This window comes from Notamacropus eugenii, chromosome 2 (genome assembly GCF_028372415.1).
Source record: "Notamacropus eugenii isolate mMacEug1 chromosome 2, mMacEug1.pri_v2, whole genome shotgun sequence".
Classification (NCBI taxonomy): domain Eukaryota; kingdom Metazoa; phylum Chordata; class Mammalia; order Diprotodontia; family Macropodidae; genus Notamacropus; species Notamacropus eugenii.
Window position 1 is genome coordinate 86,804,276 of NC_092873.1, and position 121,896 is coordinate 86,926,171.

Here is a 121,896-nt window from a genome sequence, read left to right on the forward strand (position 1 = left end):
ATTCCTACATGGAAAGACAATATTTGTAACTCTTGAAAACTTTTTTCAGTATCTGAGTAGTTGGTGGTATTACACATTCACACACACACTCAAACACACACACACACACACACACACACACACAGACAGAAAGACAGAGAGCCTAAGGTGAATAGAATAGGATGGGATCATATCTTAAAAAAATGAAATTAAGCGGTGAGAGAGAAATATATTGGGAGGAGAAAGGGAGAAATGGAATGGGGCAAATTATCTCTCATAAAAGAGGCAAGTAAATGACTTTTCAAAGGAGGGGCAAAGTGGGGAGGTGAGAGAAAAAACATGAAGCTTACTCTCATCACATTCCACTAAAGGAAGGAATAAAATGTACACTCATTTTGGTACGAAAACCTATCTTACAATATAGGAAAGTGGGGGACAAGGGGATAAACAGGGTGGGGGGGATGATGGAAGGGATGGCAATGGGAGAAGGGAGCAATTAGAAGTCAACACTCTTGGGGAGGGATAGGATCAAAAGAGAGAATAAATGGGGGGTAGGACAGGATGGAGTGAAATATGGTTAGTCTCACACAACACAACTATTGTGGAAGTCATTTGCAAAACTACACATATACAGCCTATATTGGATTGCTTGCCTTCCCAAAGGGGATGGGTGGGGAGGGAGGGATGAAGAGAAATTGGAACTCAAAGTTTTAGGACCAACCGTTGAGTATTGTTTTTGCAACTAGGAAATAAGAAATACAGGTAATGGGGTATAGACATTTATCTTGCCCTACAGGACGAAAGAGAAGATGGGAATAACGGAAGGGAGGGATGTTAGAAGGGAGGGCAGATTGGTGATAGGGGTAATAAGAATGCTTGGCATTTTGGGGTGGGGGAGGGGAGAAATGGGGAGAAAATTTGGAACCCAAAAATTTTGTGGAAATGAATGTTGAAAACTTAAAAAAATAAATTAAAAAACATTTTTAAAAAGCTACTTAGGCATCAAGACTTTCACTGACCACTTTTAATGATAATATGTTAGCAGTATTAATAAAATGATCAACTACCGAGTAACCATGTCTCTTGAATTTTTTAAAAGTCTCACTGGTTATAACTTAGAGTGAAAATATTTCTATGAAATTAACTCATCCCACAGCTCCTCCTGTTTCCTGCTCCTTCCAAACCCTGTCCTACCCGCTCTGTCCTAATTTTCACATTGTACTTCAATCATTGCTTTTTGAAATATGCTCGATTCATACATATTCTTCTGTCAACAAGCACATCTAAAGCGCCTATTTTATGTATTCATAGATTCAATTCCTGCTCTGTCAATGATACAGAAAAATGAACATTACAATGTAGGCAATTTATTAGAACCTCGTACCTAGAGCCAGCAATATAGGACTTATGAGGTGTTTTCTTCTGGGGTCAGGTATCCTAGTGTATGCGCTATGTGTGTCTAGTAGCTGTTGAGAATAATTGTTATTGTGCTGGTGTGGAGAGGCCTTGTTCACCCTTCTGTTTGGCTCCCAACCTCACAATGGGCAATGCTTCTCATTCCCGGGTTCCTCTTCTTCTTCTTCCCTACCCCCCTCCTCACTGTCAGCCTCAGTTTTCTTTCTAGTCATTTCTTTGCCTTCATCACTGAGCAACCTTTTTTTTTCCAAACCCATCAGGGAGAAGGCTATGGGAAGGGACACTGGACTCGATTGAAGTGAGGCAGGCTTGCACAAAATCATGAGCCTCACTTTCTTCTCCAGAGTTATCCATGTCCTGTGACAAGACAAAAGTCAAGACAAATGGACAAGGATGCAGTGGATGATTTTGGTGGTTTTGTCACTTAAATACAATTCACATAGAAGTTAACACATCTCCCCAAGATGTCATTGGTCCTCTTTGAAACTAAAGACAAACAACTGCTAGTGTAATTGAATACTTTTCTTTCAATGAGGAATGCTATGCTTACCTCACTACAGATTCTGGGTTTGTATAAATCACAGTAAACAAAATTATACATTTTCATTTGTAGCACAAGCTCCGGAGCACATTCTCTCAGCTCCTACACATTCTGACAGGCTTCAGAGGGCAGATGCTTGGTGTTGTCTTAGGATTTTAGAGACCTCTGAAGGGCTTTGGGGGCATCACCTGGCTCATTTTAAGCAGTTAATAAATGCTACCTTATTTTCTAATATTATAGCTCATCAGTCCTTCCCAGTGTGCTTGCAGTACTCCAATGATTAATAGTTGTTACTAGTTAATTAGTCATATTTGGTCAGTTTTTAGAAAGTACATGGCAGGACTGGGGAACCTGAGGCCTTAAGGCCACACGTGGCCCTCTAGCTCTTCAAGTGTGATCCTTTGAGTGAATCCAGACTTTGTGCAACAAATAGAGACACAGAGACAGAGACAGGTAGAGAGCAAGTTACTTTGCCTCTTGATTTTGTTCTTGGTAAATTAGATCAATAATACTAAATTAAAAGAAATAATCAAATTAAGGACTAAGGAAATAATATACTTGAAACATTTTACAAATATGAAGTACAAAATGCTTTTTATTGCCAGACAACCTTAAGGGAGGGTGGCCCCAGGGCTATGGTTCTTCCCTGTTCTGTGTTGGAAAAAATGTTAAAGAGTAGGTTGCCCCAGAGTCTGCCTTACATTATTGACATTTACCACATACTAAGTAACCTACTTAAGTAGGGCAGGAGAGGTGAGAAGAGTCAGCACCACTCTGCCTTAAACAAGGGAATGAAGATACTTTCATTTACTGATTTCTCAAAAAATCCCAGAGCTGGTTGTATTGGAGTTGGTAATAACTCCTCCCTCCTTTTGTGATCTGGAACCCAGCTACTAAGCAAATAGAGCAGAAAATCTCACACCTCCATGGCCTTTGAGCTGTCTTTGATAACCTTCAGCAGTTACACCCCTGCAAGTCACGCACATAATTGGTAAATGTGGATTCAATCACAAATACCACCAAACCAATTATCTCCATACAAATTTCCTCCTGCTGACACTGTCCTGACTGCTTAGGGTTAGAGGCAAAGTCTTGTAGTTTTCCCCCTGCCAGGAGATTCTATTTGCGTCTTCTACATATGAAGACGCATCAAGAACTGGAGTAAACATGAAAGATTCCTTTTGAGTTGAATTGCAACTTCAGACACTTAGCTGAGGGACCCTGACAAGTCATTTAATAAGTCTGCTTCTATTTCTGTAACTGCTATAGTGGGTCCTTTGTTTCTATTGTGGCATTTGAGGTTTAGTGATTTACCCAGGGTCACACTTCTAGTAAGCGTCAAGTGTCTGAAGCCAAATTTGAACTCAGGTCCTTCTGACTCCAGGTTCAGTGTTCTATTCACTGTACCACCAAGTTGCTCCCACCCCAAATGAGGTTCTTATTAGCATCTAATTCACAGATTGTCACCAGAGATAATATTTGCAAATCACTTAGCATAGTATTTGGCATATTGTAGGTAGATAACAAATGTTTTTCCATTCTTCCCCTCCTCTTTCTCCAACAATAAGGGACAAGAGATTGGTTATAATCCTCTAGCTTTCAAGGTAGAGTTTAGTTCTTGGCTCATAGTCTTTTTCTCCTCTGACTCTTCTCCCATATTAAAGAACTTCACTTTTACATGTTGTTGTCTCTTCAAATATCCCAAATCCTTGAGTCCTCAGCCTCCCCACTTTTTATAACTCACTTCTTTCTAAGTCAGTCAGATGGTTATAGCTATGATATCAAAATTAAACTTACCTGTACCTTCTTCATTATTTAAAAGAAAAATGGTTTTTACATTTGAAAATGATTTATTTTGAACATAATGTTAAACATCAGTTGAAGTCTCTCCTCTACTCCTTCTGTGCAAAATGATCCTACCAAAGTCTGATCACGGAAAACAGTTTCATTTCCAGGCATTTGAAGCCCTCTGAAATCTGTCTTTCCTTTACATAATTTCCCTTCCTCTAAGGCTCCCTTTCTCCAGGATTACTTCCGACTTCATCGTTCCTCCCATTCAATAAATTCCAGTGTTTAATCAACTCCTGTTTAATCAATGAAATATCCAATTAAAGTCCCTCCTTTGTCATTTCAAGCTCATACATGGTTAGACCCTTTCTGAGCAAATTATCTGGGTCTGCACTGAAATATAATTGTTCCTCAAGTGAGCAGGAATTGTTTCATTCTTTGTATTTGTGCACTTTGCAGCTAGCATAGTGTCTGGTACACAGTATGTACTTCATTAATATTTCTTAACTGATTGATCTTTAATGCATTTCATGATCCTCTGAAATTGCTAATTCCGTCCTTCTCTTGTATTCATACTTTACATATCATTCAACATTCCTGTAAATATTATTGATTTAATTTCATCTGTCCAATATCAGTTCTCAGTCTATGACCTAAGTTTTTAATATTTCTATGACATTAACATTTCACATAGCCTTTCTTTCCTTCACCTTCCACCCAATGTCCTATTTCCTCGTGAATATCTCTGAAGTTGGCAACTCTGTTATATTGTCCTTTCATTCTTACCATCCCTTTATCAAGCATATATAATGAACCTCTTGTAGATTCTTGAAAATATAGGATTTCTGCCTCATTCAACAATAGTTTGAATGCTCTGACATGAAAGGGCTAGATAGTGTTATCATGAATAGAATGGAGAATCATTGGCACATTCTGTGAAGTGGTTGAAGGTGCTACAACCCCACCATAGAGCAACCTCCGGCAGGGAGAAAGAACATAGCAATGATGTCCTTAGAAGACCCAAGAAGCCCTGCATTGACAGAGTCAGGAGCTTCTTTCCATGTCTGCGCCCTCTTTATGGATGCACTTTAAAGACAAGTCCTTATAAACATCTGCTCTTGCTACACGTGTTCACTCATGTGTTATATCTGTGCATGTTCACACTTCCCACACATGATTTGTGCATTTGTGGGAGACTCTGCTGCAGATTTATGGAGGAAATATTCTTTGCTACTTTTATTATTATTCATTATTCATCAATGCTTTTGTGTGTTGAACTGGCCATATCCCTTTTTTGATTTATGGATAAAAGCACTTGTATTTATGTGAGCTTATTATCTATTAGATTTGAATACCTTAATGCTTGTGTTGGTAATTTGAGGGGCATATGAGTGAGACCGAGATATTCCAGGCACTACATGCCTACTAAAATTGTATTTGAATGAGAGATCTTTGACGTTTCTTCCAATTACAAAATTCTGTGATTCTTCAAAGCTTATAGCCTTGAGAGGCTCACAGAGTTGTTATTCTGTGCTTTTAATCACTGAATTATAGAGGTCTTAACATCCTGCTTACTTTGTCCCAGCTGCTTGTCAGTTATGAGATGACTTGAATATCTGTGGACAGATCAGCTGAATAACCAAGAATAGTCACTATAACCTTAGGATTTTGAAAATAAGGACACACAAATATGGTTGTGATGATGGGAGAGACTGAATAGCTCTTGTTGTATCCTTTTTGAAGGAAAAGGCATCCTACTAAAGGCTCATAGGTAATAAAGTGTATACCTATGAATTCACTTGGACTGTTCCTCAAAATAACTTCCAAAGTGAGAAGTTAATTGGTTGCTAACTATAGACAGCTTTAGGCTTCATTGTAAGCTGTGGGCAGAGATTTTTTTCTTCATTTTTTAAAGTTTGAAAGATACAATTCCTATCATCAAATTTAAAATGAAAAGTATTGTTCCACAAGAAGTATTCAATGGTTCTACTATGTGCAGTCAGAAGAATTTGGGTTCCATTTGCATGGGGAGGAAATATGCATCATCTGTTAAGACATCAGGGTCAATGACAGAGTTAAGTCCTATCTAATTGTTAAGTCCATCCACTGGCAAACCTATTCTAATGGGAAATTTGCCACATGATTTTATTGATGCTGAAGTAGATACTATGCTGTTTGTCTGGAATCCTTTCATTTCCAGCCAAGTCCAACAGACAGAAAGATGGATCCGTCCCACTTCCTCTGTGTAGTTTCCAGTGGACCATTTGCCAGCAGCTGAATTTATGAAACCATTTACTTTCCCTCTGAAAACAGTCTGATCCTCTGCATAGCTAAACATTCTCAGACTTTGCCACATGCTTGTCAGTCTTCTGGGAATTCTAATCTTTAGGTGAACGTAATGGTCTCCATAGCCATAGATACAAATGCGGGAGATTCCTTTCCTATTCTTTGTAATCTTTTGGTCAACCTGTATCCCAGGAGGGATCATGACATTGATTATCTCTTATAGCCCCTGAGCTCTGGCTATCCCACCAATGACAGCTTGTGCTACAGAAATGAAGCATTCTAAATGGATATCAGTTCTATCCCTCCTAAGCAAGGGACTTCTCTGAAACTTAAATGTCATAAAAATTTCATTTTTTTTCCATCCCTTCATTCTCACAGTCTGACCATTTGGCAATCCAACAGGCACTGAGACCACTGCCTTTTTCAGTTTGGCTTGTCCTGTTCCCCTACAGCCCACATAAGGAAAAGAAATTGATCCAGCTGTACCAGATCTAAAACTGTATTATAAAGAGGTATTGGCTAAGAAATAGAGTGTGGATCAGTGGAATAGATTAGAGACAAACTGCATTATAGTAAATGACCATAATGATCTAGTATAGAAGAAATCCCAAAGATATGAGCTTTTTTAATAAACACTTATTATTTGAGAAAAAATACTGTAAAACAGTATGGCACAATCTAGGTGTACACCAACATTCCCCAGTGTATATGAGATAATGTAAAAATGGGTACATGACCTACACTTAAAGGGTGATAACATAAGCAAACTAAGAGAACATGGAGAAGTTGATCTGTCAGATTAACGAATAAGTCAAGAATTTGGGACCAAAGAAGATACAGAGAGCGATACAAAATGTAAAATAGACAATTCTGATTATATAAAATTAAAAAGTTTTGCATAGATAAAACCAATGAAACCAAAATTGTGACGAAAGTAGAGAACTAGAAAAGTATGTTTTCAAATAAATAACAGTGATAAAGGCCTCCTTTCTCAGACATATTGAGAACTGAGTCATATCTAGAAAAATACAAGTCATTCCCCAGTTGAAAATCAAAGGACATGAACGGTTTTTAAACAAAAAAAATGAAAGGTATTGATAGTCATATAAAAAAATACTCTCAACCACCATTGATCAGATAAATATGAATTTAAAAAAGTGAGCTTACAGTTCAAATCTGTCACAGTGGTTAATATGACACAAAAAAGGAAAATGTTAGATGTTGGAGGAGATGTGGGAAAGCTAGGACACTAATGGACTGCTGGTGAAACTGTGAAGTGGCTCAACTCTTCTAGAGAGCAATTTGGAACCATGTCCAAAGGACTATACAATTGCATATACCTTTCTCTCCCTCTCCCAACCCCCACCATCCCAAGCAATATTACTGCTAGGTCTATATCCCAAAGACATCCAAAGTTAAGTGAAAGAAACTACTGGTAGAAAAATATTTATAGCAGTCCTTTTTGCAGAGGTTAAGAAATGGAAATAAAAGTGATTCTGTCAATTGAGGAATGGCTGGTTGATTGATTGTTGCCTTTCATTCTCAAAGGGGACAAGAGCATTATGTTTAAGTCAAGTTTCAATGTATCTGATTGTGGCTGATCAGACCAATACGAACACAGGTTGGGCACAAATAGTCCACGTGAGCATTTAAAGTGGATACTATAAATTTTTGCATCCTCCATGTCCTTTCAACTTTTTCAATTCTGCTCTGCTCAGAGAGCACAGCACCTTCTCTGATGTGGGCAATCCATGCTGAGTGGTCTTGTGCCAGTTCCTCCCACATCACACAATCAATTTCAAAGATCTTGAGAGAGACCTTGAGAGTGTCCTGGTATCATTTCTTGTGACCATCCTCTGATCACTTGCCCTATGTGAGTTCTCCATAAAAATAGTCTTTTTGGCAAGTGTATGTTTGCATTCAAACAACCTGACTAGCTTGTCAGAGTTGCACTCTCTGAAGCAGAGTTTGAATGCTTGGCAGTTTAGTTCAAGTAAGGACTTCAGTGTCTGGTACCTTATCCTGTCAGGAGATCTTCAGAATCCTCCTAAGACAATTCAAATGCAAACAATTCAGTTTCCTGGCATGGCTCTGATAGACTGTCCATGTTTCAAAGGCATATAACAATGAGGGCAGCACAATAGCTCTGTAGACCTTCCATTTGGTAGTCAGTCTAATACCTCTTCTCTCCCAAAATTTCCTTCAAAACACAGACTTCTGGCAATGCACGCATCAATCTCATTATCAATGTACACATCCTTGGAAAGTACACTACCAAAGTAAGTGAGCTTATCCACAGCAATCCAAACTTCTCCACTGATGGTTTCACATATGGATGGTGTGGTGATTGCTGATGAAGCACCTGTATTTTCTTGGTGTCCATTGTTAGGTCAAAATTAGCACAAGCAGCAGAAAATTAAGCCATATCTTTTTTACGTCTCAGCTTCAGAGGCTGTATTAAGTGCATAATCATCTGCAAACACAAAATCATGCAGCAATGCTTCCTCCACTTTGGTCTTGACTTGTAGTCTTTTCAAATTGAAGAATTTAGCTTCAGTAAGGCAGCTGACTTTAATGCCATGTTCATACTCATTGAAAGCATGTGACAACCTGGCTGGAAACATTATGCTAAAAAGCACAGGAGCAAGCACATATCCTTATTTCAATCCATTTGTGCCTGGGAAGGTAAAAGAGCATTGTCCATTGTCTAGAACCTAGGGAAACATGTCATCATAAAATTGACGTACATTGCTGATGAACTTCTCTGGGCAACCAAATTTTGACACATTTTTCGATAAGCCCTCAGGACTCACAGTGTGAAATGCTTTGATCAGATCTACAAATGTTGTTTAGAGACCTCAGTTAGAGACCTGGCATTTCTCCTGCAGTTTTTGGGCAGCAAATACCATACTTACTGTTCCTCGGCCTTTTGTGAAGCCACACTGGCTCTAAGATAACTGCCCATCTTGCAGGTGAAGGATCATCCTATTGAGGAGGATGCTGGCAAGAATCATATCCTACTATGAGTGTTGCAGGAGAATCTATTTTCTTTACCTTTATAGAGAAGGACAATGGAGGCATTCTTGAACTCCTGGGGGATACCTGCCTCTTGCTATATAACCTTGAAAATTTCAATAAGCTGTTTATGGGGAATGCACCCCTTACCTTGTAAATCTCATCTGCAATAAAATAAGCATCAGGTCCTTTGCCACATGAAAGAATCCTAATGGCCCTCAAAACATCTTCTTCAGTTGGAACTTCAGTGAAGATGGGATTAACTTCAACCTGAGATAAATGGTCAATGACCTTAGCACTGATTGATGATGGTCAGCTGAGAATACTCTGGAAGTTCAACCCATCTTTCTAGGATCTTGTCCTTATCATTAATCAATATGGCTCCATCAGGACTGAGTACTTTTGTTGCACCATAGATCTTTGGCCAATAAATAACCTTCAGGGCATCATAGAAGTGCTTTGGGTTGTTACTATAAGCATAGAACTGAATCTCATCTGCTTTCTTACTGAGCCAGGAATGCTGCACCTCTCTAAGCTTTGCTTACACTTTACTTTTGATGGAAATAAATGTTGCCTTCTTAGAGATAGATGAACTATCCTGCTGGTAAATGCCATGGAGTTCTCATTTTTCACTTAGCAGCTTTCAAATTTCCTCTCCATTTTCTTCAAACAGGTCTTTGGAAGTGTGCTGATCTAGATGAGTAAATTCAGTGCTATACACCATTTTCTGACTCCAGAGAAAGAATTGATATTGATTGAATATAGACTGAAGCATGCCATTTTCCACTTTCTTTTATTTATTTTTCTCTCATTTTAATCATCTTGTACAAAATGACTAATATAGAAATGTTATAGAAAATTCTTCATGTATAACCTATATCTGACTGCATGCTGCTTCAGGGAGGGAAGAGGGTAAAGAGAGAGGCATGGATGGAATACAAAACTCAAAATCTTAAATAAAACTGCTAAAAAAATTGTCTAGAGGATATGATCAGATTCAATTTAAATTCTGATCACCATATGATTGTTGTTGGGGAGGTGGAGGGGAATCCCAAATTTTTATCCAAGGCTTGATCCGTTTCAAACCAAATACCAGTTCCATTATGAATGTATATAACAATGAAACTCATTTATCCAAATCAGTCACAAAACAGAGATCAGAGAAGATATACATAGGAGAATATATAGTGTATATAGAGTGAAAGATTTTTTCATCCTGAACGAAATTAACCCAGCTTAACAAAGAGACTTATAGATCTCACACAAGGGGAAACTGCCTGAGGATTCCACCATAGCAAGCTGAGCACATGGATGTCATGGAGATTACCAGCTCTTCTCATGTCTTTGTAGAGTCTTTTATTTCAGTAACCTGAAATGTGATTCACTTCTTCCATCTTGCTCTTAGAACTGCAAACAAAAAACACTCAAAGTGACTTGAAGCTTAAGAGTCCCAAAGAGATTGAAGAAGGCTCCCAATTCTGCCATACTTTTCATGTGGGGCAGGGTTTCCATTTCCACCAATAAAGGAGTGTCAAATCAGTGGACTTTGGAGCAGGGGTTACATATAAACAACTGTATTGAGATTCAGTGATATTGCCCATTGTCACACATCTAGTATATACTGAACTCCAAAATTGTCACTGTTCTTTACACTATTTAATACTATGGAATGAATGAGTGGATGGTCATTGATTAATCACTTTACATGTACCAGACCTTTACTGATATTACAAGATGCAGATGCAGAAAATGAGTTCCACCTCTACTAAGAGAAAAGAACACCCTTATATGAGTGGTAACCAAGGAGGTGTATTTTGGTGAAAGAAGTCACTGGGATGTTGAACACAGTCACAACAGTTGGTACAAAACAGGAGTCTAGAAAAGGTGATAGAAAAAGTTTGAAAAGAAGGAAAGGTTCATGGAAGAGGTACCTGAGGTGGGTCTGGAAGGAAGAGCAGGAATTCAAGAAACAGAAACACAAGGGAGGAAGTTCCAAGCCTAGAGAATAACCTCTGCTAGTGCCCATAAGAAATAGAGGAGGCAGAATAGTTTAATCATGTTTTTATACACCCCCCCCACACACAGACACACACACATACGCACATACATTTTTACTTCATTAGATTATCACCAACTTTCAATGCTTACATAGCACAGCCTTATGTGGACTTCTTTCTTCCTTCCCACCATTGCCCAAGGCCCTATGCTGGCTGTCTCCTGGGTAACGTTGCCCAAATCCTCATAGAAAGTTGTCTTCTTAGTTGTTCTCTTATGTCAGACTGCTTGAGATAAAAAATCGTACAAGGGTGAGGATTTCTGTAAGGTAGCAAGTCACACGGGGATCAATAAGACCTAGTTCAGAGGCCATTGATGTCCAAATTAGAAGTGAACCCAGCACAGGACCTTCTATATATTTAGCATTTAATGCACATTTGTGCCATTGAATCACAGTTTCCCTGAGATACTTGTATAAATTCCTCAAGTCCAGTGGTCTATTTGTCTAGGGTGCTTTTGCCTGCTTCCCTCCAAATTCTACATTCTTCACTCCTAGTCCTAACTGAGGTTATTGATTTTGTCCATTTCCTGAATTACTTATTTTTCTTGGTCCCCATTTTATATCGAAATTAACTTTTTTTTTCTTTTTCAAATGTTGCCTGTGTTGTATCTAATGAGAAGTGGTCCACTTAATATATGTTCAAAAAATTATATCAAAGATGACTCTTGATCTGGCCCATGCAGTGCACTGAGTGACTGACCACATTACCGATTATGACTGGATTCATATTTTGTTGATTGTGAAAGTGAGATGGACCTCAGAAATGGGTTAGAGTCACACAGATGTAGGTTCTTCACTCCCTTTTGTCATGCATGCTGAATTCTAATCTTCACAGACAGAATTTTCATCACAAAGACCTCTTCTCTCATATAAGCAGATTTGTAGTGGTAGCAATTTAAATGGTTTTTGAATTTCAGATTGTGGCAGATCAAGTCTCTGATACCGTCTGAAATGGCAAAGGGAATTTCTATTGGCTCCCAGAACAGGTGGTGTGGTCAGGAGCTGGCTCTATATACTCCTCTCCTTTTTGCTGTACATCCCTCTTTCAGTGCTCTGGGGTCTTTGAAGATGATTTGGTGCTTTCAAGACAGCTATAGGACTGGTGATGTCAGCATGGTCTTAGAGAGACTTCCTACTGCTCAGACGCTGGTGCTTCTTTTCTTCAGTTTCCTAGTGACCAACTCTGGTAAGATTTCACTTTGCTTCGTCCACAGTATCTATACTATTAGGAGTTGGACAGAGGTGGCATGGGTTGCTGGAATTGGGAAAAAATGATTCGTCAGAAAGTCACACTCCAATATTTACCATTTGTTTTGGGGAATGCAAGGAAATCCCAATTAGGTTTGGAGGGGTATTATTCATCAGGAGAGGTAGTGTTTGGTCGCAGAATTATACTGTAAGGTCCTTACTGTCCCAGGAATGGTCTGAACTTTCATGTGACTCCTAAAATGGAAGATGGTCAAGAAACTAACAGAAGATCCATAACTGAATCATTTTGGCTCATTGACCTGCTGCCTTTGGTCTACTCAGGGTTGTCGTCTCAGTGCCTTTTCATTCTTTTAAAAGACTAATGGACATTTCAAACCGTTGCCATGTATCAAATTCAGTGTATGAGTATATGGAAGGAAGGCTTCATACATGAAGCAAGATAAGAGATCCTTTGATCTAGCCACTCAGCCTATTAGCCAAAAAAGCCTTGAGTTGTGACTGTGCTGGTCTGACCTTGGCTGACTAGCTGGTAGATCATTGTTAGTCTGTGACATGACCTGAAGGTTTTGTATGACTGCTGTGACTGGAAGAAGAGAAATACAGGTATCAGCTACTACAAGATCTAAAGAACTGTTCCTGTTGCCTATGTCTGAACCCCAATCTAGGGCTTGTGCTTTTGAGACCTATGCCAATAAGTTTATCTAAAAGGGCTTATATCCCTCACTTCACCAAAGTAGCTTGCTCCAAGTTGGTTTTGAACTCCTCTCTCTGGAATGAGTTGTCCCAGCATCTAAGGTATTGCTCAGTCCCACCCTCATTTTATAGATGATGCATCTGAGAGTGAGTATTGTCACTTGATATTTCCCCACAATGACTGATATGGCCAGAGAGGAGTGGAGCTAGGATGTGGGCCAGAGGCTCAGGTATTCCTAAGCTCACCTAAGTAGCCCCTCATTTTATATTTCCAAAGTGATCTCCTGTAAGTTTCTTGTGAGTGTTTAGAATTTCAGATACTTTTTTATATTGCCAGCATTGTCAAGCCCTGTTCACAGTAGGTGTTCAGTAAGGATGAAATCCCTGGTTTCTTTTTTCCTGAGGAACTTAAGAACTTCTTTTCCTTCCATAAAATAAACTTTTAGCTCTAATGGAAAAAGACTGGTTGTAGTCAGACCTTGGTTCTGCTGATATCAATGTGAGTTTTTGAAAGTTAATTTACCACTTTCAACCTCATTATTCTCTTCTGTCGAAAAAGGGAGTCTTGGAGGAATTTTCTCTAAAGAGTTATCCTGCTCTAAAAGGTAAAATATTTCATTACCCTCTCACACTATCTGTCTTGGCTCTTTACTGCTCCATTAGCTGTTGGATTTACAAAGCAGGCAGTAGATGTATCCAGGAGGCAAGACGGGGTTCAATTCAGGAAGAATCTATTTAATTAGAATATCTGTAAAACACCTGCTCTGTGTCAACAAAATAATGAAAATATAAAGATACTAGGAGTGGAAGGGAAACATGAACAGTGACAAGTAAAGGCAAAATGTATTCAGGGAAGACCCAAGTAACTGTTTTTGAAGGAAGAAGAGTTCTAAGAATCTGGATGATCAGCAAATCAGAAGGATTAGGTGACAGAACCTGAGGTAAGATGTGAAGGGATTTGGGAATTCCAAGAGTCCTTAGTGGAGATGGGCACCATTCCTTGTATGGGGGGCAAACTGCAAAAATAAAGAGATGGGAAATTGAATACCCATGTATGGGAAACATCAGATAATCGAGTGTGACTGAGATGCAGAATGTACCAATAATAATCTCAAATCATTCTGAAAAGAGAAATTGGAACTAGATTGGGACGGTCTTCGAATGTCAAATGGAGGGGTTTGTATTTTTTTCCAGAGGCAAAAAGGGAAAGCCAACTGAGATTTTTGAGTAGGGTAGTGTCAAGATCAGCATGGCAGATGTCTAGAGAATAGATTGAAGGATAAAGACTGGAGGGACAGAGGTCAATTTGGAAGTTATTGTGATAAGTTTTCTTGCTGCAAGAGTAACAATAGCTTGAATTTTCATCTATTTGATTAATATTCAAAGTGCAGTTGATAAAATCATTTCCTAAGGTCCATTGTTCATCTACTTTCTAATTATCTAAATGATATCTTTCAAAGAGGTTTTCCAGGGAACCTGGTCCTACTGACGAAATTCCCTCCAACCCAGAGCTATGGTGTCTTAAATCCTTGTGAAGGCTACCTACTATAGGTGACTCCACTATCCTTCAACTCCTTTTCACCTTTACTTTGCAATCTGCCTTCCAATTTCTTCATTCAACTGAATCTGCTCTCTGCAAAGCAATTAACTATCTCTTCATTGCCAAATCTAATTAACATTTCTCAGTTCTAACACTCAACAACTTCTCTATAGCCACTGATACTGTCAATCACCGTGTTCTCCTTGTTATTCTCCTCGCCACAGGATTTCATAAGACTGCTGTTTCTTAGTTCTCCTCCTACCTGTCTGGCATTTCCTCCTCAGCCTCCTCAGGTCACCCCCAATAATCACTGATATTCTCCCAAAGATATGTCCTGGACTCTTTTCTCTTCACTATCTCACTTGATGATCAAATCAGCTCCATGAGGTTAAATTATCATCTCTGTGCAGATAATTTTCACCGCTGACCTCCAGTCTGACATCTCAAATTCCCTTTTGGCCATCTTCAACTAAATGTCCTGTTGACATCTTAAATTAATATGTTCAAAATTATTTGCTTAAATATGTTTTATTATCTTCCTCTCCCTCTCTTCCTCTTTAAAGGAAGGTAAATTTTGATGGCCAGAAACTGCCCAGTTAGCTTTGGGCTTCCTAGCTAGATTTTTTCCTTCCTTCATTTCTTTCTTTCTTCCTTTCCTTCTCTTTTCTCAAATACTGAATTTTAAGTCCATTTCTCTCTGGAGCTCATTAGTTGGACTGCTATAGGTCCCTGCCCAAGTACCAACTAATGGCTGTATTTTGGACCCTCCTGGTTCAGAGTTAATGTGAGTAGTAACTATTTTTCTTTTGACCAAACACCCTGATGGGTTTCCTCTCCCAGTCTGGTTATTAATTTTTTTAAATTGACAGGGTCATTCCTTTACTCACTTCTTTTTTTTTAATTTCTTTATTTTTCGTTTTCAACATTCATTTCCACAAAATTTTGAGTTCCAAATTTTCTCCCCATCTCTCCCCTCCCCATAACGCCTTACATTCTGATTATCCCTTCCTTCAATATGCCCTCCCTTCTATCACACCCCTACCTTCTTTATCCCCATCTTCTTTCTTTTCTTGTAGGAGAAGATAGATTTCTATACCCATTACTTGTTTTTCTTATTTCCCAGTTATATGTAAAAACAATTCTCAATATTCATTCCCAAAACTTTGAGTTCCAACTTCTCTATCTTCCTCCCTCCTCACCCATCCCACTGAGAAGGCAAGCAATTCAACATAGGCTATGTATATGTAGTTTTGCAAAAGTGTTCCATAATAATCATGTTGTGTAAGACGAACTACATTTCCCTCCGTCCTATCCTGCCCCCCATTTATTTTATTCTCTCTTTTGATCTTGTCCCTCCCCAAAAGCGTTTACTTCTAATTACTCCCTCCTCCCATTTGCCCTCCCTTCTATCATCACTTCACTTGTCCCCTTCTCCCCTACTTTCCTGTAGTGTAAGATAGGTTTTCATATCAAATTTAGTGAGCATGTTATTCCCTCCGTAAGTCAAATGTGAAGAGGGCAAGCTTAACTTTTTCCCTCTCACCTCCTCTCTTTTCTCCTTCATTGAAAAAGCTTTTTCTTGCCTCCTTTATGACAGACAATTTTCCCCATTCCATTTCTTCCTTTCTCCTCCCAACATATTCCTCTCTCATCCCTTACTGAAAAAGCCTTAGTATAAAAGGGCCAGGGTCTTCCACAGAAAACTTGGACATCTGCTGTTATCCTGATGAATATTTGGCTACTGGACACAGAAGAACATGTGTCTGGTGATCTTGCACAGCCCACCCTTCTTCATATCGAAATCAATTGTAACTCATGTCATCATTTCCCTGAAATCATGATCCTCTTTGAAAAGGAAGGACAAACACAAATACAACCTGTCCCTGACCTGTGACCTCACATCTCCAATTCCTTTTTGGAAATCTTGAATTAGATGTCCTGTAGCCATCTGTAATTTAACATGTTCAAAATTTAGTTTATTGTTTCTCCGTAAATGTTCTCATCGCCGTAAGTTCCCTATTGCTGTGGAGGTCACCACCATCCTCCCAGAGTCACCTAGTCCTAAGTATCATCCTCAACTTTTCACTTTCTTTTGCCCTGTAATATGTTATCACTTGCCAAGTCCTGCAGATGCTGCTTTTATAATATCTCTCCTTCATACCCCCTTCTTTTTTTGGCTAAGATTGGTGTGGGCGCACATTACTTAATGCCTGGACCATTGCAAGAGACTTCTGGTTGGTCACTCTGTTTCAAGTCTCTGTTCCAGTCCGTCTTCCACTCAGCTCTTATATTTATCTTCCTAAAGCACAAGTCTGACCATATTATCTCCCCAACCCCAAATAATACCTTGAGTGGCTTCACACCTCAAGGATCAAATACCAAATTCTCTTGTCATTCAAAGCTCTTTATGTCCCAGCTGTCCCCTAACTTACTAGCCTTTTAATACTTTTCTTCCATTCACATACTTTGCAATCCAGTGACTTTAATCTCTGGTGTTCTTGGTACAAGACACTCTTATCTTTTTACTGCATATTTTCAATGGTTTTCCCTATACCTGTAATTCCATCCCTCCTCATCTCTATCTCTCACCTTCCCTGGTTTCGTTCAGGTCCCAGGAAAAGTCCTACCTCCTACCCAGAAACCTCTTATTGCCCACCTCTTTAATGCTCGTGTTGTCCCTCTATTGATTATCTTCAATTTATCTTTTTAAGTTAACATTTTATTTTTCCCAATTAAATGTAAATTTTTTAAAAACTCTTTTTTGTATGATTTTGAGTTAAAAATTCTCTCCCACCCTCTCTTTCCTCCCCCATCATTCAGAAGGCAAGCAATTTGATAAAGATTATACATATGCACTTATACAAGATACATTTCCATATTAGTCACTATAGTGAAAGAAAACACAGAAAGAAAACCCCAAGAAAAATAAAGTAAAATAACACTATTCTTTGATATGCATTCAGATTCCATCTGTTCTTTCTCTGGACATGGACAGTGGTTTTTATCATAGGTCCTTCAGAATTATCTTAAATCTTTATATTTTTGACATTAGGCAAGGCATTCACAGCTGATCATTATACACTGTTATTGTTACTGTATATAGCATTCTCCTGGTTTTACTCACTTCACTTAGCATCAGTTCATGTAATTCTTTGCAAGTTTTTCTGAAAGCATCCTGCTCATCATTTCTTAGGATATACTAGTTAGCATTTGCTAACCATCATATACCACAACTTGTTCAGTCATCCCCCAATTGGTGGGTATTCCTTCCATTTCCAATACTTTGCTCCCACAAAAACAGCTGCTAAAAATATTTTTGTGTAAATAGGTCCTTTTTTCTTTGATTTCTTTCACAAACAGATTCATTAGTGTTATTGCCGGATCAAAAGGTATGCACGGTTTTACAGCCCTTTGGGCATAGTTCCATATTGCTCTCCAGAATGGTTGGATCAATTCCCAACTCCCACAATACATTAATGCTCCAAATTTCTCACATTTCCTCCAATATCTATCATTTTTCTTTTCTGTCATCAGCCAATATTATAGGTATGAGGTGGGACCTCAGAGTTGTTTTAATTTGCATTTCTATGATCAATACTGATTTACAGAACATCTTCATGTAAGTATAGACAGCTTTGATTTCTTCATCTGAAAACTCTCTGTTGATATCCTTTGATAGTTTATCAGTTAGGAAAGAACTTGTATTATTAAAAATTTTGATCTGTTTTCTATATATTTGAGAAACTTTATCAGAGAAATTTGCTATGTACTTTTTCCTGTTTTCTGTCTTTCTTCTAATATTGGCTGCATTGTTTTATCTTGTGGAAAAAATTTTTAAAATTTAATAAAATTAAATTTGTCCATTTTTTATCCCATAATTGTCTCTATTACATATTACATAATGTAATTACATCCTATTATGCTCTCTGTATCTTGGTTGGTAATAAATTCTTCTCTTCTCCAAAGATCTGACAGATTAATTATTCCATGGTCCCCTAATTTGCTTATGAAATCACCCTTTATGTCTAAATAGTATATCCCTTTTGACTTTATTTTGCTATATAGTGGACTATACTTAGTTTCTGCCAAAATGCTTTTAAGTTTTTCCAGAAGCTTTGTCAAAACTAGTGATTTCTTGTTTCAAAAATCTGAATATGAGTGTTTGACACACAAGATTATTGCGGTCACCTTCTACTATGTAGGTTTTATTTAATTTATTCCACTGATCTGTCACTCTTTTTATTAACCAGTACCAGATTGTTTTGATGATTGCCACTTCGCAATACAGTTTGAGATCTAGTACGGCTACATCACCTCCTTTCACAATTTTTTCACATTAATTTCCTTTTTATTCTTAACCTTTTGTTCGTCTAGACTAATTTTATCACTTTCTGTAGCTTTAAAAATATTTTTGGTAGATTGATTGGTATGGTACTGTATAAGTAAACTAGTTCAGGCATAATTGTCAGTTTATTATTTTGTCGCATCCTACCCATGAGCAAATAATTTTTTCCTAATTATTTGTCTGACTTTATTTGCATGGTATATGTTTTGTAACCATGTTCATATAGTTCTTGGGTTTGTCTTGGCAGGTGGACTCCCAAGTATTTGATATTATCTGCCATTATTTTAAATGAGATTTCTTCTTCCATCTTTTGCTGCTGGACTTTGTAGGTAATATATAGAAATACTGATGATTTATGTGGATTTATTTTATATCCTGCTACTTTCCTAAAGTTGTAATTATTTCAACTATTATTTTTAGTTGACGCTGTAGGATTTTCCAAGTATATAATGATATCATCTGAAGTGAGTGATGATTGTGTTTCCTCATTGCCTCTTTTATTCCTTCAACTTCTTTTCCTTTGCTTATTGCTATAGCTTGCATTTCTGTTACAATGTTGAATAATATTGTCTTAAGAATGGGCATACTTGTCTCATTCCTGACTTCATTGGGAAGGCTTCTAAGTTATCCCCACTACAGATAATACTCACTTTTGGTTTTAGATAAACCCTACATCATTTTTAGGAAATCTTTATTTATTCATATGCTTTTCAAAGTTTTTAATAAGAACGAGCGTTGCATTTTGCCAAAATTATTTTTGCATCTATTCAGATTGTCATAAGATTTTTGTTTTGTTATTTATATAGTCAATCACTTTCATGCTTTTCTGAATGTTAAAACAGCTCTAAATTCCTGGTATAAATTTCACATGCTTATAGTATGTTAATAACTTTATGATATATTTCTATTATCTCCTTGCTAGTATTTTATTTAAAATTTTTTCATCAATATTCACTAGCGAAATTGATCTATCCTTTTCTTTCACTGTTTTCACTCTTCCTGGTTTATGTAAGAGGGTCATACTTGTGTCATAATAGGGATTAGTTTGAATTCCTTTTTGCTCATTTTCCCACAGCGTTTAGACAGCATTGGAATTAGTTTTTGTTTGGCAGAATTCACTTGTGAATCCAAATGGTTCTGGGGATTTTTTTTTTTTTTGGAGGGGAGAAGGTAAAGCAGTTGAGGTTAAGTGACTTGCCCAAGGTCAGCTAGGAAGTGTGTTGAGTGTTTGAGACTGGATGGTCTCAAACTATGAGGACTTAAAAAAAGGAGACTTAAAAAAAACCTTTTTTTCAGTCTTTTGTTTTCTCCCAGTTGCACGTAAAACAATTTTTAACATTTGTTTCTTAAGACTTAAAGGATTATTTAAATATTCTATTTCCTACTCTGTTAATCTGGGAAATTCATCTTTATAAATTTCAACCATTTCACTTAGAGTGTCTGATCTATTGGCACAGAATTGGGCAAAATAGCTCCTAAATTTTCTTTCCATTGGTAAAGAATTGAACCTTCTCATTTTTGATAGTGGTGATTTGGTTTTTTTTTCTTTTTTAAAAAAAATCAAATTTACCAAAAATTGTCTCTTTTATTATTTCCCCTACTCCCAAAAATAGGTCTTCAATTTATTTCTTTAATTTTTTCTTACCTTCAATGTCATTCTTCCCTCCTTTGATTTTCATGATTTTATATTGTGGATTTTAAGTTGTGTTCTTTCTAGTTGCTTAAGTTGTATGTTCACTTCATTGCTTTTTTCTTTCCCTGCTTGTTGATGCAAACCTTTAGAGATATAAAGTTTCCTCAAAATGCTGCTTTGACTGAATCCTTTAACTTTTAGTATGTTGTGTCACTGTCATTCTCCTTAATGAAAATCACTGTTTCTATGATTTTTTTCTTTGACACACTCACGTTTTTGGATTAGATTATTTAGTTTCCAGTCAATTTTTAGTCAATGCTTCCATATTCCTTTATTGAATGCAATATTTATTTCATTAAGATTTGAAAAAGATTTCTTTTCATATTTCTGCTTTTCTGCATTTGGTTCTGAGGTATTATGCCCTAATACATGGTTGCTTTTTCTGTAGGTGCCATGTACTGCTGAGAAAAAGATCTATTATATTTTAGTTTTTTAACAGCCTATTGAATTCTTTTACTTCTCTCGCTTACATTTTGGTTAGATTTATCTAATACTGAGAGGGGAAAGTTGATGTCCCCCACTAGTATAGTTTCACTGTCTTTTTCTTCCCGTAATTCGTTTAACTTTTCCTTGAAAAATTTGGATGCTATACCATTTGGTGCATATATATTTAGTAGTGATATGACTTGATTATCTATAGAAGCTTTTAACAAGATATAGTTTCCTTGCTTATCTCATTTAATTAGATCTATTTTTACTTTTGCTTTGCCTGAGATATGACTGCTACCTCTGCTTTTGATTTTTTTTTTCAGTTTAAACATAATATATTCTGCTCTAGTCTTTTACCTTTACTCAGCATATGTGTCTCTGCTTCAATTGTATTTTGTGTCAATAATATATCGTAGGATTCTGGTTTTTAACCTACTCTGCTCTCCTCTTCTTTTTTATAGGTGCATATTCACTTATCAGTGTTTAACTGCATGTTAAATTTTGCCTCTGTCCCAATGGTGCACAGGACACTATCTCAAACACCACTGCCCACTTGACCTGTGTTCTGGCCTGTGAGTGACCATAATTGCAGTTCCTGTCCTGGAATTCCCACTATGGTTCCACTTTCCTTTGGCTAGGATCTCGAATGTGTACATGCTTCTCATTGTCCTAGGACTGTGACTTTGGAATTGAGTATGAGCAATGCAGCAGAGTTCTGTACTCAGTGCCAGCAAAGAGTCTCTTGTAATCCCCTTCTGACCAATTGTCTAGTACTCTTATCATCTGTGGACCAAGAGGTCTGGAAGATACTTCTACAAATACAGTTGATGGCAAGGTCTGCTATGAGCCAGTGCTGGGTATGGTTTGCCAGTTCTGTGTTGTACAAGGACCTAGGGCTTCACTTTCATGTGTGGCATACCTTGGATTTTCATCTTACCCTTGAGACAGAATTTTTGTCTTACCTTTTCAGTTTGTCTTGGGGTGGAATGTTGTTTCACCCACTGCTTTTATTGGTCTTGCTGCTCCAGAATGTATTTTGAGGAATTATTTTTAAGTAGTTTTGAGAGGAATTTGGGAGAGTTTAGGTGAATCCTTGCCTTCCCTCCAGCATCTTGAATCTGCCACTTCAAAGGTGTCAAATTTGTCTTCTATATAGCTAGTTTGTGCAAAGTCAGTAATCATTTTTAAAGCTACTGCTATGTGCCAGCCACTGTACTAAAACCTGGTGTTATCAAAAAAAAGGCAAGAAAGCAGTCTTTGCCTTCAAGGAGTTGAAAGTCTGTTGGAGGAGACAAGATGAAAAGAACTTTATACTAAGATGATATATGTAAGGAGGAAATTGACTGTCCAACCTGTAGTCACTGCACAGGCATCTCAGTTCCTCCATGTCCATACCTGAGGCTCTCACGGCTTCTTGATTTCCCAGTTGGGAGGGTAACAAGAGATTCTGCTTCCTTTCTAGATACAGAGAAAGTTTGACTCAGGGGAGGCAAGACCCCATGCTCTGGTCGAGTGGAGATCTGGCGCAATGGCACCTAGGGGACTGTATGTAATTACTTGTGGAAGAAAAGAGATGCTAATGTGGTTTGTAAGCAGCTGGGCTGTGGCTCTGCTGTGGCTGCTGTTCGAGGGGCTGTATTTGGCCCAACAAATGGGATCATCTTTTCAAATCACGCACTATGCGAAGGGAATGAGTTTTCTACATTAAGGGATCGAAGGGCGTGGAATAGGATATTCCAGAAGTCAAAGGAACTAGGACTAAAACCAAGAATCATCTACCCAGCAAAACTGAGTATAATACTTCAGGGGAAAAATTGGTCTTTCAATGAAATAGAGGACTTTCAAGCATTCTTGATGAAACGACCAGAGCTAAAAAGAAAATTTGACTTTCAAACACAAGAATGAAGAGAAGCATGAAAAGGTAAATAGCAAAGAGAAGTCATAAGGGACTTCTAAAAGTTGAACTGTTTACATTCCTACATGGAAAGACAATATTAGTAACTCTTGAAACTACTCAGTATCTGGGTACTGGGTGGGATTACACACACACACATGCACACGCACACACACATAGAGACAGAGTGCGCAGAGTGAATTGAATAGGATGGGATCATATCTTAAAAAAATGAAATCAAGCAGTGAGAGAGAAATATATGGGAGGAGAAAGGGAGAAATTGAATGGGGCAAATTATCTCTCATAAAAGAGGCAAGCAAAAGACTTTTTTAGTTTGGGGAAAAAGAGGGGAGGTGAGAGAAATACATGAAGTTTACTCTCATCACATTCCACTAAAGGAAGGAATAAAATGCACACTCATTTTGGTATGAAAACCTATCTTACAATACAGGAACGTGGGGGATAAGGGGATAAACAGGGTGGGGGGGGATGATGGAAAGGAGAGCATGGGGAGGAGGGTGCAATTTGAGGTTGACACTCATGGGGAGGGACAGGATCAAAAGAGAGAATAGAAGTAATTGGGGGCGGGATAGGATGGAGGGAAATATAGTTAGTCTTATACAACACGACTATTATGGAAGTCATTTGCAAAACTATACAGATGTGGCCTATATTGAATTGCTTGCCTTCCAAAAGGAGGGGGTGGGGAGGGAGGGAGGAAAAGAAGTTGGAATTCAAAGTTTTAGGAACAACTGTCGAGTACTGTTCTTGCCGCTAGGAAATAAGAAATACAGGTAAAGAGGTATAGAAAGTTATTTGGCCCAACAGGACAGAGGAGAGGATGGAGACAAGGGCAGAGAGGAAGGATGGAGGAGAGAGCAGATTGGTGATGGGGGCAATTGGAATGCTTGGTGTTTTGGGGTGGGAGGAGGGGATAAAGGGGGGAGAAAATTTGGAGCCCAAAATTCTGTGAAAATGAATGTTAAAAGTTAAACTAAAAAAAAAAAAAGATTACTGTACTCATGATGAGGATGCTGGTGTCATATGCTCTGGTGAGTGTGAAGGACATAAAATGGGGGTGGCAACTCTGAGAATACATATTGATCTGGAAGACATAGAGATCGAGGTTGCATATAAACGGAACTTCCACAATCTGTCCTATGGTACCAAGGGAAGCTATAATCTGCTTCTGGAGTCATAGAATTTAGAAGTGAAATTAAAACTATTGGTAATCATCTGAATGTCTTTACCTTACAAAGGAGGAAATGGAACCCCAGTGAGATTATTGGACTTTCATAAGGTGACACAAACTAATAAGAATCATTTGCTCTGAAATTTTTGAACACAGATGGTGTGACTCAGAACTAAAATATCTCTTCTGTCCTCCTGAGCTTTCTCCAGGCAGGTATTGTAGAGACAGTATGTAGGAGATTTGGACACCTTTCAGATCTGCTTTAATAAAATATATGGGGCAGATCTGTCCCTTTTCGGGAGCTCTCCATGATATACAAATTCCTGGTCAAACTAGTATCTGCAGATTTTTCTGTCTGACCCACTCTCCTGAACCAAGATGGAAAAAAAATGCCTAATCCTCACTTTTTCTTATATTTTCTCTTTCAGAACATTGTCACATTTTGTATATCTGCTTGGAGGAGTTTTTCAGGGAGTACTCTGTGTGCTAATTCTTGTTCCGTAAACTTGACTCTACCTTCTGAGTTGTACAGTTTTGTACTAAGGAATGATAATATTTAATATTATTTTTGGTCTTGCAATTGGTCCAAAGCATGAACTAACTAATCAGACCCTTTGGTTTTCTCTAAAAATGTCCTTTCATGTGTCAGTAACTTCAAAGACCTGTTTATGACATGATGCCTACAACCACAGTAGTGGAATTGTTTTTTATCTTAATATACAGAGACAGAGGAAACAGACATCTGGGGATCTCAATCTCCATCTAACTCTACTTTGTCATTTGTCCTGTATCAAGTGTGTTACAGCCTGTTCAACTAAGGAAAATCCTTTCTCATGGTATAGTTAAAACATATGGGGACCATAAATCTGAGGGACACAGATATTTTGAGATTCTCTGTCTCCAACAGAGAACATATTTAAGCCTGAATACCCTTGTACCAGGCAGTCAGAGGTTTCCTTCTGACTCCTTCATCATGTAACTGCTAGGTTTAAGGGAATAAATAATTGAAATACACACACACACACACACACACACAATGCACACACACACAAATGCGCACACACATGTAAACAAATAATTGTATATCCATATGTGTGTGTGTGCTTGTGTGTGTGATTGACTGTGTTTTAAGCAAATATTGCCATGTCAAAAAGGACAAAGTTAGACAGAGGGTGATAGAGTCTCCATTCTAAAGCAAACAAGTCTAGCATATGGGAATATGCCAGTTGTGAGTAGCAGCTATAACACTAACTTCAGAAGCTGGAAGAGATCATTTGTAGTTGGTGTTTCATTCACTGTTATCAATCATTTCCTCTAGTTATTTCCGTGTCCATGTTGCTACTAATCCTATGGGTGAAGGGACCTAATATGACTAACCTGCATCAACTACACTCTCAGTGTAGCCCGGAGAGATTGATCTTGGGGCTCCTGCTCTAAATACATAATTTTCTGATTATAAAGAAAATAGAAGCTTTTCTGATCCCTGCCAACGATGGTTTTCTGGCAACCAACAACATCTACTCTGTCCTTACCATAGTCCACCACCAAAGCCACAAAATATCTGCTCATAATCATATCCATGAAATTCTCTAACTGTCAAGGTATTGTGGACTTGTTTGAGACTCAGAGACTGAGGAGAATAGTTTGTGCAGAGTAGGACTATCAAATCATAAAATAGATTCAATGGGAGAAGTGATTACTTCTTTTCCAAGTCAGCACAAATGTCACCTGTTTTCCTCTTTTTTCTCTCATGCTCTATCTCTTTTTTTCTATTTCCTCTTTCTCCCTCTCCCTTTCCTTCCCTCTCCCCCCCATGTCTCTCTCTCTGTCTATGTTCATGTCTGTCTCTACCTCTCCCTGTCTCTCTGTCCCTGTCTCTCTCTTTCTCTGTTTATCTATCTTTCTCTGTCTCTGTCCCTCTCTTTGTCTCTCTCTGACTGTCTCTGACTCTCTGACAAATTCATGATGGCCCAGCACCACAATTCACAAATCTACATAAGTTTATTAAACTATTCAACTTCAGTGTACTTGCTGTTGTGTTTCAAAAATGTTCTTTTCTCTTCTTCCTCCCTGATCTCTTACTGTGATAATGGGCCCTCATAGTTAAAGGAGTGCATGTTTAATAATATCCTCATTTCTTAGAACCTGAATCCTAATGCTCAAACATTTCAGTAGTAGGAAATTAACCATTGAAAAATATGAAAACTGTATTTGAAATATGGGGTACAGAAATGTAGACACAACCTTGGACAATTCATAAACTTTTTCTTGAATACCACATTTGGCATATAGGCTACTTCAGTGTGTTTTGTCTGAATAAAAGGAAGAAAAAAGGAACATAGTCCTAGAAAATTAAAAATAAATTCTATTCAGAGTAACCATGTTTTTGGGGTAGAAGACGTGGTTCCTTCTCTGATTGTGAGATATCATATGGGTCGATTTCTCCTCCTTGGCTGGAGGGCATCCATACATACTGTTTCCACATATCTCTCCCCTCCTGAAAAGAGTAGCAAGGTTGCATTTCCTTACATATGTGAGACAAGCTCTCCCAAAGAGTACCAGGAATTAAGTACATTTAGTTTGATTTCAGGTTTAATCATAGTCAAAATACTTCCAAGGGATTAATTGTTCTGTGCTCAGTTAAGGAAACTTCTTCAGCTTCTTCTCATTTGGGAATGTGTGAGATAAAAATCTCACATAATTAATTGTGTCTCTTTCCTCATGAGAGAAATCTTAGCATTCAGGGATACTCACTGGTGTTCTTTCTTGTCTTTCCAGGATTTGTGAAGCTGGTTGCAGGAGATGGGCCTTGTAATGGGAGGGTAGAAGTCAATTTTAGAACACAACAGAGCACAGTCTGTGGTTGGAATTTCACTCTTTCTACTGCCAAAGTCATCTGTGCTGAGTTAGAATGTGGGACGGCAGTCTCCATCATGAAAAGAGCTCACTTTGGAAAAGGAAATGGACTCATCTGGGATAAAGAATTGCAGTGTAATGGAAGTGAAGCATTTCTGTCACAGTGTCCCACAGTACCAATTCCACAAGGAAAATGCAGTCACAAGCATGGATGTTGGAGTCATTTGTTCAAGTACAACTTATACAATATATTTATCCTGCTCACACATTGTACTTGACACTGAGATTAGAAATTTGCCATGACTTTTCTAAAAGCCTGTATTCTTCTTCCAGGGTACACAGACTTTTGTCTCATGAATGGAAGCTCCAATTGTGAAGGGAGAGTGGAGATCCAAGTTTTGGGGACCTGGAGAACACTCTGTGACTCCCACTGGGATCTGGCAGATGCCAACGTTCTCTGCCATCAGCTCCACTGTGGTGTTGCCATGAAACCTCCAGAAGATGTACATTTTGGAAGTGACAGATCATAGGGGACACATTTTTTTGCACAGGGATTGAGTCTCATTTATGGGATTATTATGTTACTGTTCTGGGGACTTCTCCATGTTCCAAAGGAAAAGTTGCCTCTGTGGTCTGCTCAGGTTAGTGAAGATAAATTTATAATTTGTACTCCAAGCGTATCTCTAGGTGAGGGGTCCATTGAAACCATTGATATGTGCAAGAAGGGAAAAAATAGAAGTGTACGTACATCAATAATCTGGTGATTTTTTTCAGTAATGAGAAGAGTGCTATGACCTCTTTTTTCTGATAGTAAATATAAAAAATTCTAACCATACTGTTGGGAATCCTGTATGGTTTTTTACATATTTACTTTATATAAGTGATCATTCATTTATGAATTTTCTTTGGAAATTCCCAGGTGGGGAAGATGTATTGTGATCCATCAAGTACTTTAAAGCAAATTAGGCTTACATTAATATGTAGTACCAATAGTGAAAATGGATATAGTAGCTCTGGGCATTGGTAGGAAGTACTAAAAATAAGCAAAGTTATACAGGAAGGACTAGGAAATGTCTAAATTCTCACGATGGTTGCTCAACAATGATAGAACCGATTAAAGAAGATAAAAAATACTGAGATATATTTCAATATTAGGCAGTCACAGTCCTCTAAGAATAAAATTCCAGGACTCTGTTCTTTGAAAATTGGCTTCCTTGTCTCAAAGGGCCATTTGCAAAAAATCTTCTCATTGGTGGAAATTGATTTCATGAGGGTCAGAGTTGGTGAAATTTGCAGAAAAGAGACATTCTGGTGTGCAAGAAAGACATACTGAGCCAGAAGACCAGAATTTCTCTTCTCTCCAGTTCTCACCAACTGCACCTCATGAAATCAATTTCCACAAATGATGAAGTTCTTCTGCAAGAAGAGAGGGCAGATTGGCAGTTAGGGGCAACTAGAAAGCTCGGTGTTTTGGGGTGGGGGGAGGGGACAAAAGGGGAGAAAATTTGGAACCCAAAATTTTGTGAAAATGAATGTCCAAAGCTAAATAAATAAATAAATGAATGAATAAATAAATAGATAGATAGATAGATAGATAGATAAATAAATAAATAAATAAAGAAAGAAAGAAAGAAAGAAAGAAAGAAACAAACAAACAAACAAAGAAAGAAAGGAAGAAAGAAAGGAAGTTGTGGAATCTTACTCTTTCTTTGGGAAAACAAGCAATCAATTTGAATTTCTCCCTGTAGAAAATGGACAGCTTCGTCTGTTGAATGGAAGAGGGCCTTGCTCTGGTCGAGTTGAAGTCTTTTACAATGGGACCTGGGGAACCATCTGTGATGATACTTGGGACCTGAGAGATGCCCACGTGGTGTGCAGGCAGCTGGGCTGTGGAGTGGCCCTTGAAGCCATGATTTCTGCTCACTTTGGACAAGGCTCAGGGCCCATCTGGCTAGATGAGCTTAGCTGCTCTGGAAATGAATCCCACCTGGGGGAATGCCCTTCCCTCCGTTGGGGAATGCATGACTGCAGACACAAAGAGGATGCAAGTGTTCTCTGCTCAGGTCTGCTTTACACACACCCCAGTAACACTGAGGGACTTATGGGAACACAGAGGAGGTGGGGTTTAAAGATGGAGAAGCAGCTGATTCATACAGGAAGGAAGATTAACTGACCCAAGCACAGCTATCCTTAGAGTTCAGTTTCATTGCCAGGCCTCTTATCTGAAGGGTGAAATTTTCAGCTAGCACAATAGTATAGGTGGATCTACTCCTTTATTTGTGTGTGTATATTACTGCTTTAGGCATGTCTGTATGTATATATGTATATATTTACATGTATATACATATGCATGTATGTACACAAATATATACATATATGTCCATGTATGTGTGTATGCATATGTGTTCTTATACCTATATTCCTAGTAGAGTGCTATTCATAGAGTACATATACAATATGTGTCTGCTAATTTGCTGTATGTTGGTGCTTAAAAAATTCACATTGATTTTGAAACTGTGAAAGTCAGTAGTGAAATCACAATAAAGGCATTCCTGTCTTTATTAGAGGGGGAAGCAAAACAGAGAGAAATGATCAGAAATATAGAGCAAGTAATAGTGCAAAAAGAAAGACTGGCGTCTGTGTCTTTCCAGTGGAGACTTCTCAGCAGAATCAAGGAACATAATACAGTTTCCAGAGGGAAGAGACCAAGAGAATAGTGTGTTAAATGTCCTCTCTGATTGTGCCATACTTTCCTTTTCATTTACAGAATTCCTGGACCTGAGATTGGTGAGTGAGGACCGTGAGTGCTCTGGTTGGTTACAAGTTTTCTACAATGGAACATGGGGTAGTATTTGTTCCAACACCATGGATGACAATACCTTATCAGTGATTTGCAGACACCTGAGTTGTGGTGCTGAGGGACATATTGAAGCACTGTATAGACCCCCAAGAAATTAGAAGGTCAGGTGGATTGACAAAATCACCTGCCAGGGCCAAGAATCTTTCCTCTGGCATTGTCCTATTCAATCCTGGGACCAGAATTCTTGCCAGCAGGGAGAAGAAGCCATTATCACATGTGAAGTTAGCTATCATCTGTCTCTTCCTTTTGACTCATTCTTAATGAAATTTTTTTTTAGTCCAAGTGGATTCAATGTGTGGACAAGATATAAACCCCAATTTGATTTAATCCATCCAAATAAAGAGTGGAAGTGACCTAGGTTGGGAGCAGTAATGGGACAAAGGTTTCAATTTTTTTTTTTTATTTTCTCATATCAATACCTTAATGTGAAGAAGTTCTGAGTCAGCCTTTCCACCATGTTTCCTATCTAATAGTACACTAAATCTTTCCTCAAGCAACCTAAACTCTCAGTTCCTCACTAGATTCATTCCCAAAGGTCTCTATCCAACTTAGAGACACAAAAATGTGGTCATACTCTTGATCATGGTATCACCTACAAGAGTTCTACTCATATGTTTTTGAACTCTGAAATTCCTTTATCTGCTCATAATTAAAGGTCACTACAACTCTCTTTCTACCTTACAATCCCCTAACACTGTTCTTCATCCTCAGCACGACCTCCATTCTTCAGCTTTTTCCAGGGTCATGATTCTTACATTGGCTAAACTCTCCTTCTTGATTCCTTGGTGAATTGAATCATTTGTCTTTCCATCCTTTTCACTTGAGTTTCTTGCCCCTTTTACTATGTCCAAACTTACCATCCCAAGCCTCATTTTCTGTTTATTTCCATCATCCACTGCCTTTGCTCCTGCTCAGAGAAATCTGAATGAAACTAGAGAAAATCATGAAATCATGCTAACTGAATTTATCACAGTATGTGAGCTAAGCTTAACCATACCTTCAGTGGAGCAAGTGAATCCTTTTATGCCTCCTTAATTGATACACTACCCACATGCAGTGCTGCAAGTCCTGTGGATGCTCTTTTTGTATCATCTCTAATCCACACCCCCTTCTTCTTTCTGACACCGCTGCCACAGTGATCCAGTCCAATTCTGGGTGCTTGGAAGAGCCTTCTAATCAATCACTCTGTCTGTCTTCCTTGCAGTCCATCCTCTACTCAACTGTTACATTTACATTCCTAAAGAACCAATCTGACCACTTGATCACGCTGTTCACAAGCAATATCTTTAGGGACTCCTTGTTCTCTCTGGGATCCCACATCACATAGTCTCATTTTAAGCTCTTCCTCTCCTGACCCCCTCCTCTCTTTCTATATTCATAATACTTTCCTTCCCTCTATATACAATTCATTTCAGTGACATTAATCTCTGCTGTTCTTTGTACAAGGCACTCTGTCTCCTGACTGTGCACTTTCTCTGATCCTCCCCACGTCTGTAATTCTCTCCTTCCTCATCCTCTTGTTTCCCTGGCTTCATTTGTTGTTGTTGTTATTCAGTCATTTGAGTCATAACCAATTACTCCTGACCCCATTCAGAGTTTTCTTGTCAAAGTGCTTTTGCCATTTCTTTCTTCAGCTCATTTTGCAGTTAAGGAAACTGCAAGAAACAGGGTTAAGTCACTTGCCCAGGGTCACACAGCCAGCAAGTGTCTGAGGTGAAATTTGAACTCAGGAAGATGATTTTCCTGATTCCAGACACAGCACTCTATCCATTGCATCACCTAGCTGCTTCATTCAGGTCCCAGGTACATTCCTACCTTCCACACAGAAGCCTCTTATAACCCAGCCATTAATGCTAATGCTGTCCCTTTATTAATTAATTTTCCCAAATTTTTTCTATATAAATCATTTTTGCACAAAGATTTTTTCACATTGGCTCCTCCAATTAGACTTTCAGCTTCTTTGTATCACCAGGGCTTAGGACAGTGATTGGAACACAGTGTTTTTTTATTATTTAATTTTTTTTCACTGTTCTACAATTGCTAACATATAATTTGAATTTTTTTCCTCTTTTCGTCTTTCTCTCCTCTCTCTCCCCTCCCTCCCTGAGATGGCATACAATTTTACGTAGGTTCTACACTTACATTCCTATTAAATACATTTTCACATTACTCATATTGCATAGAAGAATTTAATGAATAGGAGAAATCATAAATCTTCATTGCAATGCAAGGACTTAAAAAATTTCCAGTGGTCTCTTAAGGAAAAATGCCTTCCACATACAGAGAAAGAACTGTGGAATTGGATTGCAGAATGTAGCAGATCAATGTCTTTTGTATTACAGTTTGGTTTGTTTTATGATTCCTCCTGAAAATACTAGTTTTTAAAAAATGGTTTTTGACACATTCACTTTGACTTTTGCTCCCCTCAAACCCATAACTGCATATTTAGAGCAAATAACTGAGCCATCTACTTCTCTGAGCAGTTTGATGAGATATGACTGGCATTCATTTCGTTCCCATCCCATTGTCTTCAAAACTTCTTTGTAACAGGACCCATTTTTCTTCTTTTCATCCTATTACAAAACGAAGGATATCACTATTCATCCCCATGGCTATTCACTCTCTTCTTCTTTTCTCCAGCACTGTCTTATCTAGCAGGCCCCCTCCCTTTGCCTCAGACTTCTTCACTCTCTCCCTGGGCTACGTTGATGTCTTTCCTTACATAGTCTCTACTTTATGTTCAGGTCCCTCCTGTCTAATCACACTCTGAACTACCTAAAGACAGGCACTTAGTATTTTATATTTATACATGTATTTTTACTCAGTCAATAGCTTAGAGTATGAATTCAGTTGATCACTGAATGTCACAAAGGTGAAGATGATGCTATTCTGTATTTCAGGACTGAATTAAGGCATCTTTGGGTAAACTTCCCTGAAACAGCAAAATCTAGCACCCAAATGATATTTTAGGATTATTATTAACCCAAACTTTCCTAATGTCTTCTCCCTGCAGGAATGAAGGTAACTGACTACCCAACATCTGGTCCCTGCACAGGTATCTTATTTCATTTCTCTCTATACCTAGGGCTCTCTGAGGTTGCTCATTTACTGGCTGAGAGTTTACCAGTCAATTCTGCTTCCTTTCCAGACAAAGACAAACTCCGACTCAGGGGAAGAGAGACCCTATGCTCTGGACGAGTGGATATCTGGCACAATGGCTCCTGGGGGATGGTATGTGATGACTCATGGGACCTAGCATATGCTAATGTGGTTTCTCAGCAGCTGGGCTGTGGCTCTGCTTTGGCTGACCTGGAATGGCCTGCATTTGGCCCAGGAAATGGCACCATCTGGTTGGATGATGTGCAGTACAGAGGGATGGAGTCCTCTCTGTGGGATTGCCCTGCAAGGCTCTGGGGGCAGAATGATTGTAAGCATGAGGAGGATGCTGGTGTCATGTGCTCAGGTGAGTGTGAAGGACATAAGATAGGGCTGGGAGCTCTGAGGACAGATACTGAGCTGGAGCACAGTGCTAGAATGTGCATCTCATTAGAGTTCCCACAGGCCTGTCCTCTGGTACCAGGGAAGGCTGTAATTTGATTGCTGGGTCATAAAATTTAGAACTGAAAATAAAAGTGAAATGAATGGTCATCATTCTCATCTCTTTGCTTTGCAGAGGAGGAAATAGATGTCCAGCTGGGTCATGTTCCTGCCATAAGGTCCCAGAGGCTAGCAAGTATAACTTCCTGGGAAATTTTTGAACATAGGTCCTGTGACTCCCAAATTTACAAGCCTTCTTGTGCCCTCCAGCTCTCTCCCTAAGCTTGTGCTGGGGGGAAGGCATGGAGGAATTTGGGAACCTTTCTGAGCTGTTTCCATAGTGTAACTTGGGTAGATATTTACATGAGATGCCTCCAGCAGAATTCAGAGCCCACAGGCCCAGTGTGTTCTCTACTCCAACTCCAGTTGTTTCTTTCCTTCCAGTGAAAAGGACAGGATGATCTTGTTATCAGGTTATTAATTGATGTCTGTCTCTTCATGACTCCATGAAGAATAGCTCATGGGACTTCCTTGGGAAAGATACTGGTGCAGTTTGCCGTTTCCTTCACCAGTGTGTTCTCATTTTAGAGATGAGCAACTGAAGCCAATAAGGGTAAAGTGACTTGCCCAGGGTCACTCAGGTAGGATAGGAGCATGTGTTTGACCTCAGGTCTTCCTTATCTTCTAGGCCCAGGGCTCTATCCATTGCACCACCTAGTACCTCTTTGCTATCAAATAAGGTACAATATTCAGCCATCCTCCCTCTCAGGTCTAGACTACCTCAGAGTGGCTCAAAACCAATCAATCCATTAGAATTTAGGCATAAGTGCTTACAATGTACTAGACACTATGTTAAGTCCTGGCCATAAAAAGATGGGCAAAAACATTCCTTGCTTTCAGGCAGCTTTACAATATGATGGCCTAGACAGCAGATAAATAACTAGATACATAGAAGACACATGCAGAGTACAATGGAGGTAAGGAAAACTCAAGCATCTGGCGTGTCTCCAGAAATCTTCCTTTAGAAGAAAGTATTTGAGTTGGATCTTGAAGTAAGCATGTCAAGAAGTGGAGGTAAACAGGGTGAGCATTTCAAGTAAGGACAGCCAGAAAGCTACGATTCAGGTACAGAGATGGAGTATCATAAGTGAGGTACAGGGAACAGGCCTCGATAGCTGATCAGTAGAATGTGGGGAGTGGAAGGGTGTATAACAATTGGGGAAAGGTATCATGAGACCAAGTTGAGAAGAAGTGTGAAGCACAGGGGAATTCTACTGCATCCTGGAAGTCACAAGACTTTGTTGACCATGATGTGGGCAGGTAGGTGGTGCAGAACTGGAGTCAGGAAGAATCGTCTTCCTGAAGGTGTATCTGGCCTCAGGCACCTTCTAGCTGTGTGAACCTAGGCAAGTAACTTATTTCCGTTTGCCTCAGTTCGTGAAGTCTAATATAAGGTAGAGAAGGAAACGACAAAACACTCAAGCATACCAGCCAAATAAACCCAGTTGGGGTCACAGAGAATTACACATGATTGAAAATTGATTTAGCAAGAATAAAAGTCATGAGGCCAAAAATATTCTCTAGAACAGGAGTGGCAAACCTGTGGTCTTGGGTCCTTGGATATTTCATTCCAGGTCCTTGGATGTGTTCTTTTGACTGAGTCCAAGGTTAATAGGATAAATCCTTTCAGTGAGAGGATTTCTTCTCTTAATTTTGGATTTAGGCAAAGGGTTGCACTTGAGGACCTGGAGGATCATATGTAGCCTGAGGTCTCAGTTGCTGCTCCCCTGTTCTGGAATAAACACTTTAGCTGCTGATTAAAGGATAGATTTGAATGAGGAGGGCCAATGAGAAAACTGTACAATAGTACTGGAGATGTTGGGGACCTGAACTAGAGTGGTGGCTGTATTGTGGAGAGAAGAGAATTTGAGGACATAGAAATGAAAAGATTTTCTACCTAATTGGATCTATGGGCAAAGCTAAAGGAGAGTTTAAGGATAGCACCAAGAAAGTATGTCTGAGTGATTGGGAGGGTGATAGTGCCTTCAATAGTAACCTGGAAGATTGGAAGGTGGATAAGGTTTGAGGAGGAGAATAACAGGAGATGATGAGTGCTGCTCTGGACACACTAAGCCTGAGATATCTGTGGTCAAGGAGGAAGGTTAAAGGAGACAAGCATTCCCAAAGGAATCTTTCATCTCTTAGAGAATTTAATTTTTTTGGTTAGAGAATCTGCTGAGAAACTTGTGACCTAGAGGTTGGGGTGGGGATAGTGGTGGTACCTCTAGAAATTTATTAGAGAATATGTGGTCTTTCCACAAATTTCCAATTTTAGCAACTGGATTTCGAATTTGACTATAGCACAGATCCTCTGACTCCAGTACACATGGTGTCTATGTCTCTTAAGCTTGAGCTGGATGAAGGGGATTGAGGAAATCTCGGAACTTTCCTAAGTTGTTTGGATGGAGAATTGTGGAAGGATGTTCATATCATAGTGGGTTCAAAGCAGGATCCAGAAGCCATGCCCATCCTGATCTCTACTCATTCTTCAGATATTTTTTTTCTCCTATTTTTTTCAGTTGGGAGGACAACATTGGCATCTATCACAAAAAGTACACTGCTCTACCCCTCCCTTAGTCCTCTCCTATTATGGTTGGGTTCCTTTGACAGCACAAACCTTCCCAGGCCCATGCATGACCTTATGGGATTCTTTCATCTCTGAGGAGATCTACTGTCCCACAATCCTGAGAATCTGCTGAGTAGCTTGTGGGGTAGGGGTTGGGGTGGAGGTTGGGATTGGGAGGGTCCACAAAATATTCTTCAAGAATATGTCACCATCTTGCCAGTTTCCATTCTGGAGATCTGGAGCTCAGTCCCCATAAAGATGGATGGTTCCTTCACTGTCCTTTCTTGGGTATCCAGCTCTATCCCAGGACCTTCTACAGAGCAGTTAGGTGAGGGGAGAATTCCCCAGTTGGGGGATTTTCAAGTTGAAGGTGAGCCTCAGTTTTTCTTCACCTCTCCATACTCAACTCAGTGAAATATCCTGGGACTTTTGACAACTTCCAGGATTCAGAGCTTTATGATTCTTCTTCTCCAAAGGACCAATCACTAAGACAGTTTCCACCCCTTTGAACTCTGAAACATTCTCTCTGCTTGAGATCGTCTGCCTCATTTTAGGGGCCCTTCTCTTCCTGGTCTTTATCCTCCTAGGGATTGAGATACATAGAGGGCGAATCCAGCAGCAAGGTGGGCAATCTCTGGGGCACTGAATCACATGGGCAAGGGTGTGGGTGAATGAAGGAAGGAATTAATGGGGATAGGGATTTTGGACAAGGTCAAATAAAGTACTTCAGGACTGCATGTGACTCACATGCTTTCCTCTGTTTTTCAAGCCCCAAGTTGCTCCAACTCTCATTGACCTGGAAGAGGTTGAACTGTGAGCATAGCTTGCGTTAGTTATGATATTCCAACCAAGGTCATACAACATGGGATTAGGCAGAGCTACCATCGATATGAGAAAGATGATGTGGCTTGAATGTGATCAGAAAGTATATTGAGGAGGGCCCCTAAGGCAAATACATGTGACACAATGGTCTCAGGCCAAATTTCTGATCCACGGCCATTTATCCCAGCTTTGTCCAGATATGGCGATTCTCCTTATGAAGCTGCCTACCAATAGATTGATTACTATCTGACAAGGGTCAAGAAGGACCTTCTGAGCAGCTCAGGTATGTCTATTGTCAGCCCATCCTCCTCCCTTTGACATTCTGGGCATAAATTATATGCTTTGATCGTTATCTACGGCCTTGGCATCTTCAGAAATCTCTGCCTGTGCCTGCCATCTGTGGCTCCCCCTGGTCCCATAACATTTTTGTTTCAATTTTCCATTCTCTACATAGGCTGGCAGGTCCTCCAGTCCAATTCGGGGCTGTGAGCTTCATCTCTTGATGGAAAGTGTTCAGAGCTCTCTATTCTTTTCATCCTGATGTTCTGTTGTCAATCTGGATACCTCTGATTATTTTGCCTAGAAGTTCAGGATAGGGTCAGTTCAAATATGCAATGATTTCATTTCTCTCAGAGGATAACCAATTCAATAACATCATTCTTAGTTAACACTGTTATACCATTCCCTCTAAACCTGGAGGTTTCTTGGTAACAACAGAATTGTAGGAAGAAGGTTTTAATTTACCTAAAAGTAAATAACATGAAGCTTTGGATGGAAACCCCCTTGGATACCTTTAGGGCTTTTATATCCACATGAATTATACTGTTCCTTATGAACAGAGCCACAGTCTCTCTCTGGCCAGTTCTGGGACCTTCCTTCCCTAACAAACTTTCAGTTCTCCACACTTTTGTCCCTACTCTGCAGGAAGAACAATACACTTCTCTTAGGACAACATCTCCAGTGACATGCTGTATCTTTTAGAACATAACTTGTTTCACATTATAATTGTCTTTTCAATCAAACTCTTCACTACCCACATTTGGAGAGTTTGAGGAAAATGGCATAAGAGCTACCATCAAGACTTCAGTACTTCCCTAGGCAAAGCTTTTTAGAACACCCTCAGTGGCAGCTTGATACTCTCTCGCTCCAAACTTGATTGGGAGATAGAAATTTGGACTGAGACAAGACATATGATTCAGGGATAGGGAGGATGGGAGCCATGTTTTATTTGATCGGTGACTAGGCCCTTGAGTGTGTAACAGGGCTGAATTTCTAGGTCACAGTAATGATCAAAGATGCATCAGAATCTGCGGCATGATTCAGAGAATCAGCTCACTCTCTCTAGTATATTTTGTCTCAACGTCACTATCACCAGAGCAACATGAATTGAATTATGACAGGGCTGAAGATTCTGGGCTAAGTGATTTCCTCCTTGAAGCTGAGGCCAGTGATAAGTAGTGAGAAAATAGAAATTAAGAGAGCAGACTTTTGAAGCTAAAATAAATGAAAGGAAAATCACTAAGGGGACTGAAATCATTGTCCTATATGAGGGACATATGCCTCCTTTCCCACCTTGGTAATCCTTAGTGCAAGACAAAGCCCCTGACTCTGTCCATAAGTTGTCTTCTTCTCCTTCACCTGAATTCAGTTTTGAACATCTCCTGACACTCCCTTATATCTTAAAAAATAAAATTACACTTGTTTTCACATGCACAAGGACCTCCCCTCACTTTCAGAAAAATTATGTTGAAAACAAAACTATCATCTGTTCCTCAGATATCTCAGGTTGGCCTGATGATCCTCTAGGTGATGGTTATGATGATGCTGAAGAATTCTCTGGGCCTGAAATTTTCCCTGTCACCCAGAAGAATGAGGGGGGTACCTTGGGACCTACTAATGAATGGGATGAGCACAGGGCGTCAAACATTGGTGAGTGGTTTCCAACAGACTTATTGACCTGAGAAGTGAAACTTCTAGCTGTGGATTAACTTATTTTGGAAGAGGAGGGGGTGACACTGGCTACACATACACATGTGCAAACACAAACATGTCTATATACAGGTATGACTATCTATTCACATGGACTCATACATGCATGTGCACATATACACACATGCTTATATACATTCAATTGTATAGACATGTGTTTCTCTCTATATATGCATATGTACACAAATAAATAACACGACAAAAAGATTTCATCAGTACAACAATGACTGTCTATAATGACATTTTTCAAATGTATCTGGTCCAATTGGACCCAAAATGATGCTGCTGAGCAAGAAAATGAGCCCGCACTGGGGTTCTGAACCTGCCTCCTTCAGGCTCGCATTCCTTTTGTCCCTAATCCACCCTCATTGTAGAGAGAAGCATTTGCATCTCCCAGTCTCAGTCCTGCCCACTCCTACTCCTTTGTTCTCAGTGCATCATGACTGAGAAAAGACTCTTTACCCAGGTCTTGAAGGAGGCATTACTTTCACCCTCCTCTGTCACCACCAAAGGCTCCTTTCTTCTCTTTAGACAAAGCTACAAATTCAGCCCCATTTTCCTGTTTCTAGGTCAGTCTCCTGAGTTCTCTGGGGGATCCCCTGACTCCAGGATGGGAGAAGATGCCCTACCAATGCCCACTGAGGACCTCGGATATGATGAAGCTGAGATTGGTGTCCCTCAGATGTGACTTTAATACATCAGCTACAAACAGTCTCTTAATAAATGTTTACTGAATTGAGGTAGAATCAGTTTCCTGTGTTATCTGGAATAGTTTTAGAATTCACCTGCTCTCAAGCAATCTAACTTGAGATGACAATGTTGAGGGTTTCCTCTTCACATGTGGTAAACACCTCTCCACTATCCTAAACTTGCCCAGTAGGGTAAGCCTTTTGCCTCTATCAAAAATGTTTTAACTTCAGAACTTTAAATTCTGAAATTTAACCTTTTTGTTTTCCTGTGTCTACATTCTTAAACGTCCTTTTACCTCTATCTTTTTCTGTAATCTCTGCTCTCTATGTTTTCTTCCTTTAACCACATTGTGACTTCATTTATCTTGCTACCTTTCCTCAATAGCATTATCAGCCTTCTCAACAGCTCAGAAAACTTCTGTGTACGCAAAGGTGCTTTATCAGAAATCCAGGCATGTTCTCTGGACTATAGAGAATACACCTCTTCAGAGAAGCACATTTTATTTTCAATTGCCAGTCTACATAAGCTAGTCTTCTCCTTTACTCCTGCAGACATGGAGATCTCCTGTTCACTCTCAGCTGGACAGAAAACTTTGAATTCTTGATCCTAGTTCTTTTCATTCTCTACTGCTATCTTCTATAAGAACCTCCCTTCTTTCAGGAATCACCCATGGTCCAATTTACATCATAACTCAGACTTTTGCTTTAACATTTTACCTCTGAACTGACTGGTGAGAGAAATGGTTATTAATATGCAAGTATGGGGGAGATTCCCTGTCCTATTTATTTGTTTGAAACTAAGTTGTTCAAGGACATTATTGACTTTGGTCATAAATATAAGCAACTTAGACCATCTTATCTAAGTGAATTCCTGCTGGTAGTATTCTACTCAGGATTAAATGGGAGTAAATTCTTTGTTTGAATTGCCCAAAGCAGGGTGTGACTTCGAAGTAAATTAGATGATCAAAGTCATATCCTCCATCCTTCATTAGAACAGGTCCACCTCTTATTACAATATTCATTCTCCTTCATTAGTTATTAACTCATCAAAGTCACCTCAGGAAAACCCTCTCTTCCAAGTTCTTATCAACACTGAAAAGTTTCCATAAGGCTATTTAGCAACTGAGAGTTTCACTGACCTTTTTTTAGTGATAATATACTAGTATTATTAACAGAATGACTAATTACCCAGAAACTGTGTCTCTTGAATTTTTTAAAAGTCTCACTGGTTACAACTTAGAGTGAAAAATATTTGTATTAAATTAACTCATCTCGCAGCTCCTCCTTTCCCTGCCCCTTCCAAGCCCTGTCCTACCTGCTCTGTCCCATTCATTGTACTTCATTCATTGCCTTATGCTCGATTCATACATATTCTTCTGTCAACAAGCACATCAAAAGCAGCTATTTTATGCATTTATAGTTTCAATTCCTGCTCTGTCTATGACATAGAATAATGAACATTATAATGTATGACAGTTCATTAGTACCTCATACCTATGGCCAGTCACATAGGACTTATGAGAAGCTTTCCTCTGGGATCAGGTATCCTAGTGTATGCACTGTGTATGTCTAGAACATGTTGAGAATAATGGTTATTGTGCTGGGGCAGAGAGGCCTTGTTCACCCTTTGTCTGGCTCCCAACCTCACAATGGGCAACACCACTCATTCCCAAGTTCTTCTTCTTCTTCCCTCCCCCTTCCTCCCCTCACGGTCAGACTGGGCTTTCTTTCTAGTCATTTCTTTTTCTCTGTCACTGGGCAAGCTTTTCTTTTCAAACCCATCAGGGAGAAGGCTATGGGAAGGGATACTGGCTGTATTGAAGTGAGGCAGGCTTGCAGAAAATCATTAGCCTCACTTTCTTCTCCAGAGTCATTCATGTCCTGCGACAAGAAAAAAGTCAAGATAAATGGACAATATTGCAGTGGATGATTTTGATGGTTTTTTCACTTAAATGCAATTCACATGCAAGTGAACACATCTCCCCAGGATGTCATTGGTCCACTTTGAAACTAAAGACAGGCTGAGCCAAGATGGTGGAGTAGAAAGACACACATACACTAACTCTAAACCCACAGCCCATGAAATATCTGTAAAAAAGATCTCCCAACAGATTATGGAGCAGCAGAAGCCACAGAACAATGGAGCAGAGGAGATTTCTGTTCCAAAGAGCCCTGAAAACCTCTTGCAAAAGGTCTGTCATGCTGTGGACCTGGAGCCGAGCCCAACCCTGCGTCGGCCACGTGGCACCAAGAGGAGCGGGATCTGAGCAGGCTTCAGGGATGGAATCTCCAGCAGCTGTGCAGGTCCCTCCACCCATGGTGCTCAAAGGTTAATAAGAGGGTCTTCTCGGCTTGCCGAGAGGGGAGTGGGGTGCCCCCATAACTCAGGCCCCCTCAGGAGGCAACAGCAGAGGCAGCATCAGACAGGAGCTCCCCAAGCAGGCAGGAGCTCGGATCCGTTGTTGAAGGTCTTCACATAAACCCACTGAGGGAACTGAGCCCGTGAGGCGGCCCTGCCCCCACCTGAGCACCTGAACTTAATCTCACACTGAATAGCAGCCCCGCCCCGCCAAAGCCCTGAGGCTGGGAAGCAGCATTTGAATCTCAGATCCCAAGCTCTGGCTGGGCAGATCTGGAGGCAAAGTGGGTGTGAAAAGAATATTCAGAAGTCAAGTCACTGGCTGGGAAAATGCCGAGAAAAAAGGAAAAAAAAAATAAGACTACAGAAGGTTACTTTCTTGGTGAACAGGTATTTCCTCTTTTCCTTTCTGATGAGGAAGAACAATGCTTACCACCAGGAAAAGACACAGAAGTCAAGGCTTCTGTATCCCAGCCCACTCAATGGGCTCAGACAATGGAAGAGCTCAAAAAGGATTTTGAAAATCAAATTAGAGAGGTGGAAGAAAAACTGGGAAGAGAAATGAGAGAGATGCAAGTAAAGCATGAAAAACAAGTAAACACCCTACTAAAGGAGACCCCAAAAAATGCTGAAGAAAATAACACCTTGAAAAATAGGCTAACTCAACTGGCAAAAGAGGTTCAAAAAGCCAATGAGGAGAAGAATGCTTTCAAAAGCAGAATTAGCCAAATGGAAAAGGAGGTTCAAAAGCTCACTGAAGAAAATAGTTCTTTCAAAATTAGAATGGAACAGATGGAGGCCAATGACTTTATGAGAAACCAAGAAATCACAAAACAAAACCAAAAGAGTGAAAAAATGGAATATAATGTGAAATATCTCATTGGAAAAACAACTGACCTGGAAAATAGATCCAGGAGAGACAATTTAAAAATTATGGGACTACCTGAAAGTCATGGTCAAAAAAAGAGCTTAGACATCATCTTTCATGAAATTATCAAGGAAAACTTCCCTAATATTCTAGAACCAGAGGGCAAAATAAGTATTCAAGGAATCCACAGACCACTGCCTAAAAGAGATCCAAAAAGAGAAACTGCTAGGAACATTGTGGCCAAATTCCAGAGTTCCCTGGTCAAGGAGAAAATATTGCAAGCAGCTAGAAAGAAACAATTCAAGTATTGTGGAAATACAATCAGGATAACACGAGATCTAGCAGCTTCTACATTAAGGAATCGAAGGGCGTGGAATAGGGTATTCCAGAAGTCAAAGGAACTAGAACTAAAACCAAGAATCATCTACCCAGCAAAACTGAGTATTATACTTCAGGGGAAAAAATGGTCTTTCAATGAAATAGAGGACTTTCAAGCATTCTTGATGAAAAGACCAGAGCTGAAAAGAAAATTTGACTTTCAAACACAAGAATGAAGAGAAGCACGAAAAGGTAAACAGAAAAGAGAAGTCATAAGGGACTTACTACAGTTGATCTGTTTACATTCCTACATGGAAAGACAATATTTGTAACGCTTGAAACTTTTTGGTATCTGGGTACTGGGTGGGATTACACCACACACACATGCACACACGCACACACACATAGAGACAGAGTGCACAGAGTGAATTGAAGAGGATGGGATCATATCTTAAAAAAATGAAATCAATCATTGAGAGAGAAATATATTGGGAGGAGAAAGGGAGAAATGGAATGGGGAAATTATCTCTCATAAAAGAGGCAAGCAAAAGACTTATTAGTGGAGGGAAAAAGAGGGGAGGTGAGAGAAATACATGAAGTTTACTCTCATCACATTCCACTAAAGGAAGGAACGAAATGCACACTCATTTTGGTATGAAAACCTATCTTACAATACAGGAAAGTGGGGGATGATGGAAGGGAGGGCATGGGGAGGAGGGAGGAATTTGAGGTCAACACTCATGGGCAGGGACAGGATCAAAAGAGAGAATAGAAGTAATGGGGGCCAGGATAGGATGGAGGGAAATATGGTTAGTCTGATACAACACGACTATTATGGAAGCCATTTGCACAACTACACAGATTTGGCCTATATTGAATTGCTTGCCTTCCAAAGGGAAGGGGTGGGGAGGGAGGGAGGAAGAGAAGTTGGAACTCAAAATTTTAGGAACAACTGTCCAATACTGTTCTTGCGACTAGGAAATAAGAAATACAGGTAAAGGGGTATAGCAAGTTATCTGGCCCTACAGGACAAAAGAGAAGATGGAGGCAAGGGCAGAGAGGGATGATAGAAGAGAGAGCACATTGGTGATAGGGGCAATTAGAATGCTCGGTGTTTTGGGGTGGGGGGAGGGGACAAAAGGGGAGAAAATTTGGAATCCAAAATTTTGTGCAAATGAATGTTGAAAGTGAAATAAATAAATATATAAATAAATGAAAGAAAAAAGGAAACTAAAGACAAAGAACTGCTCATGTAATTGAATGCTTTTCTTTAAATCAGGAATGCTATGGCTACCTCACTATTTACTCTGGCTTTTTATAAATCACAGTAAACAAAATTATGCATTTTTATTTGTAGCACATGCTCTGGAGCACATTCTCTCGGCTCCTAGTCACACTGGTAGGGCTTCAGAAGGCAGATACTTATTTATACTCTCAGGATTTTAGGGACCTCTGAAGGACTCTGGGGGCATCACCAGGCTCATTGTAAGCAGTCAATAAATACTGTCTTATTTTCTAACATTACAGCTCATCAGTCCTTCCCAGTGTGCTTATAATAATCCAATGATTAATAGTTGTTACCAGTATATTAGTCATAGTTAGTCAGTTTTTAGAAAGGGACATTGCAGGGCTGGGGAGGTTGAGGCCTTAAGGCCACATGTGGCCCTCCAGGTCTTCAAGTGTGGCCCTTTGAGTGAATCCAAACTTTGTGCAACAAGTAGAGACAGAGAGATAGAGACCGGTAGAGAGCAAGTTATTTTCCCTCTTGGTTTTGTTCTTGGTAAATTAGATTAATAAGACTAAATTAAAAGGAATAATCAAATTAAGAACTAAGGAAATAATATACTTGAATCACTTTACAAACACAGAGTACTAAATAAATATAAGTACTTTTTATTACCTAACAGCCTTAAGTGAGAGTGGGCCCCAGGGCCATGGTTCTTCCCTGTTCTGTGTTGGAAAAATGTTAAAGAGTAGGTTGCCCCAAAGTTTATCTTACGTTGTTTACACTTACCAAATACTAAGTAACCTACTCAAGTAGGACAGGACAGGTGACGAGATTCAGCACCACTCTGCCTTAAACAAGGGAATGAAGATACTTTCATTTACTGATTTCTCAAAAAGCTCCATAGCTGGTTGTATTGGAGTTGGTAATAACTTCTCCCTCCTTTGGTGATCTGTGACCTAGCTACTAAGCAAATGGAGCAGAAAATCTCACAATTCCCTGATCTTTCAGCTGTCTTTGATAACTTTCAGCAGGTAGACCCTTGCAAGTCACATATGTAATAGGTAAATGTGGATTCAATCACAAATACCACCAAACCAATTATCTCCATACAAATATCCTCCTGCTGACACTGTCCTGGCTGCTTAAGGTTAGAGGAAAAGTCTTTTGGTTTTCCCCCTGACAGGAAATTCCCTTTGTGTCTTCTACATATGAAGACACATCAAGAGCTAGAGTAAACATTAAAGATTCCTCTTGAATTGAATTTTAACCTCAGATGCTTATGAACTGAAGGACTCTGGCAAGTCATTTAATAAGTCTTCCTCTATTTCTGTAACTGCTATAGTGGGTCCTTTGTTTCTATTGTGGCATTTGGGGTTTAGTGATTTACCCAGAGTCACACTTGTAGTAAGTGTCAAGTGTCTGAATCCAGATTTGAACTCAGGTCCTTGTGACTCCAGGTTCAATGTTCTATTCACTGTACCACCAAGTTGTTCCCACCCCAAATGAGGTTCTTATTAGCATCTAATTCACAGATTGTCACCAGAGATAATATTTGTAAAGCACATAGCATAGTACTTGGCATATTGTAGGTAGATAATAAATGTTTTTCCATTGTTTCCCTCCTCTTTCTCCAACAACAAGGGACAAGAGGTTGGATATAATACTCTAGCTTTCAAGCTAGAGTTTAGTTCTTGGCTCAGAGTCTTTCTCCTCTGACTCTTCTCCCATACTAAAGAACTTCAGTGTACATGTTTTGTCTCTTCAAATATCTCAAAACCCTGAGTCCTCAGCCTCCCCACTTTTTATAACTCGTTTATTTCTATCTCAGTCAGATGGTTATAGGTATGATATCAAAATTAAACTTAACTGTACCTTTTTCATCATTTCAAAGAAAAATGATTTTTACATTTGAAAATGGTTTATTTTGAATTTAATATTAAACATCAGTTGAAGTCCCTCCTCTACTCCTTCTGCCCAAAATGATCTTACTAAAGTCTGATCATGGAAAGCAGTTTGACTTCCAGGCATTTGAAGCCCTCTCAAATCTGTCTTTCTTTTATATAATTTCCCTTCCTCTAAAGCTCCTTTCCTCTAGGGTTACTTCTGACTTCACCATTACTCCTACTCAGTAAATTCCAGGGTTTAATCAACTCCTTTTTTACATCCAATATCCAATAAAGTCCCTCATTTGTCATTTCAAGCTCATACATAATTAGACCCTTTCTGAGCAAATTATCAGGGTCTGCAATGAAATATAATTGTTCCTCAAGTGAGTAGGAATTGTTTCATTCTTTGTATTTGTGCACTTTGCACCTAGCATAGTGTCTGGTACACAGTATGTACTTCATTAATATTTCTTAACTGACTGATCTTTATTGAATTTCCTGATCCTCTGAAATTCCATCCTTCCCTTGTATTTATACTTTACATATCATTCAACATTACTGTAAATATTATTGTTTTAATTTCATAGATCCAATATTAGTTCTCATTCTGTGACGTCAGTTTTTAATATTTCTATGATATTAGCACTTCACATATCCTTTCCTTCCCTCACCTTCCACCCAATGTCTTATTTCCTCGTGAATGTCTCTGAAGTTGGCAGCTCTGTTATATTGTCCTTTCATTCTTACCATCCCTTCATCAAGCATATACAATGAACCTCTTGTAGATTCTTGAAAATATAGAATTTCTGCCTCCTTCAAAAACAATTTAAATGGTCTGACATGAAAGGGCTAGATAATGTTATCATGAATAGAGTGGAGAATCATTGCCACATTCTCTGAAGTGGTTGACGGTGTTACAACCCTACCATAGAGCAACATCCAGCAGGGAGAAAGAGCATAGCAATGATGTCATGAGAACACCCAAAAAAGCCTGCACTGACAGGGTCAGGAGCTGCTTTCTATGCCTGTGCCCTCTTTATGGTTGCACTTTAGAGACAAGTCCTTATAAACATCTGCTCTTGCAACATATGTCCACTCATGTATTACATCTGTGCGTGGCCACACTTCCCACACATGATTTGTGCATTTGTGGGATACTCTGCTCCAAATTTATGGAGGAAATATTCTTTGCTACTGTTATTATTATTCATTATTCATCAATGCTTTTGTGTGTTGAACTGGCCATATCCCTTTTTTGATTGATGGATAAAAGCACACATATTTATGTGAGCTTATTATCTATTATTTTTGAATACCTTGATTCTTGTGTTGCTAATTTGAGGGGCATATGAGTGAGACCGAGATATTCCAGGCACTACATGTCTACTAAAATGGTAGTTGAATGGGAGATTTTTGACGTTTCTTCTAATTAGAAAATTCTATGATTCTTCAAAGCTTATAGCCTTGAAAGGCTCACAGAGTTGTTATTCTGTGGTTTTAATCACTGTGAATTACAGAGGTCTTAACATCCTGCTTACTTTGTCACAGCTGCTTGTCAGTTATGAGATGACTTGGATATCTGTGGATAGATCAGCTGAATAACCAAGAATAGTCACTATAACCCTAGGATTTTGAAAATAATGACACACAAAGATGGTTGTGATGATGGGAGAGACTGAATAGTTCTTGTTGTACCCTTTTTGAAGGAAAAAGCATCCTACTAAAGGCTCATAGGGAATAAAGCGTATATCTATGAATTCACTTGGACTGTTCCTCAAAATAATTTCCCAAGTGAGAAGTTAACTAGTTCCTAGCTATATACGGCTTTAGGCTTCATTTTAAGTTGTGGGCAGAGATTTTTTCTTCATTTTTTAAAGTCTGAAAGCTACAATTACTATCATTGAATTTAAAATGAAAATTGTTGTTCCACTAGAAGTATTAAATGGTTCTCCTTTGTGCAGTCAGCAGGATTTGGGTTCCATTTGCATGGGGAGGATATATGCATCATTTGTTAAGATACCAGGGTCAATCTCAGAGTTAAGTCCTATCTAATTGATAAGTCCATCTGCTGTCAAATCTATTCTAATGGGAAATTTGCCACTATTGTGCTGGTAAATTCCCTGGAGTTCTCATTTTTCATTTAGCAGTTTTCAAATTTCCTCTCCATTTTGGTCAAACCAGTCTTTGAGAGTATTCTGATCAAGATGAGCAAATACAGTGCTATACACCATTTTCTGACTCAAGAGAAAGAATTGATATTGATTGAATACAGACTGAAGCATGATATTTTTCACTTTCTTTCTCTTATTTACTTTTCTCTCATTTTAATCATCTTGTACAAAATGACTAGTATAGAAATGTTACAGATAATTCTGCATGTATAACCTATATCTGATTGCATGCTGCTTCAGGGAGCGAAGAGGGTAAAGAGAGAGACAGGGATAGAATACGAAACTCAAAATCTTAAATAAAAATGCTAAAATAATTGTCCAGAGGATATTATGAGATTCAATTTAAATTCTGGTCACCATCTGAGTATTTTGGGGGAAGGTGGAGGGGAATCCCTAGTTTTTATATGCAAGGCTTGATCCTTTTCAAACCAAATACCAGTTCCACTATGAATGTCCATAGCAATGAAACTCATTCATCCAAATCAGTCACAAAACAGATATTAGAGAAGATATACATAGGAGGATATAGAGTGTATATGGCGTGAAAGATTTTTTCATCCTGAAAGAAATTAACTCAGCTTAACAAAGAGATTTACAGATCTCACCCAAGGGGAAACTGCCTGAGGATTCCACTGTAGCAAGCTGAGGACATGGATGTCATGGAGATTACCAGCTCTTCTCATGAGTTTCTAGAGTCTCTTATTTCAGAAAGCTAAAATGTGATTGACTTCTTCGATATTGCCCCTTTAAGCTGCAAACAAAAAAACACCCAAAGTGACTTGAAGCTTAAGAGTCTGAAAGAGATTGAAGAAGGCTCCCAATTTAGCCCTACTTTTCGTGAAGGACAGGGCCTCCATTTCCACCATTAAAGGAGTGCCAAGCCAGTGGACTCTGGACCAGGGGTTACATATAAACAATTCTATTGAGATGCAGTGATATTGCCCATTGTCAAACATCTAGTATACAGTGAACCCTAAAATTGCCACTGCTCTTTCCAGTATTTAATACTGCAGAATGAATGAGTGGATGGTCATTGATTACTCACATTACATGTACCAGACCTTTACTAATCTCACAAGCTACAGATGCAGAAAATGAGTTCCACCTCTACTAAGAGAAAAGAACACTCTTATATGAGTAGTGACCAAGGAGGGGTATTTTGGTGAAAGAAGTCACTGGGATGTTGAACACAGTCACAACAATTGGTACAAAAGAGGAGTCTAAAAAAGGTGATAGAAAAAGTTTGAAAAGAGGGAAAGGTTCATGGAAGAGGCGCCTCAGGTGGATCTGGAAGGGAGAGCAGGAATTAAGGAAACAGAAACACAAGGCAGGTAGTTCCAGGCCTAGAGAACAACCTGTGCTAGTGCCGATAAGAAATGGAGGAGACAGAATAGTTTAATCATGTTTTTATACATACACACAGACACACACACACATTCACACATACACATATTTTACTTCATTAGATTATCACCAACTCTCAATACTTACACAGCCCAGCCTTATGTGCACTTGTTTCTTATTTCCCACCATTGCCCAAGAACCTATGCTGGCTGTCTCCTGGATAATGTTGCCCAAATCCTCATAGAAAGTTGTCTTCTTAATTGTTCTCTTTAGTCAGACTTCTTGAGATCAAAAATAGCACAAGGTGTGTGGATTTCGGTAAGGTAGCAAGTCACACGGGGCTCAGTAAAACCTAGTTCAGAGACCAGTGATGTCCAAATTAAGAGTGAACCCAGCACAGGGTCTTCTACATATTTAGCATTTAGTACACATTTGTGCCATTGAATCACAGTTTCCCTGAGATACTTGTATAAATTCCTTAAGTCCAGTGGCCTCTTTGTCTAGGATGCTTTTGTCTGCTTCCCTGCAAATTCTACATTCTTCACTCTTAGTCCTAGCTGAGGTTATTGATTTTCTCCAATTCCCAAATTACTTCTTTTTCTTGGTCCCCATTGTAAATCGAAATTAACTTTTTTTTTCTTTTTAAAGTGTTACCTGGGTTGCCTCTAATGAGAAGTGGTCCACTTAATATATGTTCAAAAAAAGGTATATCAAAGATGACTCTTGGTCTGGCCCATGCAGTGCACTGAGTGACTGGCCACATTACCGATTATGACTGGATTCATATTTTGTTGACTGTGAAAGTGAGATGGACCTCACAAATGAGTTAGAGTCACATAGATGTAGTTTTTTCACCCCCTTCTGTAATGCATGCTTAATTCTTATCTTCACAGACAGAATTTTCATCACAAAGACCTCTTCTCTCATATAAGGAGATTTGTAGGGGTAGCAATTTAATTGGTTTTTGAATTTCAGATTGTGGCAGATCTAGTCTCTGATACTGTCTGAAATGGCAAAGGGAGTTTCTATTGGCTCCCAGTACAGGTGGCGTGGTCAGGAGCTGAGTCTATATACTCCTCTCCTTTTACTGTACATCCCTCATTCAGTGCTCTGGGGTCTTTCAAGACGACTTCATGCTTTCAAGACAGCAATAGGACTAGTGATGTCAGCATGGTCTTAGAGAGACTTCTTACTGCCCAGATGCTGGTATTCCTTTTCTTCAGTTTCGTGGTGACCAACTCTGGTAAGATTTCACTTTGGTTCTTCCCCAGTATCTACACTATTAGGAGTTGGACTGAGGTGGACTGGGTTGCGGGACCTGGGAAAAAATGATCCATCAGAAAGTCCCACTCCAATATTTACCATTTGTTTTGGGGAATGCAAGGAGATCACAATGCCTGAATGTCTTTTTGTTTCTTTTTGGAAGCCTTCCCAATTAGGTATAGAGAGGTATTATTCATCAGAAGAGGTAGTGTTTGGTCGCAGAATTATATTGTAAGGTCAGTACCATCCCAGGAATGGTCTGAGCTTTTATGTGACTCCTAAAATGGCAGATGGTCAAGAAACTAACAAAAGATCCATGACTGAATCATTTTGGCTCACTGAACCTTCTTCTAAAAGACAAAAGGAAATTCCAAACAATTGCCATGTATCAAATTCAGTGTATGAGTATGTGGAAGGAAGGCTTCATACATGAAGCAAGCTAAGAGATGCCTTGATCTAGCCACTCAGTCAATTAGCCAAAAAAGCCTTGAATTGTGACTATGCTAGTCTGGCCTTGGCTGACTAGGTGGGAGATCATTGTTAGTGTGTGACCTGACCTGAAGGTTTTGTATGACTGCTGTGAGCGGGAGAAGAGAAATACAGATATCAGCTACTACAACATCTAAATTCCTTTGCTCCTGTTGCCTATGTCTGAACCCCTGTCTAGGGCTTGTTCTTTTGAGACCTGTGCTAATAAGCTTAACTAAAAGGGCTTACATCCCTCCCTTAACCAAAATAGTTTGCTCCAAGTTAGTTTTGATCTCCTCTCTCTGGAATGTCCCAGCATCTAAGGTACTGCTCAGAACCACCCTCATTTTATAGATGATGCATCTGAGAGTGAGTATGGGCACTTGATGTTTCCCCAGAATGACTGATATGGCTAGAGAGGAGTGGAGCTGGGATCTGGTCAAGGCTCAGGAATCCCTAAACTCCCCTAATTAGCCCCTCATTTTATATTTCCAAAGTGATCTCCTGTAAGTTTCTTGTGAGTGCTTAGAATTTCAGATACTTTTCTATATTGCCAGCATTGTCAAGCCCTGTTCACAGTAGGTGTTCTGTAAGGATGATGTCACCGGTTTCTTTTGTCCTGAGGAACTTACGGACTTCTTTTCCTTCCATAAAACAAACTTGCAGTCATAGTGGAAAAAGAGTGGTTGTAGTCTGGAGACCTTGGTTCTGCTGATAGTAATGTGAGTTTTAGAAAGTTAATTTACCACTTTGAACCTCATTGTTCTCTCCTGTCAAAAAAGCGGTGCTTGGAGGAATTTTCTCCAAGGAGTTTTCCTGCTCTGAAAGGTAAAATATTTCATGACTCTCTCCCACTATCTGTCTTGGCTCTTTACTACTACATTAGCTATGGGATTTACAAAGCAGGCAGTAGATGTATCCAGGAGGCAAGACAGGGTTTAATTCCAGGAAGAATCTATTTAACTAAAATATCTGTAAAGCACCTGCTATGTGTCAACAAAACGATGAAAATATAAAGATACTAGGAGTGGAAAGGAAACATGTACAATGACAAGTAAAGGGAAAATGTATTCAGGGAAGACCCAAAGTAACTGTTTTTGGAGAGAGAAGAGTTCTTAAAATCTGGATGATCAGGAATTCAGCAGGTTTGGGTGACAGAACCTGAGGTAAGATGTGAAGGGATCTGGGAATTCCAAGAGTCATTAGTGGAGATGGAGACCATTCCTAGTATGGGGGACAAACTGGAAAAAGAAAGAGATGGGAGATTGAATACCACGTATGGGAAACGTCAAATAGTCTAGTGTGACTGAAATGCAGACAGAACAAAGAAGAATAATCTGAAATCATTCTAGAAAGTGAAATTGGAACTAGATTGCAAAAGTTTTCAAATGTTAAATGGAGGGGTTTGTATTTTGTTCCAGAGACAAAAAGGGAAAACCAGCTGAGATTTTTGAGCAGAGTAGTGTCAAGGTCAGCATGGCAGCTGTCTAGAGGATGGATTGAAGGCTAAAGACTGGAGGGAGAGAGATCAGTTTAGAAGTTATTGTGATAAGTTGTCTTGCTGCAAGAGTAACAATAGTCTGATTTTTGATATATTTGATTAATATTCAAAGTGCAATTGATAAAACCATTTCCTAAGGTCCATTGTTCATCTACTTTCTAACGATCAAAATGATATCTTTCAAAGAGGTTTCCCAGGGAAACTGGTCCAACTGACGAAATTCTCTCCAACCCAGAGCTATGGTGGCTTAAATCCTTGTGAAGGCTACCTACTATAGGTGACTCCACTATCCTTCAATTCCTTTTCTCCTTTACTTTGCAATCTGCCTTCCAATTTCTTCATTCAGCTGAATCTGCTCTCTGCAAAGCAATTAACTATCTCTTCATTGCTAAATCTAATTGACTTTTCTCAGTTCTCACACTCCACATTTTCTCTCTAGCCACTGATACTGTCAAGCACCATGTTCTTCTTGTTGTTTTCTTCGCCATAGGATTTCATAACACTGATGTTTCCTAGTTCTCCTCCTACCTGTCTGGCATCTCTTCCTCAGCCTCCTCAGGCTGCTCCCACTAATCATTGATATTCTCCCAAAGATGTATCCTGGACTCTCTTCTCTTCACTATGTCACTTGATGATCACATCAGCTCCACTAGGTTAAATGATCATGTCTGTGCAGATAATTTTCAGTGCTGACCTGCAGTCTCACATCTCAATTTCCCTTTTGGACATCTTCAACTAAACGTCCTGTAGACATCTTAAATTTAATATGTCCAAAATTGTTTGTTTAAATATGTTTTATTACCTTCCTCTCCCTCTCTTCTTCTTTAAAGAAAGGTAAATTTTTATGGCCAGAAACTTCCTAGTTAACTTTGGACTTACTAGCTAGATTTCTTCCTTCCTTCATTTCTTTTTTCCTTTCTTTCTTTCCTTCTCTTTTCTCAAATACTGAATCTTAAGCCCATTTCTCTCTGGAGCTCATTGATTGGACTGCTATAGATCGCTGCCCAAGTTGCAATTAATGATTATATTTGGACCTTTCTGGTTCAGAGTGAATGTCAGTAGTAAGTATTTTTCTTTTGACCAACCACCTGAGGGGCTTCCCCTCCCAGTCTGGTCATATTTTTTTAAATTAATGGGGCCATTCCTTTACTCACTTCTTTTTTTAAGTTCTTTATTTATTTTTAGTTTTCAACACTCATTCCCACAAAATTTTGAGTTCCAAATTTTCTCCCCTCCCTCCCCTCACCGTAATGCCTTACATTCTGATTACATTTCCTTCAGTATGATCTCCCTTCTATCACACCCCTCCCTTCTTTATCCCCATCTTCTATCTTTTCTTGTAGGACAAGATAGATTTCCATAACCATTACTTGTTTTTCTTATTTCCCAGTTATATGTAAAAACAATTCTCAATATTCGTTCCTAAAACTTTGAGTTCCAACTTCTCTACCTTCCTCCCTTCTCACCCATCCCACTGAGAAGGCAAGCAATTCAATATAGGCTATGTATATGTAGCTTTGCAAAAGACTTCCATAATAGTCACATTGTGGAAGACTAACTATATTTCCCTCCATCCTATCCTGCCCCCCATTTATTTTATACTCTCTTTTGATCTTGTCCCTCCCCAACAGCATTTACTTCTAATTACTCCCTCCTCCCATTTGCCCTCCCTTCTATCATCACTTCAGTTGTCTTCTTCTCCCCTACTTTCCTGTAGTATAAGATAGATTTTCATAGCAAATTGAGTGAGCACGTTATTCCCTTAGTAAGTCAAATGTTAAGAGAGTAAGCTTCAGTTTTTCCCTCTCACCTCTTCCCTTTTCTCCTTCATTGAAAAGGATTTTTCTTGCCTCTTTTATGAGAGACAATTTGCCCCATTCCACATCTCCCTTTCTCCTCCCAACATATTCCTCTCTCTTCCACTACTGAAAAAACCTTAGCCTAAAAAGCTCAAGGTCTTTCACAGAAAAGTTGGACATCTGCAGTCATCTTGATGAATATTTGGCTACTGGACACAGAAGAACATGGGTCTGCTGATCTTGCACAGCCCAACCTTTCTCAAATCAAAATCAACTGTAAGTCATGTCTTCATTTCCCTGATATCATGATCCTCTTTGAAAAGGAAGGACAAAAACAACAACAACCTGTCCTGACTTGTGACCTCACATCTCCAATTCCTTATTGGAAATATTGAACTAGATGTCCTGTAGACATGTGGAATTTAATGTGTCCAAAACTGAGTTTATTATTTCTCCCTAAACGTTCTCGTCTTTGTAAGTTGCCTATTGCTGTGGAGGTCACCACCGTTCTCCCAGAGTCACTTAGACCTAAGTATCATCCTCAGCTTTTCACTTTCTTTTGCCCTGTAATATGTTACCAGTTGCCAAGTCCTACAGATACTACTTTTCTAACATCTCTCCTCCATACCCCCTTCTTTTTCTTTTGCTAAGATTGGTGTGGGCGCACATTACTTAATGCCTGGACCATTGCAAGAGACTTCTGGTTGGTCACTCTGTTTCAAGTCTCCATTCCAGTCCGTCTTCCACTCAGCTCTTATATTTATCTTCCTAAAGCACAAGTCTGACCATATTATCTCCCAACCCCAAATAATGCCTTGAGTGGCTTCACACCTCAAGGATAAAATATCAAATTCTCTGTCATTCAAAGCTCTTCATATCCCAGCTGTCTCCTAGCTTTCTAGCCTTTTAATACTTTACTTCCCTCCACATACTGTGCAATCCAGTGACATTAATCTCTGGTGTTCTTGGTAAAAGACACTCAACGATTTCACTGTGTATTTTCAATGGTTTTCCCTATACCTATAATTCCATCCCTCCTCATCTCTATCTCTTGTCTTCCCTGGCGTTATTCAGGACCCAGCTAAAATCCTAATGCCTACACAGGAACCTCTTGTTACCCACCTCCTTAATGCTCGTGCTGTCCCTCTATTGATTTTCTTCAATTTATCTCTTTTAATTAACATTTTATTTTTCCCAATTAAACATTAATTTTTTAAACTCATTTTTTTTTTTTACGATTTTGAGTTCAAAATTCTCTCCCACCCTCTCTTTTCTCCCCCATCATTCAGAAGGTAAACAGTTTGATAAAGGTCATACATATGCACTTATACAAGAAACATTTCAATGGAAGTCATTATTGTGAAAGAAAACACAGAAAGAAAACCCCAAAAAAACAAAGTAAAATATCACTATTCTTTGATATGCATTCAGATTACATCTGTTCTTTCTCTGGACATGGACAGTGTTTTTTAACATTGGTACTTCAGAATTATCTTAAATCCTTATATTGGTGGGAACAGACAAGGCATTCACAGTTGATCACTATAGTATTATTGTTACTGTATATAGCATTCTCCTGGTTTTACTCACTTCACTTAGCATCAGTTCGTGTAATTTTTTCCAAGTTTTCCTGAAAGCATTCTGCTCATTATTTCTTACAGTAAAATAGTTAGCATTTGCTAACCATAATATACCACAACTTGTTCAGTCATTCCCCAATTGGTGGGTATTCTTTCAATTTCCAATACTTTGCTACCACAAAAACAGCTGCTAAATATATTTTTGTGTAAATAGGTCCTTCTTCCTTTGATTTCTTTCACATACAGATTCATTAGTGTTATTGCTGGATCAAATGGTGTGCATGGTTTTATAACCCTGTGGGCATAGTTCCATATTGCTCTCCAGAATGGCTGGATCAATTCCCAAATCCCACAATACATTAATGCTCCAAATTTCTCACATTTCCTCCAACATCTACCATTTTTCTTTTCTGTCATATTAGCCAATATGATAGGTATGAGATGGGACCTCAGAGTTGTTTTAATTTGCATTTCTATGATCAATAATGATTTATAGAACATCTTCATATAAGTATAGACAGCTTTGACTTCTTCATCTGAAAACTCTCTCTTGATATCCTTTGACAATTTATCATTTATTAAAGACCTTGCATTATTAAAAATTTTATCAATTTTCTATATATTTGGGAAACTTTATCAGAGAAACTTGCTATATACTTTTTCCTGTTTTCACTCTTCCTTTTAATATTGACTGCATTGTTTTTGCATGTGGAAAAAAATTTTTTAAATTTAATATAATTAAATTTGACCATTTTATATCCCATAATGCTCTTTATTACATATTTCATTATGTAATTACATTCTATAATGCTCTCCACATCTTGGTTGGTAATAAATTCTTCTCTTCTCCAAAGATCTGACAGAGAAATTATTCCGTATTCCCCTAATTTGCTTATGAAATCACCCTTTATGTCTAAATAGTATATCTCTTTTGACTTTATTTTGCTATAGTGGACAATACATAGTTTCTGCTAAACTCCTTTTAAGTTTTTCCAGCAGCTTTGACAACACTAGTGATTTCTTGTTTCAAAGGTCTGGATATTAGTGTTTGACACACGAAAGATTACTATGGTCACCTACTACTACGTAGGTTTTATTTAATTTATTCCACTGATCCATCACTCTTTTTATTAGCCAGTACCAGATTGTTTTGATGATTGCTACTTTGCAATACAGCTCAAGATCTAGTATGGCTTGATCACCTCTTTCACATTTTTTTCCCATTAATTTCCTTTTTATTCTTGACCTTTAGTTCTTCCAGACGAATTTTATCACTTTTTGTAGTCTCAAAAATATTTTTGGTAGTTTGATTGGTATGGTACTGTATAAGTAAACTAGTTTAGGCATAATTGTCATTTTATTATTTTTTTTCATCCTACCCATGAGCAAGTAATTTTATCCCAGTTGTTTAAGTCTGACTTTATTTGTGTGGTATGTGTTTTGTAACCATGTTCGTATAGTTCTTGGATTTCTCTTGGCAGGTGGACTCCCAAGTTCTTGATATTACCTGCCATTATTTTAAATGAGATTTCTTCTTCCATCTTTTGCTGCTGGACTTTATTAGTAATATATAGAAATACTGATAATTTATGTGGATTTATTTTATATCCTGCAACTTTGCTTAAGTTTTAATTATTTCAAGTATTATTTTTAGTTGACTCTACAGGATTCTCCAAGTATATAATGATGTCATCTGCAATGATTGATGATTGTGTTTCCTCATTGCCCCTTTTATTCCTTCAGTTTCTTTTCTTGCTTATTACTTATTGCTATAAGTAGCATTTCTGTTACCATGTTGAATAATACTGTGTTAAGAACGGGCATACTTGTTTCATTCTTGATTTCTTTAGGAAGGTTTCTAAGTTATCCCCATTACAGGTAATACTCACTATTAGTTTTAGATAAATGGCATATTATTTTTAGGAAATTTTCATTTATTCATATCCTCTTCAAAGTTTTTAATAAGAATGAGTGTTGCCTTCTGCGCAATTTGTTTTCATCTATTCAGATTATCGTAAGATTTTTGTTTTGTTATTTACATAGTCAATCACAGTCATTTTTTTCTGAATGTTAAAACAACCCTAAATTCCTGGTATAAATCCCACATGCTTGTAGTATATTAAGAACTTTATGATATATTTCTGTAATCTTTTTGCTAGTATTTTATTTAAAATTTTTTCATTAATATTCACTAGGGAAATTGATCTATCCGTTTACTTCAGTGCTTTCGCTCTTCCTGGTTTATGTAAGAGAGCCATACTTGAGTCACAATAGGGATTAGTTTGAATTCCTTTTTGCTCATTTTATCACATAGTTTAGACAGCATTGTAATTAATTGTTGTTTGGCAGAATTCACTTGTGAATCCAACTGGTTCTGGGGAGTTTTTTTTTGGAGGGCAGAAGGTAAGGCAATTGAGGTTAAGTGACTTGCCCAAGGTCACACAGCTAGGAAGTGTGCCAAGTGTTTGAAACCAGATGGCCTCAAACCATGAGGACTTAAAAAAAGGAGACTTAAAAAAACTTTTTTCAGTCTTTTATTTTCTACCAGTTACATGCAAAAGCAATTTTTAACATTTGTTTCTTAAGACTTATAAGATTACTTATACATTCTATTTCCTACTCTGTTAATCTGGGAAATTCATATCCTTATAAAATTCAAACATTTCACTTAGATTGTCTGATCTATTGGCATAGAATTGGGCAAAATAGCTCCTAAATTGCTTCAATTTTCTTTCCATTGGTGAGGAGTTCAACTTTTTCATTTTTAATATTGGTGATTTGGTTTTCTTCCTTCTTTTTCTTTTTTTAAAAAATCAAATTTACCAAAAATTTGTCTCTTTTATTATTTCCCCTACCCCAAAAGATATGTCCTAAATTTATTTCTTTAATTGTTTTCTTACCTTCAATGTCATTCATCTCTCCTTTGATTTTCATGATTTTATACTGTGAATCTTAATTTGTTTTCTTTATAGCTGTTTACTATATAGTATGTTCACTTCATTGCTTTTTTTCGTTCCCTGCTTTTTGAAGCAAACCTGTAGAGACATAAAATTTCCCCAAAGTGCTGCTTTGATTGCACCCTTTAACTTTTAGTATGTTATCTCATTGTCATTCTCCTTAATGAAAATCAATGTTTCTACAATTTTTTTCTTTGACACACTCATGCTTTTGGATTAGATCAGTTAGTTTCCAGTTAATTTTAATCAATGCTTCCATATTCCTTTATTGAATACAATATTTATTCATTAAGATTTGAAAAGGATTTCTTTTTACAGTTCTGCTTTTCTGCATTTGGTTCTGAGGTATTATGCCCTAATACATGGTTGCTTTTTCTGTAGGTGTCATGTACTGCTGAGAAAAAGGTCTATTATATTTTTGTTTTTTAACATCCTATTCAATTCTTTAACTTCTCTCTTGCTTATATTTTGGTTAGATTTCTCTAATACTGAGAGGGAAAAGTTGACATCCCCTGCTAGTATAGTTTCAGTGTCTATTTCTTTCCATAATTCGTTTAACTTTTCCTTGAAAAATTTGGATGCTATACAGTTTGGTGCATATATATTTATTAGTGATATGACTTGATTATCTATAGAAACTTTTAACAAGATATAGTTTCCTTGCTTATCTCATTTAATTAGATCTATTTTTTCTTTTGCTTTGTCTGAGATATGATTGCTACCTCTGCTTTTAATTTTTTTTTTTATTTCAGTTGAAACATAATAGATTCTGCTCTAGTCTTTTACCTTTACTCAGTATATGTGTCACTGCTTCAACTGTATTTTGTGTCAATAACATATCATAGGATTCTGGTTTTTAACCCACTGTGCTCTCTCTTTTTTTTTATAGGTGCTTATTAACTTATTTAACTTGTTTAACTCTATGTTAAAGTTTGTCTCTGCCCACCATGGTGCAGAGGACACTATCTGAAACATCACTGCCCACTTGACCAGTATTCTTGTCTGTGAGTGATCATAATTGTGGTTCCTGTCCTGGAATTCCCACTATGGTTCCACTTTCGTTTCCATAGCATCTCAGATGTGTACATGCTCCTCCTTGCCCTAGAACTGTGACTTTGGAATTGAGTATGAGCAATGCAACAGAATTCTGCACTCAGTGCCAGCAAAGAGTCTCTTGTAATCTCCTTCTAACCAATTGTCCAATGCTCTTATCATCTGTGGACAGAGAGCCCTGGAAGATTCTACCACAAATACAATTGCCGCCAAGGTCTGCTGTGGGCTAGTGCTGGGTGTGGTCTGCTACTTCTGCCTTGTGCAAGGACCTAGGGCCTCACTTTCATGTGTGGCATGTCTTGGATTTTCATCTTGCCCTTGAGACAGAACTTTTCTCTTATTTTTTTAATTTGTCTTGGGCTGGAATGTTGTTTCACCCATTGCTTTTATTGGTCTTGATGCTCCAGAATTTATTTTGAAGAATCATTTTTAAGTTGTTTTGAGAGGAATTTGGAAGAGGTTAGGTGAGTCCTTGCCTTTCCTCCACCACCTTGAATCTACCACTTCAAAGGTGTCAAATTTGTCTTCTATATAGCTAGTTTGTGCAAAGTCAGTAATCAGTTTTAAAGCTACTGTTATGTGCCAGCCACTGTACTAAACCCTAGTGTTATCAAAAAAGGCAAGAAAGCAGTCTTTGTATTCAAGGAGTTCAAATTCTATTGGAGGAGACAAGATGAAAAGAACTTTGTACTAAGATGATATATGTAAGGAGGAAATTGACTGTCCAACTTCTAATCACTGCACAGGTGTCTCAGTTCCTCCATCTCCATACCTGAGGCTCTCACAGCTTCCTGATTTCCCAGTTGGGAAGGTAACAAGAGATTCTGCTTCCTTTCTAGATACAGACAAAGTTCGACTCAGGGGAGGCGAGACCCCATGCTCTGGACGAGTGGAGATCTGGCGCAATGGCATCTGGGGGACTGTATGTAGTTCCTTGTGGAAACAAAGAGATGCTAATGTGGTTTGTAAGCAGCTGAGCTGTGGCTCTGCTGTGGCTGCTGTTAGAGGGGCTGTATTTGGCCCAGCAAATGGGATCATCTGGGACAATCATGCACTATGTGAAGGGAATGAGTTTTCTTTTTTGGATTGCCCTACAAGACCCTGGGGGCAGGTTGGCTGTACTCATGAGGTGGATGCTGGTGTCATATGCTCAGGTGAGTGTGAAGGACATGAAATGGGGGTGGGAACTCTGAGAACAGATATTGATCTGGAAGGTATGTAGATAGAGTTTGCATGTAAATGGAACTTCCACAAATCTGTCCTATGGCACCAAGGGAAGCTGTAATCTGCTCCTGGGGTTATAGAATTTAGAACTGAAATTAAAAATAATGGTAATCATTTCAGTGTCTTTACCTTACAAAGGAGGAAATAGAAGCCCAGTGACATTACCTGACTTCCATAAGGTCACACAAAGTAATAAGAATCATTTGCTGGGAAATTTTTGAACATAGATGCTGTGACTCAGAACTAAAATGTCTGTTCTGTCCTCCTGAGCTTTCTCCGGGCAGGAATTGTAAAGACAGTATGTAGGAGATTTGCATACCTTTCAGATCTGTTTTAATAGAGTATATGAGACAGATCTCCTGTCCCTTTTTAGGAGCTCTCCATGATGTACAAATTCCTGGTGAAACTAGTATCTGCAGAATTTTCTGTTTGACTTGTTCTCCTGACCAAAGATGGAAAAAAATGTCTAATCCTCCCATCTTCTTATATTTTCTCTATCAGAACATAGTCTGTCATATTTTGTATATCTGGTTGGAGGAGTTTTTCAGGGGGTACTCTGTGTGCTAATTCCTCTTTCATAAACTTGACTCTACCTTCTGAGTTGTACAGTTTTATACCAAGGAATAATAATGTTTAATATGAATTTTGGTCTTGCAATAAGGTCCATAGTGTGAACTAATCAATCATACCCTTTGGTTTTCTCTACAAATGTCCTTTCCTGTGTTAGTACCTTCCAAGACCTGTTTATGACATGATGACTAAAATCAGAGTGGTGAAATTGTATTTTATCCTAATATGGAGAGACAGAGGAAACAGACATCCGGGGAATCTTAATCTCCATCTAATTCTACTTTGTCATGTGTCCTGTATCATCTGTGTTACATCCTATTCAACTAAGGAAAATCCTTTCACATAATATAGTTAAAACATATGGGGACCATAAATCTGTGGGACACGGAGATCTTGAGATTGTTAAAGAACATATTTAAGCCTGAACGCCCTTGTACCAGGCAGTCAGATGTTTCCTTCTGACTCCATCATTATGTAACTGCTAGGTTTAAGGGAATAAATAATTGAATATATATATATATATATGCATATATATACACATAAATGTACACTTGTAAATAAATAAATGTATATACATATGTGTGTGTGCGTGTGTGTTTGTGTTTGACTCTTTGTCTTTTAAACAAACATTTTCAGGTCAACAAGGACAAAGGTAGAGAGAAGGAGACAGTCTCCATTCTAAAGCAGACAAGCCTAGCATATAAGAATATGCCAGTTGTGAGTAGCAGCCATAAGACTAACTTCAGAAGTTGGAAGACATCATTTGCAGTTGGTGTTTCATTCACTGTAATCAATCATTTCCTCTAGGTATTTCTATGTCCACGTTGCTACTAATCCTGTAGGTGAAGGGACCTAATATCTAACTAACCTGCATCAACTACATTTTCAGTGTAGCCCAGAGATATTGATCTTGGGGCTCCTGCTCTAAGTACATAATTTTCTGATTATAAAGAAAATGGAAGCTTTTCTGATCCCTGCCAAAGATGGTTTTCTGGCAACCAACAACATCTATTCTGTCCTTACCATAGTCCAGCACCAAAGCCACAAAGTTTCTGCTCATAATCATATCCACGAAAATCTCTTCAGCAAATATAACAGATGCTAGAGTCAAGTGTCAAAGTGTTGTGGCTTGTTTGACACTCAGAGACTGAGGAGAATAGTTTGTACAGAGCAGGACGATCAGATCATAAAATAGATTCAATGGCAGAAGTGATTACTTCTTTCCCAAGTCAGCTATAATGTCAGCTGTTTTCCTCTTTTTTCTCTCATGCTCTATCTCTTTTTATCTCTTTACTCTTTCTCCCTCCCCCTCTTCTTCCCTCTGCCTCCCTCTATATCTCTGTTTCTGTCTATGTTCATGTCTCCCTGTCTCTCTCTGTCTCTGTTTATCTATCTTTCTCTGTCTCTGTCCCTCTCTTTGTCTCTCTCTGACTGTCTCTGTCTCTCTGACAGATTTAGGATGGCCCACCACCACAATTCACAAATCTGCATAAGTTTATTAAACTATTCAACTTCAGTGTACTTACTGTTGTGTTTCAAAAAAGTTCTTTTCTCTTCTTCCTTCCTGATTTCTTACTGTCTTAATGGGCCCTCATAGTTAAAAGACAGCATGTTTTATAATATCCTTATTTCTTAGCACCTGAGTCCTTATACTCAAACATTTCAGAAGTAATAGGAAATTAATCATTGAAAAATGTGGAAACAGTATTTGAAATATTGGGTACAGAAATAGAGACACAGCTTTGGACATTTCAGAAACCTTTTCATGAATACAGCAAGTCAGCTGACATATAGGCTACTCCAGCATGTTTTATCTGAATAAAAGGAAGAAAAAAGGAACATAGTCCTAGAAAATTAAAAATAAATCCTATTCAGAGTAACCTTGTTCTTGGGAGAGAAGAGATGGTTCCTTCTCTAATCGTGAGATATCATATGGGACTATTTCTCTTCCTTGGCTGGAAAGCATCCATACATCCTGTTTCCAAATACCTCTCCCTTGCGAAAAACAATAGCAAGGTTGCATTTCCTTACATATGTGAGAATTGCTCTCCCAAAGAGTACTAGGAATTAAGTACATTTAGTTTGATTTCAGGTTTAATCATAGTCAAAATACTTCCAAGTGATTAATTGTTCTGTGCTCAGTTAAGGAAACTTCTTCAGCTTCTTCTTGCATGGGAACATGTGAAACAAAAATCTCACATAATTAATTGTGTTTCTTTCCTCATGAGAGAAATCTTGGCATTCAGGGCCACTCACTGGAGTTCTTTCTTGTCTTTCCAGGATTTGTGAAGCTGGTTGCTGGGGATGGGCCTTGTAATGGGAGGGTAGAAGTCAATTCTGGAACACAACACAGCACAGTCTGTGATTGGAATTTCACTCTTTCTACTGCCAAAGTCATCTGTGCTGAGTTAGAATGTGGGACTGCAGTCTCTATTATGAAAAGCGCGCACTTTGGAAAAGGAAATGGACCCATCTGGGATAAAGAATTCCATTGCAATGGAAGTGAACCACTTCTGTCACAGTGTCCCACAGTACCACTTCCACAAGGAAAATGCAGTCACAGCATGGATGTTGGAATCATTTGTTCAAGTAAAACTTACACAATACTTTTACTCTGCTCCCACATCGTACTTGACACTTAGATTAGAAAGTTGCCATGACTTTTCTAAAACCCTGTCTTCTGCTCCCAGGGTACACAGACTTTCGTCTGATGAATGGAAGCTCCAATTGTGAAGGGAGAGTGGAGATCCAAGTTTTGGGGACCTGGAGAACTCTCTGTGATTCCCACTGGGACTTGGCAGATGCCAACGTTCTCTGCCATCAGCTCCACTGTGGCGTTGCCCTGAAATCTCCAAAAGATGCACATTTTGGCAAAGAAAGTGACCAGATCATAGGGGACACATTTTATTGCACAGGGATTGAGTCTCATTTATGGGATTGCTCTGTTACTATTCTGGGAACTTCTTCATGTTCCAACGGAAAAGTTGCCTCTGTGGTCTGCTCAGGTTAGTGAAGGTAAATTTATAATTTGTACTCCAAGGATATCACTAGGTGATGGACCAGTGAAAGCATTGATATGTGCAGGAAGGAAAAAAAAATAGAATTGTCTACACACATAAGCAATCTGGTGAAGCTTTTCAGTATTCAGAGGAGTGCCAAGGCATCTTTTTTCTGATAGTAAATATAAAGAATTCTAACCATATTGTTGGGAATCCTGTATGTTATTTGCACCTATTTACTTTATATGCGTGATCATTCATTTATGAATATTCTTTGGGAATTCCCAGGTAGGGAAGATGTATTGTGATCCATCAAGTACTTTAAAGCAAATGAGGCTTACATTAATATATAGTACCAATAGTGAAAATGGATATAGTAGCTCTGGGCATTGTTTGGAAGTACTAAAAAAAAACAAACTTATACAGGAAGGACTAGGAGATGTCTAAATTCACACGATCATTGTTTACCTAGAGCAAGATGGTAAGATCACTCAACAATGACAGAATACATTATAGAAGATCAAAAATACTGAGATATAATTCAACATTAGGCAGTCACAGTCCTCTAAGAATAACATTCCAGGACTCTGTTCTTTGAAAATTGGCAACCTTGTCTCAAAGGGTCATTTGCAAAAGATCTTCTCATTGGTGGAAATTGATTTCATGAGGGTCAGAGTTGGTGAAAGTTGTAGAAAAGAGAGAGCCTGGTGTGAAAGAAAGACATACTGAGCCAGAAGACCAGGATTTCTCATATCTCTAGTTGTCACTAACTTCATCTCATGGAATCAATTTCCACTACTGATGAAGTTCTTCTGCAACTAGATCCTTGAGTCAATGATTACACAATTTTATCTTCTTAGCATATTTGTTAGAGATGCTAGGAGTGAATCATGCTAAAATATTCTCATCAGAGATACAAATAGGTCAGGGTCCAGAGTAAAATGTCAACTTCAGGCTCATGATAAACAAGTTATACATTAGTTCCGTGCAGGTCAGCAAGAGACTGGGGAGAAAACTTGAGGGAAGTGATAGTGAGGTGTACGAATGATGAAATGCCTGGGCTAGCAAAGGTTTTAGCTCCCAAGCTTATGAATTCATTAAGCAATACATGCCAATTGCTAAAGAAATCAGGACCAGTGATCTTTCTCAGGTTGCAATAAAAATAAAAGGAAGCCAGATTTTTATGTATTAAGAACAATTAATCAAATAAGACAATAATTAAAACAATACATTTACATACATTTAGAAACAAAATCTGTGCCTCTGATTTCTAATTAGATGAAAGATTAGGGGCTTTCCAAGTTGTGAAGGGAAGAACAAGCAGGGGCAATTTCCTGAAATCAGAAAAAGAAGTGTCCTACTGCCCTCAAAGTGTGTGCCTTCAATAAATTAAAAACAAACAAACAAAACAAACAAAAAACATGGAAACAGTAACTACTGAATAGTACTGGGCCAATTTTTAGATCAAATATATAGGTTGTTTGTGAGAAAACTTCTTGCATTAATTTTTGGATCTGACTGGGTTCCAAGCCAGTATAATGTAGGTCTTCACTAGAGCATCAAGTAGAGCTTTTCAGGTCCCAGTCATGGAATATGAGTTTGAAAAGATGCAATAATGGTTCCTCCCAATTCCAGCCATTGGGGAAAATTTTGTTACAATATAGAAATTGAATTAGACTCAACAGTCAATAGAAAGAAAATCTAGCTAGCTCCAGAATTGAAACACAAGTTGGAGTTCATGTAGTTCAATCAATTCCACTACTGTGTGCTATTCTAATCCCCTCAGCAGGAAAGTCCTCCAGAGCAGGTGAGAAATTTAGAAACTGTTTCCAGTGGTATGTAAAAATGTAAAATGTAAAAATGTAAAAATGGAGAGCTTCTCTTTCTATGCTTTCTTTTTCCTCATTTGCTTAGGAAAATCAATCTACTAACACTTACTAGGTGCCTACTATTTTAAAACCTCCTCATTTTCTACTTTGAGCAGGGCGAAGAAGGAATTCCTATCTAGCTAGTCCAAGAGAGATACTTGTCCCTCCAGAGTAGTGATTCTGGACTTTCTTTGCTCCATGACGTTCTCTGGTGTGATCTTGCAACTGCTTCTGAGAATATTGTTTTTAACTGATCTCTCCCTCCAATGAATGTCAGAAAAATCAGAATTTCAGTTGAACCTGATAATGACCCATAGACTAACAATATTTAAGGGAGTAGATCAAAATAATTCTAGCCTGATACCCCTTCTCTCTAACCAGAGTAGAATGGGGTTTGTCCCCAACTTCTTGCTTCCCCTCCAGGTGGCAATTAAAGTCTCCCTTGGAGAAGCGGGATGGTAGAATCTAGGAAGAGTGGCAGCTAGGTTGGTCAGTGAATAGAGTACAGCACCAGGAATCAGAAAGATCTGAGTTCAGGTTTGGCCTGAGAGTAGCTGCATATCCTTTGCTAAGTCATTTAACCCTTTTTATTTCAGTTTTCTCCTCTTGCAAATGATCTGGAGAAGGAAATGGCAAACGTCTCCAGGATCTTTGCCAACAAAGCCCCAAATGGAATAAGGAAAAGATGAATATGACTGAAATGACAGAATTACAAGAGAAGAAGAGAAGGGCTAGAGATGTCTATTCCTCCTCCCTCTGACCCACACAATGTCACCCCCATGCCACATGTGACAGGGACATCCTTAGTACACATGGGGCCTCTCCACACACAGGTCTTTCTACACACAGACTCTTGCTATATGTGTGGCTCTTCTTACACAAATAAGAGACCAAATGTATTGAAATATAATTAGGAATACATTTTCTGAAATACCATATTTGATTTTTCATAATTACATATAAAGACAATTTTCACATTCATTTAAAAATTATTTTCCTGTTTTCTCCCTTTCTACCTTGCTCAATTGCCCTCACCCTAAGCCTTGTTTATCAATATATTTTAAAACAAATTCAGGTACTCCAAGTCAAAATCTCCTCATTTAGTGTTTAGACATGGTCTAGTGGCAGAAATGCGGTAGGAGGATGCTACCCTATACAATTCAAAGACCTAACAGAGGGGGAGCAAATTCTGAGGAAATTCGATCAGTCACAAGTGCTACAGTCTTTCTCTCAAGAGTTTTTCCTTATGGAAAGGCACTCTACATATGAAGGGTGTGATTGGAGCTTTGGAGTAGAGCAATAGAATTGTCAATGAGAACAATTCTGTTTGACTACATAGAGCCAAAACCTGCCTTCTTGGACTGAGAAATCCCTTTGTCCTCTTTCACAACCTGTCTTCTCACCAATGTGCTGACTCCTCTCATCCAGTGTGTTTCCTCAAGGCACATATTTACGTTACTTTTCCTCTACCAGTTTAAAACTTACAGCCCTAGATTTGAAGTGTGTTTGCTTTTTGCAGGAAACCAGACACAGTCCCTCCTATTCAATAATTCACAGTCTGACCAGGAAAAGACACCTGTCCCCTTTTCCGGTAAGAAAGAAATTTGCAGAATCTGAGGAAACCCTACTCTTTCTTTGGGAAAACGAACAATCAATTTGAATTTCTCCCTGTAGAAAATGGACAGCTTCGTCTGTTGAATGGAAGAGGGCCTTGCTCTGGTCGAGTTGAAGTCTTTTACAATGGGACCTGGGGAACCATCTGTGATGATTCTTGGGACCTGAGAGATGCCCACGTGGTGTGCAGGCAGCTGGGCTGTGGAGTGGCCCTTGAAGCCATGGTCTCTGCTCACTTTGGACAAGGCTCAGGGCCCATTTGGCTGGATGAGCTTAGCTGCTCTGGAAATGAATCCCACCTCGGGGAATGCCCTTCTCTCCATTGGGGAATGCATGACTGCAGACACAAAGAGGATGCAAGTGTTCTCTGCTCAGGTCTGCTTTACACACACCCCACTAACACAGAGAGACTTATGAGAACACAGAGGAGGTGGGGTTTAAAGATGGAGAAGCAGCTGATTCATACAGGAAGGAAGATTTCCTGACCCAAGCACAGCTCTCCTTAGAGTTCAGTTTCAGGGCCAGGCCTCTTATCTGAAGGGTAAAATTTTCAGCTAGTACAATCGTATAGGTGGGTCTGCTCCTTTATTTGTGTGTGTGTGTGTGTATTACTGCTTTATGTGTGTCTGTATGTGTATATTTACATGTACACATATGCATGTATGTACACAAATATGTACATATATGTGCATGTATGTGTATAGGCATATGTGTTCTCCTTATACCTATATTCCTAGTAGAGTGCAATTCACTGAGTACATATACAATATGTGTCTACTAATTTGCTTTATTTTGGTGTTTACAAAATTCACATTGATTTTGGAACTGTGAAACTCAGTAGTGAAATCACGATAAAGGCATTCCTGTCTTTGTTTGCGGTGGTAGCAAAACAAAGAGAAATGATCAGAAATATAGAGCAAGTAATAGTGCAACAAGAAAGGCTGGCATCTGTGTCTTTCCAGTGGAGACTTCCCAGCAGAGCCAGAGAACCTAATACAATTACCAGAGGGAAGAGACCCAGAGAATATTGTATCAGATGTCCCCTCTGATTGTGCCATACTTTCCTTTTCATTTACAGAATTCCTGGATCTGAGATTGGTGAGTGAGGACCGTGAGTGCTCTGGTTGGCTAGAAGTTTTCTACAATGGAACATGGGGTAGTGTTTGTTCCAACTCCATGGACGACAGTACCTTATCAGTGATTTGCAGACACCTGAGTTGTGGTGCTGAGGGACATATTGAAACATTGTCTAGACCTCCAAGAAATTTGAAGGCCAGGTGGATTGACAAAATCAACTGCCAGGGCAAAGAATCTTTCCTCTGGCATTGTCCTTCTCAATCCTGGGACCATAATTCTTGCCAACAGGGAGAGGAAGCCATTATCACATGTGAAGGTAACTATATCTGTCTCTTCCATTTGACTCCTTCTTAATGAGATTTTTTTTTAATTCCAAGTGGATTCAATCTGTGGACAAGATATAAACCCCAATTTAATTTAATCCATCCAAGTAAGGAGTGGAAGTGACCTTGGTTGGTAGCAGTAATAGGACAAAGGCTTCAATTTTTTTTTTATTATCACATATCAGTACCTTAATGTGAACAAGTTCTGAGTCAGCCTTTTCACCACATTTCCTATCCTAATAGTAGATTAAATCTTCCCTCAAACAACCTAACGTCTCAGTTCTTCACTAGATTGATTTCCAAAGGTCTCTATCCAACTCAGAGACACAAAAACACGGTCATACTCTTGATCACGGTATCACCTACAAGAGTTTTACTTATACGTTTTTGAACTGTGAAATCCCTTTATCTGATCATAATTAATGGTCAATACACCTCTTCTTCTGCCTTTCAATCCCCTAACACTATTCTTCATCCTCAGCATGACCTTCATTTGTCAGCTTTCTCAAAGATCAAGATTCTTGCACTGGCTAAACTATCCTTCTTAAATCCTTGGGGAACTGAATCATTTCTCTTTCCATCCTTTTCTCTTGTGTTTCTTTCCCCTTTTACTATATCCAAACTTACCATCCCAAGTCTCATTCTTTGTTTCTTTCCACTATCCATTTCCTTTGCTCCTGCTCAGAGAAATCTGAATGAAACTGGAGAAAATCATGAAATCATGCTAACTGAATTCATCACAGTATGTGAGCTAAGCTTCACTGGGACCTTCAGTGGAGCAAGTGAATGCTTTTATGCCTCCCTAATTGATACACTAGCCCACATGCAATGCTGCAAGTCCAGTTGATGCTCTTTTTGTACCATCTCTCATGCACACCCCCTTTTTCTTTCTGACTCCGCTGCCACACTGGCCCAGTCGCATTCTGGGTGCTTGGAAGAGCCTTGTAGTTGATCACTCTGTCTCCCTTTCTTGAAGTCCATCCTCCACTCAACTGTTATATTCACCTTCCTAAAGAACAAATCTGACCACGTGATCATGCTGTTCCTAAACAATATCTTTAGGGACTCCATGTTCCCTCTGGGATCCCACATCACATACTCTCATTTTAAGCCCTTCCTCTCCTCATCCACTCCTCTCTTTCTATTCTCATAACACTTTCCTTCCCTCTATGTACCATTCATTTCAGTGACATTAATCTCTGCTGTTTTTTGTAACAGGCACTCTGTCTCCTGACTGTGCATTTTCACTGATCCTCCCCACATCTGTAATTCTCTCCTTCCTCATCCTCTTGCTTTCCATGGCTGCATTTGTTGTTGCTGTTATTCAGTCATTTCAGTCATAACCAATTACTCCTGACCTCATTCGGAGTTTTCTTGTCAAAGTGTTTTTGTCATTTCCTTCTCCAGCTCATTTTGCAGACAAGGAAACAGCAAGAAACAGGGTTAAGTCACTTGCCCAGGGTCACACAGCCTGTAAGTTTCTGAGGTGAGATTTGAACTCAGGAACATGATTTTCCTGATTCCAGACACAGTACTCTATCCATTGCATCACCTAGCTGCTTCATTCAGATCCCAGTTACACTCCTACCTTTCACACAAAAGCCTCTTATAATCCCCCATGAATGTTAGTGCTGTCCCTTTATTAATTAATTTTCTCCAATCTCTTTTGTATTCATCATTTTTGCACAAAGCTGTTTTCACATTGGCTCCTCCAATTAGACTTTCAGCTTCTTGAAGGCAGGGACTGCTTCTTTGTTGTTCTTTGTATCACCTGGGCTTAGTACAGTGATTGACACATAGTGTTTTTTATTATTTTATTTGTTATAACTGTTCTAGAATTTGCTAACATATAACTTGAATTTTTTTTCTTCTTCCCATCTTTCCCCCCTCCCTCCCACCTCACTCCCTGATATGGAATGCAATTTTACATAGGTTCTCCACCTACGTTCCTATTAAATACATTTTCACATTAGTCATATTGTATATAAGAATTAAAATGAATAGGAGAAATCATAAATCTTCATTGCAATGCAAAGACTTAAAAAATTCCCAGTGGTTTCTTAAGGCAAAATGCCTTCCACATTCAGAGAAAGAACTATGGAATTGGATTGCAGAATGTAGCAGATCAATGTCTTTTTTATCACGGGTTGCTTTATTTTATGGTTTCTCCCGAAAATGCTAGTTTTTTAAAAAATAGTTATTGACCCGTTCACTTGGACTTTTGCTCTCCTCAAACCCATAACTGCATATTTAGAGCAAACACCCGAGCAACCTATGAGCCACCATCTCTGAGCAGTATGATGTAATGTGACTGGAATTCATTTCGCTCCCATCCCATAGTCTTCAAAATTTCTTTGCAACATGACCCATTTTTCTTCTTTTCATCCTATTACAAAAAGAAGGACATCACTATTCATCCCTATGGCTATTCACTCTCTTCATCTTTTCTCCAGCCCTGTCTTATCTAGCAGGCAGCCTCCCTTTGCCTCAGATTTCTTCACTCTCTCCCTGGACTACTTTGATCTGTTTCCTTACATAGTCTCCACTTTATGTTCAGGTCCCTCCTCTCCAATCACACTCTAAACTCCGTAAAGACAGGCCTTAGTATTTTATATTTACACATGTATTTTTACTCAGTCGATAGCTTATAGTATGAATTCAACTGATCATTGAATGTCACAGAGGTGAAGATGGTGCTATTCTGTGTTTCAGGAGTAAATTAAGGTATCTTTGGGTAAACTTCCCTGTAATAGCAAAACCTATTGCCCAAATGATATTTTAGGATTATTATTAACCCAAACTTTCCCAATGTCTTCTCCCTGCAGGAATGAATGTAACTGACTGCCCAACATCTGGTCCGTGCACAGGTATTTCATTTCATCTCTCTCTATACCTGGGTCTCTCAGAGGTTGCTCATTTAGTAGCTGAGAGTTTACCAGTCAATTCTGCTTCCTTTCCAGACAAAGACAAACTCCGACTCAGGGGAGGAGAGACCCCATGCTCTGGAAGAGTGGAGATCTGGCACAATGGCTCTTGGGGGACAATATGTGATGACTCATGGGACCTAGCAGATGCTAATGTGGTTTGTCAGCAGCTGGGCTGTGGCTCTGCTCTGGCTGACCTGGAATGGCCTGCATTTGGCCCAGGAAATGGGACCATCTGGTTGGATGATGTGCAGTGCAGAGGGATGGAGTCCTCTCTGTGGGAATGCCCTGCAAGTCCCTGGGGGCAGAATGACTGTAAGCATGAGGAGGATGCTGGTGTCATGTGCTCAGGTGAGTGTGAAGGACATTAGATGGGTCTGGGAGCTCTGAAGACAGATACTGAGGAGGAGCACATGTGCTAGTGTTCATCTAATTGGAGTTCCCACAGGTCTGTCCTCTGGTACCAGGGAAGGCTGTTATTTCATCCCAGGGTCATAGAATTCAGAACTGAAAGTAAAAGTAAAATGAATGGTCATTATTGTCATCTCTTTGCTTTGCAGAAGAGGAAATAGATGTACAGTGAGGTCACATTACTGCCATAAGGTCCCAGAGGCTAGCAAGTATAACTTTCTGGGAAATTTTTGAACATGGGTCCTATGACTCCCAAACTTACAGTCCTTCTTCTGTCCTCCAGCTGTCTCCCTAAGCATGTGCTGGGGGGAAGGTATGGAGGGATTTGAGAACCTTTCTGAGCTGGTTGGTTAGTGTAACTTGGGCAGATCTTTACATGAGATGACTCCAGCAGGATTCAGAGCCCACAGCCCAGTGTGTTCGCTACTCCAACTTCAGTTGTTGTTTCTTTCCTTCCAGGGAGGACAGGATGGTCTTGTTATCAGGTTATTAATTCATGTCTCTTCAGGAGTCCATGAAGAATAGCTCATGGGATTTTCTTGGGAAAGATACTGGTGCAGTTTGTCATTTCCTTGTCCAGTGTGTTATCATTTTGGAGATGAGGAACTGAAGCCAATAAGGGTAAAGTGATTTGCCCAGGGTCACACAGGTAGGATAGGAGCCTGTCTTTGACCTCAGGTCTTCCACATCTTCTAGGCCCAGGGATCTATCCATTGCACCACCTAGTACGTCTTTGCTATCAAATAAAGTACGATGTTCAGCCACCCTCCCCTTTGGCTCTAGACTACCTCAGAGTGGCTCACAACTAATTAATCCATTAGAATTTACTCATAAGTGCTTACAGTGTACTAGACACAATGTTAAGTCCTGGCAATAAAAAGATGGGCAAAAACATTCCTTGCTTTCAGGCAACTTTACAATATGATGACCTAGACAACAGGTAAATAACTAGATACATAGAAAATACGGACAGAGTAGAAGGAAGGGAAGCTGGAAAGGAAAACTCAAGCATCTGGCGTGTCTCCAGAAATCTTCCTTTAGAAAAAACGTATTTGAGTTAAATCTTGAACTAAGTTCAGCACGTCAAGAGGGAGAGGTAAGCAGGATGAGCATTTCAAGTAAGGACAGCCAGAAAGCTTCTATTCAGCTACAGAGATGGAGTATCATAAGTGAAGAACAGGGAATAGGCCTCGATAGCTGATCAGTAGAATGTGGGGAGTGGAAGGGTATATAACAATTGGGGAAAGGTATAATGAGACCAAGTTGAGAAGAAATGGGAAGCACAGGGGAATTCTACTGCATCCTGGAAGTCACAGGGAACTATAAGACTTTGTTGAACATGATGTGGGCAGGTAGGTGGTGCAGAACTGGAGTCAGGAAGATTCATCTTCCTGAAGTTGTATGTGGCCTCAGATACTTTCTAGCTGTGTGAACCTAGGCATGTCACTTATTTCTGTTTGCCTCAGTTCATGAAATATAATATAATCTGTAGAAGGAAACAACAAAACACTCAAGCATGCCTGGCAAATAAACCCAATTTTGGTCACAGAGAATCACATGTGACTGAAAATTGATTAAGGAAGAATAAAAATCATGAGGCCAAAAGTATTCCCTAGAACAGGAGTGGCAAACCTGTGGTCTCGTGTCCACATATTTCGTTCCAGGTCCTTAGATATGTTCTTTTGACTGAGCCCAAGTTCAATAGGATAAATCCTTTCAGTAAGAGGATTTCTTCTCTGAATTTTGGATTTAGGTAAAGGGTTGCACTTGAAGACCTAGAGGATCATGTGTAGCCTGAGGTCTCAGTTGCCCCTCCCCTGTTCTGGAATGACCACTTTACCTGCTGATTCAAGGATAGATTTGAATGGGGAGAGCCAATGAGAAAGCCATACAATAGTACTGGAGATGTTGGGGACCTGAACTAGAGTGGTGGCTGTATTGTGGAGAGAAGGGAATTTTGGGGACATAGGAATGACAAGATTTTCCAACTAATTAGATCTATGCGCAAAGTGAAAGTGAAGGTTTAAGGATAGCACTAAGATTGTATATCTGAGTGACTGGGAGGGTGATAGTGTCTTCAATAGTAACCTGGACGATTGGAAGGTAGATAAGGCGTGAGGAGGAGAAATAACAGGAGATAATGAGCGCTATTTTGGACACACTGAACCTGAGATTTCTATGGACAAGGAGGAAGGTTAAAGGAGACAAGCATTCCCAAAGGAATCTTTCATGTCTTAGAGAATAAATTCTTTCGGGTTAGAGAATCTGCTGAGAAACGTGTGAGCTAGAGGTTGGGGTGGGTATAGTGGGGTGACCTATAGAACTTTCTTAGAGAATATGTGGTCCTTCCATAAATTTTCAGTTTTAGCAACCGGATTTGGTGTTTGACTTTAGCACAGATCCTCTGACTCCAGTCCATATGGTGCCTATGTCTTTTAAGCTTGAGCTGGATGAAGGGGATTGAGGAGATCTGGGAATCTTCCTAAGTTGTTTGGATGGAACATTATGGAAGGATGTTCATATCACAAGGGGTTCAAAGCAGGATGCAGAAGCCATGCCCAACCTGATCTCTGCTCATTCTTCATATTTTTCTTCTCCTATTTTTTTCAGTTGGGAGGACAACATTGCCATCTACCACAAAAGGTACACTGCTCTACCACTCCCTCAGACCTCTCCTATCATGGCTGGGTTCATTTGACAGCACAAACCTTCCCAGGCCTATGCATGACCTTATGGGATTCTTTCATCTCTGAGGAGACCTACTGTCCCAGAATTCTGAGAATCTGCTGAGTAGCTTGTGGGCTAGGGGTCGAGGTGGAACTTGGGACTGAGAGCGTCCACAAAATATTCTTCAAGAATATATCACCATCTTGCCAATTTCCATTTTGGAGATCTGGAGCTCATTCCCCATAAAGATGGATGGTTTCTTCACTGTCCTTTCTTGGGCATTCGGCTCTATCCAAGGACTCTCTCCAGGGCAGTTAGGGGAGGGGATGATTCCCCAATTGGGGGATCTTCAGGTTGAAGGTGAGCCTCAGTTTTTCCTCATCTCTCCATCCTCACCTCAGTGAAATATCCTGGGGTTTTTGACAACTTCCAGGATTCAGAGCCTTATGATTCTTTTTCTCCAAAGGACCAATCACTAAGACAGTTTCCACCCCTTTGAACTCTGGCACATTCTCTCTGCTTGGGATCGTCTGCCTCATTTTAGGGGCCCTTCTCTTCCTGGTCCTCATCCTCTTAGGGATTCAGATACACAGAGGGAGAATCCAACAACAAGGTGGGCAACCTCTGGGGCACTGAATAACATGGGCAAGGGTGTGGGTGAATGAAGGGTGGAAATGATGGGGATAGGGATTTTGGACAAAGTCAAATAAAATACTTCAGGACTGGATGTGACTCACATGTTTTGCTCTGGTTTCCAAGCCCCAAGTTGCTCCAACTCTCATTAACGCCAAAGAGGCTGAGCTGTAAGCATAGCTTATGTTAGGTATGAGATTCAAACCAAGGTCATACAACATGAGATTGGGCAGAGCTACCATGTATATTAGAAAGGTGGAGTGGCCTGAGTGTGAACAGAAAGTATATTGAAGAGGGCCCCTAAGGCAGATATATGTCAGACAATGGTCTCAGGCCAAATTTCTGAAATACGGCCATTTGTCCCAGCTTTGTCCAGATATGGCGATTCTCCTTATGAAGCTGTCTACCAAGAGATTGATTACTATCTGACAGGGGACAAGAAGGACCTTCTGAGCAGCCCAGGTATGGCTATTTTCTGTCCATCCTCCTCCTTTTGACATTCTGGACATAAGGTATATCCTTTGTTCATTATCTACGGCCTTGGCATCTTTAGAAATCTCTGCCTGTACCTGCCCCCTGTAGCCTCCCTGGTCCCATAATATTTTTGTTTCAATATTCCATTCTCTACATGGGCAGGCAGGTCCACCAGTCCCATTATGGGCTATGAGCTTCATCTCTAGAGGAAAAGTATTCAGGCCTCTATGTTCTTTTCTTCCTGATGTTCTGTTGTCAGTCGGGATATTTGTGATTATTTTGCCTAGAAGTTCAGGATAGGGTCAGTTCAAAGATGCAATGATTTCATTTATCTAAGAGGATAACCAATTCAATCACATCATTCTTAGTTAACACTGTTATACCATTCCTTCTAAATCTGGAGGTTTCTTGGTAACAACACAATTGTAGGAAGAAGGTTTTAAGTTACCTAAAAGTAAATAACATGAAGCCTTGGATGAAACCCTCTTCAATACCCTTAGGGCTTTTATATCCACATGAATTATACTGTTCCTTATGAGCAGAGCCACAGCTTCCTTCTCGCCAGTTCCAGGATCTTCCCTCACTAACAAACTTTCAGTTCTCCACACTTTTGCCCTGCTATGGTAACAGCATAGCACACTGAGAGCAGTAAGTCTTATGCCTGGCCAGCAGGCTGCTCATCCTCCTGTGGACCTTGCGCGTAAAAGAATGAGGTGGAAGAGCGGGTCATGAAACAACTCCTATTTATTCAAGCGAGCACTCTGGTTACATAGTCTCTGCCAGTCAGCCCAATGAACCATGGCAACACACACAAACAAACCCGAAACTATAGTAACGAACACAAGCTGAAACTATAGTAACAAACACAAACCAGGGATGGGACCATCCCTTCCAAAGCCATCTTGTTCACCCTTCCCTGCTCTGGACTCAGTTTACCTGATGTCCATCAGTGTGGCATCCTAGATGCCATGCTGGTCAGTGCTCCTTACTTTGCCCCTACTCTCCAGAAAGAACAACATGCTTCTCTTAGGACAACATCTTCAGTGACATGCTGTATCTTTTAGAACATAGCTTGTTTTACATTATTATTGTCTTTTTAATCAAGCTCTTCACTACTCAAATTGGAGACTTTAAGGAAAATGGCATAAGAGATTCCATCAAGACTTCAGTACTTCCCTAGGCCAAGCTTTTTTGAACACCCTCAACAGAAGCTTGATACTGTCTCACTCCAAACTTGATTGGGAGATAGAGATTTGGACTGAGTCAAGACAAATGATTCAGGAAAAGGGAGGATGAGAGCCATGTTTGATTTGATCGGTGACTAGTCCCCTGAGTGTGTAACAGGGCTGAATTTCTGGGTCAGAGTAATGATCAAAGATGCATCAGAATCTGCAGCGTGATTCAGGGAATCAGCCCACTCTCTCTGGTATATTTTGTCTCAAGGTCACTATCAGCAGAGCAACATGAATTGAATTATGACAGGGCTGAAGATTATAGGCTAAGTGATTTCCTCCTTGAAGCTGGGGCCAGTGATAAGTACTGAGATAATAGAAATTAAGAGAATAGAGTTTTGAAGCTAAAATAAATGAAAGGAAAATAACACTAAGGGGATTGAAATCATTGTCCTATATGAGGGATATGTATCTCCTTTCCCACCTTGGTGATTCTTAGTGCAAGATAAAGTATGTAACTTTGTCCTTAAGTTGTCTTCTTTTTCTTCACCTGAATTCAGTTTTGAACATCTCCTGACACTCTCATATCTTAAAAAATAAAATTACACTTGTTTTCAAATGCACAAGGACCTCCCCTGACTTTCAGAAAAATTATGTTTAAAACAAAACTATCATCTATTCCTCAGATATGTCAAGTTGGCCTGATGATCCCCCAGGTGATGGGTATGATGATGCTGAAGAATTATCTGGGCCTGAAATTCCCCCTGTCACCCAGAAGAATGAGGGCAGTACTTTGGGGTCTACCAATGGATGGGATGAGCACAGGGAGTCAAACATTGGTGAGTGGTTTCCAACAGACTGACAAGTGAGATTTCTAGTTGTGAGTTAACTTATTTTGGAAGAAGAGGAGGTGACACCGGCTACACATACACGTGCAATCACAAACATGTCTTTATAAATGTATGACTGTTAAAATGGATGCATATGTGCATGCGCACATATACACATGTGCTTATATACATTCAATTGTATAGATAATGTTTCTCTCTATATATTCATATGTACACAAATAAATAATATGACAAAAAGATCTCATCAGTACATCAATGATTCTCTATAATGACATTTTTCATATGTATCTGGTACAATTGTACCCACAATGATGCTGCTAAGTAAGAAAATAAGCAGGCCCTGGGGTTCTGAAACTGCCTCCTTCAGGCTCCCATTCCTTTTGTCTCTAATCCACCCTCTTCTAAAGAGAAGCATTTGCATGGCCCAGTCTCAGTTCTGGCCACTCCTACTCCTTTGCTCTCAGTGGTGCATCATGACTGAGAAAAGACTCTTTACCCAGGTCTTGAAGGAGGCATTACTTTCACCCTCCTCTGTCACACCACCAAAGGTTCCTTTCTTCTCTTTAGACACAGCTACAAATTCAGTCCCATTTTCCTGTTTTTAGGTCAGTCTCCTGAGTTCTCTGGGGGATCCCCAGGCTCCAGGATGGGAGAAGATGCCCTACCAATATCCACTGAGGACCTGGGATATGATGATGCTGAGTTTGGTGTCCCTCCGATGTGACCTTAATACTGTCAGCTACAAACAGTCTCTTAATAAATGTTTATTGAACTGAGGTAGAATCAGTTTCCTGTGTTATCTGGAATAGTTTTAGAATTCACCTGCTCTCAAACAATCTATCCTGAGAAGACAATGTTGAGGGTTTCCTCTTCACATGTGGTAAACAGCTCTCCACTATCCTAAAGTTGCCCAGCCAGGTAACACTTTTGCCTCTAGCAAAAATGGTTTACCTTCAGAACTTTTAATTCTGAAATTTAACCTTTTTGTTTTCCTGTGTCCACATTCTTAAACCTCCTTTCACCTGTATCTTTTTCTCTAATCTCTGCTCTCTGTCTTTTCTTCCTTTACCCACACTGTAACTTCATTTATCTTGCTACCCTTTCTCAATAGCATGATCAGCCTTCTCAACTGCTCAGAAAACTTCTGTGTAAGCAAAGGTGCTTTATCAGCAGCCCAGGCATGTTCTCCGGACTCTCTCAGCTGGACAGAAGACTTTGAATCTTTGATCCTAGTTCTTTTCATTCTCTACTGCTATATTCTAAAAGAGCCTCCCTTCTTTCAGGAATCATCCATGGTCCAATGTATATCATAACTCAGATTTTTGCTTCAACATTTTACCTCTGAACTGACTGGTGAGAAAAATGATTATTAATAAGCAAGTATGGGGGAGATTCAGGCTGGTTCCCTGTCCTATTTATTTGTTTGAAACCAAGTTGTTCAAGGACATGATTGACCTTGGCCAAAAACAGAAGCCACTTAGGCCATCTTATCTAGGTGAATTCCTGCTGATAGTGTTCTACTCAGGATTAAATAGGAGTAAATTCTTTGATTGAATTGCCCAAAGCTGGGTGTGACTTCGAAGTAAATGAGATGATCAAAGTCATATCCTCCATCCCTTGTTGGAACAGGTCCACCTCTTAGTATAATATTCATTCTCTTTCATTACTTATTAACTCATCAAAGTCACTTCAAGAAAACCCTCTCTTCCAAGTTCTTATTAACGCTGAAAAGGTTCCATAAGGCTACTTAGCAATTGAGAATTTCACTGACCCCTTTTATTGTTAATATACTAGCATTATTAATAGAATGACTAATTACACAGAACTGTGTCTCTTGAATTTTTTAAAAGTCTCACTGATTATAACTTAGAATGAAAATATTTCTATGAAATTAACTCATCTCACAGCTCCTCCTTTTCCCTGCCCCTTCCAAGCCCTGTCCTTCCCCCTCTGTCCCATACAATACTTTGTTCATTGCTTTATGCTCGATTCATACATATTCTTCTCTCAACAAGCACATCGAAAGCACCCTTTTTATGCATTCATAGTGTCAATTCCTGCTCTGTCAGTGATACAGAAAAATGAACATTATAATGCATGGCAGTTCATTACAGCCTCACATCTATAGCCAGTCATATAGGACTTATGAGGTGCTTTCTTCTGGGATCAGGTATCCTAGGGTATGCATTATGTATGTCTAGTGGTTGTTGAGAATAGTTGTTATTGTACTGGGGAAGAGAGGAAAAGTTGTTCACCCTTCTGTCTGGCTCCCAAACTCACAACGCGCAACAACACTCATTCCCAAGTTCTTCTTCTTCTTCCCTACCTGCCCCACTCCCACTGTCAGCCTGGGCTTCCTTTCTAGTCATTTCTTTGCCTGTCACTGGGCAAGCTTTTCTTTTCAAACCCATCAGGGAGAAGGCTATGGGAAGGGACACTGGACTGCATTGAAATGAGGCAGGCTTGCACAAAGTCATTAGCCTCACTTTCTTCTCCAGAGTTATCCATGTCCTTAGACAAGACAAAAGTCAAGACAAATGGAAAAGGATGGAGTGGATGATTTTGGTGGTTTTGTCACTTAAACAGAATGCACATACAAGTCAACACATCTTCCCAAGACGTCATTGGTCCTCTATGAAACTAAAGACAAACAACTGCTCATGTAATTGAATACTTTTCTTTCAATGAGGAATGCTATGCTTACCTCACTATGGATTCTGGGTTTGTATAAATCACAGTAAACAAAATTATACATTTTTATTTGTAGCACATGCTCTGGAGCACATTCCCTCAGCTCCTACTCACACTGACAGGCTTCAGAGGGCAGATGCTTATTGTCCTCTCAGGGTTTTAGGGACCTCTGCAGGGCTCTGGGGGCATCACCAGGCTCATTGTAAGCAGTTAATAAATACTACCTTATTTTCTAACATTATCGCTCATCATTCCTTGCCAGTGTGCTTGCAGTATTCCAATGATTCATAGTTGTTACCAGTTAATTAGTCATATTTGGTCAGTTTTTAGAAAGTACATGGCAGGGCTGGGGAACCTGAGGCCTTAAGGCCACACGTGGCCCTCTAGCTCTTCAGGTGTGGTCCTTTGAGTGAATCCAAACTTTGTGCAACAAATAGAGACACAGAGACAGAGACAGGTAGAGAGCAAGGTACTTTCCCTCTTGGTTTTGTTCTTGGTAAATTAGATTAATAAGACTAAATTAAAAGGAATAATTAAATTCAGGACTAAGGAAACAATATACTTGAAACACTTTACAAACATAAAATGCCAAATAAATATAAGAAATTTTTATTACCAGACAACCTCACATGAGGGTGGCCCCAGGGCTATGGTTCTTCCCTGTTCTGTGTTCGACAAATGTTGAAGAGTAGGTTGCCCCAGAGTCTGCCTTACATTATTGACACTTACCACATACTAAGTAACCTACTCAAGTAGGGCAGGAGAGGTGAGAAGAGTCAGCAAAACTTTGCCTTAAATGAGGGAATGAAGATATTTTCATTTACTGATTTCTCAAAAAACCCCAGAGCTGGTTGTAATGGAGTTGTTAATAACTGCTCCATCCTTTTGTGATCTGGGACTCAGCTACTAAGCAAATGGAGCAGAAAATCTCACACTTCCCTGGCCTTGGAGCTGTCTTTGATATCCTTTGGCAGTTACACCCCTGCAAGTCACACATGTAATTGGTAAATGTGGATTTAATCACAAATACCACCAAACCAATTATCTCCATACATACATCCTCCTGCTAACACTGTCCTGGCTGCTTAGGGTTAGAGGCAAAGTCTTTTGGTTTTCCTCCTGCCAGGAGATTCTCTTTGTGTCTACTACATATGAAGACACATCAAGAGTTAGAGTAAACATTAAAGATTCTTCTTGAGTTGAATTTTAACCTCAGATGCTTATGAGCTGAGGGGCCCTGGCAAGTCATTTAATAAATCTGCCTCTATTTCTGTAACTGCTGTAGTGGGTCCTTTGTTTCTATTGAAGCATTTGGGGTTTAGTCATTTACCCAGGGTTACACTTCTAGTAAGTGTCAAGTGTCTGAGGCCAGATTTGAACTCAGGTCCTTTTGACTGAAGGTTCAATGTTGTATTCACTGTACCACCAAGTTGCCCCTGCCCCAAATGAGTTTCTTATTAGCATCTAATTCACAGATTATCACCTGACATCATATTTATAAATCACTTAGCATAGTATTTGGCATATCGTAGGTAGATAATAAATGTTTTTCCATTCTTCCCCTCTTTTTTCTCCAACAACAAGGGACAAGAGGTTGGATATAATCTTCTAGCTTTTGAGCTAGAGTTTAGTTCTTGTCTCATAGTCTTTTTCTCCTCTGACTCTTCTCCCATACTAAAGAACTTCCCTTTACGTGTTGTTGTCTCTTCAAATATTCCAAATCCCTGAGTCCTCCGCCTCCCCACTTTTTGTAACACTTCTTCCTAACTCATTCAGATGGTTATAGCTATAAGATGAAAATTAAACTTAAATATACCTTTTTCATCATTTAAAAGAAAAATGACTTTTACATTTGAAAATGGTTTATTACGAACTTAATATTAAACTTCAGTTGAAGTCCCTCCTCTCTACTCCTTCTGCCCAAAATGATCTTACTAAAATCTGATCAGAGAAAACAGTTTCATTTCCAGGCATTTGAAGCCCTCTGAAATCTGTCTTTCTTTTATATAAGTTTCCTTTCTCTAAGGCTCCCTTCCTGTAGGATTACTTTTGACTTCTGACTTCATCATTCTTCCAACTCAATAAATTCCAGGGTTTAGTCAACTCCTTTTTTACATCTAATATCCAATAAAGTCCCTCCTTTGTCATTTCAAGCTCATACATTATTAGACCCTTTCTGAGCAAATTATCAGGGTCTGCAATGAAATATAATTGTTCCAGAAATGAGTAGGAATTGTTTCATTCTTTGTATTTGTGCACTTTGCATCTAGCATAGTGTCTGGTACACAGTATATACTTTATTAATATTTCTTAACTGATTGACCTTTAATGCATTTCCTGATCCTCTGAAAATGATAACTCCATCCTTCCCTTGTATTCATTCTATATACTTTACATATCATTCAATATTACTGTAAATATTATTGATTTAATTTCATAGATGCAATATTAGTTCTCAGTCTGTGATCTAAGTTTTAATATTTCTATGACATTAGCACTTCACATAGCCTTTCCTTCCTTCACCTTCCACCCAATGTCCTATTTCCTCGTGAGTATCTCTGAGGTTGGCAGGTCTGTTATATTGTCCTTTCATTCTTACCAACCCTTCCTCAAGCATATATAATGAATCTCTTTTAGATTCTTGAAAATATAGGATCTCTGCCTCATTCAACAATAGTTTGAATGCTCTAACATGAAAGGGCTAGATAATGTTATCGTGAATAGAGTGGAGAATATTCGCACGTTCTCTGAAGTGGTTGAAGGTGTTACAACCCCACCATAGAGGAGCGTCCAGCAGGGAAAAAGAACATAGCAATCATGCCCTCAGAAGGTCCAAGGAGGCCTGCACTGACAGGGTCAGGAGCTGCTTTTTCATGCTTGCGCCCTGGTTATGGATGCACTTTATAGGGAAGTCCTTATAAAAATCTGCTCTTCCTACATGTGTCCACTCATGTATTATATCTGTGCATGGTCACACTTCCCACACATGATTTGTACATTTGTGGGAGACTCTGCTCCAGATTTATGGAGGAAATATTCTTTACTACTTTTATTATTATTCATTTTTCATCAATGCTTTTGTGTGTTGAAGTTGTCATATCCTTTTTTTGATTAATGGATCAAAGCATACCTATTTATGTGAGCTTATTATCTATTATTTTTGAATACCTTAATCCTTGTGTTGCTAATTTGAGGGGCATATGAGTGAGACCGAGATATTCCAGGCACTACATGTCTACTAAAATGGTAGTTGAATGGGAGATTTTTAACGTTTCTTCTAATTACAAAGTTCTGTGATGCTTCAAAGCTTATAGACTTGACAGGCTCACAGAGTTGTTATTCTGTGGTTTTAATCACTGTGAATTACAGAGGTCTTAACATCCTCCTTACTTTGTAACAGCTGCTTGTCAGTTATGAGATGACTTGGATATCTGTAGATAGATCAGCTGACTAGTCAAAAATCGTCAATATAACCCCAGGATTTTGAGAATAATGATACACAAAAATGGTTGTGATGATGGGAGAGACGGAATAGCTCTTGTTGTACTCTTTCTGAAGGAAAAGGCATCCTACTAAAGGCTCATAGGGAATAAAGCGTATACCTATGAATTCACTTGGACTGTTCCTCAAAATAACTTCGCAAGTGAGAGATTAATTAGTTCCTAGCTCTATACAGTTTTAAGATTCATTTTAAGATGTGGGCAGAGATTTTGTCTTCATTTTTTAAAAGTTTCAATGCTACAATTCCTATCATCGAATTTAAAATGAAAATTGTTGTTCCACAAGAAGTATTAAATGGTTCTACTATGTTCAGTCAGAAGGATTTGACTGATTTTCTCCCCATTTGTATGGGGAGAAAATATGCATCACCTGTTAAGATATCGGGTTTTATCTCAGAATTAAGTCCTGTCTAATTGATAAGTTCATGCACTGGGAACCCTATTCTAATGGGAAATTTGTCACATGATTTTATTGATGCTGAAGCAGCTACAATGGTGTTGGTCTGGATTTCTTTCATTTCCCAGTCCAACAGACAGAAAGGTGGATTCATGTGACTTCCTCTGTCTGGTTTCCAGTGGACCATTTGCCAGCAGCTGCATTTATGAAACCATTTACTTTCCCTTTGAAAACAGTCTGATCCTCTGTATAGCTAAATATCCTCAGACTTTGCCATCTACTTGTCAGTCTTCTGGGAATTCTAATCTTTAGGTGAACATATTGTACTCCATAGCCAAAGATACAAATGCAGGAGATTCCTTTTCCATTCTTTGGGCTCTTTTGGTTAACCTGTATCCCAGGAGGGATCATAACATTGATTATCTCTTATAGCCCCCGAGCTCTGGCTATCCCACCAATGACAGCTTGAGCTACAGAAACAAAGCATTTTGAATGGATATGGATTCTATTCCTCCTAAGCAGGGGACTTCTCTGAAACTTCAGTGTTATAAAAATTTCATATTTTTCCATCCTTTCATTCTCACAGTCTGACCATTCACCAATCCAACAGGCACTGAGACCACTGCCTTTTTCAGTTTGTCTTGTCCTGTTCCCCTACAGCCCACATAAGGAGAAGAAATTGTTCTAGCTGTACCAGATCTGAAACTGTATTATAAAGAAGTATTGGCTAAGAAATAGAGTGTGGATCAGTGGAAGATTAGATACAAATTGCCTTGTAGTAAATGACCTTAATAATCTAGTATGGAAGAAACCCCGAAGATTTAAGCTTTTGTAATAAACACACATTATTTGAGAAAAAACTACTGTAAAATAGTATGGCAAAATCTAGGTGTACACCAACATATCCCAGTATATACCAGATAATGTAAAAATGGGTACATGATCTACACTTAAATGGTGATAACGTAAGCAGAATTAGATAACATGGAAAAGTTTATCTGTCAGATTTACGAAAAAGGCAATAATTTGGGACCAAAGAAGATATACAGAGCAATACAAAATGTAAAATAGACAATTCTGATTATATAAAATTAAAAAGTTTTGCACAGAGAAAACCAATAAAACCAAAATTATAATGAAAGTACAAAACTGGAAAAGTATTTTTTGAAATAAATAACACTGATAAAGGCCTTCCTCAGATGTATTGAGAAATGAGTCATATCCAGAAAAATACAAGTCATTCCCCAGTTGATAGTCAAAGGACATGAACAGTTTTTAATTAAAAAAATGAAAGTTGTTGATTGTCATATAAAAAATATTCTCAATCGCTATTGATCAGATAAATATAAATTTAAAAAAACTGAGCTCAAATCTATCAGAGTGGTCAATATGACACAAAAAAGGAAAATGTTGAATGTTGGAGGAGATGTGGGAAAACTAGGACACTATTGTTCTGCTGGTGAAACTGTTCACTGACCCAACTCTTCTGGAGAGTAATTTGGAACTATGTCCAAAGGACCATACAATTGCATATGCCTTTCTCTCCCTCCCGCACCTCCACAGTAATATTACTGCTAGGTCTATAACCCAAAGACATCCAAAGTAAAGTGAAAGAAACTACTGGTACAAAAATATTTATAGCAGTTCTTTTTGTGGAGGTTAAGAAATGGAAATCAAAGTGATTCTGTCAATTGGGGAAGGGCTGGTTAATTGATTGTTATCTTTCATTCTCAAAGGGGACAATATCACTATGCTTAAATCAAGATTCAATGTGGCTGATTGTGGCTGATCAGACCAATACAAGCTCAGACTGCTATACCACAGGTTGGGCACATATAGTCCACGTGAGCATTTAAAGTGGATACTCTAAATTTTTGCATCCTGCATTTCCTTTCAGCTTTTTCAATTCTGCTCTGCTCATAGAGCCCAACACCTTCTCCAATGTGGGCACTCCATGCTGAGCAGTCTTGTGCCAGTGTCTCCCACAATCAATTTCAAAGATCTTGAGAGAGACCTTGAGAGTGTCCTTGTATCATTTCTTCTGACCACCCTCTGATCACTTGCCCTGTGTGAGTTCTCTGTAAAATAGCCTTTTTGGCAAGGGAATGCTTGCACTCAAACAACCTGACTAGCTTGTCAGAGTTGTACTCTCTGAAGCAGAGTTTGAGTGCTTGCTAGTTTAGTTCAAGTAAGGACTTCAGTGTCTGGTACCTTATCCTGTCAGGTGATCTTCAGAATCCTCCTAAGACAATTCAAATGCAAACAATTCAATTTCCTGGCATGGCTCTGATAGACTGTCCATGATTCAAAGGCATACAACAATGAGGTCAGGACAACAGCTCTGTAGACTTTCAATTTGTTAGTCAGTCTAATACCTCTTCTCTCCCAAAATTCCCTTGGGGGCCTCCCAAGCACAGAGTTCTGGCAATGCATGCATCAACCTCATTATCAGTGTGCACATCCCTGGATATAAATGAACTTATCCACAGCATTCCAAACTTCTCCACTGGTGGTTTCACATATGGATGGTGTGGTGATTGCTGGTGAAACACCTGTATTTTCTTGGTGTCCTTTGTTAGGTCAAAAGTAGCATAAGTAGAAGAGAATTAAGCCATATCTTTTTTGCATCTCAGCTTCAGAGGCTGCATTAAGTGCATAATCATCTGGAAACATAAAATCATGCACCAATTCTTCCTCCACTTTAGTCTTGACTTGTAGTCTTTTCAAATTGAAGAATTTAGCATCAGTGAGGTAGCTGACTTTAATGCCGTGTTCATACTCATTGAAAGCATGTGACAACATGGCTGAAAACATTATGCTAAAAAGCATAGGAGCAAGCACATATCCTTGTTTCAATCCATTGGTGCCTGGGAAGGCACGAGAGCATTGTCTATTGTCTAGAACCTAGGCAAACATGTCATCATGAGATTGACGGCCAATGCTGATGAACTTCTCTGGGCAACCAAATTTTAACACATTTTTCCGTAAGCCCTCTTGACTAACAGTATGAAAGGTTCTGGTCAGATTTAGAAATGTTGTTTAGAGACCTCAGTTATGGTCCTGGCATTTCTCCTGCAGTTGTTGGGCAGCAAATACCGTACTTACTGTTCCTCGAACATTTCTGAAGACACACTGGCCCTCAGGTAACTGTCCATCTTCCACCCTATTAAGGAGGACTCTGGCAACAATCATATCCTATTGTGAGTGTTGCAGGACAATCTATTTTCTTTACCTCTATAGAGAAGGACAGTGGAGGCATCCTTGAACTCCTGCTATATACCTTCTCTTGCTTTATAACCTTGAAAATGTTAATCAGCTTTTTATGAGGAATGGACCCCTTACTTTGTAAATCTCAGTTGGAATAAAATAAATACCAGGTGCTTTGCCACATGAAAGAATCCTAATGGCCCTCAAAACCTCTTCTTCAGTTGGAACTTCAGTAAAGATAGGATTAACTTCAACCTGAGATAAATGGTCAATGACCTTAGCACTGATTGATGATGGTCAGTTGAGAATACTCTGGAAGTTCAACCTGTCTCTCTAGGATCTTGTCCTCATCATTAATCAATATGGGTCCATCAGCACTGAGTAGTTTTGATGCACCATAGATCTTTGGGTCATAAATAACCTTCAGGGCATCATAGAAGTGCTTTGGGTTGTTACTAAAAGCACAGAACTGAATTTCATCTGCCTTCTTACTGAGCCAGGAATGCTGCACCTCTCCAAGCTTGGCTTGTACTTTACTTTTGATGGAAATAAATGTTGCCTTCTTAGAGATGGATGAACTATCCTGCTGGTAAATGCCGTGGAGTGCTCATTTTTCATTTAGCAGCTTTAAAATTTCCTCTCCGTTTTCGTCAAACCAGTCTTTGCGAGTGTTCTCATCCAGATGAGCAAATGCAGTGCTATATACCATTTTCTAACTCCAGAGAAAGAATCGATATCGATTGAATACATACTGAAGCATGCCATTTTTCACTTTCTTTTATTTATTTTTCTCTCATTTTAATCATCTTGTACAAAATGACTAATATAGAAATGTTATAGATAATTCTGTATGTATAACCTATATCTGATTGCATGCTGCTTCAGGGAGGGAAGAGGGTAAAGAGAGAGGCAGGGATAGAAAACAAAACTCAAAATCTGAAAGAAAAATGCAAAAAAAATTGTTTAGAGGATATGATCACATTCAATTTAAAGTCTGATCACCATCTGATTATTGTTGGGGAAAGTGGAGGGGAATCCCCAGTTTTATATCCAGGACTTGATCCTGTTCAAACCAAATACCTGTTGCACTATGAATGTACATAACAATGAAACTCACTCATCCAAATCAGTCACAAAACAGAGATCAGAGAAGATATACATAGGAGAATATAGAATGCATATAGAGTGAAAGATTTTTTCATCCTGAACGAAATTCACTCAGCTTAACAAAGAGATTTATAGATCTCACCCAAGGGAAAAATGCATGAGGATTCAACAGTAGCAAGTTGAGGACATGGACGTCATGGAGATTACCAGCTCTTCTTACGTCTTTCAAGAGTCATTTATTTCAGGAACCTGAAATGTGATTGATTTCTTCCATCTTGTCCTTAGAGCTGCAAACAAAAAGCACCCAAAGTGACTTGAAGCTGAAGAGTCCCAAAGAAATTGAAGAAGGCTCCCAATTCTGCCCTATTTTTCAATGTGGGCCATGGCCTCCATTCCCACCAAAAAAGGAGTGCCAAGCCAGTGGACTTTGGACCAGGGGTTATATATAAACAATTCTATTGAGATTCAGTGATATTGCCCTTTGTCACACATCTAGTGCACCTTGAACCCCAAAATTACCACTGCTTTTTCCACTATTTAATACTGTGAAATGAATGAGTGGATGGTCATTGATGATTCACTTTATATGTACCAACATTTACTAATCTCACAAGACAGAGATGCAGAAAATGAGTTCCACCTTTACTAAGAAAAAAGAATACTCTTATATGAGTGGTGACCAAGGAGGGGTATTTTGGTGAAAGAAGTCACTGAGATGTTGAACACAGTCACAACAATTCATACAAAAAAGGAGTCTAGAAAAGGTGATAGAGAAAGTTTGAAAAGAGGAAAATATTCCTGGAAGAGGTGCCTGATGTTGGTCTGGAAGCTAGAGCAGGATTTCAAGAAAAGGAAACATAAGCGAGGAAGTTCTAGGCCTAGAGAACAATCTGTGGTAGTGCCTATAAGAAATGGAGGAGGCAGAATAGTTTAATCATGTTTTTATACCCACACAGACACACAGACACACACACATATGTTTTTTACTTCATTAGATTATCACCAACTCTGAATACTTACACAGTACAGCCTCATGTGGACTTGTTTCTTCCTTCCCACCATTGCCCAAGGACCTATGCTGGCTGTCCCCTGGGTGACGTTGCCCAAATCCTCATAGAAAGTTGTCTTCTTAGTTGTTGTCTTAAGTCAGATTTCTTGGAATCAAAAATATTACAAGGTGTGAGGATTTCTGTAAGGTAGCAAGTCACATGGGGCTCAATAAGACCTAGTTCAGAGGCCAGTGATGTCTAAATTAGGAGTGAGCTCAGCACAGGGCCTTCTACATATTTAGCATTTAAGACACAGTTGTGCCATTGAATCAGCTTCCCTGAGATCCTTTTATAAATTCCTGAAGTCCAGTGGTCTACTTGTCTACGGTGCTTTTGTCTGCTTCCCTGCAAATTCTACATTCTTCACTCCTAAACCTAGCTGAGGTTATGGATTTTCTCCAATTCCCAAATTACTTCTTTTTCTTGGTCCCCATTGTATATCAAAATTAGCTTTTTTTTTTCTTTTTCAAATGTTGCCTGGGTTGTATCTAATGAGGAGTGGTCCACTTAACATATGTTCAAAAAAATTATATCAAAGATGACTCTTGGTCTGGCCCGTGCAGTGCACTGACTGACCACATTACCTATTATGACTGGATTCATATTTTGTCGATTGTGAAAGTGAGATGGCCTCACAAATGAGTTAGAGTCACATAGATGTAGTTTTTTCACCCCCTTCTGTCATGCATGCTTATTTCTAATCTTCACAGACAGAATTTTCATCACAAAGACCTCTCCTCTCATATAAGGAGATTTGTAGGGGTAGCAATTTAATTGGTTTTTGAATTTCAGATTGTGGCAGATCAAGTCTCTGATACTGTCTGAAATGGCAAAGGGAGTTTCTATTGGTTCCCAGCACAGGTGGCGTGGTCAGGAGCTGACTCTATATACTCCTCTCCTTTTGCTGTACATCCCTCATTCAGTGCTCTGGGGTCTTTGAAGACGATTTGGTGCTTTCAAGACAGCTATAGGACTGGTGATATCAGCATGGTCTCAGAGAGACTTCCTACTGCCCAGACGCTGGTGTTCCTTTTCTTCAGTTTCTTAGTGACCAACTCTGGTAAGATTTCACTTTGCTTCTTTCACAGTATCTACACTATTATGAATTGGACTGAGGTGGCCTGGTTTGCTGGACTTGGGAAAAATGATCCGTCAGAAAGTCCCACTCCAATATTTACCATTTTTTTGGGGGAATGCAAGGAAATTGCAGTGCCTGAATGTCTTTTTGTTTCTTTTTGGAAGCCTTCCCAATTAGGTTTGGAGGGGTATTATTCATCAGGAGAGGTAGTGTTTGGTCGCAGAATTATACTGTGAGTTCCATACTGTCCCGGGAATGGTCTGAGCTTTCCTAAGACTCCTAATATGGCAGATGGTGAAGAAACTAAGAGAAGATCCATAACTGAATCATTTTGGCTCATTGACCTGCTGCCTTTGATCTACTCAGGGTTGTCATCTCAGTGCCTTGTCATTCTTCTAAAAGACTAAAGGAAATTTCAAACCATTGCCATGTATCAAATTCATTGTATGAGTATATGGAAGGAAGACTTCATACATGAAGCCAGCTAAGAGATGCCTTGATCTAGCCACTCAGCCTATTAGCCAAAAAAGCCTTGAGTTGTGACTGTGCTGGTCTGGCCTTGGCTGACTATCTGGGAGATCACTGTTAGTCTGTGACATGACCTGAAGGTTTTGTATGACTGCTGTGAGTGGGAGAAGAGAAATACAGATATCAGCTACTACAAGATCTAAGTACCTTTGCTTCTGTTGTCTATGTCTGAACCCCAATCTCTGGTTAGTGCTTTTGAGACCTGTGCCAATAAGTTTATCTAAAAGGGCTTACATCCCTCCCTTCACCAAACTAGCTTTCTCCAAGTTAGTTTTGAACTCCTCTCTCTGGAATGAGTTTTCCCAGCATCTAAGGTACTGCTCAGTCCCACCCTCATTTTATAGATGATGCATCTGAGTGTGAGTATTGGCACTTGATGTTTCCCCAGAATGACTGATATGGCCAGAGAGGAGTGGAGCTGGGATCTGGCCAGAGGCTCAGGATCCCTAAACTCCCCTAATTAGCCCCTTGTTTTATATTTCCAAAGTGATCTCCTATAATTTTCTTGTGAGTGCTTAGAATTTCAGATACTTTGCTATATTGCCAGCATTGTCAAGCCCTCTTCACAGTAGGTGTCCAGTAAAGATAAAGTCACTGGTTTCTTTTGTCCTGAGGAACTTATGGTCTTCTTTTCCTTCCATAAAATAAACTTGCAGCCATAGTGGAAAAAGACTGGTTATAGTCAGGTGACCTTGGTGCTGCTGCTAGTAATGTGAGTTGTAGAAAGTTAATTTATCACTTTGAACCTCATTTTTCTCTCCTGTCAAAAAACGGGGGCTAGGAGGAAATATCTCTAAGGAGTTTTTCTGCTCTGAAAGGTAAAATGTTTCATGACCCTCTCCCACTATCTGTCTTGGCTCTTTACTACTGCATTAGCTAAGGAACTTACAAAGGAGGTGGTAGATGTATCCAGGAGGCAAGACGGGGTTTAATTCCGGGAAGAATCTATTGAATTAGAATATCTGTAAAGCACCTGCCATGTGTCAACAAAATTCTTAAGATATAAAGATACTAGGAGTGAAAGGGAAACATGCACAGTGACAAGTAAGGGCAAAATGTATTCAGTGAAGATCAAAAGTCACTGTTTTTGGAGGGAGAAGAGTTCTAAGAATCTGGGTGATCAGGAAATCGGTACGTTTAGATGACAGAACCTGAGGTAAGATGTGAAGTGATCTGGGAATTCCAAGATTCATTAGTGGAATTGGAGACCATTCCTAACATGGGGAGCAAATTGCAAAAAGAAAGAGAAGGGAGATTGAATACCACATATGGGTAACGTCAAATAGTCTAGTGTGACTGAACAGACAGAACAGAGCAGACAGAACAAAGAAGAATAATCTGAAATCATTCTAGAAAGAGAAATCGGAACTAGTTCGGAAAAGTCTTCAAATGTTGAATGAAGGGGTTTGTATTTTGTTCTAGAGGCAAAAAGGGAAAACCAGCTGAGATTTTTGAGCAGAGTAGTGTCAAGGTCAGCATTGCAGCTGTCTAGAGGATAGATTGAAGGGGAAAGACTGGAGGGACAGAGATCAGTTTGGAAGTTCTTTTGATAAGCTGTCTTACTGCAAGAGTAACAATAGCCTGAATTTTGATATATTTGATTAACATTCAAAGTGCAGTTGATAAAACCATTTCCTAAGGTCCATTTTTCATCTGCTTTCTAAATGATATCTTTCAAAGAGGTTTTCCAGGGAAGCTGATCCAATTGAAGAAATTCCCTCCAACCCAGAGCTATGGTGGCTTAAATCCTTGTGAAGGCTACCTACTATAGGTGACTCCACTATCCTTCAACTCCTTTTCATCTTTACTTTGCAATCTGCCTTCCACTTTCTTCATTCAACTGAATCTGCTCTCTGCAAAGCAATTAACTATCTCTTCATTGCCAAATCTAATTAACTTTTCTCAGTTCTCACACTCAACATCTTCTCTATAGCCACTGATATTGTCAATCACCATGTTCTCCTTGTTATTCTCTTCACCATAGGATTTCATAACACTGGTGTTTCTTAGTTCTCCTCCTAACATGTGTCTCACATCTTCTCCTCAGTTTCCTCAGGACACCCCCTCTAATCATTGATATTCTCCCAAAGATGTATCCTGGACTCTCTTCTCTTCACTATCTCACTTGATGATCACATCAGCTCCACTAGGCTAAATTATCATCTCTGTGCAGATAATTTTCAGTGCTGACCTCCAGTCTCACATCTCAAATTCCCTTTTGGACATCTTCAACTAAATATCCTGTAGACATCTTAAATTTAACATGTCCAAAACTGTTTGCTTAAATATGTTTTATTATCTTTCTCTCCCTCTCTTCCTCTTTAAAGGAAGGTAAATTTTGATGGCCAGAAACTGCCCAGTTAACTTTGAGCTTACTAGCTAGATTCCTTCCTTCCCACATTTCTTTTTTCCTTTCTTTCTTTCCTTCTCTTTTCTCAAATACTGAATCTTAAGCCCATTTCTCTCTGGAGATCATTAATTGGACTGCAATACGTTCCTTCCCAAGGACCAATTAATGGCTATATTTAGACCCTCCTGCTTCAGAGCGAATGTCAGTAGTAAGTATTTTTCTTTTGACCAGAACCTTGAGGGGCTTCGCCTCCCAATCTGGTTATTTTTTTTTAATTAACGGGGCCATTCCTTCACTCACTTCTTTTTTTTTTTTTTAAATTTCTTTCTTTATTTTTAGTTTTCAGCATTCATTTCCACAAAATTTTGAGTTCCAAATTTTCTCCCCATCTCTCCCCTCTCCATAACACCTTCCATTCTGATTACTCCTTCCTTCAGTATGACCTCCCTTCTATCACATCCCTCCCCTCTTTATCCCCATTTTCTCTTTTTTCTTTTAGGACAAGAGAGATTTCCATACCCATTACTTGTTTTTCTTATTTCCCAGTTATATGTAAAAACAATTCTCAACATTCGTTCCTAAAACTTTGAGTTCCAACTTCTCTACCTTCCTCCCTCCTCACCCATCCCTCTGAGAAGGCAAGCAATTCAATATAGGCTATGTATATGTAGCTTTGCAAAAGAGTTCCATAATAGTCATGTTGTATAAGACTAATAATATTTCCCTCCATCCTACGCTGCCCCCATTTATTCTATTCTCTCTTTTGATCTTGTCCCTCCCCAAAAGTGTTTACTTCGAGTTACTCTCTCCTCCCATTTGCCCTCCCTTCTATCATCACTTCACTTGTCCCCTTCTCCCCTACTTTCCTGTAGTGTAAGATAGATTTTCATACCAAATTGAGTGAGCATGTTATTCCCTCCGCAAGTCAAATGTGAAGAGAGTAAGCTTCACTTTTTCCCTCTCACCTCCTCCCTTTCCTCCTTCATTGAAAAAGCTTTTTCTTGCCTCTTTTATGAGAGACAATTTGCCCCATTCCATTTCTCCCTTTCTCTTCCCAACGTATTCCTCTCTCATCCCTTACTAAAAAAGCCTTAGCCTAAAAGGGCCAGGGTCTTCCATAGAAAACTTGAACATCTGCAGTCATCATGATGAATATTTGGCTACTGGACACAGAAGAACATGTGTCTGGTGATCTTGCACAACCTAACCTTCCTCAAATCAGTCAACTCTAATTCATGTCATCATTTCCTTGATATCATGATCCTCTTTGAAAAGGAAGGACAAACACAAAAACAACCTGTCCTGACCTGTGACCTCACATCTCCATTTCCTTATTGGAAATCTTGAATTAGATGTCCTGTAGTCATCTGTAATTTAATATGTCCAAAATTGAGTTTATTATTTCTCCATAAATGTTCTCGTCTTTGTAAGTTCCCTAATGCTGTGGAGGTCACCACCATCCTCCCAGAGTCACCTAGTCCTAAGTATCATCCTCAACTTTTCACTCTCTTTTGCCCCGTAATATGTTATCAATTGCCAAATCCTGCAGATACTGCTTTTGTAACATCTTTCTTCCATACCCCCTTCTTTTTTTCCCCTATGATTGGTGTGGGCTCACATTACTTAATGCCTGGACCATTGCAAGAGACTTCTGGTTGGTTACTCTGTCTCAAGTCTCCATTCCAGTCCATTTTCCACTCAGCTCTTATATTTATCTTCCTAAAGTAGAAGTCTGACCATATTATCTCCCTAACCCCAAACAATACCTTGAATGGCTTCACACCTCAAGGATCAAGTATCAAATTCTCTGTCATTCAAAGCTCTTCATATCCCAGCTGTCCCCTAGCTTTCTAGACTTTTAATACTTTACTTCCCTCCACATACTGTGCCATCCAGTGACATTAATCTCTGGTGTTCTTGGTAAAAGACACTCCACCATTTCACTGTGTATTTTCAAAGGTTTTCCCTATACCTGTAATTCCATCCCTCCTCATCTCTATCTCTTGCCTTCCCTGGCTTCATTCAGGTCCCAGCTAAAGTCCTATTGCCTACACAGAAACCTCTTAGTACCCACCTCTTTAATGCTCATAATGTCCCTCTATTAATTATCTTCAATTTATCCTTTTTAAATAACATTTTATTTTTCCCAATTAAATGTTAATTTTTTAAACTCATATTTTTTATGATTTTGACATAGAAGTTCTCTCCCACCCTCTCTGTCTTCCCTCATCATTCAGAAGGCAAGCAATTTGATAAAGGTTATACATATGCACTTATACAAGATACATTTCTATGTTAATCATTATTGTGAAAGAAAACCCAGAAAGAACCCCCCCCCAAGAAAAAATAAAGTAAAATAACATTATTCTTTCATATGCCTTCAGATTACATCTGTTCTTTCTCTGGACATGGACCGTGTTTTTTTTATCATAGGTACTTCAGAATTATCTTAAATTTTTATGTTGTTGGGAATAGGCAAGGCATTCACAGTTGATCACTATACAGTATTATTGTTACTGTATATAGCATTCTCCTGGTTCTACTCACTTCACTTAGCATCAGTTCATGTAATTCTTTCCAAGTTTTTCTGAAACCATTCTGCTCATCATTTCTTACAGTAAAATAGTTAGCATTTGCTAATCATCATATACCACAACTTGTTCAGTCATTGCCCAATTGATGGGTTTTCCTTCAATTTCCAATACTTTGCTACCACAAAAACAGCTGCTAAAAATATTTTTGTGTAAATAGGTCCTTTTTTCTTTGATTTCTTTCACATACAGATTTGTTAGTGTTATTGCTGGATCAAAGGGTATGCATGGTTTATTAAGACTTTGGGCATAGTTCCATATTGCTCTCCAGAATGCTTGGATCAGTTCCCAACTCCCACAATACATTAGTGCTCCAAATTTCTCACAATTCCTCCAACATCTATCATTTTTCTTTTCTATGAAATCATCCAATCTGACAGGTATGAGGTGGTACCTCAGAGTTGTTTTAATTTGCATTTCTATGATCAATAGTGATTTACAGAACATCCTCATATACGTATAGATAGTTTTGATTTCTTCATCTGAAAACTCTCTGTTGATATCCTTTGATCATTTATCAGTTAGGAAAGAACTTGTATTATTAGAATTTTGATCAATTTTCTGTGTATTTGAGAAACTTTATCCGAGAAACTTGCTATATACTTTTTCCTGTTTTCTGTCTTGCTTATAGCATTGACTGCATTGTTTTTGCTTGTGAAAAAAATTTTAAAATTTAATATAATTAAATTTGTCCATTTTATATCCCATAATGCTCTTTATTACATATTACATAATGTAATTGCATCTTGTAATGCTCTCTATATCTTGGTTGGTAATAACTTCCCTTCTCCAAAAATCTGACAGTGAATTATTCCATGCTTCCTTAATTTGCTTATGAAACCACCCTTTACATCGAAATAGCATATCTCTTTTGACCTTATTTTGCTATGTAGTGAGCTATACTTAGTTTAGGCCAAACTGTTTTTAAGTTTTTCCAGCAGCTTTGTCAATAATAATAATTTCTTGTTTCAAAACTCTGGATATTAGTGTTTTTTTCACACACAAGATTACTATGATCACCTACTACTACGTAGGTTTTATTTAATTTATTCCATTGATCTGCCACTCTTTTTATTAACCAGTACCAGATTGTTTTGATGATTTCTACTTTGCAATACAGCTTGAGATCTAGTATGACTAGATCACCTCCTTCACAGTTTTTTCACATTAATTTAATTTTTATTCTTGACCTTATGTTCTTCCAGATGAATTTTATCACTTTTTGTAGCTTCAGAAATATTTTTGGTAGTTTGATTGGTATGGTACTGTATAAGTAAACTAGTTTAGGCATAATTGTCACTTTATAATTTTGACTCATCCTACCCATGAGCAAGTAATTTTTTCCCAATTGTTTAAGTCTGACTTTATTTGCGTGGCAAGTGGTTTGTAACCATGTTCATATACTTCTTGGGTTTGTCTTGGCAGGTGGACTAACAAGTATTTGATATTATCTGCCATTATTTTAAATGAGATTTCTTCTTCCATCTTTTGCTACTGGACTTTGTTGGTAATATACAAAAATACTGTTGATTTATGTGGATTTATTTTATATCCTGCAACTCTGTTAAAATTTTAATTATTTCAAGTATTATTTTTAGTCGACTCTATAAGATTCTCCAAGTATATAATGACATCATCTGCAATGAGTGATGATTGTGTCTCCTCGTTGCCTCTTTTATTCCTTCAATTTCTTTTCTTGCTTATTGCTTATTGCTATAGCTAGCATTTCTGTTACAATGTTGAATAATACTGTGTTAAGAATGGGCATACTTGTTTCATTCCTGATTTCATTGGGAAGGCTTCTAAGTTATCCCCATTGCAGAAAGTACTCACTATCGGTTTTAGATAGATGCTACATCATTTTTATGAAATCTTTATTCATATGATTTTCAGAGTTTTTAATAAGAATGGGTGTTGCATGTTGTCAACATATTTTTTGCATCTATTCAGATTATCCTAAGATTTTTATTTTGTTATTTATATAGTCAATCATTGTCATGTTCTTCTGAAAGTTAAAACAGCCCTAAATTCCTGGTATCAATCCCACATACTTATAGTGTATTAATAACTTTATGATATATTTCTATTTTCTGCTTGCTAGTATTTTATTTAAAATTTTTTCATTAATATTCACTAGGGAAATTGATCTATCCTTTTCTTTCACTGTTTTCGCTCTTCCTGGTTTATGTAAGAGGGCCATGTCTGTGTCATAATAGGGATTAGTTTGAATTCCTTGTTGCTCATTTTCCCACACAGTTTAGACAGCATTGGAATTAATTGTTGTTTGGCAGAATTCACTTGTGAATCCAACTGGTTCTGGGGATTTTTTTTTTTTTTTTTTGTAGAGGAGAAGGTAATGCAATTGAGGTTAAGTGACAAGCCCAAGGTCATAGAGCTAGGAAGTGTGTCAAGTGTTTGAGGCTGGATGGTCTCAAACCATGAGCACTTAAAAAACGAGGACTTAAAAAAACTTTTTTCAGTCTTATTTTCTCCCAGTTACATGTAAAAACAATTTTAACATTTGTTTCTTAAGACTTATAGGATTATTCAAATATTCTGTTTCCTACTCTGTTAAGCTGGTAAATTCATATCCTTATAAAATTCAACAATTTTTCTTAGATTGTCTGACCTATTGGCAGAGAATTGGGCAAAATAGTTCCTCAATTGCTTTAATTTTCTTTCCATTGGTGAAGAATTCAACTTTTTCATTTTTGATATTGGTGATTGGGTTTTCTTATTTCTTTTTTTAAAAAAATCAAATTTTCCAAAGATTTGTCTCTTGTATTATTTTCCCCTACCCCCAAAAATATGCCCTAAATTTATTTCTTTAGTTGTTTTCTTACCTTCAATGTCATTCATCTCTCCTTTGATTTTCATGATTTTATACTGTGAATTTTAATTTGTTTTCTTTATCGTTGTTTACTATATAGTATATTCACTTCATTGCTTTTTTTCTTTCCCTTCTTGTTGGTGTAAACCTTTACAGATATAAAATTTCCTCATAGTGCTATTTTGACTGCATCCTTTAACTTTTAGTATGTTGTCTCATTGTCATTCTCCTTAATGAAAATCACTGTTTCTATGATTATTTTCTTTGACACACTCATGCTTTTGGATTAGATTATTTATTTTCGAGTTCATTTTTAATCAATGCTTCCATGTTCCTTTATAGAATACAATATTTATTTTATTAAGATTTGAAAAGGATTTCTTTTTATATTTCTGCTTTTCTACATTTGGTTCTGAGGTATTATGCCCTGAGAGATGGTTGCTTTTTCTGTAGGTGTCATGTAATGCTGAGAAAAAGTTCTATTCTACTTTAGCTTTTTAACATCCTATTCAATTCTTTAACTTCTCTCTTGCTTATAGTTTGGTTAGATTTATCTAACACTGAGAGAGAAAAGTTGATGTCCCCCACTGGCATACTTTCATTGTCTCTTTCTTCTCATAATTCATTTAACTTTTCCTAGGAAAATTTGGATGCTATACCATTTGGTGCATATATATTTAGTAGTGACATGACTTGATTATCTATAGAAACTTTTAACAAAATATAGTTTCCTTGCTTATCTCATTTAATTAGATCTACTTTTCCTTTTGCTTTGCCTGAGATATGATTGCTGCCCCTGCTTTTAATTTTTTTTATTTCAGTTGAAACATAATAGATTCTACTCTAGTCTTTTACCTTTACTCAGCATATGTGTCTCTGCTTCAAGTGTATTTTGAGTCAATAACATATCGTAGGATTCTGGTTTTTAACCCATTCTGCTCTCTTCTTCTTTTTTATAGGTGCTTGTTCACTTATCAGTGATTAACTTTATGTTAAAGTTTGCCTCTGCCCCTATGGTGAAGAGGACACTATCTCAAATATCGCTGCTCACTCGACTTGTATTCTGCTCTGTGAGTGACCATAATTACAGTTCCTCTCCTGGAATTCCCACTAAGGTTCCACTTTCCTTTGGCTAGGATCTCAAATGTGTACATGCTTCTCATTGCCTTAGGACTGTGACTTTGGAATTGAATATAAGCAATGCAGCAGAGTTCTGTACTCAGTGCCAGCAAAGAGTCTCTTGTAATCCCTTCTGACCAATTGTCCAATGCTCTTATCATCTGTGGACCAAGAGCTCTGGAAGATACTGCCACAAATACAGTTGCTGGCAAGGTCTGCTGTGGGCTTGTGCTGGGTGTGGGCTACTCCTTCTGCCTTGTGCAAGGACCTAGGACCTCACTTTCGTGTGTGGCATACCTTGGATTTTCATCTTGCCCTTGATACAGAACTTTTCTCTTATCTTTTTAATTTGTCTGGGGCTGGAATGTTGTTTCACCCGCTGCTTTTATAGGTCTTGCTGATCCAGAATTTATTTTGAGGTATCATTTTAAAGTTGTTTTGAGAGGAATTTGGGAGAGGTTAGGTGAGTCTTTCCTTTCCTCCACCATCTTGAATCTGCCACTTCAAAGTGTCAAATTTTCTTCTGTATAGCTTGTTTGTGCAAAGTCAGTAATCATTTTTAAAGTTACTGCTATGTGCCAGGCACTGTACTAAGCCCTGATGATATAAAAAAAAGGCAAGAAAGCAGTCCTTGCATTCAAGGAGTTCAAATTCTATTGGAGGAGACAAGATGAAAAGAACTTTGTACTAAGATGATATATGTAAGGAGGAAATTGACTGTCCAACTTCTAATCACTGCACAGGTGTCTCAGTTCCTCTATCTCCATACCTGAGGCTCTCACAGCTTCCTGATTTCCCAGTTGGGAGGGTAACAAGAGATTCTGCTTCCTTTCTAGATATAGACAAAGTTCGCCTCAGGGGAGGAGAGACCCCATGCTCTGGACGAGTGGAAATCTGGCTCAATGGCACCTGGGGGACTGTATGTAGTTACTTTTGGAACCAAAGGGATGCTAATGTGGTTTGTAAGCAGCTGGGCTGTGGCTCTGCTGTGGCTGCTGTTAGAGGGGCTGTATTTGGTCCAGCAAATGGGATCATCTGGGCAAATCATGCAGAATGCAAGGGGAATGAGTTTTCTTTTTTGGATTGCCCTACAAGTCCCTGGGGGCAGGATTACTGTACTCACGAGGCAGATGCTGGTGTCATATGCTCAGGTGAGTGTGAAGGACATGAAACGGGGGTGGGAACTCTGAGAATAGATATTGATCTGGAAGATATGTAGATAGAGTTTGCATGTAAATGGAACTTCCTCAAATCCGTCCTATGGTACCAAGGGAAGCTGTAATCTGCTCCTGGGGTCATAGAATTTAGAACTGAAATTAAAACTAATCATAATCATTTCAGTGTCTTTCCCTTACAAAGGAGGAAATAGAAGCCCAGTGAGGTTACCTGACTTCCATAAGGTCACACAAAGTAACAAGAATCATTTGCTGGGAAATTTTTGAACATAGATGCTGTGACTCAGAACTAAAATGTCTGTTCTGTCCTCCTGAGCTTTCTCCAGGCAGGAATTGTAAAGACAGTATGTAGGAGATTTGCATACCGTTCAGATCTGTTTTAATAGAGTATATGAGACAGATCTCCTGTCCCTTTTCGGGAGCTCTCCATGATGTACAAATTCCTGGTGAAACTAGTGTCTGCAGAATTTTCTGTTTGGCTTGTTCTCCTGACCAAAGATGGAAAAAAATGTCTAATCCTCCCATCTTCTTATATTTTCTCTATCAGAACATAGTCTGTCATATTTTTTATACTTGCTTGGAGGAGTTTTTCAGGGGGTACTCTGTGTGCTAATTCCTGTTCCATAAACTTGACTCTACCTTCTGAGTTGTACAGTTTCATGCTAAGGAATGATAATGTTTAATATGAATTTTGGTCTTGCAATAAGGTCCATAGTGGAACTAACCAATCACACCCTTTGGTTTTCTCTAAAAATGTTCTTTCCTGTGTCAGTACCTTCCAAGACCTGTTTATGACATGATGCCTAAAATCAGAGTGGTGGAATTGTATTTTTTCCTAATATGGAGAGACAGAGGACACAGACATCCGGGGAATCTTAATCTCCATCTAATTCTACTTTGTCATGTGTCCTGTATCATCTGTGTTACATCCTATTCAACTAAGGAATATCCTTTCACATAATATAGTTAAAACATATGGGGACCATAAATCTGTGGGACACAGAGATCTTGAGATTGTTAGAGAACATATTTAAGCCTGAACACCCTTGTACCAGGCAGTCAGATGCTTCCTTCTGACTCCATCATTATGTAACTGCTAGGTTTAAGGGAATAAATAATTGAATATATATATGCATATATATACACATAAATGTACACTTGTAAATAAATAAATGTATATACATATGTGTGCCTGTGTGTGTGTGTGTGTGTTTGACTCTTTGTCTTTTAAGCAAATATTTTCAGGTCAACAAGGACAAAGGTAGACAGAAGGAGACAGTCTCCATTCTAAAGCAGACAAGCCTAGCATATAAGAATATGCCAGTTGTGAGTAGCAGCCATAAGACTAACTTCAGAAGTTGGAAGTCATCATTTGCAGTTGGTGTTTCATTCACTGTAATCAATCATTTCCTCTAGGTATTTCTATGATCATGTTGCTACTAATCCTGTAGGTGAAGGGACCTAATATGTAACTAACCTGCATTAACTACATTGTCATTGTAGCCCAGAGAGGTTGATCTTCAGGTTCCTGCTCTAAGTACATAATTTTCTGATTATAAAGAAAATAGAAGCTTTTCTGATCCGTGCCAACGATGGTTTTCTGGCAACCAACAACATCTATTCTGTCCTTGCCATAGTACACCACCAAAGCCACAAAGTTTCTGCTCATAATCATATCCACGAAAATCTCTTCAGCAAATATAACAGATGCTAGAGTCAAGTGTCAAAGTATTGTGGGCTTGTTTGACACTCACAGACTGAGGAGAATAGTTTGTAAAGAGCAGGACTATCAAATCATAAAATAGTTTCAATTGCAGAAGTGATTACTTCTTTTCCAAGTCAGCACAAATGTCATGGGTTTTACTCTTTTTTCTCTCATGCTCTATCTCTTTTTATCTCTTTCCTCATTCTCCCTCCCCCTCTTCTTCCCTCTGCTTCCCTCTATGTCTCTGTTTCTGTCTATGTTCATGTCTCCCTGTCTCTCTGTCCCTGTCTCTCTCTTTCTCTATTTATCTTTCTCTGTCTCTGTCCTTCTTTATCTCTCTCTGACTGTCTCTGTCTCTCTGACAGATTATTTATGGCCCAGCACCACAATTCACAAATCTACATAAGTTTATTAAACTATTCAACTTCAGTGTACTTGCTGTTGTGTTTCAAAAAAGTTCTTTTCTCTTCTTCCTTCCTGATTTCTTACTGTCTTAATGGGCCCTCATAGTTAAAAGAGAGCATGTTTTATAATGTCCTTATTCCTTAGCACCTGAGTCCTTATACTCAAACATTTCAGAAGTAATAGGAAATTAATCATTGAAAAATGTGGAAACAGTATTTGAAATCTCGGGTACAGAAACAGAGACACAGCTTTGGACATTTCAGAAACCTTTTCATGAATACCGCAAGACAGCTGACATATAGGCTACTCCAGCATGTTTCATCTGAATAAAAGGAAGAAAAAAGGAACATAGTCCTAGAAAATTAAAAATAAATCCTATTCAGAGTAACCATGTTCTTGGGAGAGAAGAGATGGTTCCTTCTCTAATCGTGAGATATCATATGGGACTATTTCTCCTCCTTGGCTGGAAAGCATCCATACATCCTGTTTCCAAATACCTCTCCCTAGCCAAAAACAATAGCAAGGTTGCATTTCCTTACATATGTGAGAATTGCTCTCCCAAAGAGTACCAGGAATTAAGTACATTTAGTTTGATTTCAGGTTTAATCATAGTCAAAATACTTCCAAGGCATTAATTGTTCTGTGCTCAGTTAAGGAAACTTCTTCAGCTTCTTCTCACATGGGAATATGTGAAACAAAGATCTCACATAATTAATTATGTTTCTTTCCTCATGAGAGAAATCTTGGCATTCAGGGCCACTCACTGGAGTTCTTTCTTGTCTTTCCAGGATTTGTGAAACTGGTTGCTGGGGATGGGCCTTGTAATGGGAGGGTAGAAGTCAATTCTGGAACACAACAGAGCACAGTCTGTGATTGGAATTTCACTCTTTCTACTGCCAAAGTCATCTGTGCTGAGTTAGAATGTGGGACTGCAGTCTCTATCATGAAAAGTGCGCACTTTGGAAAAGGAAATGGACCCATCTGGGATGAAGAATTCCATTGCAATGGAAGTGAACCACTTCTGTCACAGTGTCCCACAGTACCACTTCCACAAGGAAAATGCAGTCACAGCATGGATGTTGGAATCATTTGTTCAAGTAAAACTTACACAATACTTTTACTCTGCTCCCACATCGTACTTGACACTTAGATTAGAAAGTTGCCATGACTTTTCTAAAACCCTGTCTTCTGCTCCCAGGGTACACAGATTTTCGTCTGATGAATGGAAGCTCCAATTGTGAAGGGAGAGTGGAGATCCAAGTTTTGGGGACCTGGAGAACTCTCTGTGATTCCCACTGGGACTTGGCAGATTCCAACGTTCTCTGCCATCAGCTTCACTGTGGCGTTGCCCTGAAATCTCCAAAAGATGCACATTTTGGCAAAGAAAGTGACCAGATCATAGGGGACACATTTTATTGCACAGGGATTGAGTCTCATTTATGGGATTGCTCTGTTACTATTCTGGGAACTTCTCCATGTTCCAAAGGAAAAGTTGCCTCTGTGGTCTGCTCAGGTTAGTGAAGGTAAATTTATAATTTGTACTCCAAGGATATCACTAGGTGATGGACCAGTGAAAGCATTGATATGTGCAGGAAGGAAAAAAAAATAGAAGTGTCTACACACATAAGCAATCTGGTGATGCTTTTCAGTATTCAGAGGAGTGCCATGGCATCTTTTTTCTGATAGTAAATATAAAGAATTCTAACCATATTGTTGGGAATCCTGTATGTTATTTGCACCTATTTACTTTATATGCGTGATCATTCATTTATGAATATTCTTTGGGAATTCCCAGGTAGGGAAGATGTATTGTGATCCATCAAGTAGTTTAAAGCAAATGAGGCTTACATTAATATATAGTACCAATAGTGAAAATGGATATAGTAGCTCTGGGCATTGTTTGGAAGTACTAAAAAAAAAGACAAACTTATACAGGAAGGACTAGGAGATGTCTAAATTCGCACGATCGTTGTTTACCCAGAGCAAGATGGTAAGATCACTCAACAATGACAGAATACATTATAGAAGATCAAAAATACTGAGATATAATTCAACATTACGCAGTCACAGTCCTCTAAGAATAACATTCCAGGACTCTGTTCTTTGAAAATTGGCAACCTTGTCTCAAAGGGTCATTTGCAAAAGATCTTCTCATTGGTGGAAATTGATTTCATGAGGGTCAGAGTTGGTGAAAGTTGTAGAAAAGAGAGAGCCTGGTGTGAAAGAAAGACATACTGAGCCAGAAGACCAGGATTTCTCATATCTCTAGTTGTCACTAACTTCATCTCATGGAATCAATTTCCACTACTGATGAAGTTCTTCTGCAACTAGATCCTTGAGTCAATGATTACACAATTTTCTCTTCTTAGCATATTTGTTAGAGATGCTAGGAGTGAATCATGCTAAAATATTCTCATCAGAGATACAAATAGGTCAGGGTCCAGAGTAAAATGTCAACTTCAGGCTCATGATAAACAAGTTATACATTAGTTCAGTGCAGGTCAGCAAGAGACTGGGGAGAAAACTTGAGGGAAGTGATAGTGAGGTGTACGAATGATGAAATGCCTGGGCTAGCAAAGGTTTTAGCTCCCAAGCTTATGAATTCATTAAGCAATACATGCCAATTGCTAAAGAAATCAGGACCAGTGATCTTTCTCAGGTTGCAATAAAAATAAAAGGGAGTCAGATTTTTATGCATTAAGAACAATTAATCAAATAAGACAATAATTAAAACAAATAATTAATACATTTACATACATTTAGAAATAAAATCTGTGCCTCTGATTTCTAATTAGATGAAAGATTAGGGGCTTTCCAAGTTGTGAAGGGAAGAACAAGCAGGGGCAATTTCCTGAAATCAGAAAAAGAAGTGTCCTACTGCCCTCAAAGTGTGTGCCTTCAATAAATTAAAAACAAACAAACAAAACAAACAAAAAACATGGAAACAGTAACTACTGAATAGTACTGGGCCAATTTTTAGATCAAATATATAGGTTGTTTGTGAGAAAACTCCTTGCATTAATTTTTGGATCTGACTGGGTTCCAAGCCAGTATAATCTGGGTCTTCACTAAAGCATGAAGTAGAGGTTTTCAGGTCCTAGTCATGGAATATGAGTTTGAAAAGATGCAATAATGGTTCCTCCCAATTCCAACCATTGGGGAAAATTTTGTTACAATATAGAAATTGAGCTAGACTCAACAGTCAATAGAAAGAAAATCTAGCTAGCTCCAGAATTGAAACACAAGTTGGAGTTCATGTAGTTCAATCAATTCCACTACTATGTGCTATTCTAATCCCATCAGCAGGAAAGTCCTCCAGAGCAGGTGAGAAATTTAGAAACTGTTTCCAGTGGTATGTAAAAATGTAAAATGTAAAAATGGAGAGCTTCTCTTTCTATGCTTTCTTTTTCCTCATTTGCTTAGGAAAATCAATCTACTAACACTTATTAGGTGCCTACTATTTTAAAACCTCCTCATTTTCTACTTTGAGCAGGGCGAAGAAGGAATTCCTATCTAGCTAGTCCAACAGAGATACTTGTCCCTCCAGAGCAGTGATTCTGGACTTTCTTTGCTCCATGACGTTCTCTGGTGTGATCTTGCAACTGCTTCTGAGAATATTGTTTTTAACTGATCTCTCCCTCCAATGAATGTCAGAAAAATCAGAATTTCAGTTGAACCTGATAATGACCCATAGATTAACAATATTTAAGGGAGTAGATTAAAATAATTCTAGCCTGATACCCCTTCTCTCTAACCAGAGTAGAATGGGGTTTGTCCCCAACTTCTTGCTTCCCCTTCTGGTGGCAATTAAAGTCTCCCTTGGAGAAGCAGGATGGTAGAATCTAGGAAGAGTGGCAGCTAGGTTGGTCAGTGAATAGAGTACAGCACCAGGAATCAGAAAGATCCGAGTTCAGGTTTGGCCTGAGAGTAGCTGCATATCCTTTGCTAAGTCATTTAACCCTTTTTACTTCAGTGTTCTCCTCTTGCAAATGATCTGGGGAAGGAAATGGCAAACGTCTCAGGATCTTTGCCAACAAAGCCCCAAATGGAGTAAGGAATAGATGAATATGACTGAAATGACAGAATTACAAGAGAAGAAGAGAAGGGCTAGAGATGTCTCTTCTTCCTCCCTCTGACCCACACAATGACACCCCCATGCCACGTGTGACAGGGACATCCTTAGTACACATGGGGCCTCTCCACACACAGGTTTTTCTACACACAGACTCTTGCTATATGTGTGGCTCTTCTTACACAAATAAGAGACCAAATGTATTGAAATATAATTAGGAATACATTTTCTGAAATACCATATTTAATTTTTCATAATTACATATAAAGACAATTTTGACATTCATTTAAAAATTATTTTCCTGTTTTCTCCCTTTCCAACTTGCTCAATTGCCCCCACCCTAAGCCTTGTTTATCAATATATTTTAAAACAAATTCAGGTACTCCAAGTCAAAATCTCCTCATTTAGTGTTTAGACATGGTCTAGTGGCAGAAATGTGGTAGGAGGATGCTACCCTATACAATTCAAAGACCTAGCAGAGGGGGAGCAAATTCTGAGGAAATTTGATCAGCCACAAGTGCTACAGTCTTTCTCTGAAGAGTTTTTCCTTATGGAAAGGCACTCTACATATGGAGGGTGTGACTGGAGCTTTAGAGTACAGCAATAGAACTGTCAATGAGAACAATTGTGTTTGACTACGTAGAGCCAAAGCCTGCCTTCTTAGACTGAGAAATCCCTTTGTCCCTCCTTCACAACCTGTCTTTTCATCAGTGTGCTGCCTCCTCTCATCCAGTGTGTTTCCTCAAGGCACATATTTACGTTACTTTTCCTCTACCAGTTTAAAACTTACAGCCCTAGATTTGAAGTGTGTTTGCTTTTTGCAGGAAACCAGACACAGTCCCTCCCATTCAATAATTCACAGTCTGACCAGGAAAAGACACCTGTCCTCTTTTCAGGTAAGAAAGAAATTTGCAGAATCTGAGGAAACCCTCCTCTTTCTTTGGGAAAACGAACAATCAATTTGAATTTCTCCCTGTAGAAAATGGACAGCTTCGTCTGTTGAATGGAAGAGGGCCTTGCTCTGGAAGAGTTGAAGTCTTTTACAATGGGACCTGGGGAACCATCTGTGATGATTCTTGGGACCTGAGAGATGCCCACGTGGTGTGCAGGCAGCTGGGCTGTGGAGTGGCCCTTGAAGCCATGGTCTCTGCTCACTTTGGACAAGGATCCGGGCCCATCTGGTTGGATGAGCTTAGCTGCTCTGGAAATGAATCCCATCTAGGGGATTGCCCTTCCCTCCACTGGGGAATGCATGACTGCAGACACAAAGAGGATGCAAGTGTTCTCTGCTCAGGTCTGCTTTACACACACCCCAGTAACACTGAGGGACTTATGGGAACACAGAGGAGGTGGCGTTTAGAGATGGAGAAGCAGCTGATTCATACAGGAAGGAACATTTCCTGACCCAAGCACAGCTCTCCTTAGAGTTCAGTTTCAGGGCCAGGCCTGTTATCTGAAGGGTAAAATTTTCAGCTAGTACAATCGTATAGGTGGGTCTGCTCCTTTATTTGTGTGTGTGTGTATTACAGCTTTATGTGTGTCTATATGTATATATATATATATATATATTTACATGTATATACATATACATGTATGTATACAAATACATACATATATGTCCATGTATGTATGTATGCATATGTGTTCTCCTTATACCTATATTCCTAGTCGAGTGCTATTCACTGAGTACATATACAATATGTGTCTGCTAATCTGCTTTATTTTGGTGCTTAAAAAATTCACATTCATTTTGAAACTGTGAAACTTAGTAGTGAAATCACAATAAAGCCATTCCTGTCGTTGTTAGTGGTGGAAGCAAAACAAAGAGAAATGATCAGAAATATAGAGCAAGTAATAGTGGAAAAAGAAAGACTGGCATCTGTGTCTTTCCAGTGGAGACTTCTCAGCAGAGCCAGAGAACCTAATACAATTTCCAGAGGGAAGAGACCCAGAGAATGTTGTATCAGATGTGCCCTCTGATTGTGCCATACTTTCCTTTTCATTTACAGAATACCTGGATCTGAGATTGGTGAGTGGGGAACGTGAGTGCTCCGGTTGGCTAGAAGTTTTCTACAATGGAACATGGGGTAGTGTTTGCTCCAACTCCATGGACGACAATACTGTATCAGTGATTTGCAGACACCTGAGTTGTGGTGCTGATGGACATATTGAAACACTGTCTAGACCTCCAAGAAATGTGAAGGCCAGGTGGATTGACAAAATCACCTGCCAGGGCACAGAATCCTTCCTCTGGCATTGTCCTTCTCAATCCTGGGACCAGAATTCTTGCCCACAGGGAGAGGAAGCCATTGTCACATGTGAAGGTAACTCTATCTGTCTTTTCCATTTGACTCCTTCTTAATGAGATTTTTTTTTAGTCCAAGTGGATTCAATCTATGGACAAGATATAAACCCCAATTTAATTTAATCCATCCAAGTAAAGAGCGGAAGTGACCTAGGTTGGTAGCAGTAACAGGACAAAGGCTTCAATTTTTTTTATTATCACATATCAATACCTTAATGTGAAGAAGTTCTGAGTCAGCCTTTTCACCACATTTCCTATCCTAATAGTAGATTAAATCTTCCCTCAAACAACCTAACGTCTCAGTTCTTCACTAGATTGATTTCCAAAGGTCTCTATCCAACTCAGAGACACAAAAACACGGTCATACTCTTGATCACGGTATCACCTACAAGAGTTTTACTTATATGTTTTTGAACTCTGAAATCCCTTTATCTGATCATAACTAATGGTCAATACACCTCTTCTTCTGCCTTTCAATCCCCTAACACTATTCTTCATCCTCAGCATGACCTTCATTTGTCAGCTTTCTCAAAGATCAAGATTCTTGCACTGGCTAAACTCTCCTTCTTGAATCCTTGGGGAACTGAATCATTTCTCTTTCCATCCTTTTCTCTTGAGTTTCTTTCCCCTTTTACTATATCCAAACTTACCATCCCAAGGCTCATTCTTTGTTTCTTTCCACTATCCATTTCCTTTGCTCCTGCTCAAAGAAATCTGAATGAAACTGTAGAAAATCATGAAATCATGCTAACTGAATTAATCACAGTATGTAAGCTAAGCTTCACTGGACCTTCAGTGGAGCAAGTGAATGCTTTTATGCCTCCCTAATTGATACACTAGCCCACATGCAATGCTGGAAGTCCAGTTGATGCTCTTTTTGTACCATCTCTCATGCACATCCCCTTTTTCTTTCCGACTCCGCTGCCACACTGGCCCAGTCCCATTCTGGGTGCTTGGAAGAGCCTTCTAGTTGATCACTCTGTCTCCCTTTCTTGAAGTCCATTCTCCACTCAACTGTTATATTCACCTTCCTAAAGAACAAATCTGACCACGTGATCATGCTGTTCCCAAACAATATCTTTAGGACTCCATGTTCCCTCTGGGATCCCACATCACATATTCTCATTTTAAGCCCTTCCTATCCTCATGCACTCCTCTCTTTCTATTCTCATAACACTTTCCTTCCCTCTATGTACCATTCATTTCAGTGACATTAATCTCTGCTGTTTTTTGTAACAGGCACTCTGTCTCCTGACTGTGCATTTTCACTGATCCTCCCCACATCTGTAATTCTCTCCTTCCTCATCCTCTTCCTTTCGATGGCTGCATTTGTTGTTGCTGTTATTCAGTCATTTGAGTCATAACCAATTACTCCTGACCTCATTCGGAGTTTTCTTGTCAAAGTGTTTTTGTCATTTCCTTCTCCAGCTCATTTTGCAGACAAGGAAACAGCAAGAAACAGGGTTAAGTCACTTGCCCAAGGTCACACAGCCTGTAAGTTTCTGAGGTGAGATTTGAACTCAGGAACATGACTTTCCTGATTCCAGACACAGCACTCTATCCTTTGCATCACCTAGCTGCTTCATTCAGATCCCAGTTACACTCCTACCTTTCACACAAAAGCCTCTTATTATCCCCCATGAATGTTAGTGCTGTCCCTTTATTAATTAATTTTCTCCAATCTCTTTTGTATTCATCATTTTTGCACAAAGCTGTTTTCACATTGGCTCCTCCAATTAGACTTTCAGCTTCTTGAAGGCAGGGACTGCTTCTTTGTTGTTCTTTGTATCACCAGGGCTTAGTACAGTGATTGGAACATAGTGTTTTTTAATATTTTATTTGTTATAAGTGTTCTACAATTTGCTAACATGTAACTTGACTTTTTATTCCTCTTCTCATCTTTCCCCCCTCCCTCCCACCTCTCTCCCTGATATGGAATACAATTTTACATAGGTTCTCCACCTACGTTCCTATTAAATACATTTTCACATTAGTCATATTGCATAGAAGAATGAAAATGAATAGGAGAAATCATAAATCTTCATTGCAATGCAAAGACTTAAAAAATTCCCAGTGGTTTCTTAAGGCAAAATGCCTTCCACATTCAGAGAAAGAACTATGGAATTGGATTGCAGAATGCAGCAGATCAATGTCTTTTGTATTACAGGTTGGTTTATTTTATGATTTCTCCCGAAAATACTAGTTTTTTAAAAAATAGTTTTTGACACGTTCACTTGGACTTTTGCTCTCCTCAAACCCATAACTGCATATTTAGAGCAAACACCCGAGCAACCTATGAGCCACCATCTCTGAGCAGTATGATGTAATCTGACTGGAATTCGTTTCACTCCCATCCCATAGTTTTCAAAATTTCTTTGCAACATGACCCATTTTTCTTCTTTTCATCCTATTACAAAAAGGAGGACATCACTATTCATCCCTATGGCTATTCACTCTCTTCATCTTTTCTCCAGCCCTGTCTTATCTAGCAGGCAGACTCCCTTTGCCTCAGATTTCTTCACTCTCTCCCGGGACTAATTTGATCTGTTTCCTTACATAGTCTCCACTTTATGTTCAGGTCCCTCCTCTCCAATCCCACTCTGAAGTCCCTAAAGACAGGCACTTAGTATTTTATATTTACACATGTATTTTTACTCAGTCTATAGCTTATAGTTTGAATTCAACTGATCATTGAATGTCACAAAGGTGAAGATGGTGCTATTCTGTGTTTCAGGAGTAAATTAAGGTATCTTTGGGTAAACTTCCCTGTAATAGAAAAACCTATTGCCCAAATGATATTTTAGGATTATTATTAACCCAAACTTTCCCAATGTCTTTTCCCTGCAGGAATGAATGTAACTGACTGCCCAACATCTGGTCCGTGCACAGGTATTTCATTTCATCTCTCTCTATACCTGGGTCTCTCAGAGGTTGCTCATTTAGTAGCTGAGAGTTTACCAGTCAATTGTGCTTCCTTTCCAGACAAAGACAAACTCCGACTCAGGGGAGGAGAGACCCCATGCTCTGGAAGAGTGGAGATCTGGCACAATGGCTCTTGGGGGACAATATGTGATGACTCATGGGACCTAGCAGATGCTAACGTGGTTTGTCAGCAGCTGGGCTGTGGCTCTGCTCTGGCTGACGTGGAATGGCCTGCATTTGGCCCAGGAAATGGGACCATCTGGTTGGATGATGTGCAGTGCAGAGGGATGGAGTCCTCTCTGTGGGATTGCCCTGCAAGGCCCTGGGGGCAGAATGACTGTAAGCATGAAGAGGATGCTGGTGTCATGTGCTCAGGTGAGTGTTAAAGACATTAGATGGGTCTGGGAGCTCTGAGGACAGATACTGAGGTGGAGCACATGTGCTAGTGTTCATCTAATTGGAGTTCCCACAGGTCTGTCCTCTGGTACCAGGGAAGGCTGTTATTTCATCCCAGGGTCATAGAATTCAGAACTGAAAGTAAAAGTAAAATGAATGGTCATTATTGTCATCTCTTTGCTTTGCAGAAGAGAAAATAGGTGTGCAGTGGGGTCACATTACTGCCATAAGGTCCCAGAGGCTAGCAAGTATAACTTTCTGGGAAATTTTTGAACATGGGTCCTATGACTCCCAAACTTACAGTCGTTCTTCTGTCCTCTAGCTGTCTCCTGAAACATGTGATGGGGGGAAGGTATGGAGGGATTTGAGAACCTTTCTGAGCTGGTTGGTTAGTGTAACTTGGGCAGATCTTTACATGAGATGACTCCAGCAGAATTCAGAGCCCACAGCCCAGTGTGTTCTCTACTCCAACTTCAGTTGTTGTTTCTTTCCTTCCAGGGAGGACAGGATGGTCTTGTTATCAGGTTATTAATTCATGTCTCTTCAGGAGTCCATGAAGAATAGCTCATGGGATTTTCTTGGGAAAGATACCGGTGCAGTTTGTCATTTCCTTCTCCAGTATGTTATCATTTTGGAGATGAGGAACTGAAGCCAATAAGGGTAAAGTGATTTGCCCAGGGTCACACAGGTAGGATAGGAGCCTGTGTTTGACCTCAGGTCTTCCTTATCTTCTAGGCCCAGGGATCTATCCATTGCACCACCTAGTACGTCTTTGCTATCAAATAAAGTACGATGTTCAGCCACCCTCCCCTTTGGCTCTAGACTACCTCAGAGTGGCTCACAACTAATTAATCCATTAGAATTTACTCATAAGTGCTTACAGTGTACTAGACACAATGTTAAGCCCTGGCAATAAAAAGATGGGCAAAAACATTCCTTGCTTTCAGGCAACTTTACAATATGATGACCTAGACAACAGGTAAATAACTAGATACATAGAAAATACGGACAGAGTAGAAGGAAGGTAAGCTGGAAAGGAAAACTTAAGCATCTGGCATGTCTCCAGAAATCTTCCTTTAGAAAAAACGTATTTGAGTTAAATCTTGAACTAAGTTTAACACGTCAAGAGGTGGAGGTAAGAAGGGTGAGCATTTCAAGTAAGGACAGCCAGAAAGCTTCTATTCAGCTACAGAGATGGAGTATCATAAGTGAAGAACAGGGAATAGGCCTCGATAGCTGATTAGTAGAATGTGGGGAGTGGAAGGGTATATAACAATTGGGGAAAGGTATAATGAGACCAAGTTGAGAAGAAGTGTGAAGCACAGGGGAATACTGTTGCATCCTGGAAGTCACAGGGAGCTATAAGACTTTGTTGAACATGATGTGGGCAGGTAGGTGGTGCATAAGTGGAGTCAGGAAGATTCATCTTCCTGAAGTTGTATGTGGCCTCAGACACTTTCTAGCTGTGTGAACTTAGGCATGTCACTTATTTCTGTTTGCCTCAGTTCATCAAATACAATATAATTTGTAGAAGGAAACAACAAAACACTCAAGCATGCCTGGCAAATAAACCCAATTTAGGTCACAGAGAATCACATGTGACTGAAAATTGATTAAGGAAGAATAAAAATCATGAGGCCAAAAGTATTCCCTAGAACAGGAGTGGCAAACCTGTGGTCTTGTGTCCACATATTTCGTTCCAGGTCCTTAGATATGTTCTTTTGACTGAGCCCAAGTTCAATAGGATAAATCCTTTCAGTAAGAGGATTTCTTCTCTGAATTTTGGATTTAGGTAAAGGGTTGCACTTGAAGACCTAGAGGATCATGTGTAGCCTGAGGTCTCAGTTGCTCCTCCCCTGTTCTGGAATGACCACTTTAGCTGCTGATTCAAGGATCGATTTGAATGGGGCGAGCCAATGAGAAAGCTGTGCAATAGTACTGGAGATGTTGGGGATCTGAACTAGAGTGGTGGCTGTATTGTGGAGAGAAGGGAATTTTGGGGACATAGGAATGACAAGATTTTCCAACTAATTGGATCTATAGGCAAAGTGAAAGTGAAGGTTTAAGGATAGCACTAAGGTTGTATGTCTGAGTGATTGGGAGAGTGATAGTGTCTTCAACAGTAACCAGGAAGATTGGAAGGTGGATAAGGCATGAGAAAGAGAAATAACAGGAGATAATGAGCGCTATTTTGGACACACTGAACCTGAGATATCTATTGTCAAGGAGGAAAGTTAAAGGAGAAAAACATTCCCAAAGGAATTTTTCATGTCTTAGAGAATGAACTTTGTTGGGTTAGAGAATCTGCTGAGAAACTTGTGAGCTAGAGGTTGGGGTGGGGATAGTGGGGTGACCTATAGAACTTTCTTAGAGAATATGTGGTCCTTCCATAAATTTCCAGTTTTAGCAACCGGATTTGGTGTTTGACTTTAGCACAGATCCTCTGACTCCAGTCCATATGGTGCCTATGTCTCTTAAGCTTGAGCTGGATGAAGGGGATTTAGGAGATCTGGGAACCTTCCTAAGTTGTTTGGATGGAACATTATGGAAGGATGTTCATATCATAAGGGGTTCAAAGCAGAATCCAGAAGCCATGCTCAACCTGATCTCTGCTCATTCTTCAGATATTTTTTTCTCCTATTTTTTTCAGTTGGGAGGACAACATTGCCATCTACCACAAAAGGTACACTGCTCTACCACTCCCTCAGACCTCTCCTATCATGGCTGGGTTCATTTGACAGCACAAACTTTCCCAGGCCTCTGCATGACCTTATGGGATTCTTTCATCTCTGAGGAGACCTACTGTCCCAGAATTCTGAGAATCTGCTGAGTAGCTTGTGGGCTAGGGGTCGAGGTGGAACTTGGGACTGCGAGGGTCCACAAAATATTCTTCAAGAATATATCACCATCTTGCCAATTTCCATTTCGGAGATCTGGAGCTCAGTCCCCATAAAGATGGATGGTTTCTTCACTGTCCTTTCTTGGGCATTCGACTCTATCCAAGCACTCTCTCCAGGGCAGTTAGGGGAGGGGATGATTCCCCAATTGGGGGATCTTCAGGTTGAAGGTGAGCCTCAGTTTTTCCTCATCTCTCCATCCTCACCTCAGTGAAATATCCTGGGGCTTTTGACAACTTCCAGGATTCAGAGCCTTATGATTCTTTTTCTCCAAAGGACCAATCACTAAGACAGTTTCCACCCCTTTGAACTCTGGCACATTGTCACTGCTTGGGATCGTCTGCCTCATTTTAGGGGCCCTTCTCTTCCTGGTCCTCATTGTCCTAGGGATTCAGATACACAGAGGGAGAATCCAGCAACAAGGTGGGCAACCTCTGGGGCACTGAATCACATGGGCAAGGGTGTGGGTGAATGAAGGGTGGAAATGATGGGGATAGGGATTTTGGACAAAGTCAAACAAAATACTTCAGGACTGGATGTGACTCACATGTTTTGCTCTGATTTCCAAGCCCCAAGTTGCTCCAACTCTCATTAACGCCAAAGAGGCTGAGCTGTAAGCATAGCTTATATTAGGTATGAGATTCCAACCAAGGACATACAACATGAGACTGGGCAGAGGTACCATGGATATTAGAGAGGTGGAGTGGCCTGAGTGTGAACAGAAAGTATATTGAGGAGGGCCCCTAAAGCAAATATATGTCAGACAATGGTCTCAGGCCAAATTTCTGATCCACGGCCATTTGTCCCAGTTTTGTCCAGGTATGGCGATTCTCCTTATGAAGCTGTCTACCAAGAGATTGATTACTATCTGACAGGGGACAAGAAGGACCTTCTGAGCAGCCCAGGTACGGCTATTTTCTGTCCATCCTCCTCCTTTTTACATTCTGGACATAAGATATATCCTTTGTTCATTATCTACAGCCTTGGCATCTTTAGAAATCTCTGCCTGTACCTGCCCCCTGTAGCCTCCCTGGTCCCATAATATTTTTGTTTCAATATTCCATTCTCTACATGGGCAGGCAGGTCCACCAGTCCTGTTCTGGGCTATGAGCTTCATCTCTAGAGGGAAAGTATTCAGGCCTCTCTGTTCTTTTCTTCCTGATGTTCTGTTGTCAGTCGGGATACTTCTGATTATTTTGCATAGAAGTTCAGGATAGGGTCAGTTCAAAGATGCAATGATTTCATTTATCTAAGAGGATAACCAATTCAATCACATCATTCTTAGTTAACACTGTTATACCATTCCTTCTAAATCTGGAGGTTTCTTGGTAACAACAGAATTGTAAGAAGAAGGTTTTAATTTACCTCAAAGTAAATAACATGAAGCTTTGGATGAATTCCTCTTCGATACCCGTAGGGCTTTTATATCCACATGAATTATACTGTTCCTTATGAGCAGAGCCACAGCTTCCTTCTCGCCAGTTCCAGGATCTTCCCTCACTAACAAACTTTCAGTTCTCCACACTTTTGCCCTGCTATGGTAACAGCATAGCACACTGAGAGCAGTAAGTCTTATGCCTGGCCAGCAGGCTGCTCATCCTCCTGTGGACCTTGCGCGTAAAAGAATGAGGTGGAAGAGCGGGTCATGAAACAACTCCTATTTATTCAAGCGAGCACTCTGGTTACATAGTCTCTGCCAGTCAGCCCAACGAACCATGGCAACACACACAAACAAACCTGAAACTATAGTAACGAACACAAGCTGAATCTATAGTAACAAACACAAACCAGGAATGGGACCATCCCTTCCAGCGCCATCTTGTTCACCCTTCCCTGCTCTGGACTCAGTTTACCTGATATCCATCAGTGTGGCGTCTCAGATGCCATGCTGGTCAGTGCTCCTTACTTTGCCCCTACTCTCCAGGAAGAACAACATGCTTCTCTTAGGACAACATCTTCAGTGACATGCTGTATCTTTTAGAACATAGCTTGTTTTACATTATTATTGTCTTTTTAATCAAGCTCTTCACTACTCAAATTGGAGACTTTAAGGAAAATGGCATAAGAGCTTCCATCAAGACTTCAGTACTTCCCTAGGCCAAGCTTTTTTGAACACCCTCAACAGAAGCTTGATACTGTCTCACTCCAAACTTGATTGGGAGATAGAGATTTGGACTGATTTAAGACAAATGATTCAGGAAAAGGGAGGATGAGAGCCATGTTTGATTTGATCGGTGACTAGTCCCCTGAGTGTGTAACAGGGCTGAATTTCTGGGTCAGAGTAATGATCAAAGATGCATCAGAATCTGCAGCGTGATTCAGGGAATCAGCCCACTCTCTCTGGTATATTTTGTCTCAAGGTCATTATCAGCAGACAACATGAATTGAATTATGACAGGGCTGAAGATTATGGGCTAAGTGATTTCCTCCTTGAAGCTGGGGCCAGTGATAAGTAGTGAGATAATAGAAATTAAGAGAGTAGACTTTTGAAGCTAAAATAAATGAAAGGAAAATAACACTAAGGGGATTGAAATCATTGTCCTATATGAGGGACATGTATCTCCTTTCCCACCTTGGTGATTCTTAGTGCAAGATAAAGTATGTAACTTTGTCCTTAAGTTGTCTTCTTTTTCTTCACCTGAATTCCGTTATGAATATCTCCTGACACTCTCATATCTTAAAAAATAAAATTACACTTGTTTTCACATGCACAAGGACCTCCCCTCACTTTTAGAAAAATTATGTTGAAAACAAAACTATCATCTGTTCCTCAGATATCTCAAGTTGGCCTGATGATCCCCCAGGTGATGGGTATGATGATGCTGAGGAATTATCTGGGCCTGAAATTCCCCCTGTCACCCAGAAGAATGAGGGCAGTACTTTGGGGCCTACCAATGGATGGGATGAGCACAGGGAGTCAAACATTGGTGAGTGGTTTCCAACAGACTGACAAGTGAGATTTCTAGTTGTGAGTTAACTTATTTTGGAAGAAGAGGGGATGACACTGGCTACACATACACGTGCAATCACAAACATGTCTTTATAAAGGTATGACTGTTAAAATGGATGCATACGTGCATGTGCACATATACACATGTGCTTATATACAGTCAATTGTATAGATATGTGTTTCTCTCTATATATGCATATGTACACAAATAAATAATACGACAAAAAGATCTCATCAGTACATCAATGATTCTCTATAATGACATTTTTCATATATATCTGGTACAATTGTACCCACAATGATGCTGCCAAGTAAGACAATGAGCAGGCCCTGGGGTTCTGAAACTGCCTCCTTCAGGCTCCCATTCCTTTTGTCCCTAATCCACCCTCTTCTAAAGAGAAGCATTTGCATCGCCCAGTCTCAGTTCTGGCCACTCCTACTCCTTTGCTCTCAGTGGTGCATCATGACTGAGAAAAGCCTCTTTAACCAGGTCTTGAAGGAGGCATTATTTTCATCCTCCTCTGTCACACCACCAAAGGTTCCTTTCTTCTCTTTAGACACAGCTACAAATTCAGCCCCATTTTCCTGTTTCTAGGTCAGTCTCCTGAGTTCCCTGCGGGATCCCCTGACTCCAGGATGGGAGAAGATGCCCTACCAATATCTACTGAGGACCTGGGATATGATGATGCCGAATTTGGTGTCCCTCAGATGTGACCTTAATACTGTCAGCTACAAACAATCTCTTAATAAATGTTTATTGAATTGGGGTAGAATCAGTTTCCTGTGTTATCTGGAATAGTTTTAGAATTCACCTGCCCTCAAACAATCAATCCTGAGAAGACAATGTTGAGGGTTTCCTCTTCACATGTGGTAAACACCTCTCCACTATCCTAAAGTTGTCCAGCCAAGTAACCCTTTTCCCTCTAGCAAAAATGGTTTACCTTCAGAACTTTTAATTCTGAAATTTAACCTTTTTATTTTCCTATGTCCACATTCTTAAACCTCCTTTCACCTCTATCTTTTTCTGTAATCTCTGCTCTCTGTCTTTTCTTCCTTTACCCACACTGTAACTTCATTTATCTTGCTACCCTTCCTCAACAGCATGATCAGCCTTCTGAACTGCTCAGAAAACTTCTGTGTAAGCAAAGGTGCTTTATCAGCAGTCCAGGCATGTTCTCCGGACTACAGAGAATACACCTCTTCAGAGAAGCACCTTCTTTGTTGAATTACCAGTCAGCATAAGCTAATCTTCTCTTTTACTCCTGCAGACATGGAGATCTCCTGTTCACTCTCAGCTGGACAGAAGACTTTGAATCTTTGATCCTAGTTCTTTTCATTCTCTACCGCTATCTTCTACAAGAGCCTCCAATCTTTCAGGAATCATCCATGGTCCAATGTACATCATAACTCAGATTTTTGCTTGAACATTTTACCTCTGAACTGACAGGTGAGAAAAATGATTATTAATAAGGAAGTATGGGGGAGATTCAGGCTGGTTTCCCGTCCTATTTATTTGTTTGAAACCAAGTTGTTCAAGGACATGATTGACCTTGGCCAAAAATAGA

General features: G+C 39.2%; 3 protein-coding genes and 1 long non-coding RNA gene across 4 annotated transcripts; all 4 read left to right on the top strand.

The window, feature by feature from the left end:
- The first annotated feature begins 23,956 nt into the window (after positions 1–23,956).
- Positions 23,957–33,675, top strand: LOC140522733 (antigen WC1.1-like). The gene is given in 7 exon segments (XM_072638032.1): positions 23,957–24,047; positions 26,855–27,067; positions 27,266–27,448; positions 28,681–28,995; positions 29,700–30,009; positions 32,801–32,847; positions 32,941–33,675. Coding segments are annotated over 7 exon segments (1,608 nt in total). The 3' UTR covers positions 33,390–33,675.
- A 3,087-nt stretch (positions 33,676–36,762) lies between these two features.
- On the top strand, positions 36,763–39,480 carry LOC140525889 (uncharacterized). Its single transcript, XR_011974153.1, has 3 exons — positions 36,763–37,060; positions 38,554–38,706; positions 39,336–39,480. It is a non-coding gene; the product is annotated as an uncharacterized lncRNA (long non-coding RNA).
- Positions 39,481–50,799: 11,319 nt separating this feature from the next.
- On the top strand, positions 50,800–121,090 carry LOC140522734 (antigen WC1.1-like). Its single transcript, XM_072638033.1, has 22 exons — positions 50,800–50,872; positions 61,090–61,404; positions 64,325–64,633; positions 64,735–65,049; positions 68,431–68,502; positions 68,586–68,900; positions 69,604–69,918; positions 72,751–72,792; positions 72,886–73,200; positions 105,578–105,886; positions 105,988–106,302; positions 109,686–109,757; positions 109,841–110,155; positions 110,871–111,185; positions 114,014–114,055; positions 114,149–114,463; positions 114,685–114,691; positions 117,142–117,167; positions 117,658–117,804; positions 118,191–118,286; positions 120,156–120,308; positions 120,927–121,090. Exons 1-22 carry the CDS (start codon positions 50,800–50,802, stop codon positions 121,043–121,045), a joined length of 4,302 nt encoding a protein of 1,433 aa, XP_072494134.1. The 3' UTR covers positions 121,046–121,090.
- LOC140525881 (antigen WC1.1-like) lies at positions 76,235–79,824 on the top strand. The gene is made up of 5 exons (XM_072641651.1): positions 76,235–76,287; positions 76,394–76,540; positions 76,927–77,022; positions 78,893–79,045; positions 79,663–79,824. Exons 1-5 carry the CDS (start codon positions 76,254–76,256, stop codon positions 79,779–79,781), a joined length of 549 nt encoding a protein of 182 aa, XP_072497752.1. The 5' UTR covers positions 76,235–76,253; the 3' UTR covers positions 79,782–79,824.
- Positions 121,091–121,896: the final 806 nt, after the last annotated feature.

Bases quoted from the DNA above. Each gene is read 5' to 3' on its own strand.
- LOC140522734 (XM_072638033.1), top strand. From the start codon at position 50,800: ATGGTCTTAGAGAGACTTCTTACTGCCCAGATGCTGGTATTCCTTTTC. The intron at 73,201-105,577 runs GTGAGTGTGAAG...TTGTCTTTCCAG, and splicing joins TGCTGGTGTCATGTGCTCAG to GATTTGTGAAACTGGTTGCT. The intron at 109,758-109,840 runs GTAAGAAAGAAA...TTCTCCCTGTAG, and splicing joins GACACCTGTCCTCTTTTCAG to AAAATGGACAGCTTCGTCTG.
- LOC140525881 (XM_072641651.1), top strand. From the start codon at position 76,254: ATGATTCCCCAATTGGGGGATCTTCAGGTTGAAG. The intron at 77,023-78,892 runs GTATGGCTATTT...TCTATTCCTCAG, and splicing joins GGACCTTCTGAGCAGCCCAG to ATATGTCAAGTTGGCCTGAT. The intron at 79,046-79,662 runs GTGAGTGGTTTC...TCCTGTTTTTAG, and splicing joins GCACAGGGAGTCAAACATTG to GTCAGTCTCCTGAGTTCTCT.